Raw genomic sequence first — 144,179 nt, 5'->3', positions numbered from 1 at the left:
AACCTCCTCCTTGCTCTTTTTATTTATAAGAGAATTGAACATAAGCAAGTATCTCATGCTGCCTTGACCATGTTATTGACCTGTTCTGCCTTCAAAGGTCTGTGGACATGCACACCATGTCCCTCAGAAAATATGTATTTCCTAGGGTCCTACAATTGTGCTTGCCTTGTTAATACACTCAAATCCATCACCCCTCTCTCTTTTTTAGATTAATTGTCATTTGCCACTTTACTCCTGTCTATCCAGTCCGTCTGTCTTGCACTGTTGTAGTCCGAATGAATGCAACTCCCATTGCCTTTGTCTGTTGTGGGTTTGAGGCCTTGTAGTCTGGAATGTCAGATTTTCTGTGGAAAGGGCATTAGTAGATTAGGTGGACTTTATTATTTGAATTCTGATCCATGAATTGCTATTTCAGAATTCTAATAGCATAGCCACTATTTATTGTCATCATTCTCTTTTGTGAGAGGTGTCAAAATGCTGATTCATTTGTGATCAAAGAACAAATCATTTCAGTGCCTGAAGTAAATTCCTAGAAGGTTAAGTTGTGACTGCATAGAAAGTTCTGTTTTCCTGCATCAGTAGAGTTGTCAAGATCTAGTTTCCTATCAAGCCACTTTCTCCAGACTCTCACCCTATTTCTGTTCAGACAGGATCCCACACTGCATGTCGTCCATCCCCCACCCTCTCTGACTGCTGAACTAAATGTTGCCAAACTTTTGCCATTGCATTTCTTCACAACGCTGGGCGTTTTATCACGTTACGTCCACAAATGTTTGTCCTGAAATGAAATCTTTTGCAATATAAATTTGTAAAGTGAAAATTATACAGCTGGTTTTGAAGATTGTTCACGTTTGGAGTTTAAATGTTTACAGTATTTCAAAACTCATCGGTTTTATTCTGTCATGGAAATCTAATCTTCTGATATTTGTTTGCAGGCTGAATTGTGAACAACAGCATGGAGGATTATGTAAAGATTGAGAAAATTGGTGAAGGTGAGCAATATTTTTTTAAGTTGAATCTTTAAGCTGACTTGCAGAGTATACAACAGAATGATACTTTGGCTAAAGTTGAAATGTGGTCTGTTCATTGGATAACCATGTTCCCTTTGTATATGAAATGCTTTAGTATCATCCCATCCCTTTTTTTGCCACTGCAAGCTCTGAGGAAAAGATACAAATCATGTTGGCCAATGAAGTCGCATCGATTGATGTAAGACTTTGAATTCAGTTGATGCATTAAATGAAATATTTTGCACTCCCACCTCAATTAAATTAGTTTGAAATTTAGGCAGGCTAAGTGCTCAATTTTTTTTGAGGATGGAGTTTTAGAATGGGACATTTTAATGGGAAGATGGCCAGTACCTGGAGAAATGGGGACTAGTTAAGAATATCACTCCTGTGGGAGCCAGAAAGGTGGTTAAATCATTTGGTGGGAAAAAGATTTGGTGGGGTGGGGGTGGGGTGCGATGGGAAGGTGCTATAAGAGAAGTTGATACAAAGGGAAGCTATTCACTATCATTGTGAATTTGTATGAAAACTCAACAGCTCATCAATTACTGCAATGTTCTAGTATTGTTCTAGTCATTTTATGAATTCGCCAGTGAAGTTATTCAGAGTTTTACAGTTCAGTTAACAGGGCTCTTGTTGGTCAAGGGCAATCTGCGAAAGTCATGAATGTATAAATGACTTCCAGACCTGGAAGAGTCATAGCAATTTCCAAAAATGCCCAATGTCAGTGGAAAGTCATGCAATTTTATACAAAGAGGTGAGACTTCTAACCTTTATCCAATGTTTCTTGGTGTATGTTTGACCACCATTAATTATTTGCTTTGCTTCACATATCCAGAACCAGTTTTGCCCACCTATCCAATCTCATCCCTTACCACCAGTAAATGGCTGTTTTGGAAACTGTCAGAGCAACCGCAGTAGTAGGAAAACTAGCCTGTCAAACAGGGATGATGTATATGCCTCCATTCCCCAATCCCAGCTTTCTTAGCTCTATTGTGTGAAGAGAATTTTGATAGTGTCCATTTCAGATACTTTGTTGTGGAAGCAAGGACTTGGTAGATACTTTTTTTTTCAGAGCGTGGTGAACAAGGTCAAGAACAAATACCTGCTGGGGCAGCAATATCTAAATCAGTGTAATAGTTGAGACCTCCTCCTTGGTCAGCTTTCACAAGGCCTACTGGAAATTCTTTCTTTAATGGTGGGGAAAAGTCACAGCATTTCATTTTACTAAAGCTATAGGAACCTTGATTTTAAGATATTGCTGAACATTTTTAGGTACTTATGGGGTCGTTTATAAAGGACGTCATAAAACGACTCAGCAGATAGTAGCCATGAAGAAAATCCGGTTGGAGAGTGAAGAGGAAGGTGTTCCCAGCACTGCAATCAGAGAGATTTCCCTTTTAAAAGAACTACAGCACCCTAATATTGTCTGGTGAGTGTACAGAGCTAAATTGAGGTGTACATATTTTTGTATTCAGGTTGCATGAAGTTAGAATGAAATCAAGACATCCATGAATGTTGCAGACTGCAGTAAATGTTCTAATTTACTCCATTTGGCAAGAATCCACAAGGTTGAGCAATGTGGTTTTGCAGATTGTGAATGATGCAACAATTTGCAGTTAATTACTCAGGTGCCTAAAGTTGCTGAAGTTAATTGATCAAAAAAATTTGAGAATCTTGGTAACTTGTTAATTTGCAATTTGTTTAAAACTGTTCAAACGATATTATAGTGAATAGGTCATTTGAATAATGGTTGTTTTCTGTACAAAGTGAATATGGTGATGACTATTTCACTTAGGCTGGGTGCGCTGTGATTCAGGAGGATCCTGACGTGGGTGATACAGAATGATTAATTTGCCAGTGAGAAGGAATAACACCACATTATCAAATTAAATATTGGCTTTTTTTTGGCAACGTTTTTAAATATTTTCTAATCAATCTGTTCAGATATGTTATGACACATTTTTAGAGGTGTGGGTCTTGAACCCAGCCTCCTGGTTCAGAGGTTGGAAATTAGCACTGCACAACAAGCAGTGGTGGTGACAACTTTGTTACATATTTTTCTTGAAGTCAAAAGCAGGGTTGAATATATTAAGAGGAGGTGCCCTTGAGGGCTATGTTGATGCACTGTCCGGTGAGGAACTGAGCCATATAACTGTTGCTGACTTGACTATTGAGGACTTAACCTTTGGTGTAGTCAGTGTAGAAACTGCTAATATTCCCAATGTTACTCACTCTGCAGTATTTTCCCCTGAGTAACTGTAAATTATTCCATGGCACTATTCAAAGGAGGATAATAGCCAGCCAGTATTCTGTCTAGACTCTCAAAACTAGGGAATTTCTGACAACTATAGTAGTGTACTTCAATCAAGTCTGTGTCTTTTGTCGACAAGAGAGAATTTGACGTGAAGTTGCTACGCAAGTTATTAAAGCCAAGCAATTAATTCAACTTTTCCCTCTTCTTTAGTCTTCAAGATGTACTAATGCAAGATGCAAGGCTGTATCTGATATTTGAATTTCTTTCAATGGATCTGAAAAAGTATTTGGACTCCTTACCTACTCGCCAGATGATGGACCAAATGCTAGTAAAGGTATCTGAAACGTTACTGAAATCTGAAACTCCTTCATTGGGTAGGGAGATTTGAATAGAATTGTAATGTTTTCATTTAAACTGATGAATTGAAACATTTTTTAAATAGACAAATTAGTGTTGAGCTTTTCTAAAAATAATTCTCCACTTAAGCAAATTGCATTTATGCTGCGTGATACTTCTAGGAAACATTGTATTGTAAATGAACATTAGCTTGGAAAATTAGAAGGGAATCAGGAAACATTTAGACATTTCTGGAAGTTTGACCTAAATTGCAATTCAGCAGTAGACTAATATCAAATTAGAAATTTCCATTCTGCCTTCTCAACTTATTGGTTTTTCTGTTGTAATTACGATTTAGGATTTGCTTGACATTCTTTCACCAACCTGTAAATCCCCTTGAACCTGGTTGAACATTGCGTAAGCCTGGGCACTGCCAAACTTTCTGATGTTGCACCTTTACGCACTTTCTAATATTATCAACTGTCTCCCACTAAAGGTGCACATGTAGTTATCTTCTTCTCCAAATTACTTTCTGTGCTGTAACCAATGTTTCAGTAACTTACTCACTCCATTAACACTCGTTCTCATTAGTCTCCCTCTCCTGTCTTGCTTGCTGTTCCTTATATCAATGGCCTGTGCTTGGCTACTTGGTCAATGCTACTTGTTTAATCAGGATAACATTCAGAAAAAGAATATTAATACAGTGATATGGTAAATTTCTCCAGGGAGGGATTATTGTTAAACTGAAGCCACATAGTCCAGACCACTGGGCTTCCTTCCCTCAAGGACACTACTCTGCAAGAAGCTAGGGAGGTGATTGCTGGGCCTTTTGCTGAGATATTTGTATCATCGATAGTCACAGGTGAGATGCCAGAAGACTGGAGGTTGGCTAACGTGGTGCCACTGTTTAAGAAGTGTAGTAAGGACAAGCCAAAGAATTATCGACCTGTGAACTTGACATTGGTGGTGAGCAAGTTGTTGGAGGGAATCCTGAAGGACAGAATTTACATGTATTTGGAAGAGCAAGGACAGATTAGGGATAGTCAAAATGGCTTTGTGTGGGAAATTATGTCTCACAAACTTGATTGAGTTTGTTGAAGAGATAATAAAGAGGATTGATGAGGGCAGAGTGGTGGTTGTGATCTGTATGGACTCCAGTAAGGTGTTCAACAAGGTTCCCCATGGGAGACTGGTTAGCAAGGTTAGATCTCATGGAGCAGAGGGAGAACTAGTTATTTGGATCCAGAACTGGCTCAAAGGTAGAGGGTTATTTTTCAGACTGGAGGCCTGTGGCCAGTGGAGTGTCATAAATATCAGTTCTGGGTCCACTAGCTTTTGTCATTTATATAAATGATTTGAATGTGAGCATAATAGGTACAGTTAGCAAGTTTGTAGTTGACACCAAAATTGAAGGTGTAATGGACAGCGAAGACGGTTACCTTAGATTACAACAGGATCTTGATCAGATGGGCCAATGGGCTGAGAAGTGGCAGATGGAGTTTAATTCAGATCAATGTGAGGTGCTGCATGTTGGGAAGTCAAATCTTAGCAGGACTTGTATAAAGTCCTGGGGACTGTTGCTGTACAAAGAGACCTTGGAGTGCAGGTTCATAGCTCCTTGAAAGTGGAGTCGCAGCTAGATAGGAAAGTGAGGAAGACATTTACTATGCTTTCCTTTTTAGTCAGGGTATTGAGTCCAGCAGTTAGGAGGTCATGTTGTGGCTGTATAAGACATTGGTTAGGCCACTGTTGGAATATTGCATGCAAATCTTGTCTCCTTCCTATTGAAAGGATATTGTGAAACTTGAAAAGGTTCAGAAAAGATTTACAAGGATGTTGCCAGGGCTGGAGGATTTGAGCTATAGGGAGAGGGCTGAACAGGTTGGGGCTATTTTCCCTCAAGCTTCAGAGACTGAGAGGTGACCTTTCAGAGACTTATAAAATCATGAGGGGCATGGATATGACAAATAGACAAAGTCTTTTCCCCGGGGTAGTGGAGTCCAGAGCTAGAGGGCATAGATTTAGGGTGAGAGGGGTAAGTGTTTCACTCAGGGTGGTACATGTATGGAATGAGCTGCAGAGGAAGTGGTGGAGACTAGTATGATTGCAACATTTAAAAGGCATTTGGATGGGTATATGAATAGGAAGGGTTTGGAGGGATATGGGCAGGTGGGACTAGATTGGGTTGAGATATCTGGTCGTCATGGACGAGTTGTACCGAAGGGACTGTTTCCGTGCTGTATATCTCTGACTCTATGACATTAATGAATCTAGAGTGCTTTGACACGAGGTGCATAGTTCCATGCATACTTTTACTTATAGCAACATTATTTTCAAATTTTTACGATTTACTTTGTGACTACCATGATGAAACTTAAATTCTCGTTCTCGTGTATTAGTCTGGCTTTTGGGTATCTTTCCGGTAAGGTAATTGCTGGACTACTGTAACAGTACTGTTCTGAGATTCTACTGTATTCATTAGATACTGAGGTCTGTACTTTACAATGGCTTAAATAAAAGGAGGCTTTTCTTGTTTCCTTTTCAATACGATTTCTTAGTGCTGACTCTAGCTGCCAGATACTTCTGATATTTCATTTTTACCTGTTGTTATACCATCCATCCGCTTCCTTGGCTTTGCTAACTTGAGTTCAAGTGCTATATCTGTTCCATTGCACAATTATTTAAACTTTTTATTTCAGGACTGAATGCTTTCCTACTCAGTGTAAATATTCCAAAACTCCGGAATGAGGGGGGGAATCTGATTGAAACTCTCGAATACTGCGAGGCCTGGATAGAGTGGATGTGGCAAAGATGCTTCCACCAGTAGAAGAGACTACTACCCACAAGCCCGATCTCAGCGTGAAGGGACAACCTTTCAGAACTGAGATGAGGAATGTTTCAGCCAGAGGGTAGTGAATCTGTGGAACTCATTGTTGCAGAAGGCTGTGGAGGCCAAGTCACAGATGTACAGCACAGAATCAGACCCTTCAGTCTAACCCGTCCATGCAGATCAGATATCCCAACCCAATCTCGTCCCACCTGCCAGCACACCCGGCCCATATCCCTCTAAACCCTTCCTATTCATGCCTTTTAAATGTTGCAATTGTACCTGCCTCCGCCACTTTCTCTGGCAGCTCATTATATACACACACCACCCTCTACATGAAAAAAGTTGCCCCATAGATCTCTTTTATATCTTTCCCCTCTCACCATAAACCTGTGCCCTCTAGTTCGGGAGACCCCCACCCCAGAGAAAAGACTTTTGTCTTTTTATCTGATCCATGCCCTTCATGATTTTAAGTGTTTTAAGAGTGAGATAGAAAGGTAAGGGGATCCAAGGTTATATGGAGAAGGCAGGAGAATTGGGTTGAGAACATATCAGCCATGATCGAATGGTGGTGTAGACTCTTGCCAAATGGCCTAATTCTTCTCCTGCATCTTATGGACCCCAGTGCTTCTGTTTCTTGTAATTGTCAGAAAGAAACAAGAACCAGGGGATCATAGGTGGCTGTTTCCACTACCTCCAGTTGCACCTTCCAGGTGAAGCAGTGCTTTACCTGCACTTCACGCAATCTAATCTACTGCATTCACTGCTCACAATTTCCTCATCAACATTGGGGAAGCGAAACATAGACTGGCTGACCACTTAGCAGAACACCTACGTGTATCCCCCAAAAAAAGAGCTTCCAGTTGCTGCCTCCTTGAACTAACTAGGAGAAAGTGATGACTGAAAAGCTGGTGAGAAGTGTGGCGCTAGAAAAACACAGTAGGTCAGGCAGCATTTGAGGAGCATTCCTGTTGAAGGGCTCGTGCCTGAAACATTAACTCTCCTGCTTCTCTGTTGCTGCCTGACCTGCTGTGCTTTTCCTGCACAACACTCTTGACTCTAATCTCCAGAATCTGCAATCCTCATTTTTTCCCCATGTTATCATATGATCTGCTAATACACACAACCCATTGTGAGCCACTAATAGTCCCTATGACCAGCTCTTTGTTCTCCTAGACTGATGGTTATGCACTCATTTGTCCAATTGTTCTCTCTCTTTGAACTCTTCACTATCCTTTATTCCTCACCTCTTCTCTCCTCTTCCCTGCCACCCCTACACCTCCAACACCCTATCTTCTGCATAAAATCCAATTTTTTTTTTGAGCTACCCTCCGTTCTGAGCAAGGGTCACTGGACGTGAAACGTTACTCTGATTTGCTTCCACAGATGCTGCCTGACCTGCTGAGCTTTTCCAGCGATATCTGTTTTTGTTTGAGTAAGAAACAGTCCGTTTGTATGCAATGTTACACATCTTCCACTTTTAGCCAGAGACTATAGATTGTGTTGTTTTTAGAATCCACTTTCCATGTGTTATTTTGTAAGATATCTTGAGCTCCAAGTGTCATTTTATCCAGGTTTGTCCTTGTATGATTGCTGCGTGTTTAATTAATTCATCTGTCTTTTGCTTAAACTCAGTCTTTCCTAGGATCTCCATTCCCAAGTCTTTGCACTTGTACAATCTTGAGTCTTATCTACTCTGGACTCCTTATGTATCCTAATTTTTCAATTTTTATCCTGGATGCTGGTGTTTGTTTTCCCAACTTCAAATGAATGAAGACTGCTTTTAAGTGCACCCTTACAGCTAATATATTTGCTCCAAAGTTTGGTTTATTAAAAAAATTGTCAGCAATGATGGATACACAGATATTGGGTTAAAAAGTAACTTTCGCACTGCCCTCCACAGCACCTCCAGTCTCCTTGAGCCTCTCCCATCCACTTTTTGTTTGAACTTGCTGAGGTTGATAAATGCATGCTAACGTTCGCTATTGTCTGTATTTCTCCCTGGCCTGTTACTCTGCTACGTAATCCGTTTTGAAGTAAAATGATAGTCTCCTTATGTGGTTTAAACCAATTTTCTCTCATGTATTTATGACCTATGGTGATTGATGTGGTTCCTTTCTCTTTTTTCAGAGTTACCTGTACCAGATAACACAAGGGATTGCGTTCTGTCACTCGAGAAGAGTTTTGCACAGAGACTTAAAGCCTCAGAATTTGCTGATTGATAGTAAAGGCGTAATTAAATTGGCTGACTTTGGACTGGCTCGTGCCTTTGGTGTCCCTGTCAGAGTTTATACTCATGAGGTACATGTCCAGTTGTGCAGTTTCTTTGTTCCAGTATATGAATGAATGCTCTTTTAAAGGTTTTCTATTCGAGTTGCTTTAATGATTGCTTTGCGTCTGTTTTCAGATTGGCAGTTTTCTGTTTCAATAGAATGCCCATTTATTAAGATTCCTCGATAATTGGACTGGCTGCCTTTTACTACCGTATAGGTCTTCAGCTCTAAATCTTTCCTGGCCCTTTGCATTCTTTGTATCCACTTTACAGATGAAAGCATGGCTATTTGCAAACAGTGTAACGTAGATAGTCTAACCTTTCAAGCACCTTTTAAATGGGAGTATGTTGATTTCCATCTTTACCTTCATAGATGAGAATTGGAATCTGAAATCCCAGGGAGCCAACATTCTAATAAATAAAAACAAACATCCAGTAAAAAAGGAATAGAATGAATGCTTCAGGTTGATGACCATTTATCAGAACTGGTACTTGGCAATGTAAAGGCTTTAAGCTGGAGAGGACTGGCCAAAAGCAAGATGATCAGCTAGAAGACACAGGAGATTATATGAGAAATGGGTAATAGTAAAAGGAAAAAAAGCTTTTGTCCCTGTACGCTTCCCATTTACACAGAATATCAATGATAGATGTTGTTCATGTTGAGTCCAGAAGGCTAGGCAATGCCTTTTCAAATTTAAGTTCAAGGAGCAGCACTCCATGTTTCAGTGATGTACTTCACAGCTTTCAGGACTCAATATGCGATCATATAATTTGGGTCAGAGTCATTAGTCCTTGATGGCAGCTGTTGGTGGTCTGACCTTCCCTAATACATTACTTTTTCTTGTTCCAGTACCATCTCACATTATCTTCAGCTTTGTTATATTCCTAATAAATGAGGGAGGAATTCAGAGCCAGTATTAACCTGGAGAGGATTTCGTCCAGAACAAAGTTTACGGTTTTAAAAACAGGCTTACTGATTCTCTTTTGGATGGGTTCTTCATTTGACACATTTTAACAGATATCAATATTTGGGTGTTTAGTCTCTCCACATCCACTGGATCGAAAACTTTTCTTTTTGACTTTTCTTTCCCTATCAGACGATAATGTTCTCAGTTCTGACAAAAGATTATCAATCCGAAATGTTGTCTCTCACTCACTCACTCTCTCACTCACTCACTCACTCACACACACATTCATATACACACACATACACACACACACGCGCTCGGCAGATGCTGCCTCACGTGCTGAATATTTTCAACAAAGTGGTATGTGCCAGCATTTTAGTCTTTCCCATGTAATATTACATGGACACATTAACAGTCATCTCTGCTTGTGAAAATGTTTGTTTTCGAGTTCCTCTTTCGACAGGGTTTCTAATTTAAAAACTATTGTCAGGAAATATTGATTTAGTCATCAGTGCTGAGCAATATTCTGTGGTGTGCCTGACTGTCATTGGGGCCTCCATTAAATAATGGGAGTTTTACAAGCTAATAGGTAATTGCATGTGTGATTTTGTTTTCAAAGGTTGTGACACTGTGGTATAGGGCTCCCGAAGTACTCCTTGGTTCTGCCCGTTACTCCACACCAGTGGATATCTGGAGTATTGGCACAATATTTGCTGAAATGGCCACTAAGAGACCTCTCTTCCATGGAGACTCTGAAATTGATCAACTGTTCAGAATTTTCAGGTACATTGAAACAAAAGCACTCCATCTCCATAACAAGGTGCAAGAAGATTTCTGCTTCTGTCTTTCCCCTCATCTCCAGAGTGGGCTATCCATGTTTTCCAAAGTTAGTGCACTACAAGGAGGAAATGTTCTCTTTTTATAATGGGGGGGGGGGGGGGCGGGGTGAGGGAATCTGCTATTTACAAGACAGCAGTCACAGAATTATCGTCATCCAGCATGGAAACAGGATTTTTGGCCCAACTTTTCCATGTGACCAGTTTTTTTTTTAAACTGAACTCGTCCCATTGCCTGTGTTTGGCTCCTATCCCTCGAAATAACATGAGAGTTAATAGCATTTCCATCGGCTGAGTCTATGGAAATAGGAAGCCATTTCACATGGCTTAAATCCATTTTGTGTCCTGAAAAGTCCTCTATGTCAATCAGTACTAGTCATGGGTGACTGAATTTACTGAAACCAGTCCATAATCCAGAGGGAACTTGCTTTGAATCAACATCTATATGTTTAGGTTCCTTCTTTGTTTGAAGTGGCTATGATCAATTCTGGAGGACTGTCCAAAATAAGTCTGGAGGATTCTATTGTATTTCCTTGCTCTTTACTGAGGATAAGTTGCTGAGTGATGCAAGTCACCAGGCAATGTTTTCATTCAAGTGTCTCATGGAGTTCTCTATCATTGAGTTAATTAACATGTTAACTTTCATATTTGAAGAGCAGTGAGAATTTAATTTACTTTGTGCATCAGTATTAGTGGTGGAGTTACAAGGAGTTTAAACCTAATATGTCACCAAGATAATAAAAATTTGAGGTGTTGATGAGATGAATAACTTGGTGTAATTTAAGTCGTGGAAAGCAAGTGTAGTCAGGTCTTGTGTCAGATGGAACTGTAAGTCAGTTCTCCCCTTCAGCTGTTTGGTAATCCTACCTCCATGTTGGCGGTGAATATAAAATCAAAGCAGCTTCTTTATGAAAGCCTTCCTGGAAGTTCAGTTCGAGAGCCAGTTTATTCCCATTCAACCAAATTGCAGCGAACAGTAATGGAAGTGATAGCTTTTGGCCTTTTTATGTTGTGACTTTAGGGTGGCAATGACTTTACAATGATGTTAGACTTCTGGGTTATCCCAGTTTGAAGTGGGTTGGAGGGCCACAATGGACCTTGAGGCAACATTGAAGCACCTTACTGTAATTTTCAAACTTGTCTTGCTTTCTCAGGACCTTGGGTACCCCAAACAATGAAATCTGGCCTGAGGTCGAGGCTTTGCCAGATTACAAGAACACCTTTCCCAAGTGGAAGGCAGGCAGCTTGTCACAAGTGAAGAACATTGATGCAAATGGCCTTGACCTGCTAGCAGTAAGTGGATTTTTACAAATATGTTCCCTGCTTTCTGTCACTATTTTCTATGGGCAGATGTGAATTCATTCATTTAAATAGTAGTACCACTAGGTAAAACTTTAAATTCCCTGCTACAACTATGTTTGAGCTAAATTTATATGCCCTATGGTAATGGATTCAGATTTTAACAGTTCACTGCTACAATTAGACTATCGGTACACATTTGCAGCATATTTTCTGCATTTCTATGAAAGCTTTCATTACAATCTTCTGTTAACTGGCTGTGATGTTTGCTCATGCTCCAATTATTTGGCAAATTGAACAAAGCCAATTTGCATTATAATGAGTAGGCTGTATGTAATGGTGCAAGAAGCAATTGGGAATAAAATTTGTGCTGATGCAAACCTTTTCAAATATGAAATGTTACCATTTCATAAACAGCAAGCATATCGATGTATTTAGGAATACCAGCTGAACTTGTGAAATTCAGAGTTAGCACAATACAGAACTCTCTGTAGTTTTTAGAGAAAAAAACAACTCTAAGCCCTGTTAGAGAAAAATCGTGCTTTAGAAATAATACTTGCATTACAGCCAACACACATTTTAAAAGTTCACACTTTGACAAACTGGGGACATTTTCTAATCACGTATAGCGAACCCTTGTTAATGAAACACATTAAAGTAGATTGACCTGCATAAATAAAACAAGATAAACTCAAATGTTTCATTGCACCTTTGACTTGTACAATCATTCATTTGTTAGAATTTTGAGTTTACAATATTTTCTTTTAAGCTTTGTATGTTTATGGCTACATTCATGTGTACCTGTTAAATTTTGTAAACTAGATAGTTCTCTCACTAGGCATAGCAAATGATCACCTCTGTAATGAAGTATTTGTCTTTTACCAGAAAACCTTGATTTATGATCCTGCCAGAAGAATATCTGCAAAGGAAGCTTTGCGTCACCCGTATTTTGATGACTTGGATAAATCTAGTCTCCCTGCCAATATCCAAAGGAATTGATGGTTGTTGAAAAGTGTTGCCTCTTTTGGCAGTTGGGAATCACCAAATGCACCAGGACCACTTTTCTTCACCAACTTTTTAAAAAGAAAATCCAGCTACAACCATTTGTGTTAAACCTCTGTAGATTTGTCTGTTCATATCTATGTATTTCTTTCCTTCTAACTATTCTATTGTGGCACAATACTGTATGTTTTTGTACCTGTATAACTTGTAAATACAAATAAAGGCTTAATGTACACCATACTGCAGTGGACTAGGTTTTTTACTGATTGACACTCTCCATGTTCAATTTTTTTTTCCATTCTTCATTGGTATGTAAGCAACATTGACTAGGTTAGCATTTACTAATTTCTCTTGAAGGTGAGCCACTGGGACTTTCGGGAGGGACGTTCCACGATTTTGACCGAGTTTCAGTGAAAGAAATGGCAATATGTCCCAGTCAGGATGGTGTGTGGCTGGAATGGGAAATAATGGGTTATTACTTGGAGCTATGATGTTGTGGCCATTATGGAGAGTCCTCTGTCACAGAGGCAGCAACGGTTGTTGGATGTTGCAGGGTTTAGATGTTTCCAAAGGAATTGGGGCAGGTAAAAGAGTTGGGGGAGTGGGGTTGTTAATCATGCATAGTATCAGAACTGCAGAAAGGGAGGTCGTTGAGGAGGGTTTGTCTACACAGTCTGTATAGGTGGAGATCAAACAGGAAAGGAGCAGTCACTTTTTTTTTTGTGAGCTTTCTCCAAACCCATCCCCAATAGCAACAGAGACCTGAAAGAGCAGATTTTGGGAAGGTGCAGAAGTAACAGGGTTGTTGTCATGGGTGACTTTAACTTCCCAGATATTTATTGGAACCTCCTGAGTTCAAATAGTTTGAATAAAGCAGTTTTTGTCAAGTATGCCCAGGAAGTATTCCTGACTCAGTACGCATTCGGCCAACTAGAGGGGATTTGGAGCTTGGCAATGAGCCATGCCAGGTGAGAGCATTTTGGTGATAGTGGTCACAACTGCCTGACTCCTTATGGAGAGGGATAGCAACAGATGGTATGGGAAAGTATTTAATTGTGGCATGGGGAGTTACAATGCTATGAGGCTGAAATTGGGAACAGATATTCTTGGAAATGCACGACAGATATGTGGGTGTTGTTTAGGGAGCAATTGCTGGTAGTGCTGGGCAGGTTTGTCTCATTGAGGCAAGGAAAGAGATAAGTTGAAAGAATCTTTTAGCAAGGCATTTGATAAGTTTCCCCATGGTAGGCTCATTCAGAAAGTAAGGAGGCGTAGGATACTTGTGGAGAGGGATAGAAGCAGATGATATGGGAAAGTATATAGTCCTATACTTGTCTATATCAGATTTGGCTGTCTGGATATAGAATTGGCTGGCCCATAGAAGAAAGAGGGTGATGGTAGATGGAAAGTATTCAGTCTGGAGCTTGGTGGCCAGTGGTGATCCGCAGGGATTGGTTCTGGGGCCTCTGCTCTGTGATTTTTATAAATGACTTTGATGAGGAAGTGGAACGGTTCATAAGTTCACTGATGCTACAAAGGTTGGTGGAGTGATAGATAATGATGTAAGTTTGCTCGCTAAGCTGGAAGGTTTGTTTTCAGATGTTTTGTCACCATACTAGTAACATCAGTGAGCCTCCGATGAAGCACTGGTGTTATGGCCTGCTTTCAAATAGAAAGCAGGCTATAACCAGTGCTTCACTGGAGGCTCAACAATGATGTTACCTAATATGGTGACGGAAATCTGAAAACAAACCTTTCAACTCAGCAAACAAACTTAGATCCAGAACCTCAACCTGGGCTAGAAATCTTCTCCAAACTTGCTAGTGGTAAATAGTGTGCAGGGATGAGTGCCATACACAAACTCCATCAACAAACACATTGACCTGGACCCGATATACCAACCACTACAGCGGACAGCTGAAACTGACAACCGGAAGCGGCAAGGACAGACCACTATAAATACCGGAAGAAACATCAAAGATGCGCTTCGCAGGAGGCTCCAAAGAACTGATGATGTCGCCTAGCCAGGGGACGAAACATTTGCAACAAAAACTTCTGGCTCGGCGAACAAAACCACAACAACGAGCACCCGAGCTACAAATCTTCGCACAAACCTTGAGTTAGGGCGGCACAGTGGCACAGTGGTTAGCGCTGCTGCCTCACAGCACCAGAGACCCGGGTTCAATTCCCGACTCAGGCGACTGACTGTGTGGAGTTTGCACATTCTCCCCGTGTCTGCGTGGGTTTCCTCCGTGTGCTCCGGTTTCCTCCCACAGTCCAAAGATGTGCGGGTCAGGTGAATTGGCCATGCTAAATTGCCCGTAGTGTTAGGTAAGGGGTAAATGTAGGGGTATGGGTGGGTTGCGCTTCGGCGCGTCGGTGTGGACTTGTTGGGCCGAAGGGCTTGTTTCCACACTGTAAGTAATCTAAAACAGAACATTGACCGGACGTAGAACTGAGCTGATAAGTGGCAGATGGAATTCAACCTGGAAAACTGAAGTGATTCATTTTGGAAAGTTGAATTTGAATGCAGGTTACAGCGTTAAAGGCAGGATTCTTGGCAGTGTGGATGAACAGAGGGATCTTAGGGTCCATGTCCATGGATCCCTCAAAGTTGCCACCCAAGTCGGTAGTGTTGTTAAGAAGATGTATAGTGTGTTGGCTTCATTTAGCAGGGATTGAGTTTAAGAGCTGTGAGGTTATGCTGCAGCTCGTAAGAGCCCTGGTTAGACCATACTTGGAATATTGTGTTCAGTTCTGGTTGCCTCAGGAAAGACATGGAAGCTTTCGAGAGGGTGCAGAGGATATTTACCAGGAAGCTGCCTCGACCGGAGGGCGTGAGTTACAAAGAAAGTTTGAAAGAGCTAAGACTTTTCTCATGGGAGTGAAAAAGCATAAGAGGTGGTTTGGTGGATGGCCAGAGATGTTTTCCCAGGTTGGAAATGGTGGAAATAGGGGACATAATTTTAAGGTAATTGGTGGAAGGTTTAGGGGAGATGTCAGAGTTGGTTCTTTACTGCCACCGCTGGCAATGCATTCCACACACCCACCAGTCTCTGTGTAGAGTTAGATACTTTACAGACATGTAAGCAACTCTTGGATAGGCACATGGAAGATAGGTTAGTCTGATCTTGAGGAGGATAAAAGGACAATGCAACATCAAGAGCTGAATGGCTTGCTCTGTGCTGTACTGTTGATGGGGCATACTGCTGTTGCTGTCAGTTGTGGAGGGAGTGCTGGGTAAGTGGTTGCATTGCCCTAGATGATGTGGAGTGTTTTGGGTGTTGTCAGAGCTGCATTCATCCAACGAAATGGATAGCATTCATTCACACTCCTGAGATTTGCCTTGAGGATGGTGAAAAACAAGCATTGGGGAAATAGGGTGAGATTTACTCCATAGTTTCACCATCTGACCTGTTCTTATTACTCCAGTGTCTATGTGACTTGCTCAGTTCTGGTACGCCGCAGGATGTTAATAGTAGTGGATTTAGTGGTAAAGCCATTGAATGTCAAGTGATGATTATTGGATCAGATTGTTGGAAATGGTCAATGTCTGGTATGAATGTTACTTAACTCCACCCTCAATACTATCTAGGGTTTGCATAGAGATGCAAACTGTCCTGTTGTTTGGCGTGTTAATTACAAAATATTCATTCCAATCTTATCAGCAACATTTTGATTTCTGATCCTATAATAGACCATAGTCATTGAGGAAGCAACTGAAGATAATTTGGCCTAACACACTGCTGAGAAGATCTTGGGGATGAGGCCTGTAACCAGTGGTGTTTCACAGACGTTGCTGCTCAGTCCACTTACGTCATTTATATAAATGATTTGGGTGAAAATATAGGAGGCGTGGTTTGTGGGTGACACCAAAATTACTGGTATAGTGGACAGCTGATCTAACATTATAAAGAGATCTTGATCAATTGGGTCAATGGGCTGTGTGGTAGATAGAGTTTAATTTGGAGAAATGAGGTATTGCATTTTTGTAAGACAAACAAGGGCATGACTTACACAATTCGTGTTCATGCCTTGGTTATTGTCGTAGAACAAAGCCCTAGGGGTTCAGATACATAATTTTTTGAAATTTGTATCACAGGTAGACAGGGTGGTTAAGTTATGCAGCATACTCCCTTCATTGCGCAGACCTTTGATTATAGGAGTTGGGACATGAGGTTGTAAAGGAAGTGGGAGAGGCATCTTCTGGGGTATTGTGTGCAGTTCTGGTTGCCCTACTATCGGAAGGATATCAAATTGGAGAAGGTTCAGAAAAGATTTATCAGGATGTTGCCAGGACTGGAGGGTTTGAGTTATAAAAATAGGCTGGGACCTTTTTCACTGGAGTGTAGTAGGTTGAAGGGTGACCTTCTCGAGGTTTATAAAATCATGAGGTACATGGATATGGTGAATAGGGTCTTTTCCTTAGGGTGGGTGAGTTCAAAATTAAGGGACATAATTTTAAGGTTAGAGTTTTTAAAGGCAAAGGGCAACTTTATAATGGTTCATGTGTGGAATGAACTGCCAGAGGAAGTGGTGAATGCAGGTACAGTTACAACACTTAAAATATGTTTGGATAAGTACACAAATTGGAAAGATTTAGAGGGAAAGGGGCTAAATGCAGGCATGTCGGACTAGTTTACTTTGGGAACTAGTTGGACTGAAGGGTCTGTTTTCATGCTGTATGACTCTGTGTCCCAAAGTAAGATGATTGGTTTCCAATGACCACAACCATTAGCTGTGGTTGCTCTGACGAACCAGTGGCTGATTTTTTCCCTTACTTTACTTGAATTGTACTCATGCTTATTGATAGATTTAGTCATATGTTACCTTGATTGCCCTTTCTGGCATTTGGAATTGTGCTGTTTTGTCTGTTTGAATCAAGGTTGTAATATGAAATAGAGCTGGGGGGAGCTGAAATATCATTTCATTGATATTTTCTAATCGACCTGTTCAGAGATGTTACTATACGCTTCTGAAGCAGGTGGGACTTGAACCTGGGCTTCCTGGTTCAGAGGTATAGACCCTGAGCCCCTCTTAAAAGCTGGGCTGGTGGTCTAAATCTCAGTCGATGGCTTATTTTGAAATTTATCCTTGAGCTTCTGAATTGTGAAATGATTCACAATAATATGGCATGATTCGTGTTTTATATAAACAATGCAAGATTTCATTTTCAATCTGAGATGGTTAAATCACGCTGGAAGTAGAATCGTTTCTCAGGGTTCCTTGGCCTTGGGAATTGGAGTCGGTGTTTGGTTAATTGTTGAAGGTGCACCCGGCTTCCACTTGGTCATTTGTGAGATAATGTGACTGCAGTTTGCAGAAATTGAACCTGCATCCCATCCAGGCACCGTAATTTGCAAGTATCCTGCTCTATATGTGGTTGGTGAACAAAGCAGGAAGTATGTTCGAATGCCCAGTTTTGGTGTTTTCATTTGAGTACAATTGATTCTTCTCCCATATCAACTCATTTCATGCATTTTCTATCATTGAACAGAGGCCCACACATCTGTCTAGGAGTGGGCAGATGTCACACAACACCAGGTTATAGTCACTGACGAAGGAGCAATGCTCCGAAAGTTTGTGATTTCAAATAAACCCTGTCGGTCCATAACCTGGTGTTGGGTGACTTCTGACCTTGTCCACCCCAGCACCTCCGTAACATGTAGCTATGTTGATGAAGATGTACCAACTTCAATCTGTAGACTTAAAGTATTGGTACATGAGATTAACCATTAAATGAACACTTCTTGGATGTGGTCAAACTACACTCAGTGTGATTCTTGAGTCTTCATGAATCAGGTTAAGATCCTCTTCCTCATCATCATGGCTACTGTTTGTGTGTCTTCAAGATGTTGGTTTTTAAAAGTAAACACTTAAGCTCGCAACAAAGCTTATGATTTTTAGATGATTCCATGCTGCAGTTTCAGAGACATTGGCTAAGGGCATTTTTCAATTTTTGTAGAAATTGAAGTTTATTTGTTTTTAATTATACTTTCCTTCCATGAAAGTAGTTTAAAGTTTATTCAAATGGAGAAGTAATGGGTTCCCACTCAAGTCTGAACTATTTTTCTGAATTAGTATAGGTTTCCTGTTTCAACTAAATCTGAGTCAATTTACGTTTCAATTAAAATGTAAGGCAGATGCTGTAGTATATACCTGAAATGTTGCCAAAGGCAACAACTGAAATTAGGATCTAATTTGCTGACAAATATCATGTAGCAAAGCTCATGTTCCTCCCACTGCCTGCCTGCCTCCCTATCTTCCTTCCTCTTGAGTTTCCACTCTATGCTTTACATTTATATGCCCCCTGATGACTTTAATCTCGAGACTATCCAAACTGCTGAGGACAGTGCTCTAGATCAGATCAATGACAAATGTCCAGTGCCACAGTATCCCTCTGACCCATGACTGGCAGGTGGTTTTCAGATTCACTAGGATCTCCTCTCCTTCCAACAGCACCCAACCATCCTGCCATCGTTTTATCCCACAACAGTCCAATCTTGTTCATTAACCCTTCAGTTTCTCAGCCCATTTCTGCTGCTGTTGTGAGCTTGAGTAGTAATTAAAATAGTCCAGCCGTATTTGGGTCACTAATGGTTAACAGTTGGACTTTTAGGGCAAAGTTGATAGTGTTAGTCGGTAGAGTGCTGAGAAGTAATCTACAACTCCAGGTAGATTGAAACCCCAGGTGGACAGGAAAACTAATACAGGATTTAAGATGACAAAGAACCTGAATTAATGACTGGAGTGTCAAAGTGTCACAACACAGTAAAGTTATGTGGAGTCTGTTTTCCACTGCATGATATATTTTCTTGAAGAAACAATTCACTTCCAAGGAGAATTATTTTTGTGGTTCTAAATTTCCTCTTGAAAGTTAATTGCACTTCATTTGGAAATTTGAGTTTTCAGATTAGATTTCATCATGTGATTGAATCAAGCCTGATTAACCACTAGATGTCATGGTAGTGCTGTTGTTAGTGCAATTGTATACAATATTTTCATTCTAAACTGTTGGCAATTATTCAGAAACAAGTCTGGAAGTACTGGTCCAAATAATATGTAGCAATTTGAAACACATTCAAGCTTTGAACATACTGAATGCCCAATAAATGTTCTTGTATTACAAATGGATATTTTTATTCATAATTTTATTTTCTCCCATAGAATTACAGTAGCAGGATTTACTTTAAATAGTCAAGCATTTTTGACAAGACAAGGTGAAGTGCAGAACAATGCAGACAAAATGATGAAGTATAAAGTGGACAGCATAAGTGTTGGTCTTGGTGACCAGGGATTGTCAGCAATTAGGTGTTTGGTGATCATCTTAGGGCCTAAACAGTGTAGTTTATGCCTTGCTCCACTGGGAGTAGTGTTGAATTTTGAACATACAGAGTCATAGAGATGTACAGTGTGGAAACAGACCCTTCGGTCCAATTTGTCCATGCCGACCAGATATCCCAACTCAATCCAGTCCTGCCATATCCCTCCAAACTCATCCAGATGCTTTTTAAATGTACCAGCCTCTACCACTTCCTCTCGCAGCTCAACCCATACATGTACCACCCTCTGCGTGGAAAAGTTGCCCCATAGATCTCTTTTATATCTTTCCCCTCTCACCCTAAACCTATGCCCTCTAGTTCTGGACTTCCCCACCGCAGAGAAAACATTTTGTCTATGTACCCTATCCATGCTCCTCATGATTTGATAAACCTCTCTAAGGTCACCCCTCAGTCTCCGAGGCCCCAGGGAAAACAGCCCCAGCCTGTTCAGCCTCTCCCTGTAGCTCAAATCCTCCAACCCTGGCAACATACTTGTAAATCTTTTCTGAACCCCATTCATGTTTCAAAACATCTTTCCGATAGGAAGGAGACTAGAATTGCATGCAATATTCCAACAATGACCTAGCCAATGTCCTGTACAGCCGCAACGTGACCTCCCAACTCCTGTACTCAGTACTCTGACCAATAAACGAAAGCATACCAAACGCCTTCTTCACTATCCCATCTACCTATGACTCTAGTTTCAAGGAGCTATGAACCTGCACTCCAAGGTCTCTTTGTTCTCTAGGACCTTACCATGAAGTGTGTAAGTCCTGCTTAGATTTGCTTTCCCAAAATGCAGCACCTCACATGTATCTAAATTAATCTCCAGCTGCCAATTCTCAGCCCATTGGCCCATCTGATCAAGATCCCATTGTAATCTGAGGTAACTTTCTTCGTTAACCACTACACCTCCAATTTTGGTGTCATCTGCAAACTTACGAACTATACCTCCAATGTTCACATCGAAATCATTTATATAAATGATGAAAAGTAGTGGACCCAGCACCGATCCTTATGACACACTATTGGTCACAGGCCTCCAGTCTGAAAAGCAACTTCCTCCTCTGTAATATGGACATTTTGCAAGGTGTCACTATCTATTTCCCTACAGTCTGTCTTCTATATTCTTTTCCACAGTAAACGCTGATGCAAAATACTTGTTTAGTATCTTCCCCCAATTTCTACGGCTCCACACAAAGGTCACCTTGCTGATCTTTGAGAGGTCCTATCTTTTCCCTAGTTCCTCTTTTGTCCTTAATGTATTATACTCTTCTAAGGATTCACTCGACCTATCCTGTCTATACCATGCATATGCTTCCTTCATTTTCTTAACCAAACTCTCAATTTTTTTCGTCATCCAGCATTCCCTATACCTACCAGCCTTTCCTTTCACCCGAACAGGAATATACTGTCTCTGGACTCTTGTTATCTCATTTTTGAAGGCTTCCCATTTTCCAGCCGTCCTTTTACCTGCGAACATCTCCCCCCAATCAGCTTTTGAAAGTTCTTGCCTAATTCCGTCAAAATTGGCCTTTCTCCAATTGAAAACTTCAACTTTTAGATCTGGTCTATCCTTTTCCATCACTATTTTAAAACTAATAGAATAATAGTCGCTCACCCCAAAGCGCTTCCCCACTGACACCTCAACGTGGGATTAGGAACATGGGTAGAACTGTGCGTCATGTTGGAGGCCTGCACACATAGTAATTTTTTTACAGATATTTTTATTGAAAATTTAACATATTTTTACAAGTTTACAAATAAACAAGTATAAACATTGATATACAATTAAATCTTAAATAAATAATAACCAAAATTTATCAAACACAAAAAAAGAAAGAAAAAAAAACAAAACTCAGCTAACTACTAATCTAACCTACAACTAACCAGAGTGTATAATTAAGTCTCTTACATTATTCAAAGAAGAGAAAAAAAAACTGACGGATAACACACAAATTGGGTTGTGAGATACATGTTCGGAATGTATTAACATCAAATCGTAACAAAACCCGTATACGTGCGGGATTCCTCTGGGGCACCGGACCAGCCAGGTTTGCCATCACAATTAAATAAAAGCCCTTGTTAGAATGGCCGAAATATCTGTATTTATATAATTCAAGAAGGGCTGCCATATTTTATGGAATAATGCGGTCTTTTGGTGCACCATATTTGTAAGGAAGTCAAGGGGAATATATTCCATCATTAATCTGGGCCAATTCGAAAGTCCGGGGGGCCCTCAGCCACCCAGTTTACCAAAATGTCTTCCTTGCACAGAAAGAGAGAATAGAAAATAATCCCTTCCCGTGCATATCCAGGGAGGGGAGGTTCGAAAAGCCCAAAAGGAGAGATACAGGGTCCACTCTAATTTCCGTTCCTAAGATCTCTGTCAGAGCACTTGCTACTTTAGTCCAATAACTACGGATCTTATGACAGGTCCATAAGCAATGTACAAGAGTGCCCGCTTCTATTTTATATTTGGGACACATTGGAGATGCTTCTGTCTTAAATTTTGCCAACCGGTCCGGTGCTATCTGGGCCCTATGAAGTATCTTCAACTGAATGGCCTGAGTTCTGTTGCAGATGGTGATTCTTCTGGCATTTACCCAAATGTCATTCCACGTTTCTATAAAGATTTCCAGTCCCAAATCCTGATCCCATGTTTTAAGCAGATTGTCCACATCTCCCGATACTTCATCATGTAGTAAATGATAAATAGTGCTGACGGAAGATACCCCCATTGGCCATAGCACTCTACGTTCTCTATCTGATTTATAAAGACTATCTAAGAACGTAGTCTTCTTCTGTATGTAGTCTCGAATTTGGAAGTATGGAAAGAGGTCTCCATTAGGTAATCCAAATTTGTGACGCAGCTGTTCAAAAGACATCAGGACCCCTTCTTTAAACAGATGCCCTAAACATGAGATACCCCTGGATCTCCAGAGTTTGAAAGTGACATCTGTAAACCCCGGTTGAAATCCCCATGCGCCCACTATTGGAGCATAGGGGGATGTTTTATGTGAGTTGCCCTCATTTTGCTGCATTATATTCCAAGCTTTAATTGTGTTTAGTATTATAGGGTTTTTACATTGATCTGATTTTCCTCTTGTCTGAAAATAAAAGGTTAATAAGTGGGCATTTTACTTGAGAAGCCTCGATGTCCAGCCAGATTGATTGCGGGTCAGACAAGACCCAATCAGCTATGTAACTTAATAGGGAACTTAACTGATATTTCCTAAAATCTGGGAAATCCAATCCTCCCCTTGCCTGTGGAAGCTATCGCTTCTTCAGCTTAATGAGGGGCCGTCTATGATTCCAGATAAAGGAACCCAACCAGCCATGTAATTTACGTAGTGCCAGCCTCGGCAGCATCACTGGAAACATTCTCATAGGGTATAGGAGACGGGGCAGGACATTTAGTGCTATTCTACTAGCCAGGAAATTGGAAGGTCTCCCCATCGCTGGAGGTCTTGCATTATCCTTTCCAGTAAATGCACAAAGTTAGCCTTGTATAACTGACCAAATAAAGGGGGTAATAAAAATGCCTAAATATAAGAAACCCTCCAGGGACCACCGAAAGGGAAAGTGGGATCCATCCAATAAGTGGGATATACTAGCAAGGCCACCCATTGGCATAGCCTCTGAGTTTGAGAAATTAATTTTATAGCCTGAAAATACACTAAATGTATTAATAACTTGGATTAAGCGAGGTACAGACATCAGGGGATTACTGAGGAATGGAAGAACATCATCTGCGTTAAAGGTAATTTTATGTTTACTTGTACCAATCCTCGGGACCGTTATATTAGGGTCAGCCCATATAACCTCTGCTAATGGCTCAATTATTAGCGTAAATAGCAATGGTGAGAGAGGACATCCCTGACGGCAGCCCCTACCCACACTGAAGCTATCTGAGCCTAATCCATTGGTAATCACAACTGCTTTGGGATCACTATACAGTGTTGAGACCCATTTGGTAAACATCTTTCCAATGCCAAACCTTTCCAATGTGCAAAACAAATATGACCATTCAACCCTGTCGAATGCCTTTCCCGCGTCTAATGAGACTACTACACCTGGTATCTTTCCCTGATGGCAGGCTTGAATCACATTCAAAACCCTTCTAACATTATTGGATGATCTATGGCCCTTAATAAGCTCCGTCTGATCCTCCTTTATAATATGTGGCAATACCCTTTCTAGCCTCAATGCTAACATTTTAGAGAGGATTTTAAAATCTTCATTTAGCGAGGATATTGGTCTGTATGATGCACAATCTTCTGGGTCCTTTCCTTATTTGAGGATAAGAGAGATATTCACCTCTTTCAGCGAAAGTGGGAGACAACTCTAACTGTATGAATAGTTATACATGTCCATAAGTGGACCAGCCAATATTCCTGTAAATTCTTCATAGAATTCAGCTTGAAAGCCATCTGGGCCAGGCGCCTTACCGCTCTGAAGTTGCCTGATTGCGTCAAGTATTTCTTGGATTGTTAGGGGAACATTCAAGACTGATACCTGTTCTGGAGTTAGGTCTGGAAAGGTCAGGATTTTTAAAAAATGACTGCATCCTCCTAGTCCTGTCTTCGCAATCCTGCGATTTATATAAATCAGAATAAAGTTTTCTAAAGGTTACGTTAATCCTTTTATGATCATGAGTCAGAATACCCGTACTTTCCTTGATAGACGTGATAGTTTGAGGGGCCTTCTTTTTCTTTGCGAGAAATACTAAGTATCTACCAGGTTTATCGCTAAATTCATATAACCTTTGTTTTGCAAATAATATTTCCCTCTTAGCCGTTTGGGTAAGTGTAGTGTTTAGAGCTGTCCTCAGGGCCGTAATCCTTTGTAATTTGATAATAGAAGGTCTGTCAGCGTATGCTGTTTCAGCTGCTTTTAAGCGAGCTTCGAGCAGACGCTGTTGTTCTCCCTTTAATTTTTTTCTGGGTCGCTGAGTATGAGATGAGCGTGTAAGCTTTGATGGTCTCCCACATCATTGATGGGTTGCTAGCTGTACCTGAATTAATTTCTAAAAAAGTTTTAAATTCTTGAGAGAAGTACTTTACAAATTTACTATCTTTCATCAGAAAGGGGTCCATACACCAATGCTGGGGGGATGTCTCATTGTTCCTCGCCTTGATTTCCATATATACAGCAGCGTGATCGGAAATTGCTATACTGCCTATTTTACAGGATGACGTGGAATTTTTAAAATCGAGGGGGCAAAAAACATATCAATTCTGGTATGACATTTATGTGGATTGGAGTGAAAAGAAAAATCTCTGCCCTGTGGATGAAGGCATCTCCATACATGTACTAGTCCTAATTCTTTATTCAAATCCACCAATTGTCTAGATCTGGGAGATACTCCTGAAGCACTCTTGGGAATCCTATCTATTTCCGGATCCATAATACAATTAAAATTTCCCCCTATAATTGTATGAGAGCACCGAGAACCATCAATTTTAAGAAGGCTTCTGTTATAAATTTAAAAGGATGTGCCGGGGGGCAATACAAATTTAAGAACCCATATTCCTCTCCAATTATAAGGGCTTTAATCACAATATATCATCCAGATTCATCTTTTTTCTGATTTAGGATTTTGAAAGGGAAATTCTTCCGAATAAGAATAACAACTCCCCTGCTTTTTGAGCTAAAAAAAAGAAAAAAAGGCTTGATCAAATCCACCCTGTTGCAATTTCAAGTGTTCTTTATCCAATAAGTGTGTCTCCTGTGGGAGAGGTATATCAACCCTTTCTTTCTTGAGGTTTGATAATATTTTCTTCCTTTTGACTGGTGAGTTACTCCCCTTGACATTCCAGGTGCACCACTTAAACGATTGATCAACCGTAATCGTCAGGGCAAGTCCTAGATCCCTCAGGAGGGGAAACCCTATCCAGAACATCCCGAGCCTACAGCATATAAAATTCACAGAAATAAAGGCTCTATAATACGCTCACAACAGTATAATAAAAAACTATTTCTAAATTAAAAAAATATAAAATGTATTTAAATGGAGATTTTCCCCCTTGTTCCCAGGGGTATCACTTCCTTTCCAACAGTACATCATACCCTCTCCCAACCAGTGCCCCACCCTTGACCAAGGCGCTCCTCAATAGGATAAAGAAAATTCAAATATACTACAGAGCTAGAGTTAACAGTGAGCACCCTACACTCCCCCCCACCAACCCACACCAACACCTGGATATATTTGGTAATGTTAATACCATGTATAAACATATATAACTATTAAATTACAGCCTCAACAAGTAATAATTAAATATAATAATACAATATAACAAGGGAAAACAACCCTGCCCCTACAGACAGAAATAAAACAGGATAAGGTAACCACCTCCCCCCACCAACATTAACTAGAGAACAAATAAATAAATCCCCCTCCCCACACCCCAAAGATAATATTAAACAGTCAGGTAAAAAAGGGGATTAATATTAAAAAAAAGGATATAAACCGGAGCAGGGGGAGAGCAAAACACCATCAAATAACTCTTACAATTTATCTAAGAGAGGCCAAAAATTCCTTGGCCTTTTCCGGCGATCCGAAGTTATACACCGACCCTTCATGGTTAAAGCGTAGTGTCGCTGGGTAGCGTGAGGAGTACTGAATATTTATGTCCCTTAAACACTACTTCGCTTCATCAAACGCCTTCTTCTCTTGGACCAGAGCTGGGGAAAAGTCCTGGAATAACAGAATCTTGGATCCTTTATAGGTCATGGCTTGGGAATCTTTTCCAAGATTTCTGGAGGCTTCTAAGAGTATCTGCCTCTCCTTATAGCTCTGCAGCCGGAACAGGACCGGGCGGGGGCACTGGTTCGAACCGGGCCCGTGTATTGCAACCTGGTAGGCCCATTCCACCCTTACCTGGCCTGATCCAGCCTCCAGATTTAAAAGCTGTGGAAGCTACTGTTCGAGAAACGCTGTAAGCTGGCCTTCCTCTTCCCGTTCGGGAAGGCCCAGCAAACGAATATTTTTTCGATGATCTCGATTCTCGAGGTTGTCAGTGTGATTCTCTAAGGTCGGGACTTGCTGTTCGAGAGTCTGGACCCGATCCACGGCCGATTGTGCTATAGTCTCGGAGGTCGCGGCCTTTAGCTCCGCCCCTCTGACTCGGCGCTCAATTTCCTTTTGCAGCGCGGCCGACAGTGAGTCCCATCGGCTCTGGGACTCTTCAATGAAGGCATCAATCTTCGCACCGAGTTTGGAGATTATTTTCACAAGGCTGGCCACCATAGGTAAGTCCCCCGGAGCGGCTACGGACGCCTCTGCTGCAGCTGGAGAGGGTGGGGGAGGGGTTCCTGCCTGCTGAGAACTGTGGGATCCCTTCCCTTTAGCCAGTTTTACTGGGGATTAAGTTGTTTAAATTCAGTACTAAGCAACTAATTACATTAAGTAAAAACTATTTTGAATGATTTGGTGAGTATGGTGGAGGTGGTGACCCACTTTGCCCAAGTCTTGGGAGGAGCACTGTAGACTCAGACTTACTGGGTCACCGCCATCTTGAATCCCCCCACATTGTAATGTTGACCATCTACCATGCTTGGTCTTGGGAATATTGATCCAATGCTGAAAATGTGTTGCTGGTTAAAGCACAGCAGGTCAAAGCACAGCAGGTCAGGCAGCATCCAAGGAACAGGAAATTCGACGTTTCGGGCAGAGCCCTTCATCAGGAATGTTACAGAGAACATACTTTTACACAACATATTGTGGAGATGTTCAAGGCTTTTCATAGTCCTGCGAGATATGTGTCAGGACGACTGAACTAACATTTCTATGACTTTGCATCCATTTCAAGCTGTTGATGCTGTTCTTGAGATTTTGACTCAAGCTTTAACTGGTAGGGCAGTCCTTTTCAAGTCTCTAAACTCATGAATTCAAACCGAAACGTAATGCTAAGATAGGATGGATTGTCAGAATTCAGGGCTGCATGTGACTTGTTAATCACAGCTGGATACTCCAATTTAGTTGAGCTCAACCGAAAAGAGCAAATTGCAAGCAGTAAGCAGAACGCAAAGCTTCAGGCATCAATGAGGGTTGCAGAGATTAAAGACAGAAGAGATGTTTGTGGATTATTCCCTAGAAACGAAGTTTAAAATTTAGCATAGGTCTAACATAGCTGCAAAAGCCCCTTTCACATATCCAACTTCCAGCTGCAAGGAAAAAAACACACCATATGTTGTTTATATATATGTATTTTTATAGTCAACTCCTTACCTCTTCTCTACAGTTTTGACCTAAAGCTTTGAGGGTTTAGACAGGCAAAGAGCTTTAGAAAGGAAATTCCAACAATTGGGACTTTGACAGTCAAAGATATGTGTTAGGTTATGTAAAAGGCACGAATAGCGGAGCAACTAAAATTGGAAAGTGCAAATTGTCTAAATTGGAGGAGCGCATGAGTCTGGTATCTGCTGTAATGAATTAAATAGTGTTCCGTACTGTAACAATTCTATGATTCTATCTCAGGATCAGTTGTCTGGTGTAATTATTGAATGGAAGGGGTTGAGACAAGAAATGAAAACAATTTTAAAATCAGGGCGATACTTGTCTTGCTGCTTACTTATGATCGGAAATAGCAGAAATTTCCTGTAATGAAAATATTGAAATCGTAATTTAGCCATTTTATTGCTTTGCCTGGATGCTAAAGGTTGAACCAGACTGCAAGCAGTACTATATGACATGGTCATTAAAATCCACTTACTGCTCATGACAACCCTCGCCTGCATCCTTTCTCAGTTCATCAGCAGTCGAAGTTGCTTCAGTACTTTAGCCAATCTGGTGCCTATCTGTAACTCCAAAATATCACCCCATTCATCTATCATCGTTATAGCTCAATAAAGTTCTGAATTGCGGCTGTACAGGACATTGGTTAGGCCACTTTTGGAATATTGCATGCAATTCTGGTCTCCCTCCTATAGGAAGGATGTTGTGAAATTTGAAAGGGTTCAGAAAAAAAATTTACAAAGATGTTGCCAGGGTTGGATAATTTGAAATATAGGGAAAGGCTGAATAGGCTGGGGCTGGTTTCCCTGGATTGTCAGAGGCTGAGGGGTGATCTTAGAGGGGCATGGATCGAGTAAATAGACAAGGTCTTTTCCCTGGGTTGGGGTCAGTCCAGAACTAGAGGGCATTGATTTAGGGTGAGGGGGGAAAGATTTAAAAGGGACCTAAGGGACAACTTTTTCACGCAGAGGGTGGTGAGTGAATGGAATGAGCAGCCAGAGGGAATAGTGGAGGCTGGTACAATTACAACATTTAAAACACATCTGGTTGGGTAGATGAATAGGAAGGATTTAGAGGGATATTGGCCAAGAGCAAATGGGACTAGATTAATTTAGGATATCTGTTCAGCATGGATGAGTTGGACCAAAGGGTCTGTTTCAGTGCTGTACATCTATGACTCGAAGTCAAATTGTATTGAAATCATTAACACTCCCTCTTTCCAGAGTCTACCAGACCTGAGTTTTTCCAGCAATGTTTCAGATTTCCAGCATCCATAGTATTTTGTTTTTATCCTTATATTAACTGACCTATACTGCATTCCAGGCTGTGGCAATGCTACAATTTAAAATTCACATCCTGGTTTTCAAATTTCTCCATGGTCTCACCTCACCTTAGTTCTAACATTAGCCCTGCAACTCTCAGATCTTTGTCACCTTCCAAATCTGCCTTTTTCCACATGCTCAAATGTAATCTTTTTATTATTGTCAGGCCAGGTAAATCTCTCCAACTCCACCTCGCTGCTCCTTTACGATACACATTAACACTTACCTCTTTGACTAAGTAATTGATTAACTCACTGTTTCCACATGACGCCATGTCAAATTTGCTTGATGCTCCTACGAGGCAACTACTCCTGTTTTATGACATTATAAGATGCTACAGGAATGCAAGCTGCTGTTTTAGAACGATGACAACATTGCAAAAGTTGTTTTTGACTTGAATCAACAATATTCTGGGAAATTTACATCCTGGCATTGTCTTATTGAGAATTTGCTATTTATCAAGCAATCATTCTTGATCTTGGTCTTTAAGATTGAATATTTCAGCCATTGCTTTGTGACCCATGTGCATTTTCTTTTACAATGTAGTTTGTTTCTTTGATCGGCAGTTCCTGATTTTTACCCATCCTCTCAATGCTGACTTTCTGCTGGGACACTAGTCCTATAGAATTCAAAGTCTTCTCCCACCAATACAAAAAAATATTGTCTGTAGAAGCTAGACAGTGGGTGTGTAATTAGGTTTATTGAGTGGTGGGGTAATTAACTTTTACTTTCCCTTTGGTCAAACATAGCACACCATCTGCCTACAAACGCCTAACTTGGTAAACACCAAGTCCAAGACTGCTCAAGCCAGTTCCAATGTTTCTGGGACAACTTCTATTGCTTTTTGTTTCCTATTCTATGATTGTTATCATTTCCAGTTGTTGTGGAAGACTAGAGCTTTTGAAATCCACAGGCTAGAATAAATGAGGGTATGTTGCTAGGAATCTAGAGGGTTTGTGTCCTCTCAAAAAAAATAAAATGCCCGAGGATGGACAGTTTCAAAGAGTGTGTGTGTGTGTGTGTGTGTGTGTGTGTGTGTGTGTATTTATATATTTATTTCATATATATTTGTTTTTGCCCATGAGAAAAGTGACTAAAAGTAGACCGAACACAAGAGGCCCTTTTTTTGTTCTTTTAGGCAAAATTAAAAGCGTGCCAAGGCAGTATTTGAGGAGTAGTGTAAACTTGCCAACACATTTCCTTCAATCAATACTGCCAAAACTAAATTACACCACTGATCTGATTGTTTGCATGACCTTGATGTGCATATACTGTACTGACTGCTATGGTTTCTCTTCATTACAACAGTGACTACACTTCAAAAGTATTTCATTGACTGAAGTGCTTTGGAATGTCCTCCAGGTCACCAGAGACAAAGATTTATTTTACAGTCATTTCAATCAGAATGTGCTAACCAATTACAGTATTTTATTTTAAAAGCCACTTTACAGATGTAGCCAAGTGAAAATTTCCTTCATACAACTGTGAGAACCAACAGCACAAACATTACTTTTGTGGAATATGTATATTAGTAAGGAAATTATAACAAATGCAAAAGAAAAAATGATTAATCTTTTGAAAAATGGTGTACCGTTTCACATTACCACCACAATGCAGTCACACGCATTTAATTTTATTCTCGAAAAGTTAAAAGTAATGAGCATAAAGTTGGAAGGCAAAGTAAACTGTAAACCAAGTGAACCAGCCACTTGGTGCCTGGAGCTGAGGGTCACAGTAAGTTGATGTTACATTAGGTATTGAAATATAATTACTACAGAAAACAATTTTGGCAAAAATAAGATTGAAAACAATTTTAGTACATTAAAGATAAACAGAAAATGCTGGAAATATTCAGTAGATAGTGGACAGAAACAGGTGACCTTTCGTTAGAACAGTTGGTTTGAAAGGTTACTGTCCTAAAGTATGAAGATTGCTTTCCGCCCCACAGATGCTGCATGATCTGAATATTTCCAAATATTTAAAAAAAATTTAGATTTCCAGCATCCACAATATTTTGCTCTTGTTTTAGTACATTATTTTTCCACTGTCTAAAATAATCTGACTCACTCAAATCTCAAACACATCAAAACTTTACTGTTAAATAATGCATAGCTTTGGATTTCATTTTGTAAGCTAACATTTGGGGTATATAGTAACTGTGCAGATAATAACTACAGTGAGATAAATCAGCATGGAAAGGTACATAAAAAGAGAGCAGTAAACTGTTGAGTTACTCGTGTGTATTTAGGTCCATTCAGAAGTAAGTCACTTCCTTTCATGGATTAGTTACTAAGCCCTTCTAGTTAAATAGATTTACTAAAAACTAAATGACATCTTTGATTCTATTTTGGTTACAACAAAGATACATAGCCAACACCAGTACAAAAATAATTAAATATTTTATTTTGAATTAAAATGCAACAGTGGCAATTCTTTTTGCCGACAAATGAAGTGTCACTGTTGACAGGTAATCTATATTAAAAGTATTTTAAACCAATCTATAGGCACCACACGGGACCAGTTTGTAACAGCAAGCATGTGTGTTTTTTTGGACAAAGGGTTGTGCTTCAAATGCAACAATGATTGTTTAAATACACATGGCAGATTATCCCAAGACAGCCAGCCGTTTGTTTTTACAGTAAACAAGAGTTAAGAACACACTTGTGGGTTTTTAATCTACCTATTAATGCACAGGATGCCTGGTTAATTGCTAGAGTTGCTTTCTCCTGGAGATTTTAGGCAACTGCAGAATGGTGCCAGAAGCACCACCTGCGTTTTGAGTGATGCTTGTGGAAAGCAACCTCATCCTTCTCGCGCTCCTTTTTCACTCGCTGGTAATGGTCCTCTTCTTTAAGGTACCACACAGGTGGCCAACGGTGCTTTTCAAAATATTCCTGGTTTTCTAGTAAATAAAAATTAAAGTTACAAATCTGAACAGTTTATCTTAAGATTCTCATATAGAAATTCACTTAAAAAGGATGATAAAAACATGTTTTTAATCAGGGCAGTAAGAACAAAAACCTGAGTGTAAACCTTTACAGTTTTTGCACACAATAACTATTGGGAGTGAGAGCATTGCTGTCTGCCTAGGTTGAACAGCATTTGTAAAAATACGGCAAAGTAATAAAGTTAAAAGTATACTTGTGGCAAAGGAAACCAGTCTATTGTGCCCTCTGCAAGATAAGCTCAGTTCTACACCCCTGCCCATTCTCCATAATTCCCTGTAGCCTAATGTTTCCTCTTCAGATGTTTATCCAATTCACCTTGAAAACACACAAAAGTCTGACATCATCACATTTTTGAGCAGCGCGTTCTGGATCTGAACCATCCAATTTAAAAAAAAATTTGAAGATCAAACACAGGTTATTTAATTTTGATTGACTACAGACTACCAATTCTTAAAATAAATGAAAATAGCCAATGGTACAAATTAAACAAGTTAATAAATATAAACGAAGCGATTTTAAATGTTGACAATTAAACCATATTTACTGCTGGTCACTTAGTGGAGGAAGCAGTTGAATTGAGCAGTTGAATTTACAGAAAACAATTAAATCCAGTTAAACAATGCAACTAGTCTATAGTGTACATTAGATTGTTGATATCACACACATTGATCAACAAAATGGATATCATCTCCAAGGTAACCATTCAAAGATGTAGGGAATGATCTTTTGCAGGTGCCTTGGGCACATTCAGCTTCCATGTAATTAAAACTTTCAGTCAAATAAACATGAACTCAGTTCAGTAAGATACACCTGCCAGCGTAACCAGAAGAATCTTATCTATTTACTGTTTAACAGTAAGAGCATAGGTAAAAGGTAAAGTAAAGGTCACTTGTGTTATTATGCTGTCAGCTTTGAAGGTCATTAAAACAAATTCTACATGAAGTTACTTGCCCACTGGATTTTACAGTGAGGTTATGGCTTGGTGTAAGAAATTTGAACCATTTGTGAGTTAATTGTTTAATCATGCTGAACATGACATAAAATATAATATTCCCCTATTTAGCAGAACGTCTCCTCTCTCTTTTCTGTAAACCATTGTCTAATGGAGACAGAAAGCAGCTTTGCACAATCTACCACAGTTGTTCTCAAGCTCAATGCAGTAGGACTAAAATAACTAGCTTACTGCAGCATTCATGTCTGCAGCCATAGTTGAGAGAGCTTGTGACAGTGAGAGTTAAGGAGGCAGTTGACTGGACATCTTTGGGAAGAATCTGATGGAGCTACACTGAAGTAAATAGCCCGTAACCTGTTACTCTATAACTACTTTAGTGAAAGTGAGCTAACAGGTTGTAATTTTCTAGAAGATCCAGTGCCCACATATCCTGTGAATGTTTATGCGCATCAAGATACTGGGAATTCCAATTTCAGTCACTCCATATTAGTGCCAAACACACCTGGGTAAAGTATAGCACTTACTAGCTGTGGTTCCATGTTAGTCTCAGCCAACATTATACCAAATAACCTTAGATGTGCTGAAACATTATTTTCTAGGTTGTAACAACATGATAATTGATATCATCTAGTTCTCAATAAGAATAATTAAACAGCAAAGACTACTGCGTTATGTGCTTCATAGCATCTAAACAGTTTTAAATAAAACCAACAAAGAGCTGTTTTATTCTAATCAGTCTGGCTTAGATTCAAATACAGTGCCCAGAGATAGAAGGAGGGATTACTAAACCCCTGTATTAGCACGTCTCTGAAAATTTAATTAGCCATATGAGTAAACCAGAGTAAATATTTAGTTTCTTACCAGGGGATATTGCTTTTATCTCTTTCCTGAACTTGCAGCAAACACTGTTGTAGCTTGTACAAATGTGATGCAAACACCAAGCTGCCAGTTGATGTGCATTATGAAACTACAAGCATATAGAAAATGGAGAGAAAGTTTTAAGATCTGCTATAACATGTATTACATAAGAACATTTACATAGATATCTTATGCTTAGATGAGAAATGGCCTGTGCTTATCCTAGAGGAACTACATAAGCTTTCCTAAATGTGAGAGTCATTCCTCAATCCCTGCATATTTGAAACTGGAGTAACAAATAGTCAGACCACAATCTATGTCAATAAATGTAAAATTTAACACTGAGACAATTGAAGTTACAGGACAAAATGGAAGTCCTTTGTCACTCAACTAGTGTCATCATGGGGAGAGATAGAGCAGCAATTTCCAAGTCATATTTATTACTACAAAACATTTAGTCTGCAGACAACATGTATAAATACATTCGAACATATACACAATACAGCGTAGTTAATTTGCACTGCTATTCATGGATCACATGCCAATTTACTGAGTGTAAAATCATTACAAATATTCCTGAGAAATAGATTAATGTGCTATTCTACAAAAAAAATCTTAGGATTTACATGGTCCATGCATTCTCATTAGAATGTAACTTAGAGCTTTAGGAATTAAAATTTCAATTCTAGAAATAAGAATAAGTGTAATAGACTTTGCTGTTTCAGTTGCATTGAAAAGGTTGGGGTCATGTTGCTTTAAGAGGCTAACAGCTAGAAAGACAGAATCAGAAAGAACAAGTGGGCTTGCTAAGTTGAAAACATGGTGCAGAGAAATTCTTGTTTTGGGGATTAAAGCTAAATGAGTTAAAAGCTTTAAATGAAATCTGAAGGCCTCTAAACACCATTTGCTTCATCAGATCAATGAATAAACTGTAAATGAAAGATAATAGTCAGGTTAAGGTTAGCTCAGAGCATTAATATGGGTAGCATTTAAGAAGGTTCTCTGGTTCCAATATATCCAAGATTTTGTTGGGAAAGCTTAAATATAGCTTGGAGATGGGACAGTGCTGAAGCAGAAGATGAAATAACAGTTAGAATTTAGGCAAAGTCCCAGGAAGTGATAGCTCAATATCACAGAAAAAGTCTAAGGCAAATATAAACCCTGTTCATTATAGATAGTTCATTGCAGCTGAGAGTGGGGCATAAGAACCCACAAGTACAGGCAGACAACCGTTTATCCGAAATCCAAAAAGCTCCCAAATCAGAAGGTTTTGTCATGAAGTTTTTTTCCACCTCATTTACAAGGTTGTTTGGCATGCAAACAGCTAACCCAACTCCACACCCACTCGATACATGTCACTCAGATGTAACGTGGGTGGGCATGGCCCAGCACTGGCAGGCCTCAACTCTGTCTCAGGGCCTGTAGTACTCACTGTGAGTCTACTGTTCAGTGAGATTTTTAAAAATTTCACCATCAAACTGTCACTTTTTCCAAAATTTGAAAAATGCTGAATTCCGAAAACCGGCTGGTCCCGAGTGTTTCAGATAAAGGATTGCATACCTTTACTTACTTGACACAGCTGAGAAAGATTGCAGCTTAGAGAAATTAAGTGGAAACTCTATTAAGCTAGCTGTTTGCTGAAAACTGAAATTGTGGCGGTAATTGGATGTTTGGGAGCAGTTGGGGAAGCAGACCAAGTTGGAGAGGCTTTGGGAGACTACACCTTTGCAAGGATTCCAATTCTTTATCCTCAAAGGAGACCAAGTTTTAAAGACATTTAGTGACTCAGCATTAACGTTTGGCTGGGATCTATCTTGAACATGTTCATCATTTGAAATCTAGTCTGTGGGAATATTATACCAGTTTATTAACTTATACTTAACTCATGTTCATTCTGGTTATTAAGAGTCTAAGTTGATTTAGGGTCATTATCTTATTTAATGATGTATTTATTATTGCTTGTATTTGTTTTGTTCAAGTTTGCATAATAAAGGATTTTCTTGACAATTTAATTCAATCCTGGAATCCTGCTGTGTACTTTTTGAGTCAGTTTTTCTACATTCAATTATTTGAAAGATTAAACTGGCCTGAGAGACCATAAAGATACAATTTGTCCAATATCCTCATAACGGAGATCATAAATTGGCAATCTCATCTGGTATCGTCCATGATTCAAAAGTGCAATTGCTCTCTAAACAGAGCACAGAGTATTGGCAGTTTCAGTGGTGGACAACTACTGACGTTCCAATTACTCTGCCAGCTGTTACAAGTCATACCCCACCAAATCTAGTCAGCCACCTTGTTGTTTGAAGTGTGGCAAAGCAGGAGTTCCAATGGTAGCAGTCCCATAAATTGTTCATTCCGGAAGGGAGAACAAAAGAGCAGATTATTATTTAAACAGAGCACCTGTGTGCTAGCTTTGTGCTTTGCAAACAAGAAGCTGCAACACAAAGGGACTTAGCATTACTGTATGCAAAGCACAAAGCTAGCACACAGGTGCAACAGGTAATCTGGAAGGCTGATAGAATGTTGGCCACATCTGGAACACCGAGAACAGTTTCGGTCCCTTTATTCAAGGAAAAATATTATTTCATTGGAGGCAGTTTAGAGAAGGTTCACTAGGTATGGAGGGATTGGCTTATGAGCAAAGGCTAAACAGGTTGGTGCTCACTGGAGTTTAGAAGAATGGGGGGTGATCTCATTGAAACATACAGAATTTTTTAAGGGTTGACTGAGTAAATGCTGAGAAAGATTCCCCCCATGGGAGAGTCTAGGACCAGAGGGCATAGTCTCAGGATAATGGGGTGCCAATTTAAGACTGAAATAAGGAGGAATTATTTCTCTATGATGATTGAGATTTTGGAACACCCTGCACAGATAACAGTGGTGAGGAGTCCTTGCGTGTATTTAAGGCTGAGATAGACACATAAATTCTTCATCAATAGGGGAACCAAGGGTTATAGGAAAGGGCAGGAAAGTGGACATGAGGAATATAAGATCAGTCATGATCCTGTTTAACCGTGGATCAGACTTAAGGGCTAAAAGACCTATTCTTTTTCCTTTTTTTTTAATAGTCTTAATCTCAAAAGATAAAAACATTAACATACAAGGGGTAGGCATCCATACAATTTATTGTATTTCTGGATATCTCCCTCATGAGAGGTGTTCGGGTGGGGTTGTTAGTGAAAGAATGGGGAGCACCTTGCCACTGATCAAATGTGCACAGGTTTCAGCTTTCTTCTAAGCCTTTAAAAACTCAGACGTTCTGTACTTACTTCAGAGGAATCAGTTACTCTCAAACCGTTGCCGTTGGAAAAATCAAATTTGCAAGCCTCAGTTGTACCTCAGCTTCATACAATTCAGACATATTTAACATCATGCAGAATTAGAGGAACTGACAAGATTTCTACTGGATGATACAACTCCCATCAGTCTCTCAGAACGAGGGAGGCAGGACACTGGGCTGAGTAGAGCAATAGGTCTTCTACACCAACCAACCAATGAGACTTTGCATCAAACTGAATGGAATAGACAAATACCTCAGACTCCTCCTCATAACCCCATCCAGATTTTGTTATTAGAAATCAAGACAAGTTTAGGCTATTGGCACTTATGGGAGTTTTTTTTTATTTTACGCAGAGTCACAGCACAGATACAAACTCTTTGGTCCAACTCATCCATGCTGACCTGATATCCTAACTTAATCTAGTCCCAGTTGCCAGCACTTGGCCCATATCCCTCCAAACCCTTCCTATTCATATACCCATCCAGATGCCATCTGAACGGTGCAATTGTAACAGCCTCCACCACTTTGTCTGGCAGCTCATTCTATATACGTACCATCCTCTGCTTGAAAAAGTTGCCCTTTTGGTCTCTTTTAAATCTTTCCCCTCTCACCCTAAATCTATACACCTCAGCCTCCGACATTCCAGGGAAAACAGCCCCAGCCTGTTCAGCCTCTCCCTTTGCTCAAATCCTCAAACTCTGGCAACATCCTTGCAAATCTTTTCTAAACCTATTCAAGTTTCACAACACCCTTCCGATAGGAGGGAGACCAGTATTGCACACAATACTCCAAAAGTGACCCAACCAATGTCCTGTAAAGCTGCAGCATGACTTCCCAAAACCAATACTCTCACCAAAGGAAAGAATACCAAACACACTCTTCACTATCCAATTTACCTGCGACTCCACTTTCAAGGAACCATGAACCTGCATGGCAAGGTCTCTTTGTTCAGCAAGTCTCCTCAGGACTTTACCCTTAAGCCCTGCTCCGATTTGCCTTTCCACAAATACCTCACATTTATCTGAATTAAACTCCATCTGCCACTCCTCAGCCCACTGGCCCATCTGATCAACAACCTGTTGTACTGAGGTAACCTTCTTCGCTTTCCACTACACCTCCAATTTTGGTGTCATCTGCAAAGTATACTCTTATGTTCACATCCAAATCCTTTATATAAATGAAAAACAGTGGACCCAGCACAGATTCTTGTCGCACTCTGCTGGTCACAGACCTCCAGTCTGAAAAGCAGCTACCACCTTCTACCTTTGAGCCAGTTCTGTAAAAAATTGGCTAGTCCTCCAAGTGACCTAACCTTGCTCCCAGTCCACCATGAGGAACCTTGTCAAATACCTTACTGAAGTCCATTTAGATCACGTCTACTGCTCTACCCTCATCAAACCTCTTTGCTACTTCTTCAAAAAACTCAATCGTTCGTGTGATATGATTTCCCACGCACAAAGCCATGTTATGTTGACTATTCCTAATCAGTCCTTGCCTTTTCAAATACATGTAAATCCTGTCCCTCAGTATTCCCTCCCCAACGCCCACCACCGACGTCAGGCACACACCAGTCTACAGTTCGCTGGCTTTTCCTTCCCACCTTTGTTAAATAGTGGCACCACATTTGGCTAAAGTCTTCTGACACTTCACCAGTGACTATTGATGATACAAACATCTCAGCAAGTGGCCCAACAATCACTTTCCTCGCTTCACACAGGGTTCTTGGGGACACCTGATCAGGTCCTGGGGGTTGATCCACCTTTATGCATTTTAAGACATCCAATATCTAAATGCAATGGTTGCAACATTTCAAGCCCTGAAGATCTGCAATGCACGAAATTTGCAGAATACCTCAAGAATATTAAGGCAGTTTTCACTGGAGAAACATGTAATTATTAAAAGAAAACTACTTGCAATTATAAACTGTTCTTTCAGGACTTTACAACATCGCAAAACAAATTACATCCAATGAAGTACTCGCGATGCAATCATTATTGCAATGTAGGAAATGTGGCAGCTAATTTGGATAAATGTTCTTTGAAATAGTGCTGTTGTATCTTTTTATATCTAGCTGAGTAGCCTTGATTTAGCATCTTATTGAAAACATAGCAACTCCAACAGTGCAGCAAGTCCTCAGTATTGCAATGTGTATTGGTTCCACATAGTAATATGTCCCATAAATCCCATGTAATGTTCCTCATTTTACCATCTAATAGTATTGAGAAATAGACCAAGAAAAATGATTAAAATTAGATTTGCATTATAATTGCTTTCTTAGTGGTTTATCTACCATTCATGAGGCTCTATACCAACTGTCAGTAAAGTTCAACAACGTACATCACTAAGGAAATGACCTACTTGTGCTAGTTCCAAGTACGTCAACACTTCCCCATCAATATCATCACCTTCTTTTACAGATTTCAACAACTCCTGCACAGCATATTGTTCTGTAAAGGAGCAACATAAACAATTACATTACAGAGAAATGGGAAACAAACACAAAATTACTCAGATGATTATTAAATACAATACAGTCTGTTCTGATATAACACAATAGTTCCATTTGTGCACCATCTTGCGTTATAAGAAAATTGCGTAATAGCCAAGCCATTTAAATTAATGGGGCCTGAATCACATTATAGCCAATACAGGTAAGGAATGTTTGCATTTTATAAATAATGGTCTACATTCTTCAAATTGTTAAAGCCAATTTGCATTGAACAAACACACATATTAGCAGAACTGACTGTATAGTCAAATTCTACCAAAATAATCTGGAATGCTTTCAGCTGGTACATGATATTAAGGAAGTCATAGATGAACAGCACGGAAGCAGACTCTCTGGCCCAACTTGTCTGTGCCAACCAGACATTCTAACTTAATCTAGTCCCATTTGCTAGCACTTGACCCATATCCCTTCAAACCCTTCCTATTTATATCCCCATACAGATGCCTCTACCACTTCCCCATGTACCTCATTCCATACATGCAACACCCTCTGCATGAAAATGTTGCCTCTTAGGTCTCTTAAATTTTTCCCCCTCTCACCCTAAACCTATGCCCTCTAATTCTGGACTCCCCCAACCCAGGTAAAAGATCTCATCTATTTACTTTAACCATGCCTATTATGATTGTATAAACCTCAAGAAGGTCACCTCTCAGTCTCCGACAATCCAGGGAAAACAGCCGCAGCCTATTCAACCTCTACCTGTAGCTCAAGCCCTCCACCGTGGCAACATCCTTGTAAATCTTTTCTGAACACTTTCAAAATTTTACAACATCCTTCCAATAGGAGGGAGACCAGAACTGCACGTAATATTCCAAAAGTGGCCTAACCAATCTCCTGTACAGCTTGCAACATGATTTCCCAATTCCTAGACTCAATGCTCTGACCAATAAAGGACAGCATACCAAACACCTCTTTCACTAAGCTATCCACTTGTGACTCCACTTTCAAGGAACTATGAACCTGCACTCCAAGGTCTCTTTGTTCAGCAACACTCCCCAGAACATTACCATTAAGTGTATAAGTCCTGCCTTGATTTGCCTTTCCAAAATGCAGCACCTCACATTTATCTAAATTAAACTCCATCGCCACTCCTCGGCCCATTGGCCCATCTGATCAACATCCCGTTGTATGCTGTCTACTACATCTCCAATTTTGGTGTCATCTGCAAACGTACTATACCTATGTCCACATCCAAATTATTTACATAAATGATGAAAAGCAGTAGACCTAGCATTGATCATTGTGGCACACCACTGGTCACAGGCCTCCAGTTTGAAAGGCAACCATCTATTACCACTCTGTCTTCTGCCTTCAAGCCAGTTCTATATCCAAATGGCTAGTCCTTCCTATATTCCATGTGATCTAACATCATTAACCAGTCCACTATGAGGAAACTTGTCAAAGGAACCTAACTGGAGTCCTTATAGATCATGTCCACCATTCTGCCCTCATCAATCCTCTTCATTACCTCTTCAAAAAACTCAATCAAGCTACTGAAACATGATTTCCCACGCACAAAGCCATGCTGACTACCCCTAATAAGTCATTGCCTTTCTAAATACGCATAAATCCTGTCCCTCAGAAATCCCTCCAACAGCTTGCCCACCACCAAGGAAAAATTCCCACAAGCCCAATTCGTTCAGTTATAAAATAGAACATAGGTAAGTATAGCACACGATGTTGTGCCGAGATTTAATCCTAATGTAAAATATAGTAACTTAACCAACGCATCCCTCAAGTCACTGCTATCCATGTGCAAATGTTTCCAAATTCTCCAAGGCAAACATTGAGGAGGGAGAACCAAATGGAAGTTGGTCTAATTTGTACTACCTCCAGAGCATTCAGCTCTCCAAATCACCTTGGGTGGAATTTAACAGAACTATTCTCCTGCTTTGTTTTACAGATGGATTAAACAGATCCCAGCCTCCTGTTATTTACAGTACCAATTGGTCGAATAGCCAGTGCAACATCATTTTTGGAAGACTAATGGTAAAATATGTATTACTGCAATCTGAATTATTTCTTGCCTGATGTGTACATGGTTTCTTGTCCTTTCGTTAACACTGACCTGTCAGAGCCACAAAACGTGGAAGGCACAGTCTGTTTGCCAAGACAATCAGCTCAATCGGGTCAAGCTTTGAACTGAATGAGAATTGGCTGGTGTACAGGTACTCTAGAACTGCTTGCATACAAGCCTTGCTTGTGGTGGGAAAGTAAACCTGTAAGTGAAGGCAACATACTTTTATAAGACCAAACCTTGTTTTCAAATGCTGTATTATACATTCATGGTTAATAAAAAGTATTTATATATTATTGTATAAATGAAATTCTGAACCTAAAATGTGAATTAAAATCAATTTACAAAATGGTCATAAATCTATTCTGCACCATGAAAAATGTAAGACTCCTACTTTATTACATTAATCAAACTGGTTTAATCTGATACAGTAGAAATGTAATTACCAATGTTTGCAAACAGTTGTATGAGAATGGAAGTTGGAAACTGCCATTCATCACAGAGTCCTGAAGAAAGGTTACACCCGAAACATCAACTTCTCTACCTCCTGATGCTGCCTGGGCTTGCTGTGTTCTTCTAGCCTCCTGCCTGTCTATTCATCACTTGGGAGCATAAAGCTGGTATGCTAGCACATGGGACAATTCCTATGCACATGATTGTGACAGTGATGACCTGAACATATCTGCAACACTTTACAGTGAGTTTCTCATGTCACAGAGTACAGCCTGAACAGTTATTGTTAGATGTCTACAGTAATAACCCCAAATGATATCCAATTTTGCTATGACCATCTATTCAGGCAGATCCTATATCACCCTTTAGATGAAAAAACAAAACTCTCCTCTAATCAAGCATTTTAAAATCCATGGCTCCTGGTTATTCACCTCTCTGCAAGGAAAAAATGTCACTCAAATTTTGGAAACTTCAATGAAAACTCCTCTATGTTCTATAAGAAACAACCAACCTTCATCCAGTCTTCTTTTATTGCTGAAATTCCCTATTCCTGGCTATATCCTTGTAAATCTCTTCGATATCCCTCAAATGCAATCACATGCTTCCTATAATATGATGACTATTGTATACACAGTCTGTCTGTGCTACAGTGTTCTACACAGTTCTAGCATAACCTCCCTGCTCTCAGACACTCAGCCTTCACCAGTAAAGGAAAGCTTCTTGCAGGTGGTGTTCTTGACCATCTTATATACTTGTCGTACTAACTGTAGAGATCTGAGAACATGCAATCCAAGATCCCACTCTTTCATCTCAGAACATAGGCTCTTACTGTCCTCTGCCAATGCATAAACACTGATCTATAGATTGAATTCCATTGCCACTTTTTCCCATCATTCATATTTTTACTAATTTTCTTCACTATAAACAATATTGCCATTTTTTTGCATCATCTGCAAACTTAATAATCACGTCCCCTACATTTGATTTTAAATCATTCATGTATACAAAAATTAAGGAATCTAGTATTGAGCTTTGCAAAGCTCTATTGGATACATCCTTCCAGTCACAAATACTTAGGTCACATTTGACTCTCCAATTTTTATTTTTATAAGACACAGCTATCATTGGCAAGGTCAGCATTTGCTGTTCATCCCTAATTATTACAACTCATTGCCCTGCTTAGTTAATAGTCAACAATGTTATGGATCTGGAATCACAGGTAGGTCAGACCAGGCAAGATTGACAGATTTCTTTCCATAAAGGACATTAGCAAATCATGCCGGTTTTTACAACAATCGATAACAGCTTTATGGCCATCAGTACTAAAGACTAACCTTACATTCCAAATTATTTGATAACTATTTGAAAAGTTCTGAGCAGGGAAAAGGCAAACTTTGTGAGGATAGCACAACGAATATGGTCTACATGGTTATTAGCAAGGCATTTGTCAAGGTTCCACATAAGAGGCGGGTTAAAAAACAAAAAGCTTTGGGCTCCATGGGAGATTGGCAAATTGGATCCAAAGTGACTTAGCGGCAGGAAGCCAATAGTGGGCTTTTTCCAATTAGAATACAGCTCAGACCCCAGTGGGGTTCTGCAGGGCTCAGTACCTAGTTCCTTGTTTTTTGTAGTTTTTATTAATGATTTAGAAACAAACCTAAACACAAAAGAAGTTAGCAGATGGGTACATGATTGACAGTGAGGAGGAAAGCTTTAAACTGCAGGAAAACAGATAGTCTGCCAAGGGAAAAATGAAATTCGATCTGGAGAAATGAGAAATATTTTGAGCGGTGCATCAAAATGAGAATGCTCGACAACTGGAAGATACTTAGTAGTACAAGGAAGGAGTGCACAAGAGTTGCAGAAGACCCTTTTAAGCATATATTCAGAGAACTTTAAAAGTAGCAGGATTGGTCAATCAGGCGGGTAAGGCAGCATATGGCATGCTTTCCTTTATTAATGTAGGCAGAGAATACAAGAACAATAAAATTATGCTAGAACTATACCCAACACTAGTTAGACCATAGCTCAAGTACTACTTGTAGTTTTGGTCACTACATTACAGCAAATGTACAATTGCACACCACTTGGTGCAAAAAATTCCTATGAAGGATGGAAAAAATAGTTATGAGGCAAGATTGAATAGGATAGGTTTTGTTTTCTTGAAACAGAGGAGGCTGAACAGTAACTTAGTTGAGGAGTAGCAAAACATGAGGGGCTGAGTCACATTAAATCTGTGCCCTCCCTTCTTTGGCTTGTCTATTAAGATAAATTGGTCATCCCTATTTAAAGTAAGTGGTGAAGGATTTAGAGGGGAGATTGAGGAAATGTTTTTACCAAGAGAATGGTAGAATCAACAGCTGGGATGTTGTCAGTGTGCACAGCCAGTTTTTATATGCATTGATATTTACATCTTAGTGGGTCTGGTTGGTGGTATACAAGATAATGTATTATATAGTACAGGAACCTTTAGGAATGTATTTCTTCACAAAGCAACTATGAATGAGATGATGAGAAGGGCAAAATAAAGGATTTTGTTTTCCTTCTATTCAAATTAAAGCCTTCAGTTGCAAATCATTGACTTCTTTGATTAGTTGCAAGTGGACAGCTCTCCAGTACTCCTGATTGAAGAGCTCTCTAAAATCATCTTTATCATCGTAATCTTCTACAGCTTCAGGATGTAATAGCCTTTTTGCTCTCCATTTTGCAGGATGTAGTAATCTACATTGACATTAGCTGGGCTGCAGTGCAGTCTACTCTAGATTTATGAAAATTTCAGAATGCCCATAGGCAGCTTTATTGAAATTCATATAGACTAATGTCTCAATGTATTTATTAGGAGCCTTACTAGCACAGGTCTTCACAATAAGCCCTGTTCACCAATGAATTCCCTTAATTGAGTTCTAAATTAAAAAGGATGATAATGGCAGATTGGATTATTATAGGAGCTTCCTGATAGCTTCCAGTGGAGTGGGTGTTAATATGTGTGACATATGATTGGAATCACACACATTAATTGGACATCTACTGAATGAAAACCTTACCTGATCATAAACTGAAGGTGTTGTTGAATGAAGATTTCAGTAGGACACATGTTCTCTTTTTTGCTCCTTCTACCTGTGGGAACCCTGACATTCTAATGAAGTAGACTTTCAATATATTGCTCCCCAAGTATTAAATACAAGGTGATAAACTGAGGTCCACTTAAATAGCACAGTGACCCAATTTTTATATAATAGTATGCTTGTGATTACACAAAAGTCCCCTCAAACAGCTTGAAAGGATTCAATAGCAACTGAAAAAAAAAACAACTTGGGTCACTTTTCTTACTGTAGGCAATGTTGTTCTCCTGGTAGAAATGGGCTCCAGGTATTCAGCCAGCAGTTGACCAGAGCTCTGGGGGAAGTGACACCTTCTGAATCAAAAATCAATATGACATTCTGGGTCCATAAACCCTGAGGAGAGGGTACTGACGTGTTAGAACCAAAAAACTTTTCTTGATGCCACATTGTAGGAGCCTCCAATGCAGCAACTTCCATATCCTCCTCTTCAAAACACAGGAATGGAGGGATTCCCATTTGGAAATCCACTCCCCAGCAGCAAGTTACTTTCTCAAGTACTTTTTATAAGAGGTCTGGAGAAGTCTTCATAGGAATTCTAGAGCAAGAATCAACCAAAAGTAATCACTGACTAGACAGTTTTTGCACTCTCCGGTCAGAAAATCCAAAATGGCCTCTCCCTGTGATATGCACCATTGGAATAATGTTGTGCTATTCATTCTGGACGGGGTCTTAAGAGGCCAGGTTGAATTTTGAGAAAACTGCACCAAAACAGAGGGTCCATGACTATCTCTATTTTTTAATCTCTTTTGGGACAGCAGGGAAATAATGGAAACTGAAAGGATGGTCCTCACTTTATCAGGTTTTAATGAGGTTTGTAGTGCAAGATTTTTGGGGACCCTACTGAGGCAGCAAGATCATAGTGGCATATTTTACTGCTTTTAATACCTCAGTGCAGCATAAAAAAAACAGATACGAAAGAAGAAACAAAAAAGAAAATCCAACCCTGGACATCAGGAAGATACTTAGCATCAGAGTGGAGCTTGCTTCCTTCATGTCTATGTAATTAAACTGACAGAAGAGGCCATAATCAGAAAAGGAATTCTTGGAGCTCCCCACCACAGAGGCACAAAAATTAAGTGTAGGCATTCCCACCCCCCACTGCACAAACAAAAATCAGCTAACCCAGCAGGCTATAAAACCTTCCCTGATTTGCATTGCTCAGTTGCTCATTCTAATAGTTGGGAAGCCTTGAAACAAGTCACAGACATTACAATGTTAATCTTTTATTCTAACTTACAATACAAGATTATAACTGGCTCATATTCTCTAAGAATGTAAAGTTCATTGCACTAACCTCTTTATTTGAGCTCTCCAGAAAAGACCCTCCAAACATAGCTGCCATCCATTCACAGCTAGAAATCAACAAAGACTTGTGGCCATTAATACTCCCATCTTCTAATTTAAGCATTACATCTGCCATTGAAAGGTAGAAAACACAATTGTTGCTAACATTGTAACTGCAAAAAATCTAAATGTAAAACAGCACATTCTAATTACTTTCTTCCAAGCAGTAGTGACAAGAGATAATTGAATTTTGCATCTGGTACAGCTATAAATGTTTCAGATCGTTAGTCCTCAGACACCATGGCACCAAGAATAAAATTATTAAAGCAAATTAATTTCTCAACATTCCATCCATTACCATGACTGATATTTAATATCATGTTCACTATTGAAGAAATAAAATTTTGCATGTACACAGGTATTCTCTGGAAACTGCACTATTTACTTTATGAAAGGTCAACTGTATGGGTTTTAAATTGTTTTGTTTAGTTCCTTGCAATGTTTAAATGAAACCAAAATGCGGCTGATGCTGGAAATCTGAAGTAAAACAACAAAAAAACGCTCGAGAAATTCAGCAGGTCTAACAACCTTGATGGAGAGAGAAACAAAATTAACATTTCAAGTTCAAACACTTTTCTTTGGAACCAAACATTTCCAAAGAGTCATATCAAAAGAAAGAGAGGAGGAGACTGTACACAACTAAGGCAAGCCAATCACTATAAATCTCTAACACTGACACGATAGCTGCAATGTTGAACCAAGCAGTTCTTTTGCACAACTTACTGGGGCCAACTGTCTCATGGGCTGATGCCTGTATGGGCTACATGGTATTCTTCATTTATATAAATGAAGTATAAGGGGTTCTTGAGGCACAGTGGTAAGATCCCTACCTCTGGGCCAGATGACCCAGGTTCAAGTCCTACCTGCTGCAGATGATGTAACATCTCCGAACAGGTTGCTTAAAACATCTATAAATGATGCCCGCACCTGGGGAATCAATGCCAGTCAGCATCTAGTAGTGCTATGTGAATGGATTCCTCTCCTCCCTCATTTGATCTTATACAAAGAACAAAAAGCAGAGTAAACCAGTGGAGGAGGTCTCACATCAGGTCACTTCAGATTCAATTAGAAACAAACATACAATTAATACCATGTTGCCTGTTCGCACAGTTCTCATGAAAAACCAGATGGAAACCTAGCCTGCTTTTTGTTGGGTAAGATCATAAAACATTAACGTACTTTTGCTCCTTTCAGCCTTGCAAGCATGCCCAATAAGATCATGACTGATCTGCTTGTGGCCTATGTTCCATGTTCCTGCCTCCCCTTCTTTAATTCTTGATTCCCTTGTTGATCAAGGGGAAACAAAAGTAGTACAAGCAGAAACATAAAAACTTGCATTTTTTTAAAAAAATGCTTTTTAATATAATTAAACCACCCATGACATTTTACACAAACATATGGAAAAAACTTGACATTAAACCACATAAGGAAATATTAGGCCAGATGACCAAAACATAGGTCACCGAAGTAAATGCAAGAACCATTTTAAAGGAGGAAAGTAAATTAGCATGGTAGAGAAGAAATATATGGAGGAAATTCCAGAGCGTAGGATCTAGGCAAGGCAAAGGCACAGACACCAATATGTTTGATTCAAAGTGGAGATGCACGAAAGTCCAGAGTGAAAAACAAACCATCAACACAAAAAGTTTTACAAATTCTGTTACCAGCTGAGACTGAATCAATAGACAATGAAGAATTATGTTACTTAAAATATGAACATAGCTGGCTAAACTTCAAATTGCTTTAGATTTTTCCAAATTGATTTTCTCTGAAATTAAACTTCTTCTTGCTGCCTGTTAGTCTAATATTAGAATTACTTATTGATAGTAAATGTAGTTATTTTCAAACACAACCTATTCTTATAGAATACTGATTTGAATTAATTTAACAGAGATAGACTGCAATTTTTTTTTGTAGGGCTGCAACAGAATACACAGATGGTTAGAAGTTGCAAAACCTTACCAGAAAATGTTCCTTTTGCTAAGCATTCCTTTATTCGGTTTGCTTTCCTGACATGAAATGCTTTTGTGATCTCCTGATTCATAAAGGCTTCTTTATTTTGAATATTTTCAACCATCATACGCAAATCAAAAACTTCCAAAAGTTCTGCTATTTGTGCAATTCTCATCAGATCTTTCTCATTTTCATCCAGCTGTCCTGTGTAGAGAAATCGTAAAACAGCTTCGAAAGGCCCTGGCTGGATTGAATGGTCCATCTTAACAACTGTCATGAGACCTCTCCTCTTCATTACAGGGTTCTCCAGGTCTTCTTCATGAATATGGTTAAAGGCTTTGCTCCACGAAGACAGTGATCTTCCTGATGGTGTTTCCTTCATTTCTGAAGATTCATCCTCGTGTATATTCATTTTCAAAGTGCTATCACTCTTAGATGTTCTCAGAATGGATGGTATTGAACCAACACTGATCTCACTATTGTCGCCATCTGTGTCAAGGCTTGAAGTCCTCATCAAATGGTCTTGGCCTAGTTTTACTTGTTTCTCATTTTTCTCATTGTGTATCTGAGATTCAGCAGTTAGATCCAACAAAAACAGGTCATAAAATTTTGATGATGAGGTAGCCAGGTATACCTTGTGAGCATAGATTTTAACCTGGTTCTGGAGTATAAACATAACATCAGCACACAGTGGATTGTCGAGCAGATGGCTAGGTTTAAAAGCACTCACTGGATTATCTGGAATTTTCATTACTGGAGGTGGTGGTTTAGGTGGTAGGAATGGTGCCTGCAGTAAAGGCTTCTGCACCTTCTTTAAATGAGATTTCCAGAACTGAAGATGTCGCCTAGAAATCAGTGCACCTCTGACGGCATTATCAAATACATCCTTGATGCCAAACTGATCAAACACACTTGTTTCATAATAGGGAATTCCAAGTTCTTTGGCTACTTCTCGGCCCTTTTCAGGAGGTAAAATGTCATTGGGTCTTATTGGTCTAGGGTATAAAACACAACATAAGGCAATTATTTCAATTGCAAATTTGCTGACACAACAGTTTCCTGTTTTTAAAACACTGAAGAAATTTCTCATATAAAGAAATTTCTCATGGTGGTACATAAACTGCAAGATTCTCTTTCTTTTACAAAAGCTCTTGCTTACTGTTAATAGTGATATTCACTTCATCAATGGAAGCTAAATATATTCATTTAAATGAAAATCCTCATCACATTTGACAGAGTTACAAGATGTCATGTGAGTTAATGAACTTCTACAAGATATATGGCTTTGTTAGGAAGCTTCTGCTATTCAACCCAAAATATTAGTATTGCATTTATCCTCCACATATCATTTTCTCAACCATAAGCAATAAAACAAAATCCTCTTCCCTGGATAGAATGGAAAGGTATTTATATTCTCTTAAGTACAGCACTACTTTTACAATGCAACATATTGTGCAGTTTCTCAGTCTGCTCTCTATTGGTACACCAAACAATGCAGTACTGTTATACAAGAGAAAGAGCACATTTCACAAACTAGAGTTGTGTAAATTTAAACTAATGATAAGTAATGTGTATTTATTGATTAAATAGCCAAAGTGCGTACTATATTAATATTCAGGTGAAAGGCAAATTGCAACATTATAAAAGTGCGTGTGAAACAAATGATCCAAAATCTTTTCAGAAAGCATTTTAGATTGCTTCTCAAACAGTGGAGACTAAACATAATTTGAGAGTAAATAAGAATAAGCCACCTTACACAAAGAAAAGGGACAAAGACTCAGTCTAAGTAGAAAAGGGCATCATGATAGGTAGCAACATATTTAGATTAGAAACTGTGAAAATCAAATGAAGCTGTTTGTACCATATAAACAAAAATCTTTAAAACAAAACAAAATGCAAAAATATATTTTGAAGTTTTAGATTAAAAGTATTTTGTGAAAATCTCAGCCTCACAACCCTGTGTTTAAAGAATTCCTACTCCCAACTGGAAAGAATGTATTTATGCTTCCTGAAACATAATGCTTGTTTTTGGAATATCATACACTGCACATGCTTACCTTGGTAAACAGTAAATCTGATTTCTACTGTTGAATATTTTACTAATAAATGCTGAAAAATGCACCTTGAACGATGTATATAGTAGTAAGTATTGCAAAAAACTGAGAAATTACATTATTCAGTGGAAGTTAGTATGACAAATAAAATATTACAGTAATATAGTAACAACTTTTTAAAAAATTGTCAACATGATTAACTACAGTATAAAAATGTATCATTTTCCAAGCCCTTCTTTCAAATGGCTTGTAAGATTCATGCATCTTTTACTCCATTTTCTAGCTGGTCTCAAACAAGTTAGCCATTAAGCTCTAGGTAATTCCATCAGCAGATTTCTCCTAACTACTGACAATAAAAGCTTACTCAGTTTAGTTGAGGTTTATGTTCAAGCCACACTGAAAATCTGAGTAACACACTTAACTTCCCTGTTTCCTAATAAAAATCCACCATAAATACATTTTTGGCCCTTTTTGTACAAATTGCAACATTCCCATTAAATGAGATTGCTTTGGCTCTATTCTGTTTAGTGTAAGTCAGTGAGCTTATAATGTAACTGCCATGTATTGTCAAAATTCATCAAAATTGTTTTGTGTCCGAAGTACATCAAAGGACCCCCAATTTATGTATATTGGTGTGACTCATGCCTATTTCTGCCTGGAGCACCAGATGCCTAATTCAAGACCCCTTCCAAAATTGTATCAGAAGCAAAAAATGATCAGACTTTAGCCAGAAGTTTCAAACTTGGTAAGTTCCATCTCCCTATCATCCTGTTCAATCTGAAACAAGACTTTATCAAGTTATATTAACACTTACATTATATGGCTTCAAATGTATAGAGAAATTCAAATGAAAAATTGGCTGTCATCTGTAAGTTTAAGCAAATTGTTTTGACATTGTGACTGAAGAGTCACTAGTGCATGTAACAACCTAGATAAAAGCCAGATTTACACAGACCAGTTGTTACGTGAGAGCAGGCATGTTGTAAGGCAGCCAGGATTAAGTAATTTGGTTTATAAATCGATAACTGGCTTAGGCGTCTCTCAAAGAATGCAGGGATATTTAATTCAGAGACTGAATAAATGCCAAAAATAACTTCTATTATGGTCAGCTGACAAAGGCAAAGGCAATCAAGTCATCAAAAGGTCAAGTGAATTTGCTCCTATCTATTTCTATTAATAGAATTGGTTGAAAGTCTTTATTGCGTGACAATTAGAAGACTCAAATTCATCTTCAAAACCAGCTTCTTTAAATTTTAAAGAAAAAGTTGATATACACTAAAGAGGATCTTCCAAACTCCTCACTGCACTACTTAATTCTACAGTCAGCAATTTTCACCACTGCCAGAAATAAGTCCATATTTAAGCATATTTATCAAACAGGACAGTGGAATTGTCAGTCTAATATTTTATCTAAAGAATAGCAGTCTGACAATTCAAGACCATGTGCTCCAGTCTCTGGAGTGGGATCTAAATCAACAAACTCTAACTCGTATACAAAATTACTACAGCTAACATCAGTGAAGACCAGGTTTAGCTACCCTTGACTGTTCCCACAGTCCCTTGGTGATATGGCCTTTTAACTCTTCTAACCATCCAATGCATCTAACCCTCGTCCTTTAAACCCAGTCTCATCAAATCACCTCCTCCATTCTTCCAGTTTTATCTCATGACCTAATCCAGCAAGGTTCTGACCCAGACACAAGAGATCAACATGACAGTGAAATCTGACACTTAATATAAGGAATGTCCAAGGTACTTCATAGATGGCTGCAGGAAAAGTGAAAATATAGGCATTATACCAGAGAGAAATTAGGAGCACGGATTGAAAAAAAAACCTTAATTACTGCTTTTGAGAAGATCTTTTAAAAATGGAGGGAGACAAAATAGTTTAGGGAAGGAATCTGAGGGGGTAAGACGAATGAGGCTGAAGGTTTTGCTGCCAATAATGGGGTAAGGAAGGAAAGTGGAAAAAGACTGGACTCAGGAAAATAAAAACTTTAGGAACAGGAAGGAACATTGGATCAGAGATGCAGGCAGTGCTAGAAGACTGCCAAAAAAACCTATGAACAAGTAACTTAATTTCTATTATACATACAACCTCTAATGTCACTCAAAATCTTTTGTCAACCCTTCATTTGTCATGCTGTTTATCCAACATCAATACTGGATGAACAAAATGTTTTTCTGATTAGAACGACTAAAGCTATTTTTTCATTAGTCCCTATCACAAACACTCTTCCCTAGCCACAGACTCCATCCTTCGTCCTTCTCATTGTCTAAAGCTGTTGTCTCCTATTTGATCCTGAGCGGAGCTCAGCCTCTGACCTTGCACCTTTTCCAACAGTTAAAGCTATCTAGCTCCAATTCCATTATTCATACTTCCATCCTGCCTTACTCCATCAGCTACTGAAACCCTCGTCTTTGTATCTGTTATGTCAAATTCAAGTATTCTAATGTTGTCCTAACTTGGACCATCTGTAAACCTGATCAGATTCAAAATTTGGCAGTCTGCCTCGTGAATTGCAACAAATTTCATTAACCCATTAACATCATTATGGCTTACATTGGTTCTCAGAGATGCATGCCCCAATTTTAAAATTTGTGGGTTTTTCCCCCCAGATCACTGCATGACCTTAACTCATCCTCATCTCTGCATAATCATTCAACCAGCATCTTTACTAATTCTTTTTGCTTCTGCACAGCCTGCACGGTGCACCACAGTGAATACAAGAAGCAAAAATCAATACTGCAAATGCTAATCACCCTCTGAATGGCTACCACACGCACAACCTCATGTCGCCTCTATCTCCACAATCTCCGGAAGTTCTGAGTGTCTACAATTCTGTTCAGCTGTGCAGCAGATTTTAATTGTTGTACTAATAGTAGTAGTAAATTCAGCTGCCTGGACTCTAAATCATTCTGCTTTTCTCGGATGTTCTTAAAATCTACCCTGATGGTTTTCAGTCAACTCTTCTACTGTGCTCAAAGTTTGTGAGAAGATTTGTAGCTCGGGTCCTCGTTGTTGTGGTTTAGTTCGCCGAGCTGGGAGTTTTTGTTGCAAACGTTTCGTCCCCTTTCTAGGTGACATCTTCAGTGCTTGGGAGCCTCCTGTGAAGCGCTTCTGTGCTGATTCCTCCGGCATTTATAGTGGTTTGAACCTGCCGCTTCCGGTTGTCAGTTGCTGTCCGCTGCAGTGGCCGGTAAATAGGGTCTAGGTCGACGTGTCTGTTGATAGAATTTGTGGATGAGTGTCATGCCTCCAGCTATCCCTAGTAGCCATACACTCAGATGACAAACAACATGAATTCGATTGGGACAACACTACTATTATAGGGCAGGCCAAACAGAGAGCAGCCATGGAATTCCTAGAGGCATGGTACTCATCCACAAATTCTATCAACAGACACATCGACCTAGACCCTATTTACCGGCCACTGCAGCGGACAGCAACTGACAACCGGAAGCGGCAGATTCAAACCACTATAAATGCCGGAGGAATCAGCACAGAAGCGCTTCATAGGAGGCTCCCAAGCACTGAAGATGTCACCTAGAAAGGGGACGAAACGTTTGCAACAAAAATCTTCTACTGTACTTTGACAACAGTCTTGTGAACTGCCTTGGAACATTTAACTATATTACAGGTCTAAAGTTAAGTTGTTATTGTCATTGCACAATGGTGAAGAAGCCTATAAATGACAATGTTAGCATTTGGTTCATGGGATGACCCTTACTGAAAAATCTTAGTTATAATGAAGATTTACCAGTTTTGCATTAAATACTAATCAGCGGTTTCTTTGCTTTCTTGCTCATGATGCTCCTTGAGGTAATGTCCAAACAGCCTACTGACATGAAAGTAAAGCACCATAGTCATCTAGTAGTTCTTAGGAGAATTAAAGGCAACCATGGCACATATGGTGTTAAGAATGCTGAGTGTTCCATTCCAAAGCTAGTTGTTTTGGAATGGACTGAAGGCATTGAGCACCTACTCAAATGCTTGCCTAGCATATGTTTTGGTGTTCTGGAGAAACTTGGATTAACTTTTGAGGTGAACGAGTCCCATTAGTAATACTGCAAATTAGTTTTCCTGCATAAAGAACTTCATTTTTGTTATCTGCAAGCTTTGAAGTATCCCCCTACACACCAAGGTGTAGCTCATTAGCATATGTCAAGAAAAGAAAGGGTCCCAATACTGATCCCAGGTAAATGCCTCTACAAACCTTCCTCCAGTCCAAATATCAGCCAATTTTGTATCCATGTTGCTACTGACCCTTTTATTCGATGACCTATAAACTTTCTTTTCCCATTGTAGTGTGGCACTGTATCAAGAACCTGCTGAAAGTCCATGTATACCACACCAACAGTTTTACTCTCATTGAAACTTCCTGTAACCTCTTCAAGAAAAACTCTAAGTTAGTTAAACATGATTTCCCTTTTAGAAATTCACGCTGACTTTTCCTGATCAAGCCACCTTTTATGTGTAACTGTTAATTCTATCCCCAATAATTGTTTCTAGAAACTTCCCTGTCACTGACTTCCTACTGCTAGTACCGTCCTATATATCAAAGCTGGGTTCCTGGAAAAATCAATATGTTTTATCAAAACAGTAGAACCAATTGGATAAGCTAGAGGGACAAAAAAAAAATGGAGCCCTCGATGTTGCGCTGACCGAAGCCTACATAACCTACACTAGCCCAATAACCTCCATATGCTTATCCACTGATACTGGCAGGGCATTCCATGAACTCAACTCGCTGAGTAAAGAATCTACCCCTAACATCTGTCCTATACCAACCTCCCCTTAATTTAAAGCTGTGTCCCCTAGTAACAGCTGACTCCATCCGCGGAAAAAGGTTCTCACTGTCAACCCTATCTAAACCCCTAATCATCTTGTACACCTCTATCAAATCTCCCCTAAACTTATTTTCTCCAATGAGAACAGCCCCAATTGCCTCAGCCTTTCCTCATACGATCTTCCTACCATGCCAGGCAACATCCTGGTAAACCTCCTCTGCACCCGTTCCAATGCCTCCACATCCTTCCTATAGTATGGCGACCAAAACTGCACACAATACTCCAGACGAGGCCGCACCAGAGTCTTATACAACTGCAACATGACCTCAGAACTCCGGAACTCAATTCCTCTACCAATAAAGTCCAGTATGCCATATGCCTTCTTCACAGCACAATTTACCTGGGTGGCAACTTTCAGAGATCTGTGTACATGGACACCAAGATCCCTCTGCTCATCCACACTACCAAGTAGCCTACCATTAGCCCAGTAATCCATCTTCTTGTTACTCCTACCAAAGTGAATGACTTCACACTTAGCTACATTAAACTCCATTTGCCACCTTTCTGCCCAGTTCTGCAACTTATCTATATCCCGCTGTAACCTGCCACATCCTTCTTCGCTGTCCACAACTCCACCGACTTTCGTATCATCCGCAAACTTGCTCACCCAGCCTTCAAGCCCCTCCTCCAGGTCATTTATAAAAATGACAAGCAGCAATGGTCCCAAAACAGATCCTTGTGGAACACCGCTAGTAACTGCACTCCAAGATGAACCTTTACCATCAACTACTACCCTCTGTCTCCTTCCAGCCAGCCAATTCCTAATCCAAACCTCTAATGCACCCTCAATGCCATACCTCCGTAATTTTTGCAGTAGCCTACTATGGGGTACCTTATCGAACGCCTTGCTAAAATCCATATACACCACATCTACTGCTTTACCCTCGTCCACTTCCTTGGTCACCTTCTCAAAGAACTCAATAAGGTTTGTGAGGCACGACCTGCCCTTCACAAAACCATGCTGACTATCCTTGATCACATTATTCCTATCCAGATGTTCATAAATCCTATCCCTTACAATTCTCTCTAAGACTTTGCCCACAACAGAAGTGAGACTTACCGGCCTATAGTTACTAGGGCTGTCCCTGCTCCCCTTCTTGAACAAGGGGACCACATTCACTATCCTCCTGTCTTCTGGCACTATTCCTGTAGACAACGACGACATAAAAATCAAGGCCAATGGCTCTGCTATCTCCTCCCTAGCTTCCCAGAGGATCCTAGGATAAATGCCATCAGGCCCAGGGGACTTATCTATTTTCACCCTTTCCAGTATTCCCCGGACCTCTTCCCTACATACCTCAAAGCCATCCATTCTAATCACTTGTGACTCAATATTCACATCAGCAACAATGTCCTGTTCCTGAGTGAAAACTGACGAAAAGTATTGATTTAGTGTCTCTCCAATCTCCTTCACCTCCACGCACAACTTCCCACTACTATCCTTGACTGGACCGATACTTACCCTAGTCCTGACATATCTATAGAAAGACTTTGGGTTTTCCCTAATCCTACCAACCAAGGACTTTACATGTCCCCTTCTCGCTGCTCTTAGCTCTCTCTTTAGATCCTTCCTGGCTACCTTATAACTCTCAATCGCCCCAATTGAACCTTCAAGCCTCATCTTTACATAGGCCGCCCTCTTCCCTTTTACAAGGGATTTCAATTCCTTATTAAACCACGGCTCCCTCACAAGACCCTTTCCTCCCTGCCTGACTAGTACATACTTATCAAGGACACCCAATAGCTGCTCCTTGAACAAGCCCCACATATCATTTGTGTCCTTCCCTTGAAGCCTATTTTTCCAATCCACACATCCTAAGTCATGCTTCACACCACATCATAATTTCCCTGCCCCCAGCTATAACTCCTGCCCTGCAGTGCACACTTATCCCTCTCCATCACTAGAGTAAAAGTCACCGAGTTGTGGTCACTGTCCCCGAAGTGTTCACCTACCTCCAAGTCTAACACCTGGCTTGGTTCATTACCTAGAACCAAATCCAGTATGGCCTCACCTCTTGTTGGCCTGTCTACATATTGTGTCAGGAAACCCTCCTGCACACACTGAACAAACACCGACCCATCTAACGAACTCGAGCTATAGCTTTCCCAGTCAATATCTGGGAAGTTAAAAGTCCCCCATAATAACCACCCTACTACTTTCACTTCTCCTGAATCATCCTTGCAATACTTTCCTCTACGTCTCTCGAACTATTAGGAGGCCTGTAGAAAACTCCTAACAGGGTGACCTCACCTTTCCTATTTCTAACCTCAGCCCAAACTACCTCAGATGGCAAGTCTTCCTCCATTGTCCTTTCCACTGCTGTAATACTATCCTTGACAAGCAATGCCACACCTCCCCCTCTTTTACCCCCACCTCTGACCCTACTAAAACATTTAAACCCTGGAACCTGCAATAGCCATTCCTGACCCTGTTCTATCCACGTCTCTGTAATGGCCACAACATCGAAGTCCCAGGTACCAACCCACGCTGCAAGTTCACCTACCTTATTTCTTATACTTCTGGCATTGAAGTATACACACTTCAAGCCACCTTCCTGTTTAAAGGCACCCTCCTTCGAGATCGATGCCTTGTTCCTAACCTCCCTACACTCAAGGTCCTGTACCCTAAAGCTACAGTCCGGGTTCCCATGCCCCTGCAGAGTTAGTTTAAACCCTCCCAGAGAGCACTAGCAAACCTCCCCCCAAGGATGCTGGTGCCCTTCAGGTTCAGGCGGAGACCATCCTGTTTATAGAGGTCCCACCTTCCCCAGAAAGAACCCCAGTTGTCCAGAAACCGGAATCCCTTCCTCCTGCACCATCCCTGTAGCCACGCATTTAACTGCTCTCTCTCCCTATTCCTCGACTTTCTATCACGTGGCACGGGTAACAAACCAGAGACAACAACTCTTTGTTCTAGCTCTGAGCTTCCAACCTAGCTCCCTGAAAGCCTGCCTAACATCCTCACCCCTCTTCCTACCTATGTTGTTGGTGCCAACGTGGACCACGACCTGGGGCTGCTCCCCCTCCCCCTTAAGGACCCAGAAAACACGATCAGAGACATCACGTACCCTTGCACCTGGGAGGCAACATACCAATCATGAGTCTCTGTCGCCCCCGCAAAACCGCCAATCTGTGCCCCTCACTATTGAGTCCCCAATAACTATCGCTCTACCTTTCTCCGCCCTTCCCTTCTGAGCAATGGGGACAGGCTCCATGCCAGAGGCCTGAACCTCATTGCTTACCCCTGGTAAGTCCCCCCCCCCCCCCCCCCCCACAAGTATCCAAAACGGTATACTTGTTATTGAGGAGAACGGCCGCAGGGGGTCTCTGCACTGGCTGCTTCCTCCCAGTCCCACTCACTTGTCACCCATCTGTCCATAACTTTCGGAGTAACTACTTCCCTAAAGCTCTGATCTATGACCACCTCTGCCTCCCGAATGATCCATAGTTCATCCAACTCCAGCTCCAGTTCCCTAACACGGTCTTGGAGGAGCTGGAGATGGGTGCACTTCCTGCAAGTGTAATCAGCAGGGATGCTAATGGCTTCCCTCACCTCAAACATGTTGCAAGAGGAACATTGCACTGCCTTCGCTGCCATCCCTCTAAAAAGGTAAACTTTACAAAGAAAAGTGGATCTAAAGAAACAAACAAGCAAAATGCAACACTTACCTGCTTACCACAACGGGTCTTATTATTAGGTTAGAGGAGGAGGGCGGGTGGGAGGCTCTACCTCTGTAGTGCCTCGGGATCCTCGCCTGCGTGCTTTTATAAGAAAAAAAACCTTCCCAGGTAAGCTAGCACGACACCAGCTTCCGGGTCTGCTAGGCGCTTAAAAAAAACTTTAAATTTTAGCCGTTAAAAAAACAATAACTGGACTATACCGCGACTTAAAAAAAACACCACCAGACAGCCGTTACCTACCCGGCGAGACAGTGAGGCCGAAGGCTTGGAGCTGCGCGCTTTTATAAGAAAAAAAACCTTCCCAGGTAAGCTAGCGCGACACCAGCTTCCGGGTCTGCTAGGCGCTTAAAAAAAACTTTAAATTTTAGCCATTAAAAAATAAACAATAATTGGACTATACCGCGACTTAAAAAAACACCACCAGACAGCCGTTACCTGCTCCGCCGAGAGAGTAAGCAATATTCTGATTAGATTAGACTAGATTACTTACAGTGTGGAAACAGGCCCTTCAGCCCAACAAGTCCACACCGACCCGCCGAAGCGTACCCACCCAGACCCATTCCCCTACGTTTACCCCTGCACCTAACATTACGGGCAATTTAGCATGGCCAATTCACCTAACCTGCGCATTTTTGGACTGTGGGAGGAAACCGGAGCACCCAGAGGAAAACCACGCAGACACGGGGAGAATGTGCAAACTCTCGCAGTCAGTCGCTTGAGGCAGGAATTGAACCCAGGTCTCTGGCGCTGTGAGGCAGCAGTGCTAACCACTGGGCACCGTGCCGCCTGTGTCAGACTCGCCAGTCTATAGTTCCCTGGCTTTTTTTTTAAAAAGCCTTTCTTAAATAGTGGCACCACATTTGCCAAACTCCAATTTCACAGTACCTCACCTGTGACCATTGATGATACAAATATCTCAGCAAGGAGTCCAGCAATCACTTCACTAGCTTCCCACAGAGTTCGAGGGCACACCTGGGGATTTATCCACCTATATGCATTTTAAGACATCCAGCACCACCTCCTTTGTAATATGGACATTTTTCAAGATATTACCATCTACTTCCCCACATTCTATATCTTTCACGTCCTTCTCCACAGTAAACACTGATGCAAAATACTCGTTTAGTATCTCCTGTAGTCCCACACATCGGCTGCCTTGCTGATCTTTGAGGGGCTATATTCTCTTCTAGTTACCCTTCTGTCCTTAATGTATTTGTAAGATACCTTTGAATTTTCCTTAACCCTATTTTCCAAAGCTATCCCATGTTCCCTTTTTACCCTCCTGTTTTCCCTCTTAAGTTTACTCCTACTGCCTTTATACTCTAAGGATTCCCTTGATCTCTGCTGTCTATACCTGACACATGCTTCCTTCTTTTTCTTGACTAAAATCACAAGTTCTCTAGTCATCCAGCAATTCCTATACCTACCAGCCTTGCCCTTTACCTTAACAGGAACATACTGTTTCTGAACTCTCGTTATCTCATTTTTGAAAGCTTCCCATTTTCCAGCCATCCCTATACCTGTGAACATCTGCCCCCAATCAACTTTTGAATGTTCTTGCCTAATACCATCAATTCCTCCCCTACATTCTTTATTCTTAATGAGATGTTCAAAGGATCTTCCATTGTAAGGATTGATTTTAAAAATGTTTAACTCCTCTGCCATTTTCTTGTTCCCTATAATTATCGCTCCAGATTCATTTTCTGTGAGGCCAATGTTCACTTTGATCTCTCCCTTTCAAAAATAAAAAGCTCTGGTTGTCAGTTAGTCCTCCTTTGCTAGATTGCGAATTTATCTTAGTTTTCATTGACTTTTGCCTCCGTATTTGCTTTTTCTTTCAACGTAATACTCTCCATAACTTCCTTGGTTAGCCATGGTTGATCTATCTCTGAATGACTGAGATAATCTTTGTCAATCATCCAATAGCTTTAACTTTTTAAGCTCATTATGAACTGTCTTTTAAAGTCATTATATCCATTAACTCCTTCCCGATTGTTCTCTTCTACTGCCAATTCACTCAAATGATGAAAGCTCTTAGTTGTTTTCTAGTTTTCAATTTTGAGGAGTCCACACCTGAAATATTAATCAATCAATCAATCAATCAAATCAGTCTTTTATTCAGATCTGTATATAGGTAGCAAATTCGTCTTTTTTAAACAAATTACACACATTGCAAAACTAGAAAGCATGCTATTCAGTTAACAAAGTGACCTAAATAGCAACAGCTTGCAAAAAAATCTCATGTCTATGGACTCTACACTTAACAGGGAAATGTCCAATTTCATACTCAACTAGGAATCTTACCTACAAGAGTGCACATTGGAAACTTAGGCATAGACGAGAACATTTTACTTCAAACAAAGCTTCATTTCTGGTATACAAACTAAATTTTCCAGTTTGTACAATCACCCAGTCTGACCTACATGTGACTCCAGACCACATCAATGAAGTTGACACTAAACTGCCCTCATAAATGGCCCTAGCAAGCCAATCAGTTCAAGGGCAATTAGGCACAGATAACAAATCCTGGCCTCATAAGTGGCACACATATCCCACGATATAGAAAACAAGTTTCACATTCACTTTTAGGCAAGGCATGAGAAGCTTAAAGGAAACTCTGGAGGTGTTGAAATCATTGGCAACAAGACTAAGCCCTAAAAATGTTTGGATCTTCCAATATTGAGAGGAGTCATATGAGAAAGAAACCTAGGGAGCAATGAAATATTAAATAGAATAGAATAAGGAAACTATGGAGTGCCAATATAGTTAAACCTCAATGCAGAGCAAAGGGACCTCAGCACCAACAGGTGGAAAACAAGCACAGGATTGAAGTCAGAAATATTTCATGCAAAAATGATCAATTGCTGGAATGATAATTACTCATGGAGGTAGTGGAGACAAAATCTGCAATCATTAGATCAGCAGTTGAGCACTTTTGATCAGAAAAGGATGAGTTAGAAGGCCCTCCATAGTTTATATTTCCCTTTGTGTGACAGCCTGAAAAGTAAACATTGGAAGAAGTAGTATCAATAAACCTATGAAGATGCTGGAAAGTTTTAAGATGTATGTATTTGAATGGAGATGCTGGCTTAAGAAAATATCATATGGGACGAGATCTTCCAGTATTGTATATTCTTGAACCACAATGGACTTGTTTGAAGACATGGTGCAAAATTATCCAAGCACCACTCCTGTGACATATGAGGCTCATAACTCCCCTACAAAATGAGTCTTGCAAGGTTGAACAGAAAGTAAACCACAGAGACTTTATCTGTGGCTTGTGACAGACAAAGTCCATTCATCTGGCACAGTCCTATGGAGGAAGCCGCTTCAGAGCGAGTCTTTTTCCAAGGATTGTACTGCATAATTGTACTTGAAGCTTCTCTTAGCTACACCAATATTTTTATGTTGGACAGAGAGCAGCATCACAAAGGATTGGTGCTTCTTCAGCTCAAAGATTAAGTCATGGATGATTCATATGCAGAAGCGTAAAAAATTGCATTTTTATAGTTGAGGTGTAAACACAAAAGAAAAGTGAAAGGAAGAACATTCAAAAATTAGTTAAATAATTAACAGACATTTGCTAACTGCACTACAATATTAAGGTTCAGATATTATGCAAATTATACTGGTAATTGGCAACATGAAGTAATAGAGGCAGAAATGATCATTTATAAAATGAAAAATTACCACAACCAGGAACAGTAGGCAAACAGCTCCTTATTCTAAAGGATTCAATTGCGAGGCACCTTCAATTCTGCACAGGCTACTTTTTTCTTAAGTCAAGTCTTTCAAAATGAGTCTTGTTATTAAACTTAAATGTTTTTTGGCTTGGAGATTTGTTATCAGTTGATTTGCTTCCTATAATCTTCAGTTTGTCCACCAGTTTTCTTTGCAATGCACCTACCTTTTTATTTGTTTCATTAGCTGACTGCTGGGGATTTAGTAGCTAGAATATATCTTGGCAGTTAACAAATCAGCATTTAGATTGAAACACTGCCAAACTGGCTTCCTGTGCATTTCTGTATTCAGCGCCAATCTCTGTTCTTTACCAACTTACATACCATCTGCATGGTCCAGTGGCTCATTACGTCTGTTGCTATATACTGAATCTGCATCTTAATTTTCTGCCATTAGAAAGGCAACTCACTTGGTGTGCAATAACCTGAGTCAAATCTTTACATAAGTATTAGAATTATGCTATGTGCATTTTTACTGAAATACATGTGCCTGTTATCAACAGCATTTTTACTGAAATACATGTGCCTGTATATTTACAGCTCAAGTATCATACAGTACCTTGCTAAGGGGCGGCGTGCACGATTTACAGCCTCAAGATCAGCATAACGCAAGTCCAACTGACAGCCAACTAAGACAACAGGTGTTCGTGGACAAAAATGCTTGATTTCAGGAAACCACATTGTTCTCACATGGTTAAGTGAATTGGGGTTAGCAATTGAGAAGCACAGGACCACCACATCAGACCTGAAAACAAAACAAAAAGATTGTAACTGGTTAATTTGAATGTTGATATGCAGTTTTTCAACTTATTAAGTCTATTTACATGTTGCTTTCAGCAGTGGGTAACATCTCCTTCCACGCAAAACTGATGACATACTGCAAATGAGCAGAGAATGATACTGAAACAAATCTAGTCATGCACTCCCTCCTGGTAGTACCAGAGCTAACTTTGCTACATTACCTCATGTGGTATGTCCACAATGCTTGTATGAGTTAGTTTCCTGGAGGCAGTATTTACTTTGGATCTCATTCTCTGTACAAAATGTTAATAAAAACAAATGTTTGAATTGTATTTTGGGTTTGAAAATGAACACTTACATGTCGCATTATTTTTAGATTGAATAAAATATTTTTCCATGTTAATGTTACTTTAATTGATCATCCAGATGCCATAACTGCCTCAGGCTTCTATTATTTTGGTGAATAAATTTTAGATTAGATTAGATTACTTACAGTGTGGAAACACGCCCTTCGGCCCAACAAGTCCACACCGATCCTCGGAAGAGCAACCCACCAAAACCCATTCCTCCACATTACTCCTTCTCCTAACACTACGGGCAATTTAGCATGGCCAATTCACTTAACATGCACATTTTTGGACTGTGGGAGGAAACCGGAGCTCATGGAGGAAACCAACGCAGACATGGGGAGAAATGTGCAAACTCTACACAGACAGTCGCCTGAGACGGGAACTGAACCCAGATATCTGGTGTTGTGAGGCAGCAGTGCTAACCACTGTGCCACCCATTACTTTAATTAATTACTTTTCTGCAAAATAATAGGCATAACAATAACAATCACACTTTTAAGTCAAACTTATTAAAATATTACATAAATTGTCAAAATAAATATAATCATGACAAAGCTACAATACAAGCTTTCATTTTGAAATGATCAGTCTCATTTTTGATGGTCTAAGTAAAAAAAAAGTAAAGACCCCAGAACAGATCTCTGCAAAGCACTAGTCACCGAGCTCCAGGCTGAATACTTTCCATCTACTACCACCCTCTGTCTTCTAAGGGCCGGTCAATTCTGTATTCAAAAACCAAATTTCCCCGTATCCCACGTCTCTTTACTTTCTGAATGAGCCGACCATGGGCAACTTCATCAAATACCTTGATAAAAATCATGTAAACTACATCCACTGCTCTAGCTTCAATGTATTTTGTCACATCCTCAAAGAATTCAACAAGGCTTGTGAGGCATGACTTGCCTCTCACAAAGCCATGCTGACTATTTTTAATTAAGCTACGCTTTTCCAAATAATCATAAGTCATGTCTCTCAAAATTCTCTCCTATATTATGTCCAATATAGGACTGATTGATCTGTGATTCCCAGGGTTGTCCCTATTCCCTTTCTTGAACAAGGGAATAACATTTGCCATCCTCCAATCATCTGGTACTACTCCAATGGACAGCGAGGACGCAAAGATCATTGCCAAAGGAGCAGCAATTTCTTCCCTCATGTCCCATAATAACCTTGGGTATATGCCGTCCAGCCCAGGGAATTTATCTACCCTCATGTATTTCAAAATTACCAGCACATCCTCCTTCTTAACATCAACCTATTCAAGTGTTTCAGCCTGTTTCACACTGTCCTCACAAACGAGAAGGTCTCTTTCGAAAGTGAATATTGATGCAAAGTATTAATTAAGGACCTCTCATACCTCCTCCAATTCCAGGCACCAGTTTCCTCCACTATTCCTGATCCACCCTCCCCACACTCTGGCCATACGCTTACTCCTCACATAAGTGTAGAATGCCTTGGTGTTTGCCTTAATTCTATCTGCCATGGCTTTGTCATGCAACCTTCTAGCTCCAAATCCATTCTTCAGTTCCTTCCTGGCCACCTTGTAAACCTCTAGACCCCTGTCTCATTCTTGCTTCCTCAACCTTATGCAAGCTTCCTTCTTCCTCTTGACTAGATGTTCCACATCCCTTGTCACCCAAAATTCCTTCATCCTACCATCCTTTCCTTGCCTCAGTGGGACAAACCTATCCACCCCTCGCAGCAAGTGCTCCCTAAACAACCTCCATATTCCTGTCATGCATTTTCCTGAGAATATCTGTTCCCAATTTTGGCACCCAGCTCCTGCCTAAAAGCTTTGTAATTCTCCTTTCCCCAATTAAATACTTTCCTCTACCATCTGCTCCCATCTCTCCCTGTGTGTATAGTAAAGGTCAGGGAGTTGTGATCACTATCCCACAGAGATCTGACACCTGAACAGGTTGGTTGCCAAGCACCAATCCAATATGGCCTCCTCTCTAGTAGGCCTATCTACATATTGAGTCAGGAATCCTTCCTGGACACACCTGATAAAGTTTGTTCCATCCAAACTATATGCATTAAGGAGGTCCCAATCAATATCAGGGAAGTTGAAATCACACATGACAGCAACTGTTACTTCTGCACCTTTCCAAAATCTGCCTCCCAATCTGCTCCTCCGTCTCTCTGTAGCTATTGGGGTGGGGTGGGGGTGTATAGACAACAACTAATAAAATGACTGCTCCTTTCCTGTTTCTGACTCAGTTGCCGAACCCTCTTCGACAACTTCTCTTTCTGCAGCTAAGATACCATCCCTGATTAGCAATGCCACTCCCCCACCTCTTTTATCTCCCTCCCTATTCCATTTGAAATATCTAAACCCCAGAACATCCAACAACCATTCTTGCCCCTGTGATATCCAAGTCTCCATAATGGCCACAACATTGTAGCTCCAAGTACTGATCCAGGCTATAAGTTCAACACCCTTATTCCTGACACTTCTTGCTTTAAATTGACCCATCACACCGATTGCAACTTTACCCCATCAACGGTCTATCCTTCCTCACAGACTCTCTGCACGCTGCATTTGCCTGCTCACCAGCAATCCCATCCTCTGACCCAAAGCTCTTATTCCCATCCCCCTGCCAAACTAGTTTCAACCTCCCAAAGAGTCTAGCAAACCCAGGGTATTATTACTCCTCAGTTCAGCTGCAATCCATCCTCCTTGTACAGGTCTCACCTTCCCCAGAAAGTATCCCAATGATCCATATAACTGAAACCCCTCCCCCTTCTACACCAGATCTGCAGCCACAAGATCAGCTACACTCACTCTCTGTTCTTAACCTCACTAGCACGCGGCACCAGTAAGATTACTACCCGGCTCATCCTGCCTTTTAGCTTCCAAGCTAACTCCCTATATTCACTTTTCATGTCCTCATCCCTTTTCCTAGCTATATAATTGATACCAAGGTGTACCATAACTTCCAGCTGCTCACCCCCCGCCTTCAGAGGGCAGTTAAGAGTCAATCACATTGCTGTGGCTTAAAGGACGATATGAATTTGATGGGTTTTTCTACAATCAACAACAGTTTCATGGTCATCACTTGGCTCTTACTTACACTTTTATTAAATTCAAATTCCACCATTTGCTATGCTGGGATTTGAATTCATATCTCCAGAACATTAGCAGTAATATCACTAACCCATCGCCTCCTCACTCACACTCCACTATTTAATACAATCATAGCTGAACTTGGGCTTCAACTCCACCTTCCTGCCTATTCTCAGATTTCTGTGAGACCAAAAACTTGTCAATCTCAGCCTTAGGCAGGCTCAACAATGAAGCGCACACATCCTTCTGGGAGGTAGAAAATTCCACTGTTTCACACTCATTTGAGTGAAGTAATTTCTTCTCATCTCAGTCCTAAATGATTGGCCTCTTCCAGTTAATTCAGCTTCATCACAGGTAAACCCACTCATCCCAGGAACAACTTTAATGAGTTTGTAAATTTATATAAATTTGTAACTTGAGACCAAATCTATACACAGATTTCCAGATGTGGTCTCACCAAAACACTCGACAATTTCAGCTAGATCTCTTTATTCCTGAACTGCAATTCCTTTGCAATAAAGGCTAACATGCCACTTACCTTCCTAATTGCTTGCACCACTTGCATTCTGAACCCCTCCATTACTTAAAGTTGTTTGAACATAACCCAAAAAAGATACAGCATTTTTAAAAATCTGCTTTTCTATTCTTGCAAACAAAGTAATTAACATCATACTTCACTACATTATACTTCATCTTCTGCCTTATTCTCTATTCAGTAATTTGTCAATATCATACTCCTCAGACTGTGAAGGCTTTGGACAGTCAAGAGATAGGTTAACTACCACTAGTCCTTCCAGCAAAATATTTCTAGGTATTTTTAAGGAACCTGTTCAAAGATGCTATGGTGCACCTCTGGAGCAGATGGGACTTGAAACCAGGCTCTGACAGAGTGTAAAGTTGGTCCAATTAGGTCCCTGAGCAATGGCAACCACAGGATGTTAGTGGTGAAAATCAGTGGTTGCAACATCAAGCAAGATAGTCAGATTCTATTGTTAGGGCTGGTCACTGATGTTACTTGCCATTTATCAAGTCAAGCCTGATGTGGTCCAGGCCCTGTTGCATGCAGGTACAGCTCCTTTCAGTGTCCAGGAATTGTGAATGGGAATGATGAATATTGCGCAACCAGCAATGAACATCTCTGCTTCTGATTGATGGTGGAGGGTAGGTCATTGATGAAGTAGCTGAAGACGGTTGAGCCAAGCTCACTATTTCTGCTGTGATGCCCTGGAGTGGAGATGATTTGGCCTCCAAATCCGTTCTGGAAGGAGGAGGAGAACTTGCTTCACAACCTCCCAGGTGCATATGAGGCTGTCTTCAACCAATTACAAACCTCCCAAAAATCTTTCTACTGCTGTTTCAAAACATGCCAGAAAATTCTCTGATTGATTTTATTTTAGCTGTTTCTTCAATGAACAACTTAGCATGTTCAGAGAATGACAAAGGATAACACACAGTGCTCTAGCAGAGCGATGTTCCTTTCATTCTAAGACAGCAGCATCCGAAGTACCAGGGTAAAGTAAAGATGTGAGTGTCATGGAGCTACACAGATTGGATACGGACACTTCAGTCCAACTCGTCCATGCCCATATCCCTCTAAACCCTTCCTATTCATATACCCATCCAGATGCCTTTTAAATGTTGTAATTGTACCAGCTTCCAACACCTCCTCTGGCAGCTCATTCCATATACGCAACACCCTCTGCGTGAAAAAGTTGTACCTTAGGTCCTTTTTAAATCTTGCTCCTTACACCTTAAATCTATGCCCTCTGGTTTTGGACTCCCCCTATCCTGGGAAAAAGACCTTGGATATTCACCCTATCAATGCCCCTCATGATTTTATAAACTTCTATAATGTCATCCCTCTAATGCTCTAGGGAAAATAGCCCTAGCCTATTTAGCTTCTCCAGCCCTGGCAACATCTTTTTAAATCATTTCTAAACCCTTTCAACTTTTAAAACATCCTTCTTATAGCTGAGAGTCCAGAATTGCACACAATATTCCAAAAATGGCCTAACCAACATCTTGTACAGCTGCAACATGACCTCCCAACTTCTATACTCAAAGCACTGACCAATAAAGGCAAGCAACCAAAAGCCTTCTTCACTACCCTGTCTACTTGCGACTTCACTTTCAAGAAAATATGAACATGCACTCCAAGGTCTCTTTGCTCAGCAACACTCCCCAGGACCTTACCATTAAGCATATAATATGCCTTTCTAAAATGCAGCACTTCACAATTAAATAAATTAAACTCCACCTGCCACTCCTCAGTTCACCAGCCCATCTGATCAAGGTCCCATTGTACTCTGAGGTAACCTTTCTGGCTGTCCATTACACCATCAATTTTGGTGTCATCTGCAAACTTATTATCCACTTCTCCTTTGTTCATTTGAAATCATTTTATGTAAATGACAAAAAAGCAATGGACCCAGCACTGACCCTTGTAGCAGACCATTCGTCACAGGTTTCCAGTCTGAAAAGCAAGCTCCAGCACCATCACAACCTCCTGTCTCATACCTTCAAGCCAGTTCTGTATCCAAATTGCTAGTTCTCCCTGTATTTCAAGCGATTTAATCTTGCTAAGTAGTCGATCATGCAGAACCATGTCAAATGCCTTGCTGAAGTCCACATAGGTCATGTCCGCCACTCTGCCTTCATCAACTTTCTTCATTGCTTCTTCAGAAAAGAAAACTCAATCTAGTGAGACATGATTTTCCACGCACAGAACCATGCTGACTATCTCCAATCAGTCTCTACCTTTCCAAATACATTAAATCCTGCCCCTCAGGATTCCTCCCTAACAACTTGCCCACCACTGATGTCAAGCTCACCGGTCTATAGTTCCCTGGATTTTTCTTAACACTTTTCTGAAATAGTGGCTCCATGTTTGCAACCTCCAGTCTTCCAGCATCGCCCCTGTGGTTAGCAATAGTGCAAATATCTCAGTAAGGGGTTCAGCAATCACTTCCCAACTTCCCACAAAGTTCTAGGTTACACTTGATCAGATCCAGATATTTTTTCACCTTTATGCATTAAGACATCTAGTACACCTCCTCTTTAATATGGTTATTTTTCAAGATGTTGCGATTTATTTCCCCATGTACTATATCTCCATATCCATCTCCACATAAAATATAAATGCAAAATACTCATTTAGTATCTCCTCCATCTCCTGCACTTCTTCACATAGGGCCACTTAAAGATCAGGAGCCTATTTTCTCCTAGTTACTCTTTTGTCCTAGTGTATTTGTAGAATCCCTTTGGATTCTCCTTAACCCTATTTGCCAAAGTTATCTCATGTTCCCATTTTGCCTTTCGGATTTCCCTCAAGTATATCTCTACTGTTTTTATGCTCTTCTAGTGATTCACTCGATTCCTGCTGTCTATAGCTGACATATGCTTTCTTCTTCCTCTTGACCAAAAGCTCAATTTCTCTCGTCATCCAGCATTTCTTACACCTACCAGCAATACCCTTCACCCTAACCAGAACATAATGTTTCTGGACTCTCGTTATCTCATATTTGAAGGTGTCCCACTTACCAGCTGGCCCTTTAGCTGCAAATATCTACCCACAATCAATTTTTGAAATTCCTTGCCTAAAACCATCAAAATTGGCCTTCCTCCAGTTTAGAGCTTTAGCTTTTAGATTTGGTCCATCTTGTTCCATCATTCTTGTGAATCTAATAGAATTATGATCACTGGCCCCAAAGTACTCACCCACTGACACCTCAGTCACCTGTCCTGCCTCATTTTCCAAGAGTAGGTCAAGTTTTGCTCCTTCTCTCGAAGGTACGTTCATATTCTGAATCAAAAATTTTCTTGCACACCTAAGTTTCTCTCCACCCAAGCCCTTAACACTATGGCACTGCCAGTCTACAGTACAATCCCAATCAGGTGACCATCCCTTTATTATTTCTCAGATCCACCCAAAGAACTTGCCTGGATATACTCCCAGGAATATCCTCCCTAAGTACAGATGTAATGTTATCCCTTATCAAAAAGGCCACTCTCCCTCTTCTCGATCCTTCCTATAGCACTTGTATCCTGGAACATTATAGACAGGACTGACAGCTTAATACCTAAGCCACTGTAATCGCTATGATACCCCAGTCCCATGTTCTTAACCATGAGATGAGACCTCTCACATTGAACTAAATGCAGTTTAATTTATCAGTTATACGTTCTCTGCTTTGTTCTTGGTTGCCCTGTTTCACTTGCTCCTTTTCTCAACTGCATCAGCCTCAATATGATCTCTTTTCTCATCATTTCCCTGCACCCCCTCAGTTTAAATGTTCCTAAGCAGCTCTAGCAAAGTTTCCCTGCCAGTATATTAGCTCCCTCTTCCAATTCAGGTGCAATCTGTCCTTCGTATACAGGTCACTTCTAATCCAAAAGAGATTCCAATGATCCAAAAATGTGAATCCTTCTCCCTTCCACCAGCTTCTCAGCCACACATTCATCTGCTCTATCCTCCTATTTCTACTCTCAATTCGTGGCACCAGAAATAATCACAATATTAATACCCTCAAGGACCTATTTCCATTCCTGCCTAATTTCCTATATTCTCCTCAGAACCTAGTCCTATGTCATTAGTTCCAATATGTACAACGACTTCCTGCTGGTCCCTCTCCCATTTGAGAATATTCTGCATCCTCTCAGAGACATCCTTGATTCTGGCACCAGCGGGGCAACACACCATTCTGATGTCTTCTTGTTAGTCGCAGAAACGTCTGCCTGTGCCTTTGACTAGAGACTCTCCTATCACAATTGATTGCTTGAAACCTGAAACACCCCTCGTTACATAAGAGATGGTCTTGGTACCAGAAACTTAGCTGTTGGTGCTATATTCCCCAGAGATTCCATCACCACCTACATTTTCCTTGTTTGAGATTAGCTTAGCCATAGGTGGCTCTTGCACTACCTGCATACCCCTTCTATCTTTCCTGGAGGTAACCCATTGACCTGACTGTATCCACAACTCTTCTGCCTTCCTGAAATTGCCATCTAATACATCCCGGCTTCTATAAATTCCTCATTGCCACCAACTGCTGCTCCAAACAATCCATGCAATCTGATAGGATTCACAACCAACACACTTGCTATATCATATTCATCAGGAACTCAAATTCTTGAAAGGTGATAAGGACAATCTGCTGAACACATAGCTGATAACTCAGATGTGCAACTTTTCAATATTTTTGCATGCTGGCCATCTATGGACTTGTGATCGAGCAAACTGTTGGGGGTGCTGGGATGAGATTTCCACTACCTCAATCGATCTGGAGGAGCCTTGCAGTGATTACCAGACAGAATTTGTCAACATTTCTGTTGGTCTGCTGCAATCTGTCTAATCTCACCATCACAATGAGATAAGATTGCTATCTATTATGCAGTAAGCAGGTGAAGTGCAGCAATGGAGATGATGCTAAAGGATAATGAAGGGAGGTAGCAACATGGACAGCCCTTTACAGACCAGATCTTACAAGTCCAAAAGAGTCATAGTTTCTCGTACTGAATTAATTCTCCATTCAATAACAGTCCCTTACTTCACCTTTCCATTAGCACTGGCCATCACAGTGCTTGCTTAATCACAATGCAAAGGTGAGTCACCAAATAACCATTCCAAGTCAAATTTACAAATGCAATCTCACCCGAATCAATGTTGCGCATCCTCTTGGTGCCTAATGCTCCCCAGTGTGGCTGGTGGAGACCTGCTGATTTACGATGGAGGCAACTACAGATATCTTCGAAGAAATATCTTGGGTAGCTCTGGGCCAATAAAGACAGATTATGATTTACCCATCTTGTCATGGGTGGCAGAAGTCTGGGCTAGTTGACAGACAACCACAAAGTCAAAGACAGAATAGCAGAAGTGGGAGAAGAAATGAAGATTTTCTGAGGGATAAAAAACAGGTTGTGCTCCACTAAGTCACAGCCACCCTCCAGCTTGGTGACTCAGCACTCCTGGTCATTGCAGGACAAATTGTTGGATAACAACGAAAGACCTATAAACCCTCAGCCACATCCACGAATGTAGTAGTTTGAAGTTGCAAACTGCCAGAGTTTGAGATTGACAGGAGATTTGACAGAAGTGTTCAAAGCCTTGTGGGTCTGATCATGGGTCGAAGGAAACCAATTTATCTTAGGCTTCAATGAATTTATTTAAAACATTTATTCAGAAAGATTTGACATGTTGAACTAATGTTTTTGTCAGAACTTATTTTCAGAATCTACTGAAAAAGTAGAAGGAGGGAAATATATAAGTAAATATTAAGTCTGTATACTGCAGATAAGCTACAACTGTCATCAAATGAGCCATAGAGTAGAAAATGTAAATTTAAGTCCTCTTTACTCCACTGGTGTCTTCTCTAGTTAGAAGCCAACCATATTTTTAAAAGAAATTGCAGGTTGCAGAACATTTCTGGCCTTTAACCAGAAGCCTCCAGCTGAATGCAACAGGGAGAGGTGAATACTGTGTGCTGATGCACTTAGCATTTTGCATCTGGCCACTTGCTTCCAAGTATGGAATATTCCATTAACACCAGGGAATATCCTAACCAAATTGGTGAAGTCACATACAGGCATTTCCATTACGTTGAATCCAGAGAGATTCAATTATATATAAAAAGAAATTTAAAGTTAGAAGGCAGTAATTGCATTGAGACTCCTCTGAAATTGTGCAATAGCAAGAGTAAACCTTCAGAGACTTAGACTTGTCACTCAAATATATGAAGATGATAGGATTGCTTTCAACTCTTGTGACTTTTATTGCTGTAGAGTGTTGAAAAAGTCATTCCTAAGTAGGAATGATTGCTGATTATGTTGGTGGCAGTGGTGATGGTGGTTCATAGAGAGGTAATTTAGTACACTGCGTTCATGATTCTATTTTGAAATGTAAGGATGCTTTTACATTTATTTTCCAAGTTACTTCCACTACTTTGGAGGTTTGTTATGTCCTCAATTGCAAACACAGTCATCAGCTTGGTAAAAGTCTTACTGACACCTTGGACACCTAAGAGGGACTGAGATGATCAGCAGACCCTCATCAGTAGCGGGATCAGAAATAGCCTACATGTTAGAGACATGCCACTCTAGACGAGAAGAAGGAGCAGTAGAGAGATGCAGTGCATAAGGATCAATTCCCACGACACAGTTTACAGGAAAAGGGTCATATTCACGGGCAATTTAAAGCACCATGGGGTGATGGTGGTGTAGTTGCAACGTCAGTGGACTAGTAATTTAAAGGTCCAGGCTAATGTGCTGGATTTCAAATCCCACCGATTCTGCTTCACCCACATTTCCTTGGTAGCAATGAGCTGAAGAACATTTGTCTGCATGATCACTATTGAAGGACTGTAGTTTTATCCCTTTTGATCAATCCCATTACGGTTACATTCATAGTGGGCAATCCATTGAAGTCCTGCTAGCATTCACCAAAACTGATGCATTTGAGGCTCCAAGTTAATCATTCTTTCCATGGATGAAAATGACATCTTCACAAATTCCAGCAATAATCACATCACTCATGCTTGAGATGAACACTTCCACTGTCTCTGACTGTGCACAGTGTAATTCAAAAACCTATTACTACATTGCATGTTTTTGCTGCTGTTCTAAAAAGTAACATCTTTATTAAAAGCCCCAAAATTCAGCATCTGTGTGCTGCTGAGCAAACCATGGAGCCTCCTTTAATGCAGACTTTACATTTCTGTCTCCACCATCTGCTCTTGTTCAATTATGGTGTACGAGTCACAACATGAAATCCAACCAATTTCCTTCTGATTTCTGCCAAGTGAATGTATCAGAGCCAGATGCTAATATCACACCCATGGAGGCAGTACTAAATCAAGGCACAGAGTTGGAACGATAAGACATCAACAATTACTTTATTCTTTCACTATCAGAACCCATCAAATGGCACTTTTTGCAGTACCCCTTAAACTCAGGCATGTGATCATCATATCTGCTCAAACTAATTGGTCAGGAAATCGGATATCAGATGTAAATATGGCAGCTAGTTTAAAAAGACCTGCAATTCTGGGTTTCAGATAGACCATCGTACTCTTGCCCAAATTGTCAGCAAGTAAAAGCTGCCTGCGTATCCCCTATTTTGGCCTCAGTTAGAAGAATAGATTTCTTTGTGGCCTCATTATAAAGATAGGTGGAATCCTAACACAATGTACATTAAAAAAGGACAAAAATGTTACACAGCACTTTTTAATGTAATTAAACATTATAAGGCATTTCAAAGGAGCATCACAAACTCTTATGACAAACTCATAAAGAGGTATTAGATCAAATACTTAAATGTTTTGCCAAAGAAGTAGTTTTAAAAAGTACCTTAAAAGGAGTCAAACAAGATAAAACAAACAGGAGATATAGGGAGAAAATTTCACAGCTTGGGATCTAGACAACTGAAGGCACAACCACCAATGAAGAAGTAATTGTGATTGGCAATATGCGAGTGGCACAAATTAGAGGATCACATTTAAACACATCTGAGGGTTGTAGGTTGGAGGTTGAGACAGGAAAGAACAAGATCAAAGATGGAATTGAAAACAAAAGATGAGAACTTTAAAATGAAGACTTTTCCTTGACTAAGTGCCGATGTCAGTCAGTGACCACAGGAGTGATAGGGAACAGGGCTTGCTGCAAGTTAAACATCGGCAGCAATTTTTGGAAGGCCTCAGGTACAGAAGCAGACTGTGGCATGCACCCTGTGAAGACCACTGCCCACCCTCAATGAAAAAATGTGAAATTACTCTTCAAAATTAGGGATCACAAGATATTACAAATACCTTCAGAGAGCCAAAACCTTTGGCCTGCACGGCATATAATGCCATAACGTGGGAGGCAAGGTGGCTCAGTGGTTAGCATTGCTGCCTCACAGCGCCAGGGACCTGGGTTTAATTCCAGCCTCGGGCAACTGTCTGTGTGGAGTTTGCACATTCTCCCCATGTCTAAGTGGGTTTCCTCCAAGTGCTCCGGTTTCCTCCCACAATCCAAAAATGATTAGATTAGATTAGATTCCCTACAGTGTGGAAATAGGCCCTTCGGCCAAACCAGTCCACGCCAACCTCCGAAGAGTAACCCACCCAGACCCATTTCCCTCTGATGTGCAGGTCAGATGAACTGGCCATGCTAAATTGCCCATAGTGTAAGGTACATTAGTCAGGGTAAATATAGGGTAGAGGAATGGGTCTGGGTGGGTTACTTTTCAGAGGGTTTGGTGTGGACTTTTGGGCCAAATGGCCTGTTTCCACACTGTAGGTAATCTAAGCTATTAACTATGAAAAGCTTTTAGGAATTGAAACTTGTTGTAAATGACTTTATTTCTGCATGGTAGATTGCCCCTCTTCTCTCTCCATTCCCCAATCCCTCCAATTTCATTGTGAAATCTCAGTTTACCTTGGTTACAGTCCCATATCACTACAACAAATAGGAATTAAAGCTTAAAAATAAAAGAAATGCAGAGGCTGGAAATCCAAAACAAAAACGGAAATTGCTAGAGAAATCCAGTAACTCTAGCACCAACTGTGGACAGCAAGTAGAGTTACCATTTCAAACCAGTGACCTGTCTTCAGACCTGATAGTATTGGAATGAAGGCATTCTTATTTAAAAGCAATTATTTCAAACATACAGTTCTGTAGAGGAGTCATTGGATCAGAAACCTTAACTCTGATTTCTCTCCACAGATGCTGCCAGACCTGCTGAGATTTTCCAGCAATTTTTGATTTTACCTCTGATTTCCAGCATCCACAATTCTTTTGGTTTATTTACTTCAGACACGCTGATAATTTGGAATATATATTTCAAAATACTTAACTATCATCAAACACCATGCATCACATGACATTTTAGTATGACAGGTAGTAAACTGAGCTAAACTTTAACTGTTTTAAGAAAAAGGTGTTTACATCAAGTGGAAATGGGATTTAAGAAAGTGGAATGCAACAAATCAGACATTACAATGACGGCACATTATATAGATGCTGCTGTGCAAATTGTACGCTATATTGTCATTATTGTTAACATTACAATATTCAGAGCCATTTCCTTGAGATATTGAACTGTACATCTATAAACATAAAAAATGCAGAAAATTTATAAACTATTGGACCTGGTACACTTCTCATTCAGTACATTCCACCAAAATATGCTTGAGGTACTTGTCATCATTCAGTAGTTGAGGGAGAATCTTAGGACTGATGGTGATCACACTCAAAGTCAATAGTAACCACCAGTGTCAGCCGTTTTAGTAAGTAAATCAACATCTACAGTTGCCAGCAGTTTTCTGCTTTAGGACTTCTCATTTCCTGCAGATTTCTGTCACATATTTGGTTAGCTACAGCCTGGGCACAAATGCAAGAATGATATTTTTATCTGTCATTTTGGGCAAGCATCCAAACTCCTTACACCAGAGGCATATGACTGAATCCTCTTATTTTCTATTCTCCTTTACAGAGTACAGATTGGGCCTCAGCTTATTTATAGTAAGCAATTCAATTAAAACCTTGCAGGTCATGAGAAGTCAAATGGTAGTCAAGGAAGTTGACTAAAGGGTGACTAAAGGTTGTGCAACAACTTGCTGCAAATGAAGCAAATAACTTATGAAGACGACTTTATGCAATTTGGCCTATAATATGCTATCGGATAACTAAGCTGGGATTTTGAGTCACATTAGTTTTTACTAGGACTATATACATTTTATAATACAAAAGCAAACTACTGGAGATGCTGAAAGTCTGAACTATAAGTAAACACTGGAAACACTCAGCAGGTAAGCAGGAACCATACAGAGAGAAACAAAGTCGAGGGACATGGTTTTTGAGCGAGTTAAAATCAACCACTTGCACAGAATTAAAACTTGGATATAAATGCTTCATGTCAAAAAGATTTCATCTTACTTATGTTTTTCAGGTAAATTCATCAAGGTCCTGCCTCTCTTTACAGGGAGGTGTTAAAAATCACAGTACTCTTCCAGGATGAGCGAGGTATTCTCTGGAAGGCCTAGACAATTTTAACTTGCCAGCCAAACCACAAAAGCAGATTACTGACTAATTTACCTCAGTACCATTTCAGAGACTTTGCTATATGCCATGATTCATTGCATCAGTGACTTCAGTTCAGAAGCACTTTATCAGCTCTATAGTGCTTTGGCAGGTATTAAGATCATGAAAAGCAGTGTTGAAATGAGAGTCTTTTCTCTTCTTACTTTGATTGCGATGCTGTACACACTAAAAGACCTTTGGTTTAATACTTCATTCAAAACAAAAAGCATGTCTACTAATGCAGAGCTTTCTTAGTACTGCTTTCAAGTGTCAGCTTCAATTAGTGTATTCAAGTTTTAGCAATAAGATTTAATGCACAACACTCTTACCCTGAAGCATGCATGTTGGCATATTGGCAGTAGCTAGCAGGGTTATCAGCTTTAAAATGGGTTTGTGCTTAAATCTGTTCAATCTGTGGCAAAGTAGATCTGCTTTGCTTATCCTGAATGATCTCAGAATGACTTGTACACAGTTTAAAAAGTGTTTCAAACAAATTATATAAACATTCAGCAAGCCATTTTGATCAAGGAAATTCCAGGTTCAATCCTGTTCTGTCTTGCTTTAGCAAACTTCAGCTGAGCAGCAGTAAAAAAATGCTCTTGAGCACAGGAAAGAACAGGTTCAGCCCTGAATACCTATCCAGGGACCCTGTGGGTTGCTGTTGAAGACTTCAAGCAGACTTGGCTGTGGTGTTCCTACTCCCCTCTAAAAGGCTGCAGAAGTCACCAACTTTCATCCTGACCTATACACAAATAATAGGCACTTATGAGAGGATACCTATGGAGCTACATATAAAAGGAGGCCAATGCTTTCAAGAGAGGAGGGAATTTGAAAAATAATGTAGGACTCCCTAACAGCATTGTGGATCTACCTACAGTACGCTGACTACAGTGGTTCAACAATGCAACTCATCACCACATTCTCAAAGGCAATAAATACTGGCCACTCAACAATACTCATCTCAGAAGTGAATTTTTTTAAAAAGTTACCTACGTGCCTCACCTCTAACTCACATCGTTCGTCAAGATGTCTCCTACCTCTCTGAGCTCACTTTGCCCATGAAACCAACTTTCTGTTTCCTCAATCTAAACTCTGCAAAACTGCAAATCACTGAACTTCCCCTCCTGGCCCTCATTTTAGTTGATACTGGAAAGAGTTTTCTTTGTGAAGGCATGTGTGTGTGCTTCTCTCTCTCCTTTAAATATGCCATCAACCCGCTGCAAAAAAAAATCCTTGACCTTACCTTCTTTCCAGTTACCAACACATTTCCAATTGGCCATTCCTCTCAAAAGTCCTTGAATGTGTTGCTTCCCTGAAATCTGAATGATCACTACCAAAACTTCATGTTGAATTTTTTAATCATGTTTCTGTCACTTACATAGAATTGAAACAGTTCTCATAAAAGTCTACCTTTGCAATGTCTCTGTAACTTAACCATAGAATTTTCTTTCAAATCTTTTTTACTGTCTTCCAAGCTGGGTGGAACTACTCAGCTTGTTCTATTCTTATGTACACAACACAGACAGATCACTTGCAATGGCTACTCTTTCTGCTCCTGCATTGTTACCTTTATTTAAGAAAGGCTGCAAGGAGAAGCCTGGGAACTATGAACTTGTAAGCCAGACATCGGTGGTGGGTAGGTTGTTGGAGGTAATCCTGAAAGATAAAATCTACACGCATTTGGAGAGGTGAGGATTGATTAGGGATAGTCAACATGGTTTTGTGTGAGGGAAATCAGTGAGGCCTCTTCTGGAGTACTATGTGTAGTTCTGCTCACCCTACTATTGGAAGGATATTATTACATTAGACAGGGTTCAGAAAAGATTTGCTTGACTATTTCTGGGAATGGAGGGTTTCAGTTGTAAAAACAGGATGGCTAGGCTGGTACCTTTTCCACTGAATCTTAGGAGATTGAAGGGGTTTATAAAATCATGAGAGGCAAGGATCTTTTCCCTAGGATGGAGGACTTCAAAGCTTGGGTGCATTTTTTTTATTTTACAAGTGAGAGGAGGAAATTTTCAAAAAGGACATAAGGGGCAACGTTTATTTTTCCACAGTCATGCAAGTGCTGAATGAACTGCCAGAGGAGATGGTGGATGCAGGTACAGGGAGAACATTTAATAGACATTTGGATAAATACATGAATTGCAAAGGTTTGAAGGGATATGGGCCAAAGTGGGACTAATTTAGTTTGGGGACATGGTTGGCATGGACTAGTTGGACCCAAAGTTCTGTTTCCAACCTGTATGATGACCATAACAAGCATATATTTTGGTGAAAAAAATAATCTAGTCACCAACAAGCTAAAATGAAGTGTTGGTGGTGGAGGTGGGAGTGCGAAGGGGTTGTATAAGGCATATTAGATGGAATTAAGAAATTTACTTCTTTTACCATGTTGGGAAGCGAATAGCAGAATTTAATCTTGTGCTTCCCCAAAGGTTGACTGCCACTTACCCAAACCAACACATGGCACAGTTCTAGTTACAATAACTTGCAGCAGCTTTAAGGCATAGTTTGTCACTAGTACTCTATGGTTCATATGTTAAGTGATAAATTATAGGAAATTCTATAATTAGGGTGACAGATAATATCATTTGCAAGCCGGATCAGAGTCCTGCATGGTGTGTTGCCTGCCCGGTGTCAGGGTGCAGGACATCTCTGACAGGCTTGAAAGGATACTGGAGCGGGAGGGGGAGGATCCAGTTGTTGTGGTCCATGTTGGAACTAACAACATAGGTAAAGGTAGGATGGAAGACCTGTTTGGGGATTATCGAGCACTAAGAACTAAGGAACTGGTCTTCATAATCTCCAGTTTACTGGCCAAGCCACGTGCAAAATGGCTTAGGGACTAAAAAATTAGGGAAGTAAGCGCGTGGCTAAGGGAATGATGTGGGAAAGAGGAGTTCTATACCATGGGGCATTAGCATTAGTTTTGGATTGGGGGTGGGGTGGGAAACACAGTCTCCACCTGAACCAAACTGGAACCAGTGTTCTAGCAAAAAGGATAGATAGGGTGGTCACTAGGACTTTAAACTTGAGTCAGGCGGGGGTCAGGGAAAGGGAAAGCAATAGGAAGTATGGTGATAAATGAAAAGGTAAGCAGCAGATTAGTACGTATGCAGGAAGGTTTAAGTTCAAGGCAGACTATAAAAGAAGCAAAAACGAAGGATAGCTCAGGAGATATTAGAGATGTTGCAAATCACGATGATAAGAAAGCTAGCATATAGGCACTTTACCTGAATCCTTATAACGCATCAACCTTGTTATGAATGCTAATGGCACAAATCATCGTGAATGATTATGTTTTGATAGCCATCATGGAAACATGGTTGCAGAATGGTCGTGACTGTGAATTAAATATCAAGGGGTACCAGACTACAGAGGAACCTCGATTGTCCGAATATTGGATTATCTGAAGATCTCAAGGTCCTGATAGAAAAATTGTATCAAAGAGGTGTTTCCATTATATCCTTTGTTTACAATGATTAAAAGTGAATTCTGCTTACTGAAATGCTGAACGGTCCTGGACATCAATGGGAGCCCAGGCACCATCTCCAAATGACTGCCTGCCCTCTCGCTCTTCCCTAACACTTTCCCTGGAGTTCTAAACAGGCTTGTACTCTGAACCACCGCCCTTCCCCAAATAATCGCTCCAACATTGTCCTGTACAGGGCAGAAGTGGAACCTTTCAAAAAGTGGTAATTTTCCAAAATTCACTGGACTCTGAGACAATCCCAGCATGGGAAAATAGCATGGGTGACACCACTATTTAAAAAGGGAAGTAGACAAAAGATGGTGAATTATAGACCAGTGAGCTTAACCTCTGTAGTGGGGAAGATGGTTGAGTTTACTATAAAAGGAAGAAATAGCAGCACATCTCGAAATAAGTTATCCCATTGTACAGATGCAGCATGGGTTCATGAAGGGCAGGTCATGCTTCACAAATTTTTTGGAATTCTATGAAGACATTTCAAGCAAGGTGGACAACAGGAACCCAATGGATGTGGTGTACCTAGATTTCCAAAAGGCCTTTGACAAGGTGCCACGCATGAGGCTGCTGCATAAGGTAAGGATGCATGGTGTTGGGGTAAAGTATTAGCGTTGCTAGAGGATTGATTGACTAACAGGAAGCAAACAGGAGGGATAAATGAGTGCTGTTCTAGATGACAATCAGTGACTAGTGGTGTGCCTCAGGGGTCAGTGTTGGAACCAAAATTATTTACAATTTATATCTAATATTTGGAGTTGGAGACCACGTGTACGGTGTCAAAATTTGCTGATGACACTAGGTGAGTGGCAGAGCTAAGTGTGCAGAGACTGTGAAACTTTGCAGAGGAACATAGATATATTGAGTGAGTGGGCAAAGGTCTGGCAAATGGAATACAATGTTGGTAAATGTGAAGTCATACATTTTGGTAGGATTGACAGCAAAATAGATTATTAATAGAATGGCAAAACGTTGAAGCATGCTGATTTGCAGAGGGACCTGGGTGTCCTTGTGCATGAATCACAGAGGGTTGGTCTGCAGGTACAACAAGTAATTAGGAAGGCAAATGGAATTTTGTCCTTCACTGCTAAAGGGGTTGAGCTTAAAAGCAGGGAGGTTATGTTACAGCTGTACAAGGTGCTGGTAAGGCCACACCTGGAGTATTGTACGCAGATTTGGTCTCCTTACTTAAGGATGGATGTAATGGTACTGGAGGGAGTACAGGAGGTTCACTGGGTTGGTTACAGAGTTGAGGGGGTTGGCTTATGAGGAGAGGCTGAATAGGTTGGGAATATATTCATTGGAATTCAGAAGAATGAGGGGGGATCTTATAGAAACATATAATATTATGAAGGGATTTAGTAAAATAGAAATAGATAGGATGTTTCCACCGGTGAGTGAGACTAGGACAAGAGGGCATGACCTCAAGATTAGTGGAAGCAGGTTTAGAATTGAATTTCATCCAGAGAGTTGTTAATCAACGGAATTCCTTGCTCAGGGAAGTAGTTGACGTCACTTCAGTAATTGCTTTCAAAAGCTAAGGCAGATACCTTTTTGAAAAAGGAATTAAGGGGTATGGTGAAAACTCGGCTAAGTGGAGCCGAGTCCATGATAAGATTAACCATGATCTTATTGCGTGGCTGAGCAGGCTCGAAGGGCCGAACAGCCTACTCCTGCTCCTACTTATGTTCTTAACTCAGAGTGATCTCATCATCCCTGTCCTCTGCATTCATGGGATTTTAAGAAGTGGTGATCTGTAGTAATCAATTCAACATTCTTTACACAAGATATACACAAATTCTGAATCATTTTAGATACAGCTAGAAAGCAGACTCACTAAAAAGCTACAAATCAAATAATTCTAGCTCAGTATAAATAAACATTTTATTAAGATGTTATATGGAAAAAAACTAAAGAAATATCAACAAAGAGTCCATTCTGTAATTAATGTAAGAGCAAGCATTGCTGGAAGAAGTTAGCTGGCTTGTCAGGCAGCCTTGGTAGAAAGAAAAACAGAATTAGCATTAACATCGCAGACCAACATCTTTTTATCAGAACTCCTGACTGAAAAGACATCAACCTGAAACATTAGCTCTGTTTCAATCTGCATAGATGCTATCTGACCTGAACCTTTATAAAATGTATGCTCCAATTTCAGGTTGCCAGCATTCACGTTTTTTTTTATTTTTGCGATTATATAATACCAGTCCTGCAAAGCACAGCTCCTGGCAGCTATCCAGGAGAAATCCCAGCCCAAATGGGCCCACCTAATTTTTCAAATGCATGGAAGCAGGCTAACAATAGGGATGGATGTAAACAAACACTTAAATACACACATAATGCATAGTTCTTCCAATGAAAACCTGAGACAATAAAGAGAGACAAGCTATCTTACTCAAAAATCTGGACTGAAATTAAAAACTCAATACAGTACATCTTGCTTCAACTGACAGATCAGAGGATTGGTCAGAATCTTGGTCAAAAGAACAGCAGAGAATGACAAAGATTTAACAGGAGGAATAAACTCAATCGTAATGTTAAAATGGGTAGTAAATGTTAGGTATTTAAAAAAGGAGTAATTCAAGTGAACACTAGTTCTCAAGAGTGAGAGAATAGGACCAGATGATAAAATGGAAATTGCAAATTAAAATGAACAAGTAATTTGCTTCTGTCTTCACTGTGGAGGATACAATAACAATCCAATAGCTGTAAATCAGGAGGAAGAAGGGGGAAGAGAAACTCAGTAAAACTACAATCACCAGGGGAGTAGTATTAAGCAAACTGATAGAGCTGCAGGTTGACAAATCTCCAGGTTCAGGTGGGCTTCAACCTAGGGTCTTAAAAGAGATTGCCAATTTAGTAAGACCATAAGACATAGGAGCAGAGGTTGAACATTCAACCCATCATGTCTGCTCCACCATTCAATGTGATCAAGGCTGAACTGATAATCCTCAACTCTACTTTCCTACTTTTACGCACCCCCCCCCTCCCCCACCATAGCCATGCTTCCCTTTCTGATTAAAACTCTGGCTATGTCAGCTTTGAATTTACTTAACAAGCCTGCCTCTACAGACCTCTGCAGTAAATAATTCCACTGATTCACTGCCCTCAAAAGAAATTTATTTCAGGCTTAAATATTCGAATCCTTCTTCAGAGATTACACCTTTAGGTCCTATAGCCTATCAAGCCCCTTGAGACTCTTACTTGTTTCAATAAGATCACCTCTCATTCTAAGTTGCAATGAGAAAAGGCCCAGCCAGTTCAACCTCTCCACATTAGACAGTCTCTCCATACCTGGTATCTGCCTAGTGAACCTTCCCTGGACTGCCTCCAATGTCAGATCTTTCTGTAGATACAGTGGCCCAAATCAGCTTGCTGTATTGCAACTAGGGTCTGACTAGCGCCTTGTATAGTTTTCACAAAACCTCCTAGTTTTATAATCTATTCCCTTTAAAATAAAGGTTAACATTCTATTTGCCTTCTCCTGCTGAATTGGGTGCTAGTTTTTCTTGAGATTCATAGATGAGGACTCCCAAATCCCTTTGTTCTGTCAGTTTCTACAGTCTTTCCCCACTCAAAACAGTAATCATCACCTCTATTCTTCTTGCCAAAGCACATAGCCACAGATTTTCCCATATTATATTCCATCTGCCAAATTTTTGCCTACTCACTCAACTTGTCGATATCGGTTTGTCTCTCTCATCACCGCCTTCCCACCATTTGGTGTAACCCACATTCTTAGCTTAAGTATATTCACAAACATTTGTGTTAACTTTCCAACATTCCCTACGTTCAGGGAAAGTTCTAATCAGACTAGAACTTAGCAAATATGACTGTCTATTCAAGAAGGGTGGGAGACCATAAACAGGAAACGATAAGCTCATTCACTTGATGTCTGTCATGGGGCAGGTGTCAATAATGAAACAGCTTATAACTGCACACTCAAAAACACAAGGTCAATTGGGAACAGTCAGCACAGGAGATCATGTTTAATTATTGGAATTCTTTGAAAGAGTAAGATGTACAGTGATAAAGGGGAGCCTGTAGATGTGCCACACTTGCTACTCCAGAATTATTGTGATAAGGTGCAACCTCAATAGTTATTGAAGAAATTAAAAGCTCATGTGTAGGGGTGACGTATTAACAAAGATAGATTGGTTCACTGGCAGAAAACAGATAGCATGCACACACGGGTCTTTGTCTGATTGGCAGGACATGAAGATTAAAGCAGGGGTCTGTGCTGGTGCCTCAACCTTTTACAATTTAGGAGGAGGAGGAAGAGGAAGAGGAAGAGGAAGAGGAAGAGGAGGAAGAGGAGGAGGAGGAGGAAGAAGAGGAGGAGGAAGGTATGCAGCTAAACTCACAGACGACACCAAGACACCAAGAAAATTAATTGCAGATGGATAGATAGGTTGAATGAGTCGCCAAAAATTTGGCGGATGGAATATAATGTGAGAAAATGTTAAACTGTTTACGTTGGCAGGAAAAGTATGAAAGAAAATTACTCCAAATGGAGAATGACTGCGGAATTTCAATGTGCAGGGGAAATAGGTTTTCTGGTGCACATAGCCACTAAACATAAAGTGCAGCTATAGAATGTAATCAAGGCAGCTAATGGGATGTTATCCTCTATTATGAGGAGAGCTGAACATAAAGTTAAAGATGTACGAAGAAGCTTACCTCAAGAGTACAACAAGATCTCTATCAGGTGGGCCAATGAGCTGAGGAGTGGCAGATGGAGTTTAATTTAGATAAATATAAAGGTGCTGCATTTTGGAAAAGCAAATCAGACCAGGATTTCTACACCTAAGGGTAAGGCCCTGGGGATTGTTGCCGGACAAAGAGACTTCAGAGTGCAGGTTCATAGATCCTTGAAAGTGGAATCGCAGACAGATAGGATAGTGAAGAAGGGGTTTGGTATGCTTTCCTTTATTGAGTATAGGAGTTGGAAGATCATGTTTTGGCTGCACAGGACATTGGCTAGCCACTTATGAAATATTGTGTGCAATTCTGGTCTCTCTCCTATTGGAAGGATGTTGTGAAACTTGAAAGGGTTCATAAAATATTTACAAGGATGTTGCCAGGGTTGGAGGATTTGAGCTATAGGGGGAGGTTGAATAGGCTGGGGCTGTTTTCTCTGGAGCGTTGGAAACTGAGTGATGACCGTATAGAGGTTTATAAAATCATGGATAGGGTAAATAGACAAGATCTTTTTCCTTGGTTGAGGGAATCCAGAACTAGAGGGCACGGGTTTAGAGTGAGATAGAAACATTTAAAAGGGACTTAGGGACCTTTTTCTACACAGAGGGTGATGCATCTATGGAAAGAGCTGCCAGAAGAAGTGGTGGAGGGTGGTATAATTGCAACATTTAAAAGGCATCTGGATGGGTTCATGGAGAGGAAGGGTTTAGAGGGATATGGACCAAGTGCTGGTAAATGGGAATAGATTAGGTTAGTATACCTGGACGGCATGGACAGGTTGGATCAAAGGGTCCATTTCTGTGCTGTACAACTCTATGACTCTATGTCGTGCTTCAGTTATACTGGACATTGGACAGGCACATCTCTAATACTTATTTACAGAAGGATATAAATGCATTGGAAGAAAGTTTATTATGATACATAAAATGAATGGTTTGTCTTATAAGGATAAGTTGGATAGGCTGGATAGACTGACTTATTCCCACGAGAGTTTAGAAGATGGAGAGGTATTGGTGATTTGATTAAAGTGTATAACATCCTCAAGATTGACAAGATGTATATGTAAAGGATGTTTTGGCTTGTGGCTAAGTCCAGAACCAGAATTACTGTTTTAGAATTAAAAATTAAAAGTCAGAGACGATGAAATTTTCTTTTCTTTCAGACAGTTGAGACACTTTGGACATCTGTCTAAGAAGGTGGGAGGTGGGAGGGGTCATTGACAATGTTTGTTAAGCAGGGTGAAATCAAGAAATTACAGGAGTAAGTCGATATGTAGAATTCAAAACACAAACTAAATCAGCCATGCTCATATTGCAAGTTGGAGCAGGCCAAATGATCCAATTTGTTACATTCAATTTAGCATTTATTATTAGCAAACTCTAAGGATCATGATTATTTCAGCTTGTAAAGGATAAACAAATAACTTTTAGACAATTTGCCTTGAAACCTTGACTTTGTTGTCTCACACAGGTGCCTTCTGACCTGCTGAGTATTTCAGCCTCTATTTGGTTCTACAAATAAATTGCATTTACGCACTTAGTTTTCTTCTTCCAAATCTGCCATTCCTTATTCTTACTTCAACATTCAATCGCAATCACACAGATTGGACCAATTTGACACCTTCCCGAACTACAAGAGAAATTTTACAAATCTGATTGGTGACAGGAAACTTCACAGGCACGCAGCAAACTGAAATTTTGGGTGTGCATGGCCCATCATTTGGTCAGAAAGTAAAGCTCATTGTTCTCCTCCAAAGAAAAGTAATTTGGTCAAAAGTCATGAGCAATATTATTGGCTGAAAATTCTAAATCAGTGCAGCAAATGGATGAGTCTCTTCAACATAAAATAAATTTTGTTCTTTTTTGCTTCTCGGCAGCCTTCTTGGTTGACAAATTGGCCATTGCAACCTCAGACCCAAGTACACGCTCAACTTCCTGACAGCTTGCATTCCACTTTGATCTTTGCAGCAGCTGCTCCTTTGCACAGCTCCACTGGGTAATATTTCCATATTAAACAGTTTTACATCTATCTCAAGCTTCCTTTTTTTTTTGAAAAGAAAAAAATCTTCTGATAGATACATATGGTTACAAAATTTGCCTATTACTCAATCCATTCAATTCTTAGTAAAAGGCTTAAGTACCTTACTTAACTCTGATAAAAAGTTTCTTCTCTAAATAATAAGCTCTTTTCTATGTTCAGAGGCTGACTAACTTACCATGCATTTGTTTTGTTTTAATGTCAGATGCATCACAATGTTTAGAGAACTGGCAGAAATGTAAACACATTCAAGGAAATGATACTTTGATTTTGGAAGAGAACAACTTTTACTTCTGTACTATCCTATCTGTGTCTGCTCCTTATAGTTCAGAAACAAACCCTTCAGTCCAATTTGTCCACACCGACCAGATATCCCAATCTGACCTAGTCTGATTTGCCAGCATTTGGCCCAGATCCCGCTAAACCCTTCAAGTACCCATCTGAATGCCTTTTAAATGTTGTAATTGTACCAGACTCCATCACTTCCTCTGGCACCTCGCTCCAATTTTTCCAGTGCAGCTGTGTAATTTTTAAGGTGGGGGATTGGGGGAAGAGAGGATATATTATAGAATTATTCTTCTGCCTTCTATCCATGCACCATAATCCTACAAAAAAATTGAAACTTTAAAGTTAAATGTTAGACAGCAATGGTAAGCAAGAATGGAATGGAAATAACTGCTAGTAAGCAATCACATTATGGGTAATATATTCTAAAAGCAGTCAAAAACATTTTTTGACAGGAAGAAACTACATTAAAAGGTAATTCACACGTTACTCAAATTCTAAGAAGTTTGATCGTTAGATCTTTTGATTCTACAAACTATTACCTGATTGCCAACTTTATATTTTAATTCTGAAATACTTTATTTAAAAGTTGTTGCTCAAAAAAGAACCCCAGTATCATTTTGTAAAATGTCTGTATTCCCTTGAGAAGTTTATTAAACTTAAACACACACAATTTGTATGTGGCGTATTTCTTCCACTTTTATTTTACCTGCCATATGCAAAACGCCTGTCCTTATGGTGGTCACCAAATGTATCCCACAGCCTGAGAGATATGCTTACTTCATCTACAACATCTCGGGAACGTTCAAGCACCTAAACAAAATCAACATTTAATGCAATAAATTGAAAATATTTTAAATTCAATTACAGCAAAGTCAACAAACTTTGGAGTGTTACATTAATGTTAATCTGAGAGAGAGTAACTCAAATATATTCGCAACATGACACTAAAAAAACAAGGAACACAATTACAATGTTCAGTAACACCTAATACAAAGAGAGCAGAATTCTTTCCTTTGAGTTAAAATGAAGTTTGTTTACTCCAGTTTGCATATCTCTTAATAGCAGTACAACCAACAGTTCCAAATATTGGATCAAAAGGGTGCTTATATTGAGAACCTTAAGATAGCTCTAAGGGCGTTAGTCAGATTGCTGTGTAATTTTTTTCCAAATTGTTCATTCAGTTACAATAACAAACATGCTTGCTGGCCTCTTGGATCTCATTAAATTTAAAACATTCAAATCTTTAATAAGTTGAAGAGCAACAATTTATTCCCAGTTTCTCCATTTGTATCCAAACCTGAACTTGTTCAATTCAAAGTGATCTATACACAATACAATTTTACAACTGTTTTATTAGATTTGCAAGCCTACAGCTTCTACCATTGAATCTAAAACTACATAAGAACCATGTTTAAAAATAAATAAATAAATACACCATTCAATAAAATATTTGTTTTTTGAATGGCAATCTTGAGAGAAATCTCAGGACAAAGAAAAAAACCAAATAATGTTAGAGTATATTCAAAGCATAATCTTTGAATATCATGTACATTTAATATTTGTAAAAGAAATTCTTACCTCTTGACAAACACGATACTGGTCAATCGCCCAGACAGTAGGAACGTGAGTGGACAGCAACTGGTACTGTGTTAAGGTGGTATTGCATGCTCTTGCACAGATGAGTCGTGTCTTTCCCACAGCATTGTCTCCAACAACAACACACTTGATAGTTTCAACATTTGGCCTTTCATAATCCATAGCAGTGTCCATTTACAGTAAACTACATTGGAACAAACAAAAGAATACACAGCTCTTACATACTTGCTCGAACAAATACTACTTCGTTCAGCAAAACGACCAGAACTCAGCAAATGTGATCTAATTTAGGTTCTAAGTTTGCTCCATTTATACCGTGGTTTGTACTAAACCATAGGCAAATTTGCAACAACACTGGTATTTTTCAGTGCATTCAAGCCAAATCCTGCCATATCTTTAGTCTTTATAAAAACAAGCCTATCATACACAAACACACCACTATTGTTTAACTAGACTGGATTACTTGTCATTCTGGAAGTGGAATTGGCTAGATCCTGCTGACCAAAACCTGTAGCCTGTGTTTATATCAGTCTATTATTCAGACTGATTTTGTGTTGGAAATAGAAACAGTTGAAAATTGTAAACCTCGTCAAGCTGGTCTAAACTTCAAAAACGCTCATGTAAAAGGCTCACAAAAGTCCAGATCTGCTACCAAGTCAACGGCAAGTAGTTAGAACTTTAATCATGACTATACGGTGAATGGGGACAATTACAACTATCAGTCATCATTTTGTTTACCTGGAAAATGGCTGGGCACCTAATGTATTGGGGCTGAGAAACATCTCAGCTATGATGCCCAATGTAAACAAACAGGAAGCTGGAAGAACACAGCAAGCCAAAAGCAACATCAGGAGGTGGAGAAGTCAATGTTTCAGGTATAACCCTTCTTTAGCGCTCAAAGCCCAAAATCCACTGTGAAGAAAACCACTACTTAAGCATGTAATTTGGGGTACTATACTTATTAAAAGGAAGCCTTTGGCAACATTAACATACAAAAGTGCATTTTCTACATAGTTGTACCAAGAGCTAAGCAGCTAAAACAACGATCCAGTGAATTACTGGAGGCCATTCAAAAAAAGTCATCAAGTTTAGTTTGTTTTTCCAATGGACTCCAGTGCATCTAGAGACACTCCAAAAATATCCAGTTCAATGCTGATTCAGTTTAGACCAGGATTTTCTCCATCTCCATGCTAAGCCCTAGCATCCTAGCCAGATCAGCACAAGAACTGCCCCAATCCCCACCTTCTCACTACCATCCATTTGCAGCTGCATACTGACAGCTTAATGGGAAGCCAGAATTCAACATAACTCAAGCCTGGCACTAGCAATAATTCCATCTGTTTTGGGCAGAAAACAAAGACACCCTAATTCTTTTTTTTGTTGTAACAGATCATCCAGGAAAATTAGATAGCTAACCATAGGTAGTAGAGCTTATAATGATAGATAGGTTTCATCACAGAACACACACAATATTATCTTGGTCAGAAGTCACATGAAACTAGGTTATAGTTCAACAGGTTTATCTAAAATCACAAGCTTTCACAGCACAGCTCCTTTGTTAGGTGAAGACTTCATTTACAAGAGACAATTTACAAGAAACACCAAAGTAAAGAGAAAACATTTTTTTATTTTTTGTTCCTTTTATACTGCTTGAGAAAAGTGTTGACTAGATTGCAAGTAGATTCTAATTGACAGAGGTACCAGTCAGTTAGACGTACCAGTTACCTGATGACTAACAGTTAACTTTGTTCAAATTTATATCAGACATGTTGGCTGTAATTGGTAACGACACTGTCCCGAGGAATGAATTAGGTAATGGCTTTCACTTGTTCCAATCGGTTAAAACAGCTGCAACATACATATACCTTCTTTCACATGAATTAATACATTAAGCTTCCAATACACACAAATGGATCAAACTGCGAGCCAACTGAACACATTCAGGATTATTTAGAAAATGTTGGCCAATAAAGAATTGATATAATAAGAATCAGATTTTCGTGGTAGACCTTGTGTTTTGAGTTTTGCAAGCATGGGTCGGTTTGAAATAGCTGAAAGGACATGATGTTTGTTATGATCTGTCAGTATCTAACATCACAAAGCACTGACGTTGACATATCACATGAATCAATGGCATGATGAACAGAATGTCTCTGATTTGGTGGTAGCACCCAGTTAGTGGCTACCAGTAACCATGTTGCTACTATATTAAATGTTATTTTTTGCAACATTATACAAGACAAAAAACACTCCTCCTCTAACCATTGGTGTCTCTTGAATAAAGGCTGTTGTATCACCTGTTTAATTCTCATCTATGATTTGACACCTTAAGATAGAAAACATCTCAAAAGAGGCTTTGTTGAAAAACAGATGCTAAGTAAAAGAAAAAGAGATCTTATCAAAATGACCAACATTTAGATGACCTAGAAAAAGGCAATGGGAGTATGAAAGGGGAATGCTAGAGAAAGTGACTTGCACAGCTGAAGGCACACCACAATTGAGAGTCAAAGAAAAGAAAGATACCACAAGAGGCAAAATGCATGAGAACTGAGTTTGAGGGAGGAGAGGTTACAGATGTAGGGACAGCACTATGTTTAAGTGATTTAAAGACAAAAGGTTAGATCATTAAACTCAAGACATTCGTGGAATTGAAATCAATGTTAGTCAGGATGTATAGACAATTGGAGGCAATGGATAAATGTGATTTAGGATATGACTGGAATTTGTTTTTGATGAGCTGATGCTCGTGAAAGAATACAGTGGGAAGATCTAGTTAGATCATGAGAGCAATGAGAGCCATGCATTGGTTTCATCTGCAGACATGAGCAAATGATGTTGACTGCGCTTAATATCAAAGTAGCATTTGACCAAATGTGGCAAAAAGAGCACTGAACAAAACCGGAGTCACTGGGAATAAGGGAAAAAAATTGATGGTTGGAACCATACCAAGTCTAATTGAAGATTTTTGGTTGTGGCAGGTCAAGTACTTCAGATACAGGACATCACTGGACTCTGAAGGGTAGGGTCCAAGGTCCAACTATGCTTCTTTGATGAGCTTCCTTTCATCATAAGGTAAGAAGTAAGCACAAGTTACAAGTGTGATTGAACACCCTCCATTTGCTTGGATGAGTGCAGCTCTAATGTCACTCAAGAAGCTTGGTTCCATCCAAGACAAAGAAATCAGTTAAGGGTTTAGATGGAAAGGAATTTGTTAAGTGTGTATAAGAAAATTTTCTGATTCAGTATCTGGATGTACCTACTAAAGAAGGGGCAAAACTTGACCTACTCTAGGGAAATAAGGCAGAGCAGGTGACTGAGGTGTCAGTCGGGGAGCACTTTGAGGCCAGTGACCATAATTCTATGAATTTTAAAATAGGGATGGAAAAGGATAGACCAGATATAAAAAGTTGAAGTTCTACATTGGAGAAAGGCCAATTTTGACGGTATGAGGCAAGAACTTTCGAAAGCTAATTGGGGGCAGATGTGCGCAGGTAAAGGGACAGCTGGAAAATGAGAATCCAGAGAAAGTATATTCCTGTTAGGATGAAAGGAAAGGCTGGTAGATATATGAAATGCTGGATGACTGAAGAAATTGAGGGTTTGGTTAAGAAAAAGAAGGAAGCATATGTCAGGTATAGACAGGATAGATAGAGTGAATCCTTAGAAGAGTATAAAGGAAGGAGTAGTATACTGAAGACGGAAATAAGGAGGGCAAAAAGGGAACATGAGATAGCTTTGGCAAATAGAATTAAGGAGAATTCAAAGGGTTTTACAAATACTTTAAGGACAAAAGGGTAACTAGGGAGAGAATAGGGCCCCTCAAAGACCAGCAAGGCAACCTTTGTATGGAGTTGCAGAAAATTGGACAGCTACTAAACGAGTATTTTGCATCAGTATTTACTGTGGAAAAGGATATGGAAGACAGACTATAGGGAAATAGATGGTGACACCTTGCAACATGTCCATATTACAGCGGAGGAAGTGCTGGATGTCTTGAAACGCATAAAGGTAGATAAATCCCCATGACCTGATCAGGTGTACCCTAGAACTTTGTGGGAAGCCAGAAAAGTGATTGCTGAGCCTCTTGCTGAGATATTTGTATCATCAATAGTCACAGGTGAGGTGCCGGAAGACTGGAGATTGGCTAATGTGATGTCACTGTTTAAGAAGGGTGGTAAGGATAAGCCAGCAAATTATAGACCGGTGAGCCTGATGTTAGAGGTGGGCAAGTTGCTGGAGGGAATCCCAAGGGACAGGATTTACATGTATTTGGAAAGAAAAAGACTGATTAGGGATAGACAACATAGCTTTGTGCGGGGGAAAGTATGTCTCACAAACTTGATTGAGTTTTTTGAAGAAGTAACAAAAAAAAGACTGATGAGGGCAGAGTAGTAGATGTGATCTATGGACTTCAGTAAGGTGTTCAACAAGGTTCCCCATGGGAGACTGGTTAGCAAGGTTAGATCTCATGGAATACAGGAAGAACTAGCCATTTGGATACAGAACTGGCTCGAAGGTAGAAGACAGAGGGTGGTGGTGGAGGATTGTTTATCAGACTGGAGGCCTGTGACCAGTGGAATGCCACAAGGGTCGGTGCTGGGTCCTCGACTTTTTGTCATTTACATAAATAATTTAGATGCAAGCATAAGAGGTACAGTTAGTAAGTTTGCACATGAAACCAAAATTGGAGATGTAGTGGACAGCGAAGAGAGTTACCTCAGATTACAACAGGATCTTGACCAGATGGGCCAATGGGCTGAGAAGTGGCAGATGGAGTTTAATTCAGATAAATGCAAGGTGCTGCATTTTGGGAAAGCAAATCTTAGCAGGACTTATACACTTAATGGTAAAGTCCTAGGGAGTGTTGCTGAACAAAGACCTTGGAGTGCAGGTTCATAACTCCTTAAAAGTGGAGTTGCAGGTGGATGGGATAGTGAAGGCGGCGTTTGGTACGCTTTCTTTTATTGGTCAGAGTATTGAGTATAGGAGTTGGTAGGTCATGTTGCGGCTGTACAGGACATTGGTTAGGCCATTGTTGGTATATTATGTGTAATTCTGATCTGCTTCCTACCGGAAGGATGTTGTGAAACTTGAAAGAGTTCAGAAAAGATTTATAAGGACGTTTCAAGAGTTGGAGGATTTGAGCTCCAGGGAGAAGCTGAACAGGCTGGGGCTGTTTTCCCTGGAGCGTCGGAGGCTGAGGGGTGACCTTATAGAGATTTACAAAATTATGAGGGGCATGGATAGGTTAAATTGACAAAGTATTTTTCCTGGGGTCAGGGAGTCCAGAGCTAGAGGGCATAGGTTTAGGACAAGAGGGGAAAGAGAGAAGAGACCTCAGGTTCAACTTTTTCACACAGTGGGTGGTACGTGTATGGAATGAGCTGCCAGAGGAAGTGGTGGGGGCTGTTACGATTGCAACATTTAAGAGGCATTTGGATGGGTATATGAATAGGAAGGGTTTGGAGGGATATGTGCTTGGCATGGACAAGTTGGACCGAAGGTTCTGTTTCCATGCTGTCCATCTCTATGACTCTAAATCAGCTTGATTGGATCCCATTTAATAAGTTCAATATTCACCCCTCCATTACTGATGCCGCTATGCAGAAAGTGTCCTGCTGTGACTTACCAAGGTTCCTGCAACAGCACCTTCCAAATTATTGATCTATACGACTTAGAAGGCCAAGGAAAGCAGATGAATGAGATCACCACTTCAGGGATGTCCCCCTCTAAGCTGCACGTAAGTCCTGACTTGAAACTATACTGTCATTCCTTCAGTGTCACCGAGTCAAAATGCTAAAACTCCCTCAATTACAATATTCTATGTACCCAACATCACGGACTGCAGAAGTTCAATGAGACAACTCACTGCTACTTTCTGTAGGTTATTTAGGGATAGGCAATAAGTTTTGATTTAGGTAGCAACATCTGAAACTCATGAATAAAGTTATTCATTTGCCATATTTTCTTCAATCTAAGTATTCCTGAGATAGGGACTGAGGTGGGTACGGTGGAAATGAAAGAAGGCTGTCTCAGTGATTGCATTGGGAGTCTAACTTCGCTCAGTTCTAATTAAACTTTCATTGATGGGCAAATATGATAATTGAGCCTGTAATATCAAAGACAATGGTTTCAGTCTTCCAAAGATTTAGAAGAAGGAGGTTAAGCCACATCAAATGGCTCGGCATCAGAAACAGTGTGACACCACAGAAGCAGTGCAGTGGTGTAGCTTACAAGTACTAAGATACATGTTGAAGCTAACTTGATACTTGCAGATGATGTTTAAAGGGAGAAGTATACAGATGAAGAGGAGGAAGAGCCTGAAAATAACCACTTCCGTACTGTTAATAATTCACTGTAACCAAGGAAGTGAGAATTGCATGATTGAATGTTCATTCTTTTCTATCAAAAACTTTCATAATGCTCACGTTTCTCAACATGCTGATACTTTTGTACTAAAGAAACCAAATTTACTTTTTCTTTCAAAAGTTCCAAAATTATGATTTGTATTTTTATTAGCAGTAATATTGCATTCCTTTGAAACAGATATGGGAAGTGATGAGAGGTGGATTAAAAACTAGAAATTTATCATGCTTGGAAATGCTCGTTTTACTGACAGAATCCTGCTTAAAAATAAAACAAGATGTCTTAAACACAACTGCATTGTTGAGAGCAGTAGCTTGCTTCTTTTCAGCTGAGGGGAATTGTTTTGGCAAACTAAAATAACTATAAATTGAAAATGTGAATAGGCTCCTGAAATAAAATGAAAAGAAGCATTTAAAAGAACAGAAGGGGCATTTTAAATCATTTTCTTCGAAATTCTCATTTTTGCACCCTCATTATATTAAAATAGTAAATCTTTAATTGAGAAACAAGACAGCCAAAGATTTCAAGAAAGTTAGATATTTCCTAGATTCTCTTTTTTAAAGAACAGAGAAGTTTTGTCATTCTGTTACTGATACTTTTGTAAGATTTTTGTTGGAAATTCATCTATTTTCTCACATCCAATTGGTCTGCTGTCTACAGTTGGTATTTATTGCTACTTTTGAGTATGTTTCAGATACATGTGCAATGCTAAATTTAAACATGGTAAATGCAACACTTAAAAAGGTGACAAAGTACTTCCTTAATGCATATGTACAAGAGGCAACTGACAAGTCAAGGAGAGGCAGTCAGAAGTGCTGAAATTCAAATAACTTCCAAAAATGACCCATTAAAACTATTTCCTCCATTATGAAAGTCATTAAGTATTATATGAATTGATCAATTAAGCTTGATGTTATTGTAATTTCAAATAATTTAAGTAATGGGAGCTAACAGCTAGTTTGAGGCAGCATGTGGAGAGTGCACTTCATGCACAATTTCTTCAACTATGACAACGCTTCGTTCCATTCCAGTGGCAATAACTAGATTCATCACATCACCAGAGTGAGTTTTAAGATGCCAAAGTAGGAGAAAACCTAAACAAAACTACCTATTCCAACAGTTCGAAGGCAAACAGGTCATCAGGAGTAGCTGAGTTATACTGGTAAGCATAGAATAAAAAATACCTTCTTTGCCCATTTGCCTCTCCCACCAGTGTGGGTAGATAATCACAAGTGTGAAAGTCGTATGAACTCAGAGTCAGTGGAAAAAGTGCCGAACAACCTCACCTTGAAAAGTACAAAAATAAACAAACAACAGTTGTGTGTGTGGTATAAATAAGGAACTTGACTGGAAGCAGAATAGAAACTATGCACAGTTCATCAAATAATTAATCTGGGCTGCAACGGAGTTTTATTATATAATCCTTTGAGTGGTTTAATGAAAGCCATTGGCTCATGATACACACAGCACTAAATTTTAAATAGACCACAAAGACTTAATTGTAAACTGGCAAGCAGTTACTGGTTACACTACAGACAAAGACAATTGCAAAACCCTTGCTATTAAAAACGAGCTTCAATGCCAATACCTCTTGATAGGGGTAGACTTTACTCAGCTTTGACTCCCAGTACCAGATGGTCAATGGAAGGAATTATAAATTAAAGATTGGGTGCAAAGTTAGATGGTATAAGTGGCTAGCATTGTTGCTTCACAGCAGCAGGGACCCAGGTTCGATTCCATCCTCGGGTGACTGTGTGTTGAGTTTGCGCATTTTGCCTGCGTCTGCGTGGGTTCTTTCCAGGTGGTCTGGCTTCCTCCCACAGTTCACTGTGCAGGTTAGCTGGATTGGCTATGCCAAATTGCTCTCACAGTGTCTAAAGATATGCAAGCTAAGTGGATTAGCCACGAGAAACACAGGGTTACAGGGATAGGGTAAGGCAGTGGGTTTGAGTAGAATGCTATTTGGAGGGTCAGTGTGGACTCGATGGGGCAAATGGCCTGCTTTCACACTGTATAGATTCTATGATTCAGTACTTTCAATTGCAAGCAAGGGTGATTTGGAGGAGATTAAGTGATACCTGTTTTTACTACAAGAACAAAGTTAAGTAATTAATTGGTCAGTAATTACTCATAGCAGTTACACAATGATTAATTCAAAGCATCATGTCAGATTTGTCTCGATATAATTTTTCTGCAATTTTCTTTTATACCCGAAGACAGTGAAAATTACCCTCCTCAGATTTCAAATTATTCCTTGCTCAAGCTTTTGCAGATTTTTGTCTTTTTTGGGGGTGGGGAGAGTGCTGTGGAGAATCTCTCTTCAATCTATGCACACAGATGGACTTTCTTGGAAGGCTTGTCTGATTTTAAGGTTGGGTCCTCTTGACTGAGCCATCCCCAACAATGGAAATGGTTTCTGTCTACCATTTCAATTCCATTCAAAATCATAAACACCATAATCAAAGCAGTCTTTATCTTACAATATCCAAGGAAATAGGAACACATTTAATACAATTTATCCACATAGTGTAGCCATTGGCACCTTGGTAACATTCCAAATAATCTGCATTGTACTCAAACAATACATGGTTTCTGGAGGTGCCTTCCCAGAATAGTGCGTACACAAAATGTGATCATACAGTCAGCGTCCTACAGCACGGAGATAGGCCTGTTGGCCCGAACTGGCCCACGCTGAGCAAAATGTCCATCTATGCTAACCCATTTCCCTGCACTTGGCCCATATCTTTCTAAACCCTTCCTATCCACGTGTTTGTCCAAATGCCTCGTAAATGGTGCTAATGTATCCATTTTAACTACTGCCACTGGCAGTTCATTCCAAATGTGTACCAACCTCTGTACTAGAAAAAGCTGACTCTTGGGTCCCCTTCTATTCTTTCCCCTCTAACCTTAAACTGATGCCTTCTTGCCTTTGATTCCCCAACCCTGGGAAAAAGACTGAATGCATTCTCCCTATCCATGCCTCTCGTGACCTTAGACACTTCTATTAGATTCCACCCCCCTCCGTCTACTACGTTCCAAAGAAAGAAAATCCTAGTTTTTCCAACTTCTCCCTATAACCCAGACCTTGAGTCCTGGCAACACCTTTGTAAATTTCTTCTGCACTCTTTCCAGTTTAATAACATCTTTCCCATAGCAAAATGAGCAAAATTGAACACAATATTCCAAGTGCGGCCTCATCACGCCCTGTACGACTGCAACACAACTCTTCAATTTTTATACTCAATGCCCTGTCTGTTGAAGGCTAATGTGCCAAAAACCTTCTTCACTGCCTGTTGACCTGGGACTCCACTTTCAATGAACCGTCCACCTGAACACCATGGTCCCTCTGTACCACTACACACCTTAAGACTTTATTATTCACCATGAAACTCTGACCTTGATTTGACTTTCCAAAATGCAAGACCGCACACTTAGCTATAATAAACTCCATTTGCCATTTCTTGACCCATTTCCCCAGCTATCAAGGTCCCGCTGTAATTTCTGATAATCTTCCTTATTGTCCATGATACCGCCTATTTTAGTGTCATCTGTAAACTTACTAATCATGTCTTGTACACTCTCATTCAAATCATTCATACAGATAACAAGCAGCAATGGGCCTGACACTGACCTGAGAGACTCCACTAGGCCTCCAGTCCAACAAGCATCCTTCCACTATTACCCTCCGGTTCCTACCATTAGGTCAACTGTGTATACAATTTGCCTAACTTTTCAGATTTAAATCATAATTATGTCTATATTGGTTCGATGAACTTATCCATACTTGCAGAGAAATACATCTGCCAGTTTTGCTTAGCAAATTAATCCGTCAATGTCTCATTGTACTTGTATGCTCTTATCTATACTAGTTATCTTGCCACCAATCCTGGTCTTCTTTCATATATGGATATATGGCTTGGGTAATGTGCTTTACAATCATTAATACAGTGCACAGTTGAGGATGAAAAAATATCCTTGCAGAAGACCTCGAGTCCACTACTTCAAATTCCTGGGTGTATCCATCATTCAAAATAGTCTACTGCCTATCCAAGTCAATAGCTTGCCTTCAATTCCATGCCTTCCATGTCATCATAGTCTCTTGATGTAGAACCTGATTAAAAGCTTTCAGGAAGTATATTAAACTTCATCGATAGACATTCCCACTTACTACTTGAATTACTTCCTTAAAACATTTAATCAGATTTGTTAAACATTTACACTTCCCAAATTCATGTTGGTTCTCTTTAGTCAACTTAAATTTCTTGAAGTGTTCAGTTACTCTCTGTTCTTTATTATAGATTTCAATAATTTGCCAATAAGAAATGAGGTAGCCTTTTGCAGGTATATAATTGGTTAAAATAGTATGTTAGATCCAGTCTAAAGAGGAAGATCTACAGTCACATTCCTGGAATGTCTCAAAGTGTTCCACAACTACTGAAGTGCTTTTGAAGCAGAGTTACTGCAATAATGCAGGCAACATCCAATTTGCACACAATAATATTCAGATATCAGAAGGACTCCTGCACCCTTCAAATGGTGACAGCTACCTGAAGGGCAGACCTTTTTAATTCACAAAGAGACAGTTCCTCTGATTGCAGTGCTGGACAGTCTGCCTAGGTGCGTGCTCAAAACTTTGGAATGGAGCTTAAATCCAAAATCTTCTGAATCAGGTGCAAGATTGCAACCACTAAGCTAAGACTGATACAATTTCTAGGAATTGGCAAGCTTACTACCAACTTTCCCCCACCTCCTGGTCATTGATGATACAATTATTTTGAAAGATGCGCAATGTAGAAGAAAACTGAACAGAAATTGTGCTCCAACTGCAGCGGTGAAGAGACTAATATCTTAATGACAACAATAGGAGAAAGAAAGGGGCACTATTATTGTCCTGTTTGGCTACCCCAAAGTTTTTCCTTCAATTGTTAAACAAAATATCCAAAATGTCCAATCATGATTGACCTCTTCCATTTTCTCATTTATCTCTCCACCCTTCAGGCTCTCTGTCTGTATTCCTGATGAAGGGCATTTGCCCAAAATGTCAATTTTACTGCTCCTCAAATGCTGCCTGAACTGCTGTGCATTTCCAGCACCACTCTAATCTAGAATCCAGTTTCCAGCATCTGCAGTCCTTGTTTTTACCCATTTTCAGAAGTGCCTTTAAGTGTGGACAAGCAGTCTAGTTATAGCTCCAGCAGAAAGAAGTTGGCAGGGGTAGTGCAAATAAAAGCCAAAAGTTCAGTGGGTGAACATATTCCACAGCATAGCACTTTGACAGATAAGATCGCTGCTGGTTCAGGCAAATTCAGCTCAAGCATTACTGATTGGTGCAGATCATTTAGCTAGGGGTTAAAACACAGAGACTTCTCAAAAGGACAGGATCAAGCTTGGCTGCTTTGCAGCTATAATTAACCAACATGCAGACACACATAGTTACATTGCTTCAATTTGGTACCACTGGGGTTGTAGCAGTCATAAACAACTGCTACAGAATTCCTGAACTTTAGCAGAGAAGGGAAGAGAACAATGGTAAGACATCCCAGGACAAAATGACTTATGTGTGTGTGGCACAGGTCACTAAAAATGTTATTTTTAATGTCTGTGTGAATATGAAACCTGACAGTGCCATGGCCAATGCCAACAGAAAATAATTCCCTCTGTTTTGTCAACAGAATTAGCATTTATAAGGTAATTGAAAGTAGGATGATGATGTGTTTTACTAGGAACTGTCATTATGGGTCTCAATTCCAAGGATTTTCATGGAATACATTTTCTGCCTCAAGGGCAACATAAAGCTTTAGTCCCTGGATCCATCACCAATCACAAAAAGAATGAAACAATTTTGCAAAATAAAAACTACAAATAATATTTGATTCAATTTACAACACTATAAGAGTAGTACCTGATTAAGAGTCACACATTATTCTGCTAAAACTAATTTTATTAGGGTTATTAGCGGTTACTACACTGTAGGAGAAAGTGAGGACTGCAGATGCTGGAGATCAGAGTCAAAAAGTGTGGCGCTGGAAAAGCACAGCAGGTCAGGCAGCATCCAAGAAGCAGGCCTGCTCCTGCCCCATCGAACTTATCTCCTCATACCTTGAAACCTTGTTGCCCTCCTTGGTCCAGGAACTCCTCATATACATTCGGGACACCGCCCACACCCGCCACCTCCTCCATGATTTTTGTTTCCCCGGCCCCAACACCTCATCTCCACCATGGACATCCTGTGCCTGTACATGTCCATCCGCCATGGCTAAGGCCTCCAAGTCCTCAATTTCTTCTTCTCCCACTGACCCAACTATTATCCGTCCACCAACACACTAATTTGATCGGTTGAACTGGTCCTCACCCTAAACAATTTTTCCTTTCAATCCTCCCTGTGGTTCCTGCACCACTCAGCCTCCATTTCCTGCAACTGCTTCAACACAGACATCTAAGTCAAACCCACCAACTCCCACAGCTACCTGGATGACATCTCCTTCCACCCCCTCTCTAAAAATGCTATCCCTTACTCCCAATTCCTCCATCCCCACTGAATCTGCTCCTAAAGGAAGCAATTCCACTCCAGAACATCTCAGATGGCCTTCTACTTCAAGGATCACAATTTCCCTTCCCATGTGATCAACAATGCCCTCCAGACATCTCCTCCATTTTCAGGACCTCCACCTTTGAACCCCACCCCTCCAATCGCAACAAGAATAGAACCCCAGGTCCTCACCTTCCACCCCACCAATCTCTGGGTACAAAACATCATCCTCCATCATTTTCACTACCAACAGTCACACCTCACCAGAGACATACTTCCCTCCCCACCTCTATCAGCATTTCACAAAGACCGTTCCCTTTGCAGCTCCCTCATTAGGACCATGTCCCCCAGCAACCCCCTCTCCACTCTCAGTGTAAAACCTGCACCCACACCTCTCTCCTCACCTCCATCCAAGGCCCGAAAGGATCCTTCCACATCTGACAGACATTTTCCTGCACATCCAAACACCTCCTCTACCGTGACCATTGCTCCTGGTCTCCTCTACATTGGGGAGACAGGACACCAACTCGCGAAAAGTTTCAGAGAACATCTTTGCGACACACACACACTAAATAACTCCACTGCCCTGTGGCCGACCACTTCAATTCCCCCTCCCCCATCAAGGACATGCAGGAAGCTCTGGGCCCCCTCCACCACCACATCCAAACACCCAACATCTGGAGGAAGAACGCCTTATCTTCCACCTTCAACATCAATTTCACCAGTTTCCCCATCTCCCCTCCCCTCCACCTCACCCCAGATCCAACCCTCCACCAATCCCACCTGTCCAACTTCTTTCCCACATGTCCGCTATACCGTCCACTCTGACCAAATCACCATCACCCCACCATCTGCATATAACTATTGCCTTCCATGTTACCACCCCCACCCCACCCCACCCCACACAGCTGCATCCCATTCCTATTTTTCGCTCAACCCCTTTCCCTTTGGATAGGGACTTGAAATAGCAAGGCTATAGGCCAAATGCTGGAAAGTGGGACTAGTATAAATTTAGAGTAGTTTTTCTCTATGCAGACTCAACAGGTCAAAGGGAGTCTTCTGCAATGGGATGATTCTATGATTAATTAATCTAGAACCAATTAGCTAGATGGCTACTGTGTTGTTCAGAATAACTTGCATTGCTAGTCTAAATCCTGTTCTGTCTGAGGTACATCTTGAACCTGCCTCCACATCTTGTCCCTGAAAGTTGGAGGGAATCGCAAACTATCAAGAAACTCTCTCAGGATGAAGTGGCAGCAGACAGAGTCAAAGACCTGTCTGTGGGCAGAACCCACATAAAATGAATGAAACTACTCAGTGTCTTAAATAAATAAGAGTTCGCTGGGTTCTATAAATTTACTCAACCTTGGTTCAAAGGAATACAAGCGTGTGGCTGCTCCACCATTATGGCTCCTCCCAAACAATGAGTTTGGCACAATAATGTTATTATACTTTAACAAGAATGGCTGCCAATCTATTTTATAACTTGCAAAGACCTTTTTCCTACAAACAACAAACTGATTCACACACAGTCTTAATCATGACCTATTCAGGTAGAATTTGTTTCACACATCTGAAGTCTCATTTAATTCCCACTGCCCCAAAATCTTTTTCTAAGTATTACTACATAAACTAGTATGCCCTAAATAAAGACATCAGCTTAGTGCTGTGCTCAATGCATTGCTGTTAGATTCAGTTAGCATAGGGCAGCATATTGCCTTGAGCAAAGTTCTTTGACAATTTAAACATTTCACATCATATAATGTTCATCTGTGCATTTGTACTCACCAAGTGGCTTCTGGAAAATTCTCTCTGATGAAAGCTATTTCTGACTAGGTCATGCAGCACATCTACATCAGCATAATCTGCATTGTTAATAATTGACAGGTCATCTTTGAAAACAATTCCAAGTTTAATATGATCATGTTACATGAAGAATAAACTAAGGTTGGAGATATTGTTACAGATTTACAGTACACAAATTAGAAATACTTTGATGTAAATTGCACGATTTAGACTCAGTAGTTACCAAAGCACAAACGTTCTATTAGCATTATAAGAGGCTTATTTTCAATTTAAATAACATACAAAATGCAAGTTTGGAAAGGTGCTGTTCAATGAACTTCCTCTATTTTAAGAGGTATTGATGGATTTAAAGTAAATCAGTTAGAACCTCCATTAAAGCTCCAGTGAAAAGAATCTCGTAAGTGCAATATCACTTACTAATTTCCAGGTTTCCTAAGAATAGAAATGACCTGTTATGTGAACGGTATTTTTGAATTCATTGACACTACAAGTAATGGCTTCACACAGACACTAAACATATGCAACAAAAATCTGTTATTAAAACCTGAGCTGGAAATTGAATAAAATGGAGTGAGCCCCAGTCTTGCAAGTCATATTGTGCTTCACACATTTGTCAGGTTGGGGCTTGACTCCAGATTCATGTTGCACTTGCAAAGTAACTATAGCGCATTATCATTTTGAACAAAGATTACAGTTCTATTCTAAAATAATTCTAAAGCAAAATTAAAGCAGCATTTTTAACAGCTGACTGTAGCCACCCAATGAAGTGCTTAAACTGACTACTGTGACAAATCAGCTGTGAGGCACAATTATGTGCCATTAATGGTTGCAATAATGCCCAGGCTGGTGCTTTAAAATGCAATAATAGTACAGAATGGAACAGCTTAGAGTAAGGAGTGTCACATGTACGAAAAAAATGTGCTGTGAACATTACTGGAAGGAATTGATGAGATGTGCTTTATGGAACTAATATCTATTTTCTGCCATTCCTCACCCTACTCTTCTAATAAAGCACCAAATGTTTGACACATTCTACATGAAAGGAGATGACAGGAAGGTCAATCTATATTAATGATTTAGATAAAGGAATTGAATTTAAACACACCCAAGTTTTCTGACAATACACAGCTAGGTGGAGAATTAAGTTGTGGGGAGGACATTGCATCTGAAATGGGATACATAGCATGGGACACAGACAGGTTAAGAGCTGAACAAGAACATGGCAAATAGAATAATGTGGAGCAATGTGATGCTATGCACTTTGGAAGAAAGAAAGGAAAGCAGACTTTTAAAATCAATGAGCAATTATGTTAACGGTGCTTGGATACTTATACATGGAAGACCAAGTTAACATGTCGTGACAAACACATAACAAATAGCATTAGAAAATAAGAAAAAGCATAAATTGATTATGTGGCTCCATCAATGTTGTTCAGCCATTGAATACAATCAGGGCTTAGCGTCTGCCTCAATTCCAGTTTCTTATCTGCTTCCTATATATTTTGAATTCATGAAAGATGAAACATCCCTCTTCGCAGCCGTAAATATATTCAGTGATGAAATAACTACATCCTGCTCAAAGAATTCCAAAGATTCACATCAGCATTAGTGAAGAATTTCATCCCATCTTAGTTTTAAATGATTGAACCTTTACCCTAAGACTGCAGCTCCCTATTCGAGATACCCCAGTCAGGGGAAACAACCAAGTTTTCCCTGTCAAGCTCTCTCAATCTTTCAAATTCCAGAGAGGATAGGGTCAGTTTACTCAGTCTGGTATCCAGGACCCAAACTAACAGCCATGATCATTACCAATTTTGATGCAAGTATAACCTTTCTTTGGTCACAAAGTACTCCATATATGATTTTACTAACATCCTATACAATAGTTGCACAACTTCCTCATTGCGGTATTGCAGTGCCCATGCATTAAAGATCAGCAACTTCGTCTGCCTATCTCGTTGCTTGCTGAATCTGCATACCAATTTTATGTTCCTTCTAAGAGTACACTTAAATACTTAACATTTCATGCTTCTTAAACTATGCTGCTTCTTAACCTTGCTACCAGTGTGAGTGACTTCCCCATAACATACTCCATCTGCCACCTCACTGCCCACTCATAATCTACTTGTATCTTTCTGCAACCTATTTGTGCCCTTCCTCATAGACTGTATGTCCACACAATATTATCATCAGCAAATTTAAAGATACATTAATTATTTAGATGAAGAGACTGAGTAATTATGAATGGCTGATCCTTGTAGCAATGTATTATTATCATCTTCTAACTGTCAAACACTCAGATTTTGCTGACACTGTCTGATCTCACTAGGAGTTGCAAATGGACTGCAGCATTTCAAGACGACAGCTCACCCCACCTTCCAAGTGCAAATAAGGGTAGATAACAAATGCATGTCCAGCCAGTAACACCCACATCCCATGAGTGAATAGAAAAATGCATTAAGACTTCTTTAATAATAGATTCCAGCAATTTTGCAATGACGAATGTCAAGGTAACTTTCTTGTAGTTTGATTCGCTTTCTTGAGTAGCAGTATTACATTTGCTGACATCCACTTTTCTGGTACTGGTTGGAACCTAGGAAATTTTTCATAATCTAATCAATGCATCCAATATGTTTGAAGCTACCTTTTTTTTTTAAAAAGAACACCAGGACATAGGCCATTAGACCTGGCATTTCATTAGTTTCTAGTCACTAGATCACTTCTTCATCAACGATGACTATTTTGCCTGATTTGACCAAGGAATCAGTGTTTAGTTCAGCTACTCTCCTTTTATATACAGTATTTAGAAAAGCTCTTACAAACTGTTTCCACGTTCCTGGCTGCCTAATTTTCTTCTTCTAACCATTCTACCCACCTCCTCTACCACCAATGTCTCCTCTTTTTGTTTTCAATTGACTGGCACCCTTGAATGGTCCAACCTTGATCTACCATGTGGAATCTTGTTGAACACCTTGTTGAAGTCCATACAGATAATATCTACTTCTCTGCCTTCAATCTTTTTTTGTCACCTCTTCAAACTGAAGCATAAGAGCTTGAGGGAGTTATAGAGATTAATAAAATCATGAGGAATGTAGATATGACGAATCGCAAAATATCTTTTCCCTAGGGTAGGAGAGTTCAAAACTAGACAGCATATTTTTAAGGAAGGGGGCAAGATATAAATCAAACCTGAGGGCAACCTTTTCACCCAGAGGTTTATATATGGAATGCACTGCCAGAGGACGTGGCAGATGCAGGTACAATTACAACATTTAAAAGATATTTGGACTGGTACATGAATAGGAAAAGTTTACAGAAACATGAGGCACAAACAGGCAAATGGGACTAATTTAGTTTGGGACATTTGGTTCAGCCTGTGCAAGTTGGACTGAAGGACCAGTTTCCATGCTGTATAATTCCATAACTCATTGCAGCCAAATTCTCCAGATGGTCCTAGATGAAACAAACTAGTCAGTGGCTATCAGAGATGCACAAAGACCTGCCTACCAGAACCTTGTCCCCAAACAACAGGGAGTATTAGGAAGGCAAGAAGTGAATGAGACACCCAAAGTCTCCACCAGGTCCTCAAGCTTCTCAGGTCAGCAGGGAAGATCTGCCTTTCAAGAGAAGAAGCAACTGTCTTCTGCTACGGCATGCTCCTCCTCAGGACTTAGCATGGATAGGGGCTTCTCATTGATATCATAGCCTCAGCTATTTGCAATATCAAGATAGAGGAGTCCCTCAGCATGATAGGGCCCAACAAACCTCAGGCTACACAGGACAGCTGCTCTGGCTCATCCCAGGCCAAAGGAAAATGAGGTCAGCAGCCCACCTCCACCGCAGCCAGCAGCAAAGAGGGAGCATGTTGTAGATGTCCACATAAGAGAATTTAGAAAATATACTAAATTCACTTGGGCTTGACATGTAATTAGACAATTAATGGTTTGGGGCTTGCATGTAATGTAATATAATAAAATGTTTGATTTTGTTTATGAAAATTTCCATTCAATCTTAGTTATCCTCTGCACTGTAAGGGACGTTTATGCATGACTCAAGGGCTGGCCGGGTGACAAAGGCTTGTGTACTCATTATTTGTAAATTGCAAATGTATCAGGTGTTAATGGGTGATTGGGGTCTGGGATTCCAGCAGAAATGGTTTGTGTGCATACTTGGATTGTGGCTCTCTATTGTATATGGCCGAAGTGGTAAGGGTAAGGAGAAACACATGATTTTAAAATACCTTCTGAGCTTCCCATGTGCCTAAAGTTTGGTGCCCTTCAAGCAGTTTCTTATGCCTAGAAGATACTGAGAGTGATCCTCTTCCATTTCCGCCTTGCCTAAGGATGCTTTAAATTCCACACTGATATTAGCATTGCGGGAGAAAACCAGTGTTTATTACTCATCTCCAAATGCCTTTGAAAAAGTGATGGCAAGCTGCACTTTTGAATCATTACAGTCCACCTTGTGAAGGTGCACCCACAATGCTTGTGGGGAAGTAGTGCCAGGAATTTTAATACAACAATACATTCTGCTTATGGTAATTATTTCATCTTTGATGTTGACCTTGTTCTGATAATTTGAAGAAATCATGGCAATAGACAAGTTACCAGCAGAAGCCTTACAATAGAAATGTCTATATATAGTTTTAGGACTTTATTATTGAGTGAAATCTTTGAAGGAGAACTTGAGATGTAAGGGTATACCCAAACACCTGGTGCCTTTGTTTGTATAGTTGAGAGGCTGTCTCTTTTACCATGCACATCTTCGTTGCTTTCCATTTCGCTGCTGGTGTCGACAAGATGTTTACCAAAATACTCTTTCACAATTTGTTTCCTTTCTCAGCACTTAATCTGAACCATCAACATCCTTTCTTCCCCAAATCTCACCCAACTCCCCCTCCTCCCCAAACTACTGCATAAATTCTAACCCCTCCACATTTTACTTCAATTCTGACGAAGGGTCATCTAGACTCAAAACTTGAGCTTGCTTTGTCTCCATGGATGCTGCTTGACACCCATATGTGGTCTTGTTTTTGTGTTTCAGTACAGATTTCAGCATCTGCAGTAATTTGCTCCTATCTGTATCATCAGAAAAGCCTTGGTGAGTTACTGCAGTGGATGTTGCACATAGTAAATACTGCTGCCACTAGTGCATTGGTGGTGAAGGAAGTGAATGCTGAACGTGGTAGATGGAGTGTTAATGAAGAATGTTGCCGAGTCCTGAATGTTATCAAGCTTGGTATCAGGGAGTACTTGCTCCTCCAGATGCAGATTGTGTCTCTTCCTCCCAGCTGCTTCCGTAACAGGTGTCCATAATCCTGTATTTTTGCTGCTCATCCAGACAGACAGAAAATAAGGTAAGAGGAACTGGGGTAGATGACCTGTCAATGGAGGAGCTGAAGTAATGATTATAGGCAATAACTCACTTTGACCAGAACATTCAGGATCCTCCATGACCAGGATGAGGTTGAAGAGAAGAAAAACCGGAAAACACCAAGCAGGATTGGCTAGAGACACAGAAACCATAAAAGCAGGCCCAGAGGAGCAAGGGGAAGGTACACAGACCAACAGCAGCAATCTGCAGAGAACATTATGTTTTAATTTTAGATGGTGGTGGTGTTTTTTGGACTGGAGAAGTAGCAAGATGAGAAATAAGCAACCCTTCTTTTGGTTTTGCACTAATTTCCCTAAAATACTTGAGCCTGTCTAATTGATCTATTGAATCGAATGGTTGGAAGTTGAGGTTATCTATTATTATTTTGATTTGGTAAATTCTGATTTTCTATTTAGACAATGCACAGAGACTTCCTTAGGTTTATGCAAGTGGTTCAAAACCATGTGATGCCAAATAAAATTGTTACTTTGAAAAAGTGTTTTAAATCTAGCAATGATATATTGTTAGCATATTATTTTGAATTGATGAACCCTTCACTTGAAATTGGTAAAGCTGTTATATACTGTAAGCCTTTTCACATCTTGTCTATCAAAAGAACCTGGAAAAACTTCACGTGAATACTTAAGATAATGTTACTATGTTAATACATCACTTAATAAAGGGAGTTAGTGAGAATAAAATTTGAGCTGCTTAAAAATCAATAAGTAACCCTCAAGAAAATATTAAAAAACTCCAGATAAAGATTTATTTTGATCCTCCACAAACAAGTTGGATTTTGAGGGAATCAGATACACAGACAATGGAGGAACACAATCCTTCTGATTAACAAAGGCTGCTGGCTGGCCGGGGGGAGGTGGGGGGGTATTGATGGTCATATACGTAGTCTGAGACCTTGCAAATGGGGAAGCGAGAAATGGTACCTTAACCTCTGACCCTCTCAGCCTGACCATCTACATTCATTCATTCAGAAATTGATTCACATTGGCCCACGTATCACTGTAATGATGTGATGACGTGCAATTGATTGGGAGATGCTGTACATGTCTACACTGAACTAAGGCACAGAAATTCATTAAACACGACAGTTACCAAAATCCAATAACAACCAATTGAAGCAAAGCTCACATTCTCCTCCATCATGTTTCACAAATCAACAATGATCTCTCAGAGCCAGTTCAATCTTCAGTGACACTGCTACTCTCACATCTCAAAAGTAATGAGTCCATTATCAGTAGATCCTGGCAACTAGTGGAGTCATCTCCACACAAGTCTCTGTTCATGATTCATTCCCCAGAAGGGTGCCCTTGCAAATTGCTGCTGAGCTGACCAAAATGCACACACCTCCGTTCTTCTCAGGTTCCCCCCTCCCTCAAATTGGAAGACCTTCTTCCAGAATGAACAATATACCTCAGCATGGCCCATCTGATGGGAGCAATCTTCAGTTTCTGCAACACTGTCCTCTCCAACTGCTTTTCAACCCACATTCAGCCAGAAGACCATTCATACGTGGGCCTTGACCCTAAATCATAATCCTCCTATCACTTTGGTAAAGAGAAAAGGCTTACTGCATGAATGACAAACACAATAATAGTTGCTGCTGTTTTGCTGCACTTTAAAAGGTACTCACATTCTGATCCTCTAAAGGTATGCTCAATAAAAATATTCAGACGGCCTGGAAAATAGGGTCTTACCGATTCCTTAACCATTTCAGTTGCTTGGTATTTATTCATTTTCGAACTCTGTGTACACTTATAAAGTAATTGGTTTGTAAAATTGCATCGCCATTTGATCAGAAGCCTAAACCACAGAGACCACTGTAATGTTTCATACCAGCCTAATTGCCTAGCACAGGGCTTTAGGAGAAACTTTGGCTACTCTCCATGTCAAGAATATTTGGTAGAAGATTAGTTCAAGCCAAGTAATCTCCATCCTCAAACAGACTTCCTTCCCCAACCCTCCAAAACCTTTGCTCCTGGATCTCATTCACAGGCTCGCTTGGTGAATCCTTAGAAGTCGTGAACCTTAAGGAGAAAAGACTGAACACAATATGCAACCAAACTTTCCCATTACTGAAGGAAATGTAAGAGTGGCTTTCACTCCAGTGCTGCCCAAATCCCAGTCGACCATGTCCAGGCTGGCACTGGCATCCACTAGAATTCAATTAGAATTAGTGCCCTTTGAATTTTACAATTAATTAAGTTGAAGATTCCCTTCAGTCAATTGGGAGTATACTAGAAACAAAAAGCACTCCAGGGTCCAGAGACCATATGCCACTGAACAGTCCCTCACTGAAGGTAGTGAGAGGAGCATACCAGATCCCCATCACAATATCATCTGCAAAAAAAAAGGATGTTTTACAAGACAGTACTCAGATTATACATATAAAGCAAGCACAAGCAAAAAAGGATACATGTGATTGAAAATCTTGTTAACTCTATTAGCACACCACCCAACGGATGAGAGCAAACAAGAAATTATAACACCATGCTGAATGTGTGCGTGTGTGTCACTGGTTAAAATAAAATAGGAGAAAGTGAGGTCTGCAGGCACTGAAGATCAGAGTCAAGAGTGTGTTGCTGGAAAAGCACAGCAGGTCAGGCAGCACCCAAGGAGCAGGGAAAAATAAATAAATCGACGCTTTATTCCTGATGAAGGGCTCCAGCCCAAAACGTCGATTCTCCTGCTCCTCAAATGCTGCCTATCCTGTTGTGTTTTTCCAGCAACATACTCTTGAAAATATAATAGGAGCCTAAAAAACTGTAGAAAAGGATAATATGAGGACTAACAAATGAGTACTACAAGTGATGTTTTGGGTATCTTGCAATTATTTGAAAATTTAAACAAATACAGTAGTTCTGACACAAATTGAAAAGCATTTCTGTCTTCCTTACAATATTGCTGGTTCAGTGGCTAATTCCTGCTCATTCATACTCTTCCTCTATCTTAGTTTTACTACTTGTTCAATGACATGCAAGATGAGGATTTGCATTTAATGGAGTAAATAACAGATGGCAATCTGTTATGACCCTGGAAGTTTGTATTGTGGGGTAAAAGTAAAGTTGCCATAGGACCATAGGGCAACTCTTCCATTTCAGAGACTGAAGTGGTGGTTTAACCAGAGGATCACCATACCTCAGACAAGGGGACAGGTTCAGAAAGTAACCTCTGCAATTGCAGGAACTTTACCCGTGCTGTTGCTTTAACTCTGCATCACAACCTAGTCAACTAGCTAACCAACAGTCCTCTTCGGTCTAGATAACCTACTTTCTACTTTAAGATCCTATCACATGCTCAATAATCAACTTCTTTATACATGTATATAATACCATTGTTGGTGTACAGTAGATGTAAACATTTTAAGCTACAGCTGAAGAAAGCAGTCAAGCCAAACTTCTACTCTTCAAACTCCTTTAACTAAGAAAGATTTTGAAGAGCTACTACATGACATGCTATCGGTTTTGTACATCCATAGACAATGCTTTAGTTAATACACAACAATGGAAATATGAGCACAATTTATGATTAGATTAGATTCCTTTCAGTGTGGAAACAGTCCCTTCGACCCAACAAGTCCACACCGACCCTATTAAGAGTCACGCACCCAGACCCATTTCCCTCTGACCAATGCATTTAACACCATGGGCAATCGAGCATGGCCAGTTCATCTGACCTGCACATCTTTGGATTGTGGGAGCACCCAGAGGAAATCCACGCTGACATGGGGAAAATATGAAAACTCCACACAGTCACCCAAGGCTGGAATTGAACCTGGGACCTGGTGCTGTGAGGCAGCACTGCTAACCACTGAGCCACTGTGCCACCCAAACATGAGACAGACTTGAAGAAATGTATTTGTTATTCTCAAATGATGATTGTGGAGAGGTTGGTGGCCAACTTGAATAATGCATATATTACATCCCAGATGTTCTGTGGACAACAAACTGGATACAATGCAGATATCCTTAGTACAGACGACACAAACATTGTTGTAGTTATTGTGACTATAACAATAATTAGCAGCGTCATTTGATATTGCATTTCACCCAGTTGTCCTGAGCCTGGTATCTGTACCTTGGTTAGCCCTGACATCAGACACAGTCATTATCTATTCTTATTTCAATGGTTGCAGTGCTAGTGGAGCAATTAAACAAAATCGTATTGCATTCAACTAAACATAGATAGATTGAACTCACTTTTCCATAATCGGTCAAATAAACTACTGACAACATTATCTGCAACATCAAGAATGACGGTCAACAATGCATCAGTAGTTAAGCAAGACTTGTTTTCCATTTTAAACATTACCACTGGTGTTAACAATTAATTACCCTAATGGAACTCTTGTACATGAAGTGTTTTCCCTGAAGAGCAAGCTGGCAGAAATAAAACAAGCTGAAGTATGTGGTAAACAAGAGTCCCAAGTTTATTGCTCAATAACTTAACAGTTGCACAGGTGTCACATTTAATGCCAACGGTAATTCCTTGTTTTGTTCCTCATGAACATTAATTATTCTTGGCTCTGCTGATTTTCCACCAACCTCTTGTTTTTGAAAGTGATAAAAGATAAATGATATAAGATGCAAAATATTATGGAAGCATGGATCTTGCATTTCAACATCTGACATTCACTCTAGATTCTATAGCAGATAAAAAAAACAGCTGTTGATAAGAAAGACTTGCAATGCTCAGGGAAGAGGGGCTGGGATGAGTATTAGGAGAAAGTGAGGACTGCAGATGCTGGAGATCAGAGTGTGGAGCTGGAAAAGCACAGCTGGTCAGGCAGCATCCGAGGTGCAGGAGAATCAACATTTTGAGCACAAGTTGAAGGGCTTACACTCAAAACATCAATTCTCCTGCACCTTGGATACTGCCTGACCAGCTGTGCTTTTCCAGCTCCATAATCTTTTGGACTGGAATTAGGAGAGTTGCAACTGCAAAGAACATGTAATTGATGGACAGAATGGCCTCCTCTTTCGGAAACCATTCCTCTGATGCTATACAAAACTTTTAAATTATATTGTTGGGCAACTGGTACAGACACTCAAAATATTCCTCCGAATCTCCCCCACCACACCGCGGAGAGGCATTAACTCAATGAAAACAAATGGATTAGTGCCACTTGAAATAGAACAAGGACTTTTAAACATACTGGATTATCCCACAGTACTGTCAAGTCCAAGATATTTAATTTCTAAAGTAAACTATGGTTTGACTAATATCACGTGTATCTATCACAGACAAGTCAAACTGAACTTTAATTCCTACAAATAGACAGTGAGATTCTTCACATATTCAACTTTACCACAGGTATTTGCCAAGTGCACTTAAAGTGTTGACTTAGCCCTCTGAGCAATACATTTCGTAATAATTAAGCACTTGATTTGAAATAACTTTTTGTAAACATACTGCCTTGCTGGATGACTTCTATCTATCGCCGCTTTATTGTGTATCACCACATTGGGGCCACGAGGGAATGCAACTTTAAGATTCACTACACTTTAATTTAATTCTTGATAATTTCATGGACGATCCCACCACGAGTTGACGAATGTAATTGACTCGTTCTATTCGCTTCTCGAAAGATGCTCCCACATTCAGAAAGCGTTAGGATCAGAACAATGTATGCCAGATATTTTGCGCAGATTATGTAACGAAGATAGGAGTGTTCGATAAAGGAAAACACATGAGGGTTTAACATAATTAGCACTTATACGAAATTACTGAAATAACATCATTTCCGATGACAAACTTTATAACTACAATCAATATTTATCTAAAAAAAAACAGCGCGCCAAGTTGAAAGATTTAGCAAGTAGTGGCTCTGCATTGAACCTGCAAACTAGGGCACAATACTTTTTAAAACAAAAGCTATTTGCACCTGATTCCTAGAGGTGGTGGGGGTGGGGGGAATTTACCCCGGGCTTGCCCGTCAAGGGTAAACTGGACGATCGCGATCTTTTTACGGAGGTTGACAGCCCGCCTCAGGCACGGTCAAGCTGGGTGGGGCAGTGTTTCCGATGCACCCCCATCCATCCTTTCATCACTCTGGAGTTGTGGTCCAAGGCTGCAGTGTTGCCAGGACAGATGTTGGCCGCTGCCCAGCAGCGGTTACCACAGTAACGCATAACAGAGCGCGCGCCGCTGCCCGTTGCCCCCAGGGACCAATGGGGAAGGGGGAAGGGGGCGCGGGCCTCTGAAGAGCAGTTCCCCTTCAACCCAGTACAACAACAAACAAATTTACCCTGACAAACCTGAGCGCCCCGGTCACCGCTCCGACAACGATGGCACAAACTTTCAGCAGCTTTAAAAACACACCTCCACGGAAGCTGACTGACTACTCCCCGAGGGTTTAATCCGGCTCCCGTTCTTACCGTCGCCTCCTCAAGAAGGGCCCGCGACGCCCCTTTCTCTTCGCCGGCCACCTCCCCCCCCCCCACCACCGCCTTCTGACCGCCAGCAAGGTAATGGGGGGCACCCGGTCAGAGTTCCCGGTTCATTCTGCCGCCGTTTGCTGCTTGGGCTCGGACTTGCTCTGCTTCGCCCCACCCCTTCACTCCCCTCACAGCCGTTGTCAAAGTGGACAAGGGACAGTGATGGCATGAGTTTCTGCCGCCACCGCCGGCTCTATGACGGGGTGGGGTGGGGGGCGCGACCGGGCGCACGCGGCCTCCACCGTCCACTCAGACCCGGGCGCGAGCCAGCGCGCGACTCTTTGTGACGTCAGCGCCTGCCACCCGGCCCCATTCATGAAAAGCGTGCGCGCTTGTGTAGCTCTTGGTGAATGGCTTTGTGAGCGGGCGACAATGTGACAAGTCTTGTTCGCGCCAGACCAAGGCGAAACCTATCCTTCTTGCTTTTTATTTAGCCGGTGCTGGACAATACAAACCCACAACACCCCTGCTTGCATTTGTGCACTGCTTGCCTTTAACATGCAGCTCACTTTTAATCGGCAAGGTTTGTGAGACAGCTCCATTTGCCTTCCTGACCCTCAGAATATTCTGATTCCTCTGAGTAGTATTGGACGTCGTTGCGCCGCATGTTCGTCCAGTTATCGCGTCTAACATAAGCAATAGTATCGTGCACTGAGTAATTCACGAGTGCAAGTGTACACATCAGGGAAAATTCGTGTTTATGTTGTCCGGCTTTGCTTATCCTGAAAAGCAAAGGAACATTAACATCCATACATATCTGGAGCAAATATATCGTTATTGGGGTTTTCTTTGCTTAACAAAGGTATACTTAAAACTTTCAAAAGTCAAATTTCTTACCTACTTTCTGCACATGTTGCAAACGCATTCTGTTTAAGTCCACCATTAGCCCAACAATCATAAACTTGGCAGGACTGTTAGTTTTGAGTAAACGAAGTGACTTTGTGTGTCCAGAAGGGACGCTGCTTAGCATTGTCATTTTACTCGATGTTTATCATTTGTGTCATTTGCCAATTTGGAGGAGAATTTAACCAATTTGAAAATCGATATTTCTTCGGATGATCACCGCTCCCAAGGGCAATTACGCGAAATCCAGTGTCCAAAAGGAATCAAATTGCAAATGTCTTATTTGTGGAAGAGGACAATGCGATTGCAAGATACACACCGCTGCATTCCATTAACAATGGCTAAACTATGCCTGTGCAATCGCTGACCCACTTTTTCAGTCACTTTACAAGACACCCTTATCACCAAAGGCTGTAGCTGTCAAATTTCATTAAGAGGCAAAATTCTGTCTGCAGCAATGGACTAGACTCACAGAAGTACGTCTGTCACCCACAGGCATTAAAGGATTATTGCTTCCTCAGTTAAGTCTTATAGTCTGGACTACACTGAAAGACGAGAAAAGGTTTCAGGTACCACTAATTGTTACCTCTTTCGTTGTATTGTCATCACCTTTGAAGATTAGACTTTTTGTGAATGGGATTTCATCCAGCTTTAACATTACTTTGCAAAAGACTGGTATGTGTACCAGCTGCCTCTAGTTATAGAAAAATAATTGCAAACCAAAAAAAAGCTATCAGTATCCCAGGGCAAAATATTAAATCTTAATGTAATTATCAAATGGCAGAGTCATTAAAAGGGGTCACAGAATGCAAACATATTTCATCGAACTGTAGAGGTTCACAAAGATTATGTGATACAGTCTAATCAACCATTCTTCAAACTAAATGTATTTTTTATTTATAAACTTCTTAAATATTTGAGCAGTGGCCTGTTTCCTCCTCTCCCCTTAATTCTGTTGTGTTAACAAAAAAGATGCAGGACTGATACTGTTTCCACACAGCCTGCTAATTGTTTCCTGCAAATATTTATACCCAATAAATAGCTTTAATGTTTGCTTTGTAGAATGATTCTGATTTATTGTAATGACTAGTTTGCTTAGTATCTCATCTCCCTTGTTGGTTCATTCTAAAAAAAGAGAAATATTTTCAGGTCAAGTCATTTCATGTTAATCATTCAGGCATGAATAGTCTGGAACATTGTCAGTTTAAGTCCCACTCCAGAGATTTAAGCTTATATTCCAGGGTTGACAGTCTAGTATAATACAGTGTTTTGCATTGTCAAGGTGCTGAATTTAAACAAGATATTAAACTAAAGTCTTGTTTTCCTTCTCAGGTGGAAATAAATAACCCACTGTACTATTTCAAGGAGGAGTAAGGAGTACTCCTGCAAGGGAGTCAAAGGTTATAAAACAGGCAGCAAGTTGGAGTTAAGGCCACAATCAGATCAGCCATTATCCTGTTGAATGGCAGAGCAGGCTCAAGCAGCCAATATGCTGGCTTCTTCTATTTCTTAATTCTTTTCCATTCCTGGTGCCTTGGTCAATACTGTACTTATCCATCAGCCAATATTTCTAAATATTTGGTCACATATCTCAGTCCGTTGTAGAACTCTGTTGTGTAAAAAATTATTGCCATATTTTCTACATTACAATAGCCACACTTTAACAAAAATATTGTACTTTGTTTGTTGTACAAAGTTTGAAACATCCTGAGGTTGTGAAAGGCAATCGTAAGATGGTCCTTTTATTTTAAATAACTTCATTAAAGCTTTCTAAAGTCTGTTTTTTCTCTTGTAAGAAGACCCAGCTCTGAGTCTAGTCCTTATGGACTGAACTGAAAATATCAAATGTAAACGAACAGATGGAAATAATTTACATTTAAACGATGGTTAAAATAATGTACTGAGGTTACAATATTTGGAACTAAACACTTCCAGACCTAATAAAACCAATATATTGCCCTGTCGTAATTGTTTGAAAATATGATGATTGATGGCTAACACTAATCTGAAAAATTTTATGGAACTAAACCCAAGGCAGATCTCCTCATAAAGATCATTGATGGAATCTTTCTGAAGAATATTAACAATAAAACCCATACTATACATACAGTATAAATAACTATTTAGCATTTTTGAAAATATGGAAGTACTCTGTTCTGCCCTTATGAGACAAATGTGTTTCCAATGCTGATTCTTGATTGCTCATTCAGACTTAACCTGACAATGTATTCAGTAACAACTTGCATTTATCTGGTGCATTTGTAATATTTAACATCTCAAAGCACTTTATATGAAGGTTATCAGACAAAAATTGACACTGAACTACATGAAGACAGCTGATCAGACAATCAAAAGCTTGGACAAAGAAGTATGAGAGAAGTCTTAAAGAAGGAGAGAGATGTGAAGGGATGGAGAAGTTTAGGAAGGGAATTTCAGATTTAGGGCCCAGGTAACCAAAGTCATGACTCCCTGTATTGGAGGAAAGGAATTGATGGCTACACAGAGACCAAATGCAACTTTAAAATATAGTTCAATTCTGAACTGAGCTTCAACTCTAACTCTTGAATATATCATCAAGATCATCTACTTCCACCTATTCATATCACCTCTGTGTTTCAGTTTAACCTCATTGCTACTGAAAGTCTCATCGACACATCATTGCGTCTGCTGCAAAGCAAATCCACCAAATCACTTTGAAGGAGATTGGAAAACACCAGGCAATACAGCAGGAGAGAAGTTATGAGAAGTAGTTTCTCTTGATTTCTTACATGTTATTCTCCCAATTTCTATCTTACATTGGCAACAAGTTCTATTTATATAATGCTGAGATGTGAAAATAGAGATTAAAGGTGAATGATCAAAGGTGTGGTTGTACAGAAAAATGGGCTGAAAATGTGTTGCTGGTCAAAGCACAGCAGGTCAGGCAGCATCCAAGGAACAGGAAATTCGACGTTTCGGGCCAGAGCCCTTCATCAGGAATGAGGAGAGGGTGCCAGGCAGGCTAAGATAAAAGGTAGGGAGGAGGGACTTGGGGGAGGGGCGATGGAGATGTGATAGGTGGAAGAAGGTGAGGGTGATAGGCCGGAGTGGGGTGGGGGCGGAGAGGTCAAGAAGAGGATTGCAGGTTAGGAGGGCGGTGCTGAGTTCAAGGGAATCGACTGAGACAAAGTGGGGGGAGGGGAAATGAGGAAATTGGAGAAATCTGAGTTCATCTCTTGTGGTTGGAGGGTTCCCAGGTGGAAGATGAGGCGCTCTTCCTCCAACCGTCGTGTTGTTATGTTCTGGCGATGGAGGAGTCCAAGGACCTGCATGTCTTCGGTGGAGTGGGAGGGAGAGTTAAAGTGTTGAGCCACGGGGTGGTTGAGTTGGTTGGTCCGGGCGTCCCAGAGGTGCACCCAATGTGGCCTCCTCTATATTGGGGAGACGGGCCACCTAGATTAGATTAGATTAGATTTACAGTGTGGAAACAGGCCCTTCGGCCCAACAAGTCCACACCGACCCGCCGAAGCGAAACCCACCCATACCCCTACATTTACCCCTTACCTAACACTACGGGCAATTTAGCATGGCCAATTCACCTGACCCGCACATCTTTTGGACTGTGGGAGGAAACCGGAGCACCCGGAGGAAACCCACGCTGACACGGGGAGAACGTGCAAACTCTACACAGTCAGTCGCCTGAGGCGGGAATTGAACCCGGGTCTTCAGGCGCTGTGAGGCAGCAGTGCTAACCACTGTGCCACTGTGCCACCTACTTGCAGAACGCTTCAGGGAACACCTCTGGGACGCCCGGACCAACCAACCCAACCACCCCGTGGCTCAACACTTTAACTCTCCCTCCCACTCCACCGAAGACATGCAGATCCTTGGACTCCTCCATCGCCAGAACATAACAACACGACGGTTGGAGGAAGAGCGCCTCATCTTCCGCCTGGGAACCCTCCAACCACAAGGGATGAACTCAGATTTCTCCAGTTTCCTCATTTCCCCTCCCCCCACCTTGTCTCAGTCGATTCCCTTGAACTCAGCACCGCCCTCCTAACCTGCAATCCTCTTCCTGACCTCTCCGCCCCCACCCCACTCCGGCCTATCACCCTCACCTTGACCTCCTTCCACCTATCACATCTCCATCGCCCCTCCCCCAAGTCCCTCCTCCCTACCTTTTATTTTAGCCTGCCTGGCACCCTCTCCTCATTCCTGATGAAGGGCTCTGGCCCGAAACGTCGAATTTCCTGTTCCTTGGATGCTGCCTGACCTGCTGTGCTTTAACCAGCAACACATTTTCAGCTCTGATCTCCAGCATCTGCAGACCTCACCTTTTACACGTACAGAAAAATGGACAGATTCAGGTGACAGACAGTTAAATCCAAACCAAACAATTAAATTCTTCAGAACTCTGCTCCTGATATGCAATGCCAACACATCTATCAACTCAGTAGTCACTGAAGTCCATTTCCCACTTTCCATTGCATCAGGTTTGAAAGCCTATTCAAGTTTTAGTTGCCTTTTTAGCCCTGATCTACCTTACACTGGTTAACTTTTCCAGTACTAAACTCAGTATACACCTATTGTTCCATCTCTCTGGTCCACTTAACACCCTCTGTATCCCAACTTCTAATCTATGCATCAAGCCGTCAGCATGTCCTAATACACTGGATAACTCTTCCTCAAGCCCTCCATCTTGACACATTTCCCAATCTTAAAAATATTCCTCATCCTCAGTATCTTCAAAAGCATCTTCAGTTACTTCTTGTTATTTCTCTCCAAATTTCCTGATCTCCTTTAAAGTATCTTTGGATATTTGTTCTATGAAAGTCGTAAGTATTTTTGATAATTGAAGAAAATGAAAGTAAATATTAGGTGGTAATTATAATGGAATAGCAGTGCCTTTACTTCATTTATTCTTTCAAGGAATGTGAGCATCACTGCCTAAGCCCACATTTGTTGCCTATCTGTTGTGGCTCTTGAACCGAGTGGTTTACTGGGCTGTTTCAGAGGGCAGTTAAGAATCAGCCATATTAATTGAATCTGGAGTCACACGTAAGTAGTCTATGAAAGGATAGCAGATTTCCTTCCCGATAGGACATTAGTGAGCCCAATGAGATTTTACAACAGCTGATAATAGTTGTCGTGGTCACCATTCTTAGGCAAAACTCTCAATTACATATTTATTTAACTGAATTTAAATCCACTTGCTGCCATGGTGGGAGTTGAGCCCACAGCCCACTCTGGATTATTAATTCATGATATTACCACTTTGCCAACTCTCTTATTTGCACCTTAATTGTAGAAATATAGGTCAGTTATTCTACACAGTTTATATTTCAGTGTAAGTTTCCATTGCATCCAGTATTTATACACAATGCAAATTAAAATCAAATCAACCAATTCCAACTGCAACCAGAATCTGATTTTTTTAAAAGCTCCATTGATGAGGCTGAGGAAAATTTGATTGCACCCCCCACCACCCTCTCCCCCCCCCCCAAAGCTTTCTTCCAATCATAACACATGTTAAACATAGAAGAGAAAGTTCTATGCATGTTTTCCAGTCTGAATGCATAAAGCTCCATTTTTCACCGACCAGAAAAAAATGTGCATATAACAGCATAGCTCCAAATTGCTTCCTCTATCGACACAAGTGTAAACCACACCAAAGGGTACCAAAAGCATTAATAAAAGTTACAAAAGTGCAATATTATAATAAAAGCAAAATATTGCAGATGCTGGAGGTCTGAAATTAAAAAAAAAGCTGGAAAAAAATTGGAAGGTCTGGCAGCATTTGTGAAGTGACAAATAGAATTAACATCTCACAAATCCAATTTGTTGGAAATGAGAGGTACTAACATATATTGCACAAAGTATGTTCTCGCATGAAATGCTGGTCTACTTACATTGTTAGTGCATTGAAGAATTCTGCTCCACTTTCAGAATAGGGTGGGATTATCCTATTAATAAGAAATCAGCTGGAGGGAATGAGCTGCAACTTTTGGATGAATTTCAGCATCACAGACCTTAACCATACAGAATGGAATGGGCAAGGGCAACTCGATGATCTTTGCGTGGACATAGTTCCAGGCTGGCTAACATAGCCATTCACAGGATAAAGGCAAGGTCATTCTTGCTGCCTAATTTTTATCCATGTCCAATGGACCCTGCGGAGGTGAACATGTAGTGAGTGCAAGTGCGGACAAGATATAGGCAACAGAGACCTGTGAGCATAAATAATTGACATGGATCATTTAGAATTCAGTGTGTTCGGGGTTATTTAGACATTGTGTTTATTGTCCTATTAATATCGTCACCTCAGCTGAGTGGAGGTATTTTTCTGTTCGTGACAGTCTACTACCAAGATACTAATCGATCAGAAATAGGGTTTGAGGGTGATGCTACTACTGTAGATCAGCGCACTGTTAGAGTACCTTCAAACAGGTTCGGTTTTCAGGAAAGCGAGAATCAGCCTGGTCTTCCCTCCCCATGCCCCCAGCCCTCCCTATTTGCCAAAGGCTCGTTCAACCTCCCCCCCCCCCCCCCCCCCCCCCCACTTCCCGACGAGATCTGAACAGCTTCCAGTCTCACCTCACACTTGAGGATGGAAACCCGATGGAACTGGGGCGGCTTCCAGAGTATACGAATCGACTTCTTTTATTTTGTTTTTAAAAAAAAATACATTTCTCTCACTTGAGCATGCCTGTTTTGTGATTCTGGAAGAATTATATCGTTCTCTGAACTTTTACAAGTTCCACGGGACCCAGCCTTAAGTATTTAAACGTGAAGGGCTCTGGAAATAGTTCTGTGAATTAAACTCAGACGGAAAAGAACAAATTAGCGTCGCTCCAAATTGCCCCAGCGATTTTTCAATCAGTGTCTAACCATAGTCCCATGTAGATAAACCTTCGTACAACTGCTTCAGTGCACTTACAATTGATACCGCTAGCAAACAGTATGTTTACTTTTCCATATAATTCTAAGTGCAGTTTTCAATTACCTTTGGTATTGTACACTTTATGAACAATACAGTAACACACACCAAGAGATAAATATACTGGCAACATAAACAGGCTGAGCTATAAATACACTGCGGGATCGATATGCAAGTGCTTTCTGCACGTTAGGGCCATTTCTGTCAATTTCATCCCATTTCCAAAGGAAGTAATCCATCCCAAACAGACCTGAAATATGTCAGAAGGCCTTTTTTGCTCCCCGATAAACATCTTGTGTTAAGTGCAGCCTTTTCCATGCTGTAATTTCTCCTCTGAAGCTGAGGACATAAGCTCCACATGTGGTCTTGGGCAACATCAGTTCCTCTGGTGACGTCAATAGCTCGTCTCTGCTGACTGTAAACGAACGGGCCCCGATTAAACCTTTCTGCCTTTTTTTTGGAACAGTTTTGATGCTGTCACTTTGGGTTACATTATTTGCAACGCCCTTCTGAAAAGTTGGTGATTCTGCGCCTGACTCCGGTCAGTTTCTTGCAAAAAACAAAACAAAATCTCCACATCAGATTTTACACTTCAGCGATTACTGCACTCCTGCATGACGTTCTCATAAAAGTAAAGATTAAGTGAGCGGCTGTTTTGTATCAGTGTTGCTGCAGAACAGTCATATTTCGCCTGCCTTACATTTACTGTCCTTGAGCTGGATATGGTTACAAAGCAGCCGAATTTCTGACTGTCAGCAATAAAGATGTAACCTGCCTTTTTTTTTGTTTGGATCGCTTGTTTGACTTTAGGGTCACAAAGAAGATATTTCGAATGACCATCACCTTACAATAATGACATTAGAGATGGAAAAATAATTAATTACAAATAAAAAAGCGTTTCATAAAAGGTTGGACTAAACTGTCGAAAAGTCGTTGTGTCAATTTAATGACAATTATAATTGTGGCTGTACAATATTTGTCTAATTGTGTGATGCACTTTGAAGTGGAATATTAATGAAGATAAGAATATAACAGGGTCATAGCATTAGCCAGAGATCAGAGCAAACACAGTTTTAAAATACAGCATTCAAACAACTGTTTTGTTTCACTCTTGCAAAATAGTTAGCAGCAAGAGGCTGAATATCTTGGTTCAGTAATAAGTCCAACACAATATCTGTTTATAATTAACATCATGAATTCTGTTGTGCAACTTTCAACCAGCTGAAACCTCTTCTGCATGAAACATATTGCCCTTCTAATCTCATGTTAGGACAATGGTCCAGTTCTATTAATGAACAGTCTTATTTACTCATTGATCTGGGAAAGCTGATTCGAAACAACAATTGGCATTATAAAATGACCTTAATAAAGTCATAGATGTGTACAGAACAGAAACAGACCTTTCAATCCAACTCGTCCATGCCAACTAGATATCCTAAATTAATCTAGTCCCATTTGGCAGCATTTGGCCCATTTCCCCCAGAACACTTCCTGTTCAAATAAACATCCAGATGCCTTTGAAATGTTGTAACTGCACCAGCCTCTGCTACTTGCTCTGTTTGCACATTCCATACACGCGATACCCTTTGCATGAAAATATTGCCCCTTAGGTTCCTTTTAAATCTTTCCCCTCTCACCTTAAACCTATGCCCTCTAGTTTTGGATACCCCTACTCTGAAGAAAACACCTTAGCAATTCAGACGTGTGTGTTGGAAAAGCAAAGCCAGTCAGGCAACATCCAAGGAACAGGAAAATTAATGTTACGGGCAAAAGCCGCTAATCAGTAATAGGGCTGGGAGCCTCGGGAGTGAAGAGATAGGGGTGGAGCTAGGGGGTAAGATTGGAGGGTCCTGTACAACTAGTACAAATTTGGATTTGTACCAGTATATCCCACATGGACTCTGAACCATATTCAGACTGACACAATTTGGATCTGAACGGGACAACCAGTACACTGCCTCAGGACCCTCCCACCCCATGGCATCAATGTGGATTTCACCAGTTTCTTCATTTCCCCTTCCCCCACCTCACCCCAGTTCCAACATTCCAGCTCAGCACCATCCTCATGGCCTGTCCCATCTGTCCATCTTCCTTCCCACCTATCTGCACCACTCTCCGCTCTGACCTATCACCTTTACCCCCCCTCCCATCCACCTATTGCACTCTTAGCTACCTTGCCCCCAGCCCCACCCTACTCCCATTTATCTCTCCACCCCCAGGCTCCCAGCCTCATTCCTGATTAACGGCTTTTGCCCGAAACTCAATTTTCCTGTTCCTCAGATGCTACCAGTACCACACTCTTGGCTCTAATCTCCAGCATTTGCAGTACTCACTTTCATCTTAGCTATTCACCCTATCCATGCCCCTCATGATTTTATAAATCTCTATAAGGTCACCACTCAGCTCTGATGTTCCAGGGAAAATAGCCCCAGCCTATTCAACTCAAACCCTCCAACTCTGGCAGCATCCTGTCAAGTTTAACAACAACTTTTCTATACAGGGAGACCAGAAATGAGTCCAGTATTCCAAAAGTGGCATAATCAATGTCCTGTACAGTTGCAACATGACCTTCCAACTCCTATACTCAATGCACTGAACAATAAAGGTGAACGTACCAAATGCCTTTTTCACTACCCTCTTTACCTACGACTCCACTTTCAAGGAGCTATGAACCTGTGCTCCAAGGTTTCTTTGTTCGTCAACACTCCCAAGGACGTTATCATTAAGTATATAAGTCCTGCCTGATTTGCCTTTACAAAATGCAGCACCCCACGTTTATCTGAATTAAATTCCATCTGCCACTCCTCAGCCCGTTGTACAAACAAAACATGTCCAAGTCGCTTTGCACAGTACAACCAAGCAAAAATTGATTCAAACAAAGAAGCAGGGACTATCAAAGAAGGAGAGAGTTGGTAAGGGTATAAAGGGTGAATTCCAAAAACATCACACCACTAGGATCTCGTATAGGTCAGTGAGCACAGGGGTGAGAGTGAGTGATACTTAACACACATTCGGATATGTGTAGGAGAGTTTAGGATGAACTGAATTTTACAGAGGATAGAAGGTGAGCTGGAAAGTCTTAAAATAATCAAGCTTGGAAGTGTCAAAAACATGAATAAGGCACATGCACACGAGACTGGGATGAAGATGGATGGTGTCATGAAAGTGGAGGAAGACAGTCTTATTTAGAAATAGGAAATGGAGTTAGAAGTTCAGCTCAGGATAAAATAGCTATCAAAGTTAAATCAGCAATGTGTTTGATTCTTAATTGGCCTCTGGGCAACTAAGTATGAATGATAAATGCTGCAGCAATGGCCACTTCCCATGAACAATTTAAAGATAGCCTTTGGTATCTAGACCGTGGTTATACATTTAGTGCAGGTCCACAGCCTAGGCAATGAAAAGTATAGAGCGCTGCTGCACTTGTCCTGTTCTCTGCTTTAGAAAATGTTTGTCAGCATGGATAAACATTGGAGAATATACAACAGATAAGTATAGTATGAGGATAATGACATAATCATTGAGGGCTGAGATTAGGAGAAATTTCATCACTTAGATCTTTATAATTCTTTATCCCAAAGGATTGTGGGCTACAGATTAATGTAATCATGGCTGGGATAGACAGACTTTTAAACTTTCAGGAAACCAATGGATATGAGAAATGTGCTGTAAACTGGACTTGAGGTATAATATAGATAATGATCATATTGAAAGGCAAAGCAGGATGAAAGGGCCATATGGACTACTCCAGCTTGCAGTTTCTTTCTCAGGATGCCCTAGCTACTTTCAAAAACAGTGTCTGAAAGGCTCCAACATCTTCTGGTGTCAATTAAAGTAGACTGGGATTGAATTCCTCTGCCTCTTTTGTCTTAGTGCAGCATTCCACCCTTTCCTCAGACAAGAGACCCAGCAAGAAATCTCACCAAGCCCATTTCCAGTTTTTTTGATGCACTTCTGTCTGGACTCTCCCCCAATGAACACAACAACAGGACAAAAGGCAGTAGGTTCAGAGTGCTCCAGCCATCTCACTGAATGAGCACTATGAGGTTATGCTTCACTGACAACATATGCCTTCCAGAGGGAATGGGATTGATTGTTGACTGGGACTGAAATTGAGATACGCATCCTAAAAGGGGATATCTAGTCCATGCAGAGGAATCATCCAAAGGTTTTTCCACCTTAATGTTGGGTTTTGTTTCTTTTCTTTTAACTTTCCCTTGTGATAAATGCCTTTGGAGAAAGGTATGCAGCTGGGGAGAGGAGGGAGATAAGACCTTTCAGGCAAGCGATCTGTATGCATGCCTAACCAAACTAGCCACACTCCAGATCACTGATCTCTTAGAGTCATAAAGATGTACAGCATGGAAGCAGACCCTTCAGTCCAACCCGTCCATGCTGACCAGATATCCTAAATTAATGTAGTCCCATTTACTAGTACTTGGCCCATATCTTTCCTATTCATATACCCATCCAGATGCTTGTTAAGAAGGAGGATGTACAGGAAATTTTGAAAAACATGACGATATTAAGTCTGCCTTGGCCTGACGGGATATACCCAAGGTTATTAAGGGAAGCAAAGGAAGAGATTGCTGTGCCTCTGGCGATGATGTTTATGTCCTCACTGGAGTAGTACCAGATGATTGGAGGGTGGCAAATGTTAATCTCTTATTTGAGAAAGGGAATTGGGATAACCCTGGGAATCACAGATCAGTCAGTCTTACGTCGGTGGTGGGGAAATTATTGGAGAGGATTCTGAGAGACAGGATTTATGATTATTTGGAAAAGCATATTTCGATTAGAGATAGTCAGCTTTGCTTTGTGCCTATTGAATTCTTTGAGGATGTGACAAAATACATTGATGAATGTAGAGCAGTGGATGTGGTGTACACAGATTTTAGCAAGACATTTGATAAGCTTCCCCCTGGGAGGCTCATTCAGAAAGTAAGGAGGCATGGGATACAGGGAAATTTGGTGTCTGGATACAGAATTAGCTAGCCCATAGAAGACACAGGGTGGTAGTGGATAGAAAGTATTCAGCCTGGAGCTCAGTGAGTAGTGGTATTCTGCAGGGACCTTTGCTCTTTGTGTTCTGGGATCTCTGCTCTTTGTGATTTTTATAAATGACTTGGATGAGGAACTGGACAGGTAGGTTCGTAAGTTTGCCGATGACATGAAGATTTGTGGAGTGGTGGATAGTGTGTAGGTTGCAATGGGACATTGACAGGATGCAGAGCTGGGCTGAGGAGTGGCAGATGGAGTTCAACATGGAAAAGTGTGAAGTGATTCATTTTGGAAGGTTGAATTTAAATGCAGAGTACAGAGTTAAAGGCAGGAATCTTGGCAGTGTGGAGGAACAGAGGGATCTTGTGGTTCACGTCCATAGGTCCCTCAAAGTTGCCATGCGAGTTGATAGGGTTGTGAAGAAGGCATATGGTGTGTTGGCTTTCATTAGCAGGGGGATTGTGTTTAAGAGCTGCGAGGTTATGCTGTAGCTCTAAAAAGCCCTGGTTAGACCACACCTGGACTTGTGTTCAGTTCTGTTTGCCTCACTATAGGAAGGATGTGGAAGCTTTAGAGAGACTGCAGAGGAAATTCAACAGGATGTTGCCTGGACTGGAGAGTATGTCTTATGAAGAAAAGTTGAGGGAGCTAGGGTTTTCTCATTGGAATGGAGAAGGATGAGAGGTGACTTGATAGAGGTGTACAAGATGATGAGAGGCACAGATAGAGACTTTTGCCAGGGCAGAAATGACTGTCACGAGGTGCATAACTTTAAGGTGATTGGAAGAAAGTTTCGGGGGGACGTCAGAGTTAGGCTCTTTACACAAAGAGTGGTGGCTGCATGGAATGCACTGCCAGCAGTGGGAGTAGGGTCAGATACATTAGATACATTTAAATGGATGATACTAAAATGTAGTTAGCTTGATCTTAGAGTGGGATAAAAGGTCAGCACAACTTTGAGTGTCAAAGGGCCTGTACTGTGCTGTACTGTTCTATATTCTATGTTTTAAATGTTGTAATTGTACCAGCCTCCACCACTTCCTCTGGCAGCTCATTCCACATACACATCATCCTCTGTGTGAAAAAGTTGCCTTTAGGTTTTAAGTCTTTCCCCTCTCACCTTAGAACTATGCCTTCTAGTTCTGGACTCCCCACCCATTTTTGGGTAATTTTCACTATGAAAGCACCAAAACAAAAACAACCAATTGCTTCGGAAGTGACCTGTCACCTTAATGCAGAACCATCAGTTGTTCTCAGTCTAAAACACAGCAACAACTTCCTCCACTGGATGTCTCAATGAGGCAGTGTAGAAACAATATTGCTAAGCAACTTACTACATTATTCTAATCTGTTTACAACGCTGGGCTGTGGATCTGCTTTGATAATGCTGTTACCTCAGGGATTAACCCTGTTATTTGGAATAAAAACAACACCAACTTGTATTTATACAGCACCTTTAATCTAATCAGACATACCAAGGGACTTCACTGAGGGATTATTAAATATGACAGCAAGATACATAATAAAATATTAAGGCCGATGAACAAAGGTTTGGCCAACAAGATCGGATCTAATGATTGACTTAAAGGAAGCAAATTAATTAGAGAGGCAGAAAAGTGTAGGATACTACAAGGCCGATGCATTTGAAGACATAGTGATAGGCAAATAAAATTCTAACAGACTGGATGTGAGCCTACATTACCCTCCTACCTTGCACTAATTCATTCAAGAGTCTCTATCACTTGAAATGTGATTTATAGCAGCTCAACAGGTGAGAATGAGGAAAAGCTGCCTCACCTACATCATCTCGTTTTGAGCCAAATGGGTGTTAGGATCTCTGTAGAATCTGGTAACTTTAAAATATGGATTTGAACCTCCAAGTAAGTTGCTGTAACAATGATGCAACAAGATTTCATGTTTTGAAATTTTTACTGTAACAAAAGACTAAAAGTATCTGACTAAAGAGCTTATTTTTAAGCAACTTACGCTTTAAAGCCATTAAACAGAACATTTCCCTTTTTTTGTTTGGCCCAATAGACTTTACATGATCCTTTAAGTAGGCATTCAATTCTTCTGGAACTTTCCAGGATCCTTAGCTCCTCAGGGTTTACTTCTATAATTTTCCTTTTTGGTCCTTGGAATATTTTATCTCAGAGTTATCTTTCATAGTGAGGACTTCTCCCCCGCACCCCCCCCCCCCCGAGATTTTTTGCTAGCACAAATTAACTTAATTTCCAGCCTCATTTTCAATTTCATATAAATCTGGTTTACTTAATCTGAGTGTAAACTCTCATTCAGATTTCTGTTTGGGAAATCATAACATCTTGCTGCTTATAGTTGCTGTCTCTGTCCCAAATCCTGACTATCCTTTCATGCCCAGGATGTAACATAGATATTGCTAATAGAAGACATCCATGTGATACCTTTGCCATTCTCTTCCATGTCTTGCTGGTGTAGTTTGTTGCTGGTACTTGAGTGGACATATAGAGTCATGGTTTCATGACTGTGTTGATGCCCATTGTGTTTTATGGCTCCATGTTGCATGGGCAACCGACACACTGGCAGTAACATAAAAAGATATCACAGTCTTCTGGGGCAGATTGATTGGATGGAAGGACATTCTCTTGTTTATCATTGTTAGTATGTTCTTATTCCATTGATCATATTTTAGATATCCCAAGATTGCAAAAGGTGAATACATATAATGATACACGTAAATCTGTTTTCTTTCACTGGGTATTTATGATCCTTGCTCATCCAACATAATTATGATTTCTTGACCATCCCACCAAAAATCATGTGTCTTTCCAAGAGAGGCATAAAAACCCCAGCCAATTCATGAAAATAAAATCTGGGAAGTTCCTAAATTCCCTAGGTAATCAAAACCTTTTTAGGAGATTACAAGATCTCTATTTTGTAAGTGGTTTTATTAGACATTATTTCCTCTTTAGGAACGCTCTAGCATAAAAGTCAGGGCTTCATTTTTGAGACAGGTTTCTGCATCCCCACCCGCTGGGGAGAAAATGTCACCTCCAAGAGCTCCCAGTCTATCTAATATCTAATTGCTCTCTGGTTCCAGTAGCATCACTGAGAGTAGTGTTCTTTGCTGGGACTGGGGTTCTCCCCAGAGGGAATCATATGGCAATGGAAACTTGGATTTTCAGGGAAGTCAGTGGTGTTGCTGAGACAGCTAACAGGTTATGCTGAGGGGTTTAAAGACGTGGAATAGCAGAGGTGGATGGAAGCAAAGGTCATGTGGTATAGTATCATACTTCTTGGAAACAAACCCTTCGGTCCAATTCACCCTTGCCGGTCAGATATCCTAATCTGACCTAATCCCATTTGACAGCATTTGCACCATATCCCTCTAAATCCTTTCTATTCATTCACCTATCCAGATGCCTTTTAAGTCTTGTAATTTTACCGACCTCCACTACTTCCTCCGGCAGCTCAATCCATACATGCACCACTCTCTGCATGAATATATTATTCCTCAGGTCCTTTTCAAATTTTACCCCTCTCACCTTAAACCTATACCCCCTAGTTTGGACTCCCCATCCTAGGAAAAGACCATGTCTATTTACCCTATCCATGCCCCTCATGATTTTATCATGAAGATCAGCCCTCAGATTCTGATGTTCCAGGAAAAAAAAGCCCCATCCTATTCAGCCTCTCCCTATAGCTCAAACTCTCCAGTCCTGACAACATCCTTGTCAATCCTTTCTGCACCCTCTCAAGTTTAACAACGTCCTTTCTATAGAAGGGCAACCAGAAGTGTAAGAAGCACTCGAAAAGTGGCCTCACCAATGTCCTGTATATACAGCACGGCATCCCAACTCCTATTTTCAATGTTCTGACCAATGAAGGCAAGCGTGCCAACTGCCTTCTTCACCACCCTGCCTACCCATGACTCCACTTTCATGGAACTATGCACCCACACTCCTAGGTCTCTTTGTTTGGTAACACTCCCCAGGGCCCTATCATTAACTGTGTAAGACCTGCTCCGGTTTGCCTTATCAAAATGCAACACCTCTTAATTAATGCAACATTTATCTTAATTAAATCCATTTGTCTCTCTTTGGCTCAGTGGCCCATCTCATCAGGGTTCCATTGTGCTCTGAGATAATCCTCTTCGCTGTCTACTATATTACCTATTTTAGTGTCATCTGCAGCCTTCTAACTGTACCTCCTACGTTTACATCCAAATCATTTATACAAAAGGCAGTGGACCCTGCACTGATTCTCATGGTGTACACTAGTTCACTGGCCTCCAGTCCAAAAAGCAACCCTTTCCCACCACCCTCTATCTCCCACCATCAAGCTAACTGTGTATCCAATTGCCTACTCCCCCTGAATCTCATGTGACTTAACCTTAAAAACCAATTTACCATGGGGAATCTTGTTGAACATTTTGCTGAAGGCCATAGAGACCAAACTGCCTTCATTAACTGCCTTCATGGGCGGCACGGTGGCACAGTGGCTAGCACTGCTGCCTCACAGCGCCTGAGATCCGGGTTCAATTCCCAACTCAGGCGACTGACTGTGTGGAGTTTGCACGTTCTCCCCGTGTCTGCGTGGGTTTCCTCCGGGTGCTCCGGTTTCCTCCCACAGTCCAAAGATGTGCGGGTCAGGTGAATTGGCCATGCTAAATTGCCCGTAGTGTTAGGTAAGGGGTAAATGTAGGGGTATGGGTGGGTTGCGCTTCGGCGGGTCGGTGTGGACTTGTTGGGCCGAAGGGCCTGTTTCCACACTGTAAGTTTAATCTAATCTAATCTAATTAATCTTCTTTGTCACGTCTTCAAAAAACTCAACCAAGTGAGTGAAATATGATTTCCTATGCACAAAGCCATGTTGGCTGTCCCTAATCAGTACCTGCCTTTCCAAATGCATGTCAATCTTGTCCCTCAGGATTCCTTCCAACAATTTACTCACCACTGACGTAAGGCTCACCAATGATGGGAGGGCCTCCAATGGGCACAGGAGTCCTGCCAAGGGGACATTCTTTTTTTGACCAACCTCCAATGTGCCAATTTCCACCTGGTGGGTTGAGCACGTGACTGACCTCCTCTGGTATGGGTAAAATCCTAGTGAAGTTGTGAAAAGGCTGCCAATGTCTATTTATTGACCATTTAAGAGCCTCACTTGGCTCACAGTTAGACAGACTGCTTGACACCTTCCCTGCTGGTAACAAGTTGCTATTGGCATGGACAGGTAGGCAGCCCGGACAACACCCACTGGCATTGTACCCAACATCATGGTCCATCCTTGCTTGCCAACCTGGCTTGTGGAGCTGAAAACTTCCAGCCCATGATGACTGTCATGAATGTATTTCTCGTTTTCTTAATCAAGTTAATCATATGTTGCACCTCTAATAATTCCCTCAAGGATGTTCCTTATCAACAATGGACCTATAGTTACCCATGTCCATCTTTTCTCCTTTTTTTAAAGTTGGGGAACTGCATTAGCATAATTTACACAAATGTCAAAGAACTTTGAAGTAAAGTCACTGAAATAATGTTGGAATGGAACAGTGACTTTGCAAACAGCAAGCTCCCACAATAGGATAATGAACAGGGAATATATTCTAGCAATGTTGATTGCAAGACAAATATTGGCCAGGTATGTGGAAGAATGCCCCTGCTCTTCAAATAGTGTCATTGGATCTTTGACTTCTACCTAAAAGGAAATGGGCTGAAAATGTGTTGCTGGAAAAGCGCAGCAGGTCAGGCAGCATCCAAGGAGCAGGAGCATCGACGTATCAGGCATGAGCCCTTCTTCAAGAATCCTGAAGAAGGGCTCATGCCTGAAATGTCGATTCTCCCGCTCCTTGGATGCTGCCTGACCTGCTGTGCTTTTCCAGCAACACATTTTCAGCTCTGATCTCCAGCATCTGCAGACCTCACTTTCTCCCTAAAGGAAATGGGGCCTTGGTTTAACATTGGAGCAGAGAGATGGCACCTCAGCAGTGCAGCATTCCTTGAGAGCTGTGCTAGATTATTAACCTTGAGTATTCCACTCAAACCACTGAAGCGGGATTGAGCCCACATCTTCCTGACTGAAAGTGCCACCATCTGAACCTATGTTTACAAAGATAGAATGCTTACAGCATAGCTAGGAGTGTGGGAAATTTTAATATATTGTACATGTATTGTCTTCCTCTGTCACTTTAGGACAACTTTTCCCCCAAAAATGGATAGGAAATGACAAACAGACTCAGTGCAGTAAGTGCTACCACTTAGGAAGTTAATATTAGAACATGCACTGTGCTTAAAACGTAGTTATAATTAGGAATAGTAGTTTTTAATACAAACTTCTAATAAGCAATACAAATGGTTGGCTATATTGAATGATCAAAGTAAAATATTTGAGGAAGTCATGGTTCATATAAGAGAAGAAACTAAAAGTAGTTCAAGTGTATATTTAGTACAGCTAGCAAGCATAACTGCTTAAGTCAAGGGGATATAACAGTGTTGTGCTGACCTACATTTGCTGGCCCAATAGCTAAATCTGATAACTGCAGCAAAGACTGCAATCAGAATAGCCAGTCTGCCCCGTGCGATGGAGATCACACATGCATAAAGATCAGGCCATTAAAATGGATTATTTATCAATTGTTTCTGTCATGTGGAAAAAAATGCATCTTGACTATTTAGGAGTCACCCATTGCATATAAAAATAACTTTAAATATGTCTGAGGTGGATGAATTAAAATGGAAGATGCTGGGGATGCTCAGGAGGTTAGACAACATCTGGTGTGAGGAAAAGAAAGTCAATACTTTGGGACAAGGACCTTTTTATATCAAGGCAAATTGTTACAAATCTCTTGTAAACAAACTTAGAAATTGCAGAAGATTAAGTGCTTAATAATTTCATCAACTTCTTATTAAATTGAAGTCTGATAACCATTTCATGATAAATGTAGCTTGCAGGCACAAGTAACTATGGCTACGATACATGATTTTTGCTGTGTTGAAAGATACTGAGCAAATATCTGATGTGGTCAATGTACTACCTGACTTTGAAGATTGATACCCTCATGGTTACAAGCACACATGACGCTATTCAAAAACTTTGGAGATAGATGTGGAAGCTACAATATGGGTTGTTCTGATATAATGCATTTTTCATCAATGCGAGTTGGCTATAACATGATTGATGAATTGAGGACACTGTTTGGATAGCGCAAACTTTGTGGTGAACAGGCAGAGTGATTTTCTGCAGTGGTTTTCCATAGTGTGATTTTCTATTGAGCCAGGTTGCAGAGGAACGCAACTGTCGCTTTATAGCAGAATGACCTGCATACAATGAGCATCAGACGTTATCTAGCAAGTTATAGCATGTTTCCATAGGGATAAAAGTTCTTTCTATTTGATAACACTACTACAGAGATATACAGAGAGAAACACTTGAACTTCTGAGGGCCTTTAATGAACTCAGGAAGTCTCAAACTGTTTTTAAGCCACTGGAGTATTTTTGAAATGTGGTCAGTGTTATAATATAGAATGTGCAGGGGGTACTGATGACCTGGGGCTAGGATATCAATTTGAGGCTGAGAGGTGACCTTACAGAGGTTTATAAGGGCATGGATAGAGTGAATAGCCAAGGTCTTTTCCCCAGAATAGGTGAGTCCAAAACTAGAGAGCCAGGGTTTAAGGTGAGAGAGGAGAGATTTAAAAGGGACCTGAGGGACAACCTTCTCACCCAGAAGGTGGTGTGTGTATGGAGTGAGCTGCCAGAAGAAGTGATGGAGGCTGGTACAATTGCAACATTCAAAAGGCATCTGGATGGGTACATGAATAGGAAGGGTTAAAGGAATATGGGCCAAATGCTGGCAAATGGAACTAGATTAATTTAGGATACCTAGACAGCATGGACGAGTTGGCCTGAAGGGTCTGTTTCTATACTGTACACCTCTGTGACTCTAAGAGGACTAGAATCTACAACCTTCTGACTCAGAGGCAGCAGTTCAACCAACTGATCCACAGTTGACAGGTAAGCGATCACAAAGCAAGTCATGCAGCCCATCACACTCAAGTCCAGTCTTTTCACTTAGTTCTGCTCTCTGCCTTTTCCCCACAGCCTTGCATTCTCAATTTGGTCATTGATAGAACATAGAACATAGAACATAGAAAGATACAGCGCAGTACAGGCCCTTCGGCCCTCGATGTTGCGCCGACCGAATCCTACCTAACCTACACTAGCCCAATAACTTCCAAATGCCTATCCAATGCCCGCTTAAATGACCATAAAGAAGGAGAGTTCACCACTGCTACTGGCAGGGCATTCCATGAACTCACAACCCGCTGTGTAAAGAATCTACCCCTAACATCTGTCCTATACCTACCACCCCTTAATTTAAAGCTGTGTCCCCTAGTAACACCTGACTCCATTAGCGGTAAAAGGTTCTCAGTGTCGACCCTATCTAAACCCCTAATCATCTTATACACCTCTATCAAATCTCCCCTAAACCTTCTCTTCTCCAATGAGAACAGCCCCAAGTGCCTCAGCCTTTCCTCATAAGATTTTCTTACCATTCCAGGCAACATCCTGGTAAACCTCCTCTGCACTCGTTCCAATGCCTCCACATCCTTCCTATAGTATGGCGACCAAAACTGCACACAATACTCCAGATGAGGCCGCACCAGAGTCTTATACAGTTGCAACATGACCTCAGGACTCCGGAACTCAATTCCTCTACCAATAAAGCCCAGTACACCATATGCCTTCCTCACAGCACTATTTACCTGGGTGGCAACTTTCAGAGATCTGTGTACATGGACACCAAGATCCCTCTGCTCATCCACACTACCAAGTAGCCTACCATTAGCCCAGTAATCCATCTTCTTGTTACACCTACCAAAGTGAATGACTTCACACTTAGCTACATTGAATTCCATTTGCCACATTTCTGCCCAGCTCTGCAACTTATCTATATCCCGCTGTAACCTACCACTTCCTTCCTCACTATCCACAACTCCACCGACTTTTGTGTTGATGATGTTGAAGCATTTAAATGGAAGCAAAGCATTGCTTTTACAGTCTGTGTTTTCTTAATACACTTCTGCCTATTCCTCCGATATGCATATCAGGCTCACAGGTAAGATGCCCCAACCACATTTTTAGTAATGAGTTGAAGTGCCTGCTTTTTCAATGAGGTTGCTTCTTGCCCCCTGTATTGTGTTTAGTACATGATCTAAAGCAGCTGGACTTTCAGAATCATGGGCATCGCCCACTTTTCTGATTAGGTTTACCTGGTTCCATTGAGTAAATTAAATCAGAAAGCCTATAACTGTTGTAACAAAGAAAGCTGAACTGTGCACCCAATTTATTCTGTGTCTGAATGGATGTTACCAAAAGTAGTTATTTATAAAAAGAGCAGTTATATGGGATTTTCCACCACAAATTCATTCAAGAGTGTGCATTCATTCCTTTCATAAAATGGAAAGTGGTTGACAAGAAAAACATCAAAGCATGCGCAGAGCATTCAAGGGGTTGGAATTAGACTCAGTGGATTACAGGATGACACATCAACACTGGCTTGCTGAATCTGTTCCTCTACTGTAATATGTGATCATTCAATGATTTGACATTGCTATTGATTTATCTTCAATGGTGAAGGGGAAGATGAAATTTTCTTTTTATACTGAGAGGCCAAAGAGAGTATTGAAAACAATAATAACTCTCAAACAGCAACTGGGTAAGTAGTTGAAAAAGAAAACTTTACAGAAACATAGCGAAAGAGCAGGGAACAAATTGAAGACCTCTTTCAAAGAGTTCAAACAGACTCAATGGGCTGAATGACTCCTTTCTGTGCTGTATGATTCGGTGACATTTTCACCTTGCAGAGTACACACTAAACAAAAAGCATTCCAGTATTGATAGCTCTGCTCAGCACAGGCAAATGTTAAGGTTGTTTCAATTTAAAGAAAGATGGACATTAATTACACTATTTATCAAGTCTTAATTATTATCATAGAATCACTACCGTGTCGAAGCAGGCCATTCAGCCCATTGAGTCCACACCAAGCCTCTAAGGCGCATCCCACCCTGATCCTGCATTTCCCCTTGTTAATCCACACATCCCTGGACACTGTGGGCAAGTTAGCACAGCCAATCCACCTGACTTGCACATCTTTGGACTGTGGGAGGAAACCAGAGTACCCAGAGGAAACCCATGCAGTCACAAGGAGTGGAAACTCCACACAGAGAGTCACCCAAGGGTGGAATCAAACCCAGGTCCCTGGAACTGTGACTCAGCTGTGCTAACCACTGAGCCACCATGCCACCCTATACTAGAGTCTTTCACATCCAATTATGCCTAATTCCGTGAAGATAAAATGATATCTGACACAACCTTTTGATGAGTTCCAGGCATTGTTGTTAATGGTGTATTTCTTTTTTTTATATATTTTTATTGAGAAAAAATAGATTTTTAAAATATTACAAGTACAAAACAATGCAAATCAGAACAGTACAAAAATAAACCCAAATAATAAAAAAAACCCTACCCACCCTCCTGTACAAATGTATAAACATAAATAGAAAAATATAAAATATAAAAAATTTTAAAAAACTTAAACCAACTATTTAACTAATTAACTAATTAAATAAATAACCAACAACAAACAAATAAACAGTATTAACTCAGCCCAGCCAAACAAAACACAATTCCTCCTCCCTGGATATTGGACTCATGAAACACAATCGTTACGACTGTATAAAAGCCCTTGTTAGTGTGGCAGATAAATCTGTGTCCAAGTATTCCAAGAAGGGCTGCCATGTCTTGTAAAAATTCTCAGTTTTGTGGTGTACCATATTTGTGAGAAAGTCCAAGGGAATATGCTTCATAACAATCTTCCACCAACCTGACAGGCCTGGGGGTTTTTCAGATATCCGACCTAGCAAGATATTCTTTTTTGCACAGAATGTGAGAATATTGAAAAGCTTTTTCTTATGCGCGTCTGCAGGATGTTCAGTGGGCAGGCCCGAAAGGAGAGAGATAGGGTCCTTCTCTACCCTTACACCCAAAGTCCTCTCCATTGCATCCACCACAGCACTCCAGTATGTTTGAAGCCTATCGCAAGACCAAAGACAATGGGTAAGAGTGCACTTCAGACATGCTGAAGATACCACTGGTTTAAATTTTGATGAACGGTCTGGGGCGAAGTGGACTCTGTGGAGAATATTCAGCTGTAAAGCATGGGTCCTATTGCAAATTGATATCTTCCTTGCATTCTCTCAAATATCCTCCCAAGCTTCTGAAGAAACTTCAACACCCAGCTCTCTTTCCCACATCTTGCAGAGTCGATCAGACTCATCTGAGGTGGCACCCCCCCAATTGATGATATAAAGTACTGACAGAGAATGTACTCTTAGCCCTTAGCAGCCCCCTCTCTATGTCAGATTTGCATGGATCAGTCAAAAGTGTGTTTTTTTTAAATAAAATCCTTAACTTGAAAAAAAAGAGAGGTCTCCATTAGATAGCTCGTACTTCTGTACTAACTGATCGAAGGACCTCATTACATCTCCCACAAATATATCACCCATGCAAGACACACCCCCTAGCTGCTCAATATTTAAATCCTGAGTCTGTCATACCCTGTTGAAAACCTGGCGTATTCACTAAAGGTGTAAACAATATTGCCTTCCCTCTGCCGAATTGTCCTCCATGCTTTAAGAGTATTGACGACTATTGGGTTATGGCAATATTCCCTAACTGTCCTCACCTTGTCCAAAAACAGCAAACTGGTAAGGGGGCACCTTGCCGAGGAGGCTTTGATATCTAGCCATATTAAAAGGGAATCCCCACAAACCCAATCACTCAGGTAGGTCAAAAGCGAGCTTAATTGGTAATTTTTAATGTCTGGAAGGTGCACTCCCCCAGTCTGTGAGACAACTGCAGTTTGGTTAATTTAATGAGGGGCCGCTTACGATGTCAAGCAAAGGAGCTGAACCAGCAGTTCAGCCTCCTGAGTGTTTGTTTATTGAAAATCAGGTGGAGCATCCGTATAGGGTACAGCAAACATGGGAGAATATTCATCTTAATAAGCGCTATCCAACCCAATCACGAGACTGGAAGTGCCTCCCATCTTTGAAGATCTTGTTTATTTTTTCCAAATAATTGAATAAAATTGGCTTTAAACAGCCAATCCAAAACTGGAGCGATGGATATGCCCAAATACCCAAAACCCCCTCTGTGACCACCTAAATAGGAATCTCAAGAGCCAGCTCCTTCGTAAGACCACCCATTGGCATAGCCTCTGATTTAGGATGATTACTTTTATACCCTGAAAAAGTACCAAACGCGTGAATGCATTGTATCAGGCAAGGCACTGAAACTGCTGGATTTGTCAAAAAAAATTAGGACATTGTCTGCGTACAATGAGATCTTATGTCATTTTGACCCCACTTCTGGAGCTGATATATTGGAATACCCACGAATTGCCTCTGCCAATGGTTCAATCACCAACGTAAAAAGCAGTGGTGAAAGGGGACAGCCCTGCAGGCTGCCCCTAAAAATGTTAAAATTGCTTGATCATCCCCGATTGGTAATGACTGCTGCGAGAGGCACAGCGTAGAGGACCTTTACCCATCTTATGAAGACTTCGCCCATACCAAACCACTAGAGTATAGAAAAAATACGGCCACTCAACTCGGTCAAATGCCTTCTCCACGTCTCAAGAAATTACCAATCCCTGTATTGACTGCTGTTGGCATGCTTGAATTACGTTAAGCAGCCTCCCAACATTTCTGGAGGATCTACGACCCGTTTTTAAGTCGGTCTGATCCTCTTTAATAATAGAAGGTAACACAGTCTCCAGCCTGAATGCAAGAGCCTAAGAGAGGATTTTAAAGTCCACATTTAAGAATGAGATGGGCCTGTATGAAGCACAGTCTTCCTGGTCCTTCCCTTTTTTAAGGATAAGTGAAATATTGGCCTCGCTCAGAGATGGTGCGTGACAGTCATGACTATATGAGTCATTAAAGATATTCAGCATCGGGCCTGACAGTATATTTATAAATTCTTTATAGAATTCACAGGGAAGTCCGTTAGGACCGGGCGCCTTTCCATTCTGAAGCTACCTCACAGCTTCCTGCACCTCCTGCTCTGATAATGGGGCATTATCGGAGTCACACCCGGGAGCTTCAGATCTCTAAAAATGGATTTCATTTTAGCCTGTTCCTCCTTACAATCCTCAGATTGGTATAACTTAGAGTAAAATCTCTGGAACGCCACATTAATCTTTTTAAAATCACGTTAGGTTCCCAGACCCCCTCCCTAATTGCCGTAATGGTTTGTAGGGCACTCGTCTTTCTGGCAAGGTATGCTAAGTATTTGCCTGGCTTGTCACCATGCTTTTGCTTTGCAAAGGCCAGGTCCTTCTTTGCCATCTGCATGGACACAGAATTTAGTGCAGACCACAGTGCCGTAATCCTCTATAGTTTGACCAACGAGGGTCTGTCAAAGTAGGCTTTCGTGGCCGCCTTCAACCGTGCTTCAAAGAGACCTTGCTGCTCACCCTTCTGCCACTTCCTACTGGTCGAATATGAAATAACTAACCCGCTAGCATAGGCTTTGGCAGTTTCCCAGAGAACGGATGAGCTATCAACTGAGCCTATGTTAATATCTAGGAACGCCCAAAATTCCCTAGAGAATACTCCACAAACTCACTATCCATGAGGATAAAGGGATCCATTTGATAGTACGTTGAACCCACTGTAACGTCCTTAGTCTTGACCATAAGGTACACTGGAGCATGATCAGAGATGGTGATATTACCAATCATACAAGATGCCACCAGATCCAGGGTTACTGCAGGGGTCAGAAAAAAATCAATCCTCGTGTGATATCTGTGTGGATTGGAGAAAAACGCGAAATCCCTACCTATAGGGTGGAGATGCTTCCAGACGTCCACCAACCCTAATTCCCCACACAGACCCACTAACTGATTAGTTGTACAGAGGGTATCGAGGGACCTTTGGGCAATCTGTTTACTGTGGGATCCTTGAGACAGTTAAAATCCCTCCCTATAATGATGTGCTGGGACTCGAGACTTATCAATTTAGAGAAAGCATCTACCAAGAATCTAAGGGGATGAGCTGGGGGACAATAAACATTTAAAACATTGTATTCTTCCCCATTTATCAAGGCTTTAAGAATTACAAACCTCCCAGA

The 144,179-nt window shown here is 40.5% G+C and overlaps 2 protein-coding genes across 5 annotated transcripts in view; one reads left to right on the top strand and one right to left on the bottom strand.

Moving 5' to 3' along the window:
• cdk1 (cyclin dependent kinase 1) overlaps positions 1-12,982 on the top strand; it is a 26,753-nt gene extending 13,771 nt beyond the window's left edge. The window contains exons 3-9 of the mRNA XM_060842321.1: positions 936-992; positions 2,283-2,439; positions 3,475-3,598; positions 8,558-8,728; positions 10,227-10,390; positions 11,598-11,736; positions 12,628-12,982. Coding sequence (XP_060698304.1) covers positions 956-992; positions 2,283-2,439; positions 3,475-3,598; positions 8,558-8,728; positions 10,227-10,390; positions 11,598-11,736; positions 12,628-12,741 — 906 coding nt within the window. The 5' untranslated portion in view covers positions 936-955 and the 3' untranslated portion in view covers positions 12,742-12,982. The remainder of the gene's footprint in view (positions 1-935; positions 993-2,282; positions 2,440-3,474; positions 3,599-8,557; positions 8,729-10,226; positions 10,391-11,597; positions 11,737-12,627) is intronic.
• An 18,090-nt stretch (positions 12,983-31,072) lies between these two features.
• rhobtb1 (Rho related BTB domain containing 1) lies at positions 31,073-125,400 on the bottom strand. Of its 4 annotated transcripts, none has more exons than XM_060842318.1 (10): positions 125,253-125,400; positions 90,697-90,898; positions 89,825-89,928; positions 63,955-64,140; positions 49,079-50,064; positions 47,067-47,185; positions 42,249-42,399; positions 40,030-40,118; positions 34,389-34,494; positions 31,073-32,529 (listed from the first exon to the last, which is right to left on the bottom strand). In XM_060842318.1, exons 2-10 carry the CDS (start codon positions 90,886-90,888, stop codon positions 32,363-32,365), a joined length of 2,100 nt encoding a protein of 699 aa, XP_060698301.1. In that variant the 5' UTR covers positions 90,889-90,898; positions 125,253-125,400; the 3' UTR covers positions 31,073-32,362. The 4 variants fall into 4 exon arrangements, with proteins under 4 accessions (XP_060698301.1, XP_060698302.1, XP_060698303.1 ...); XM_060842319.1 differs by lacking the exon at positions 125,253-125,400 and adding an exon at positions 117,181-117,484; XM_060842320.1 differs by lacking the exon at positions 125,253-125,400 and adding an exon at positions 117,051-117,167.
• Positions 125,401-144,179: the final 18,779 nt, after the last annotated feature.

The sequence above is a fragment of the Hemiscyllium ocellatum genome, chromosome 22 (genome assembly GCF_020745735.1).
Source record: "Hemiscyllium ocellatum isolate sHemOce1 chromosome 22, sHemOce1.pat.X.cur, whole genome shotgun sequence".
Taxonomy (NCBI): domain Eukaryota; kingdom Metazoa; phylum Chordata; class Chondrichthyes; order Orectolobiformes; family Hemiscylliidae; genus Hemiscyllium; species Hemiscyllium ocellatum.
This window is presented reverse-complemented; position numbering and strand designations above follow the sequence as displayed.

Bases quoted from the DNA above. Each gene is read 5' to 3' on its own strand.
- rhobtb1 (XM_060842318.1), bottom strand. From the start codon at position 90,888: ATGGACACTGCTATGGATTATGAAAGGCCAAATGTTGAAACTATCAAG. The intron at 64,141-89,824 runs GTAAAATAAAAG...TTTTGTTTTCAG, and splicing joins AGGCGTTTTGCATATGGCAG to GTCTGATGTGGTGGTCCTGT. The intron at 40,119-42,248 runs GTCAGTGTTAAC...GCTCCTTTACAG, and splicing joins ACGTTTTGTGGCTCTGACAG to AACAATATGCTGTGCAGGAG.